General features: G+C 38.1%; 2 protein-coding genes across 4 annotated transcripts; one reads left to right on the top strand and one right to left on the bottom strand.

Moving 5' to 3' along the window:
* Window positions 1-54,357: 54,357 nt before the first annotated feature.
* Window positions 54,358-67,634, top strand: RNF32 (ring finger protein 32). Of its 2 annotated transcripts, XM_042888218.1 has the most exons (8): window positions 54,358-54,495; window positions 55,554-55,824; window positions 59,376-59,518; window positions 61,131-61,163; window positions 61,597-61,721; window positions 61,862-61,970; window positions 66,816-66,980; window positions 67,360-67,634. In XM_042888218.1, the coding sequence occupies exons 1-8, from the start codon at window positions 54,472-54,474 to the stop codon at window positions 67,597-67,599; spliced, it is 1,110 nt and encodes a 369-aa protein (XP_042744152.1). In that variant the 5' UTR covers window positions 54,358-54,471; the 3' UTR covers window positions 67,600-67,634. The 2 variants fall into 2 exon arrangements, with proteins under 2 accessions (XP_042744152.1, XP_042744151.1); XM_042888217.1 differs by lacking the exons at window positions 66,816-66,980; window positions 67,360-67,634 and adding an exon at window positions 62,264-62,305.
* A 4,595-nt stretch (window positions 67,635-72,229) lies between these two features.
* Window positions 72,230-135,062, bottom strand: LMBR1 (limb development membrane protein 1). Of its 2 annotated transcripts, XM_042888215.1 has the most exons (17): window positions 134,937-135,062; window positions 122,601-122,673; window positions 120,623-120,662; window positions 118,230-118,369; window positions 111,552-111,655; window positions 94,580-94,706; window positions 94,033-94,101; window positions 91,578-91,642; window positions 90,439-90,511; window positions 85,097-85,177; window positions 84,061-84,137; window positions 83,767-83,844; window positions 82,870-82,943; window positions 82,545-82,635; window positions 81,033-81,099; window positions 76,757-76,918; window positions 72,230-75,629 (listed from the first exon to the last, which is right to left on the bottom strand). In XM_042888215.1, the coding sequence occupies exons 1-17, from the start codon at window positions 134,997-134,999 to the stop codon at window positions 75,547-75,549; spliced, it is 1,467 nt and encodes a 488-aa protein (XP_042744149.1). In that variant the 5' UTR covers window positions 135,000-135,062; the 3' UTR covers window positions 72,230-75,546. The 2 variants fall into 2 exon arrangements, with proteins under 2 accessions (XP_042744149.1, XP_042744150.1); XM_042888216.1 differs by lacking the exons at window positions 111,552-111,655; window positions 118,230-118,369; window positions 120,623-120,662; window positions 122,601-122,673; window positions 134,937-135,062 and adding an exon at window positions 96,669-96,756.
* Between the last annotated feature and the right edge of the window lie 8,969 nt (window positions 135,063-144,031).

Below are 144,031 nucleotides of genomic sequence, written 5' to 3'. Positions count from 1 at the left end.
TTCTTTTCTTTTCTTTTCTTTTCTTTTCTTTTCTTTTCTTTTCTTTTTTCTTTTCTTTTCTTTTTTCTTTTCTTCTCTTCTCTTTTCTTCTCTTTTCTTTCCTTTTTCCTTTCCTTTTTCCTTTCCTTTTTCCTTTCCTTTTTCCCTTCTTTTCCCTATCCCTGTTTCCTTTCCTCCTAATATTTTGACATACTAGATTTGGAAATTATTTTATTTGTTACCCTGTTAATCCTTTTTCATCAGCTCTTTCCTACATCTCACCACCATATTTGTCCTTGAAAAAACTGTGTAATTTAGAACACACAGACACATGAGTTTCGTGCAGTGCAAGGCAATGGCAGACTTCTTGATTACTTGCCTGAATGGTGTCAGTAAAGAAAAAACAGATGTCAGAGGCACAGCTCTTAAAGGCCAAGCAGGCCAAATTAAAGGAAAATGAAAAGATGTTAAGGCAAATTCACTCATTCTTCAAACAAACTCATATTCTGTATCTAAGTTTAAAAAAAAAAAAAAAAAAAAAGCCATTCTTCCAACAGAAATATTCAGGAGTGTTTATGGTCTGCCAGATGATTGGAGCGTAATAAATGTAATTTTGCAAGCTTGTAAAATATCTTGACATCGCCTTAAAGAAACCACAATAAACAATCTGTTTGGATTGCTTTATTTCCATTTCTATACCTTATTAAGCTGGTTTGTAGAAGACGTAGCAGGAGAAAAAAAAAAAAAAAAGAGAAATGTACTGATTACATTAGAAATAAGTGAAAATAGCTTAAAAATAAATTCTGTCGTATGCAACAGTCCATTAAAACAGTGCATACTTCTTTAAGCTTTGCTACAAGCCAGATTCTTATCTCAAATGTGGGCAGAGTGCCCACTGACTTCAATAGGAGCCGCGCATACATATTCTGAAGCAGCATTTGGTCTGCTGCGTTCATTAAGGGCTTCTGAACTTAAGATGTTACTTTGACGTTCCAGAAAAGACCTGTAGTACAGATAAGCTCCTGTTGATTCTCGGTGAAGCTACCTCTATTGCTGTTTGGGGCAAGTCCCAACACAGAGCCTGCTAGTGTTCCCCTGAAGCATGACATGCACCTACAGAATAATGAAGACATTGAACTTTTTGATTGACAGAGCCTTATAGAAATGATGCACAGAAAAGAATAATTATTGCAACACAGTGGCAAACCCCATCTTGGATTGAAATTCCCTTTTCATCTGCAGGCTGAGGAGCATGCCAGGATTACAAACGATTTAGTAAATGGCTATTGCAGGTACACAAACATGCACAGTGTTCTAGGGAGTTAAGTGCTACAACTTCAGACTCAAGGAGCTCCTGGCAGCTCCGGGTTGTTCAGAGGCAGTGTCTGGAACTGTGGCAGTAGCTGTGCCTTTCTCCCACCTCCATCCACCCAAGGATGGGCTTTGTCACGGGGCAGATCACCATCCTGACAGCCAAGGCCTCTCAAGCTCCAGGCCAACCCACAGCTTTCTTATGGCCCATGGAAAAACTGAACTTCATGGCTTGTTATCCATGTAGGCTCCACATCAATGCCCTCTCCTCTTCGCCCCCCAAGCTAGCCTTGAATGACCCTCCTGTGATGGGATGGACCTCATCCCTAAGAGAGCATTTCCATAGAAACCAAAATACTGCCAAAATTCAGGAACAAATAGAAAGGATTGAGTCATTTTCCATGTTTGTCAACTTTGGCACAATTTGTACTATTCCAATCAGCACTGCTCTTGTTTTCTGAAAAAGAGATTTTTTTTTTCTAAGTGTAGGTACTGAATCTGTTCCCATACCCTAATTTGTAAAAGCTTTGCATTGCCTCTCTTCTGGCTTTATCTGGGTTACTGCATTAGCTCTCTCCTCCTCTCCCCATCTGGCTAAGGGAGTATTTTATACTTCGGTTTTCTACTAAACTAATGAACCTTGAACTCAGGCACAGTCCTAGCTCCACACAGGGCTCCCCTGCCAGGGACAGACCACAGTGGTTATGGGAAAGTGAAGGCCACTTTTCACACCCTGGCACATGAAGTTAATCTGAATTCAATGGCGCATTATACTTGACCTAGGAAAGAAGATCCTGAAAATCATAGAATCATTAAGGTTGGAGAAGGCCACTAAGATCATCTAGTCCAATCACCAACCCATCACCATCATACCATTAAACCATTGCCACTCAGTGCAACATCTACCCTTTTCTTGAAAATCTCCAGGAAAAGCTGAAATATGGGCATTTTTGCCAACATTCTTCTAACAATGATTACCTCCACGAGAATTTCTAGGCACTTTCTGATGTAAATCACCTGTCTTCACTGTTAGAAGACATGCCAAATCTGAAAATACATTTAAAAGGGAGTACTCAGTAGCAGATTGCTCAGAAGAATGAACAGATGGCATCTACCCATCCATCCTCCTCTGCTCACTGTCTATGAGGACACTGCAGTACAAAGGACTGTGGATCCCCATCCCTGGAGGCATTCAAGGTCAGGTTGGATGCAGCCCTCGGGAGCCTTATCCATAGGTTGGCAACTCTACCCATGGCAGGGGATTGGAACTGGATTTAAGGCCCCTTCCAACCTAAGCCATTCTGTGATTCTGTAATTCTAGGACTACTCACACACAGCCTTAGAGCCCACTCCAGTCCACAGCTATACAGGTGAATCAGCAGAGCCCTCCAGGTTAAAACAGCCAACGCTCATTGCAGCTACAGTGCACCCTATCTCGGTATGATTATGCATCTATCTAGGAATTTGTTTCATCCCTGTGCCAGACATTCAACAACTGCACTGAGCAACACTGCTTAACTGAACATTTCCAATGCTAGGTGCTGAAAGACATGATAAAATAAAAATGATCTCTTTCATTTCCCGTAGCACCTTATCTTGGAGGGTCTGACATGAGAAGAATACCCTTTCTTATGCTTCTGAGCTTTGTAATCCCAGAGATCAACCTTTACACAAATGGGGAAAAGGAGGTATACAGCACTCCTAGGATTTCACTAAGACTAAACAAAAAGTTTATAGAAGAGGCAGAAGGGAGACACAGTGCTGCAAGCTTCTCTTCCATCCTTTAGACCTAATATTACTTTTATTCATGATCCTACTCTCCACAGGTCCTGCTGCTCCTTTGCTGGAGAAAGGAAACAATTATTAAAGTTTTTACACCACACCTTAAGCAGATGCAACAAAACCTGACATCAGACAAATGCTTTTGTAGCAGTTTGACAACAGATTCATTAGAATGGTCCTGAAGATTTGTATCATAAACAAAGCAATAAACAACAATGAAAATTTGCAGCCTATTAAAGCTATTTTGAGAGCCAGGACCTCAGCAGTATCTCAGGTCATATCAGAAGGGCACACCAGCTGCTATCAGCAGGTCTTGTGGCTACTTGGCTCTGGTCAGTGTCAAATCCATCCCCCAGCGTATGCCACAAAGAAGCCTGTGGGTGACTCCTGCCAGTGACTTCATGTATTCCAGCTCCCAGTTACTTAATTTGGCAGCTGGCTGACACCACACCTTCTTTCCTCAGCCCATTCATTACTCCAGGCACTGAAGGAGAGGAGGGTTGTATATGCTGTTGCAGTCTTTTATTTCTGCTATGTGCCTGGAGTGCTGAGCTGGTCAAGGCACACGGGAGATCCCTCCCACCCCAGGGTGAAGACTATTTCAACCATCCCTGAGAAGGGCCAGGAGAGGAAGCCTGCCATGCAGACCTGGCAGCCATCTCCATTCCAGCTTCCAAATCCAGAGCATGGAAGAATTCATCTCTTATCAGCAGCCCTGTTTCTCCTTGCAGCTCGCCCTGCAGCTTTCCAGGCTGCCTGCTGGAGTGAGAAGGGTGCAGCTCCTGGCACAGGGCTCAGAAAGGTGCGTTCACCCAGGTGCACTCAACCTGGAAGGCTGTGATAGTAATCACAGCCAGGCCCGTGTTTCTGCCCCAAATTGTTTCCAAATGTATTAAAACCAGGACTTGAAACAGCAATGCCCAGGCTCTGGCTTCGGCCAGTCCTTACCTGTCACCTGCGGTTTTAGAAATGCCAGCTCCATTGCTGGAAGTCACGGGCGTGTTGCTTATTGCACACCTTGTTCTTTCAGCATCCAGAAACAATGCACCGTATTGTCTCACTCTTCTTATTTTTTCTTTTTTTCTTTTTTTCTTTTTTTTTAACAAACATTTGTCAAAATCTCCTTAGGAGTTTTGGATACTCTGGCATAACGGCTCCTGTTACCACTTCAAGTATGAACTTAGAGGTTTGGGTACATGTAAAACTCTGCTTCATACTTCTGAACACACATAATATACCCAAAAATATAACTTGTTATATTATTTACACCACCTCTATAAACTATTAAGGATTCTCTTGAAAAATTTAACAAGTAGGAGACTTTTATTTAAGTGTGTTTTCAAAGGATGCCAGTATTTCTCTGAGGCTGGAAATGTGTTGGGATGGCAGCATGTTCATTTCATAAAGGCAAGCAAGTTAGCTCATAATGAATTGTGTAGTGTTATAGTTAGATAATAGAGTACTATAATACACGCTTTTGTTTTAAAAAGTTTTTAATTTCTAGATAGCTATGCAATGCCCAAAAGTTACTTACATTTTAATCACAATACAGAACAGTCTGTCTATTTACTTTAATTATTCATGTTGAGGTTTTCAAGGTTCTTTGTCTTTGTGTTCCCACCCTATGAACTCATCAAGCATTAAAGTTTGGAGTCCTTTTAGCCTGTGTTCTGAATATATTATAGTTGGCATCACACCATAAAACACTTTGGCAGCCAAACAAATAGCTTTACATGAAACCCAACATAATCATGGGCTATTGAAATACGCTTCCTGTACATGCCTGGAATTCCCCTAATTAGCAGCGTATTTTCTAATCTGTTCAAAATATATAAAGCCAAAACCACTGTGCTTTTTTCCCTCTTGTCCACCCAGGGAAGTAAACTATTTAATTCCATCAGGTTTAGAGAGCCACCTGTAAGGTGAAGGGAAATGAAGCACTCAAATGTATGATTTTTGTCCCACTGATTTCATTTTTATATATTACCTATATATACCTAGCCAAAAGTTTTTCAGAGTAAACCAGAGTAACTGCACTTGCTAAAACTCCATCTATAGCTACCCTTCTGTTTTTATGCAACTTCTTTGCCAGCCAGAACTACAATTCCCAGAGTGCAACATTCTAGATCACTCTCCCACATACACCTTCTATTTTTTGTCATTTTTTTTCTTTTATTGTTTATCCTTTTTAAGATGAATGAAATTTTCTATTCCAGACATGATGCCATTATCGATACTGGAGAAGGCTTCAACTGTGTAACAATCACTCTGTACTTCACTACCAACACCGGACATAAATTCATGCAATCATAGAATCATCATAGAAGCATTTGAGTTGGAAGGGACCTTTAAAAGCCGTATGGTCCTCTGCAACAGACAGGGACACCTACAGCTCCATGAGGTGCTCAGAGCCCCATCCACCCTGACCTTAAGGGTCTCCAGGGATGAGGCATCCACCACCTCTCTGGGTAACCTGTGCCAGTGCTTCACCAGTGTTACCATTAAAAAACTTTCTTCCTTATGTCCAATCTAAACATCTCTTCTAGTTTAAAACAATTTCCCCTCCTATCACCACAGACCCTGCTTGAGAGTCTGTCTCCTCCTTTCTTAGAGCTCCCCTTTCAATACTGACAGGCCACTCTCATGTCCCCCATGCGCCTTCTCTCCTCCAGGCTGCACAGCCCCAGCTCTCTCAGCCTGTCCTTGCAGGAGAGGTGTTCCATCCATTGGGTCTTCCTCTGGATATGCTCCAAAAGGTCCCTGTCTCTCCTGTACTGAGGACTCCACATCTGGATGCAGTGCTCCAGGTGAGGTCTCACCAGCACAGAGTAGAGGAGTAGGATCACCTCCCTGCAGTTCAGTCAAGTTGCCTGGGGCCTGATCCAGCCTGGCCTTGAATATCTCCAGGGACAGGACATCCATCACATCACTGAGCAATCTGGTCCAGTGCCTCACTAACCTCACTGTAGAAGACTTTTCCCTTATACCCAACCTAAATTCATCTCTTTAAGCTTAAAACCATTTCCCCTTGTCCTATCACCACAGTTCCTGCTCAAGAGTCTGTCCTCTTCTTTCTTATGGCTCCTTTTTAGGTACTGAAAGGCCACTATCAGATAACCTCAGAGACTTCTCCAGACACACCTTTTCAGTAGGGCTATTTCTATCTTTACATGCCTCAGCTTGTACTGATAGTGGGAGTTGTCTGAGCCCAGGTGCAAGACCTTGCACTTGGATTTGTTGAACCTCATGAGGTTCACCTGGGCACACTGCTCAGCCTATCAAAGTCACTCTGGATGGAATCCCGTCCCTTGAGTGTGTCAGCTGCACCATACAGCTTGGTGTTATCCACAGACTTGCTGAGGGTGCACTCAATCTCACTGTCAGTGTCACCGATGAAGATATTAAAGAGCTTTGCTACCAGCAGTGACCCTTAGGGAACGCCACTCATCACTGACCTCCACTTGGACATTAACCCATTGACCACCACTCTCTGGGTATGATCTTCACAATCAGTTCCTTATCCATCAGGCAATCCACTCATCAAGTTCATATCTTTCCAATTAGGAGAGAAGGATGTTCTGGGGGACCATGCTGTATTGAAGTCAAGAAAGATGATATTTGTGACTCTTCTCTTGTCCACTGATGCAGTTACACCATCATAGAAGGCCACTCCGTCGGTCAGGCAGGTCTCGCAGGCAAAAGATGTAGCTCCAGCTTAAAAGCATTTTGTGGCTGTGTATATTTGGGTGTATATATATATATATATATATATATATATATATATACCCAACCACATGCCCTTAGTGACCAATAATGCAGAATAAACAGCAGATACTGATAAACTCTGATTTCAAGGTAAGTGCAGCCCATAGTTTGTAAGGTATTCAAATAAATCTTTTCATATAAGGAACAAATGTTGAAGGTAAAAAAAACTACGTGTAGATAACTCACAAACACCAAAAGAGAGAGAAGTGTACATTACTATGTTCATTACAAATAAACCACCTCCTTCATTGATTAGATACAGATCTTTTAATAAAACACTTCATAAGTTTTCAAAAGAGAAATAGATTGTGCAAATGAAGAGGAAAATAACATTTCATCTATTATTGTGAACAGTACTAAAGTTTGAGAATAGAAAACACGGTGGAAAAATAGATTCACCTTCCTACAATAATTTCCAGGGTTTGAAACTGTGGACTAGTTTTGAACATAAGTATTGGCTTAGATGAATCATAATCCAGCTTATTTTAACACTGATTTATGGCCTCAATTATTGAGTTCTACATCAATCAAGAAATTAATATTTCAGTCTCAACAACCTTTCACATTCTCCACAATATAACTTGTCACCGTTAATCTCTAGCCTTGATGTTAAACATCTCCTTACTATCAAACTGTAAGTACAACATGGACTGTATTTTCTGGGCTGTTGGAAAGAATGACTGAAGACTGAATTGATCAAAAATCTTGATTTATCTTGTCTACAATTTTCAATTTTGTGCAGTGATTTATATACCAGAGAAGGTTCTTTGATTAGCTTGCCATAGTCTAGAAAGGCTAAACATTATGGGCATTAAAATTGCAACGTGAATGTTATCTCTGCAGTAAGCACAATAGTGACATCTTGTGCCTATCAACACATGTATTAACTGAAGTTCTGACACTCCTCAGTAGAGATTTACCTCTAGAGCTTTGAGGTTTGAGCAATCAATACATAACCTACTTTGATGCAGTACACACACCAAAACTACATTAAAAGAACATTAGGGCTTGCTTTAAGTTGACAACAGCCAGGAAATGCAGAGCTAAAGGCTAAAACCCTACCTGTAACCAATCCTAACATAATTTCAGATTCCGTAAGCAGTGTGTGAATTTGCGCCCCAGTAGCCAGATAGAGCAAGACTTCAGAAAGCGCCCCAATTTAGTAGGCTTGAGCTGTGATGCATACAAGGTCCAGTGGTTTTTAAAAATACTTTAACACTCTTCCAGAATGTGTAAATGAAAAGAATCTGTGATGTCCTCTTGAAAAAAAGACATTCACTCCAGCTCTGCTTTTGCCTAACTTTGCAAAGCAGCAGTTTGGGCCCTTTGCCTTCTTTCTGCGGCAGGTAAATCTGCTCCTCTACAGTCCAGCTCAGGAAGGACTTGGGTAGAACAGGGATGCACTCATTTTAGTGTTGTAAGAAATACAAATATACCCCATGATCACAGTACATTAAAGTTTTGGTCTTAAAGAACATTAAACTTCAGGAATGTCAGTTTTAGCAGATATATATGGGCTCTACTTACTTGGAATCTCAAGTGGTTCATTTTGTATAAAATCTTTCTTATACGAATTCCATCATCTCCTCTTATTTGGGCAAAAGCCCCAGGTGTGCCCTGCCCCATAGGTTTCTCCTGTGATCTAAGTGATCTAAGCAATGTATGTGAAAGGAGCTTATAAGCAGGAAGGAACCAAATCTTTATGCAGACCGATGATGATAGGACAAGAGGGAGCAGCTTTAAAAGAGAGGAAATTTAGATTAGATGTTATGAAAAAATTCTTTGCTCAAAGGGAGGGGGTGAGGCACTGACACAGACTGCCCAGAGAAGCTTCAGATGCTCCATCCTTGGAGGTGCTCACGTCCAGGTTGGATGGGGCACTGGGCAGCCTGATCTGGTGGGTGGCAACCACCTCATCGCAAGGGGATGGAGCTCAATGATCTTTAAGGTCCCTTCCAACCCAAGTCATTCTGTGATGATTTTGTGATTCTATGATTCATTCCACTGGGGACTCCTGGCCAAGCCTTGAATGACCCTCTGGGCAAAACTTGGAAGCTATTGAGCAGAATGCTTATATTTATTGCACCTTAGCACAGGGAAAGAAAGATAAACATAGATGCAAAGACCACAGGACATAGTAAGTTATGACAAAATTAACAAGTTGAATTTAGCCAGAAAAGCTGTTTTTTTTTTTGTTGTTGTGAAAATATACATTGAGCCTTTTGTATTTTCATCAGATTAGGGTTGCCAACTAAGAACTTAAAGGGCACCATAAGACTTTAAGAGCACTGGCTTGAAGTAAAATTAACTTGGAAGGAACAATGAAAAGATGTGCATAACCTTCAGGCTTCTTAAGAATAAAAACAGAAAAACCTTCTGCCAGCACCACAGAATCAGTGTAGAAAGTCAATTTGCATGGCCAGCAGATCCCATAAATGCTTTTCTCCAGAAAACACCACTTAAAGTGTTACTTGCTGAATCCTCAGCTTTTATTCTTCTTCTACCTAGGGAAGCAAGATGAGTTTTATGTGATCTGGTGGATTACAGTCTATGCTAGTAAAGCTGCACACCAGTCATGACAGCAGATGTTCATGTAACCAAAGTGTTTAGCACTGCATGCATGCAATAAGGGGATGCATCCTCACCTCATAAATCCTCAGTTTTAAAGAACTTCCATTCCCAAGCTTCTCTAACAGAGATAACTTAGGCAACATTATTAAAATTTACATATAACATTTATACGAACTGAAAGAAGATTAAAAACATTTCTCAAGTCTACAAGCTCAAATTTATATCCTTCTTACTTTAACGTGTACTTTCTACCTTCGTACCTCACCTGCATTAACATTTGAGGAAGATAAATGAGAGGATGGGTGGTTTGGGCTTGGATTCATTTGATTGTGTAACTCAGACCTAACTGCAGGTCTGCATTGCAGTCCTTTAATGCTTTTGTACAGAGCGTGCCTAATCAGCAGACTTGGATGATTCTGCTAATACCACAGTTAAATGCCTTGAGCAAATACACTACTATAATTTTGAACCAATTTGAAAATATCCATTTAAATGTTAAATGAAGAGGAACTAATCAATAAAAACATGCATAGAGTCTCTGAGGAAGTATACTGGAAAAGACAACAATAATCTGCCATTAACATGCAAATAAAAGCACAGCAGGAAACAATAACAGTATTGACTTCTCTGTCATACTTTAGGAAGAATGTTTTACTAAAATTTGGGCCAAATTCAACCTTGATTGAAACCAGTGTAAACACAGAGCAGCTCATTATGGCACAGTGGGGAAAGGAACAGATATTCCGAACACAGGAGGCGTGCACACAGCTACTGATATGGCTGATCAGCACAACTGGCCTACTGTATGTATTTGGTGTAAGGCACTGTACAATTATTTTTAATTAGACTGCCTAAAGAAATTAGCTTAGGAGACTACACATAAACGGAGAGAAAGGAAGAAGTAACATAAAGCACAGGAAAAGAACTTGAGCTGGTCATGAGCTTTTTTTTTTTTTTTTTTTCCATCTAGCTAGTTCTTTTTTGTGCTAACAAACACAGCTATACATCTATAGCCTTCCACATAAATCTCATGAGCTAGTTCCATGAAGTGCTCAGCAGGGGATACAGGCAAAAAGAGGATTTCTTCTGAGGTCTAGATTGCTAGATGTTTTGACAACAGTTCATCCTCAAAATCGACAATCTACAAACCCTTTCTGCCACAGGATAACATTCAGATTCCCTGTTTCACCACTCAGATTTAACTAAACTACTACCAATCTATTGCCACTGAAGTGAAAAAAATAGCCCATTCAAGAGCCAAAACAGACAACTGGAAATTCACTGTTAATCAATACTGGTTTGTCCTATGAATACCCAAACAGCCTGGAACAGTCAGATATTCCTGGAAAGTAAAGATTTTGCATTCAATAAGATGGAAAAGTGTCTTCTAATTCAAAATGATGAGTATTTTTCCAAACTCCAGGATCTCATCTTGCTGGCAATGGTACAACTTCCCTAGCATACATCGTGCTGACACTGGAAAAAAAACACAACAATGTACTTCTCTTTGTTATTCCTAACACTGCCAGTCACTGACTGTCATCTGCAGGCTGTAGAGAGCTTTTGTTTGTTTGTTTGCTTTAATCTGCCTTGAGAGCCTACACAGGAGGCTGCTACATTTCAGTCTTCAGGACTGACTATCCTTCCCTCCAGCTCTTCAGAACTGGCACAGAGGAAGGTAAAATTTAAATGAATATCTGAAAAACAGATTCAGTAACAGACATTCATTTTGGAACAAACCAGTCACCCCTGGATGTGGCTAGAGAAGGCTGAAGGCTTATTCAGCTGAGGGGCTCCACCTAAGAGAGAAAATGGATTCCATTACAGCAAACAACCTTTTGTGACAATGGCATGAACAAGCTCAGTCTCCTGGCTCCTTTTCTCCTCTTGCAAGGTGGTGCAAAGATAAAAGTTAAACCAGTAGTGTTTCTTTGCCAAAGCTTCTTTGCCTTCATTTTAGCAATAAATTATTTTCTTCAAGTGCTAACAGTTATCCTCAGGATTGTGCTGCCTATTAACTTTTTAGAAATAGTAGTAAATCTTAAGTACAAAATCCAGAGCCTCCTAATTAAGCCACTCAGGGGAGTATCTTTTCTGACTTTGGAACTATTTGGCTATTTTTCTCTGCAGCCAGGTAACTGCTAGTAGGTCTGGATAGAGATCTGTCCTCTGTGGAATATCAACAAAAACAAAGCGAATGGGTGGGCTCCCACAGATGCTGTAAAACAAGTAGACTCCTTATTTCTTTTCACATTTCTTTATAAAAGCTGGGCACAGCCTTCCTTATCATGGCCTTAAATAAAACCTCTCAGTTACACATTGGTCTAGCAATTGCCACCTTGTTAATCTGTTTGACAAAACTTACTTAGGGCGCTCAGTCCATCTCATACACCTAACCACAGTGAAACCTTTAAATTTAGCTTGAGAATAAAATATTGAATGTAGTTCCTATTTATACACTTCTGTGTCCACAGTGGGGGGGAGGGAAATCACCTGATGAATCAGACAAAAGGAGCACTGGCATTGGCCCATGCTCTGATCTCACTCAAGCCAGCCTGCTGCCTGATTAATGACTCGTGATATCATAGTCTGTGAGAAGGCATACATAAGAAGAATAATAGCAGTAGACACCATCAGGCTGACTGTCTAAACCTGGAGAGAGAAAAATAAAGGGTTATGGTACAGGTTCTGATAAAGGAAGAAGAAAATATATCAAGGTAGCTGGATTGTTGGAGGGCTATTTCTTTCAATAAAGATCTATTGGAAAACTAGTCCTTTTCCCAAACTGCAGAAGATTTCTGTAAAAGTGCTTTAAACCTTTAGTAGTTACTGGAAAAACAAAGGATATTTTTAACCTGAAGAAGTTATTGTAGCAGACACCTTTTAAGATTGCTTTGTGCTTTGCTTACAAACTGGCAAAAGGAATATCCATGTTTTCTTGGAGAAAAATGCTTCTTAGAGCTATTTGAAAATGAAAGCCAATGTCTCAGGGGAGAAGGATATTTCAAGGTCAGAGCTGGTCAGATGAGACTCATTTCTGTCTCTTATGATGAATTTCTTAATCATTTTCAAATATGGTATCTGATACATATTGCTAGTGTTTTCATCAAACCTTTCTGGCCCTTGGAGTTGTAAGACACTTTGAAGAGAAGAGGTAGGTATTTTCTATTTAAATTATGGGACTGGACCTCAGGCTTGTGTTTATCCCTGATTTGTCCACAGATTTCATAACTTACTTCAGAGAAATGTTTCCTCCCACATATCTCAAAGTTCCAGCTGCAAAATACAAATAATAACATAGAAGAGTTTTGCTCTACATTAATTAAAATATATATTAGGTGCACAGATATTTGATCTTGTTTATATCATAGTCTCAAGGCCCTCATCAGTGCTTAGTATTAAGCACTCTCAATAACAGCTCAGTGATCATGATGTCCTGGCCAGATCCCCCCACACTGCAGGTCTTAGGGAGGGAGCAGGTATCCCTTTGACTGTAAGTGGCAAGGAAAGGCACATGAAAGGTATGTGGAGAACATCCTGGGAATAGAAATATCCCTAGGTCTCAATGACTGCTGCTGTCTCCACTCCAGCCACTTGGGAAATGAAGCTATCAGAAATAAATGATAGCTTGAAGGAGCCCACCAGGTATCTAGAAAAGGGATGTTCAGCAATTGGATTTTGAGAAGCAGTTTCATGGGCGTCTACCTCTGGTTCCTAAAAATTATGGAGCTAACATGAGTAAGAAAGGATCTCCTGAATCCTTTTTGAAACCCTTCACAGAAAATGTTGTGTTTAGTAATTACCACAGTAAGGAAATCCCTACAATATTTCCCTACATACATTACCCAGTTAAAGCAATGAAGAAGATACTGTCTTCCATGAAAATGGAAAAAGATCAAAACAGATCAAATATAATAAACTGTGGAATGAGGGCCATCATTTTTCTGCATATGAGAAAAATTATAGGCTTAAACTCCTTGTGTGTATTAATATAAACACACTAAAGCTACATTTAAACCCACCAGCAAGGTAATATCTTTCCTTAAAACTGACCAACTTCCAGGGATTGATTTTTACCATAGAGATTCCAGTTTATAGCACCATTTTTCTAAGTGATTCTCTGCACTAGAGTATAATTTAGATGATGAGTTCCTCTCAATTACTGTCCATTATAAGACAGGAAAACATTAAGTTCAGGTGAGGATTATGAGAATTATGGATTACCTTTTAAGTGAAGAGATTGTAAGTGAAAACTACTTTTTAACGGGTTCATTTCTGATGTTGTGTAGCAGAATTTTGAGAAAAATAATTTACCTAAAAGAACAACTTTTAAAATAAAAGCATCTGCAACTGAGGAAAAACAGACAAGACAGCAAATTAGAAGTGCAAAGGGCCCCAGATAGCAAAAATGGCAAAGTATTTCCCCTGATTTTAAAGCGTTCCTGCATCGTAAGGCAGCGAGTGGCTGGTAAGTGTTGCTGGTGTTCTGAGCATGCAGATGGCAAAGAACATTGATACAGCATAAGTGTTATTCACCACTGGGGTAGCACCTTTCAGAAACACACTAGTGCTACAAACACAAATTTTTCTGTAAGCCAAAGCAGAAGATGAAGGCTTTTCCCTGAATAAATTGAGACTAATTCAGAGACATAACATGACAGTTTGGAGTTCCAAAGACCAATTTGGTTAAAATTAACCTCATGATTCTTTTAGACTGACTTATTTATTAAGTTATTTGTTTATTTGTAGGAGAGCTTAATAAGGAACATCATTTTTTTTCCCCTTAAATCATCACAGTGCTATTAGAGAATAAAATCTTCCTCCCCTGTAGAGATTCATGTGGAAGCAAGAGAAGATGGACCTTTCATATGACACAAAAACAATTGCTCTACAGCTGCTGCTATGACCCTCAGGCTACACTAGAGTCATGGCACACATCCTTTCCCCTGTAGAGATCTTTTGGTTAATGTATCCATTCAGTTTACAGCCCACGTATAAATCCTATTTTATGCCAACTTATTAAGAATTTCCTAGTAGGCTGCTATCTATCCATACATCCTGCATATCCCCATACAATAAAATATCTGCACTTAAGCCCTATCTGATACTACCTGAAATTCCAGGAATTTTTATGGTGAAATCTTTGTCTTGATGATGTGATTGATAAAAATCCTCCGGCCAGGAAATTACCATAAGTCTATTCCTTTTTTTTTGGTGTATCTGGAAAGAGTGAATTTATCTGCCTACGTAATAATTTCATTAATATTCAACAGTTAACATTCAACAGCTCTCAGAACAGATATGTAATGCAAAATAGTCCCAGGAATAAAATGAAGACAAAAGAGATTCGTTTACAGATGTCTGTGAACAGTCAGTCAGTCATCAATATTGTCCATGATTTAACTCTTATGGTACTTCCAAGAAAAGCCTTCTACCAAAGTGAGTCAAGCTCCTCATCACACACCTAGGAAGACAACAGAGCTCTCAGCTCCTAGCACTGAATATAAAACCATATTACAGAGAAAGGAGAAGTCTTGATGCAGAGAGAAATACTGACATCTCTCACAAAAGATGATTGAATTTTTACTTAAATGGAAATAGGAATTGAGCTCAGTTCCTTTCCTTTTTATGTTTTCTTTTACCTTCTGAAACTGGGGCTCCACTTTCCTCCACTACTCCTCTTTTTGGCTGTACTCCAGCACCTACACATGCAACAGGGATTGATGACAATAAAATATACTGGTATTGAAAATCTACTCATCATTAATAAGGTAGGTGACTCATTACTTTTTCAATATGATGTAAACATGGGAATAAAGATAGCTTTTATTGCTATGGGTCTTTTATTTGTTTACTTAGGATCTCTGTTGTTCCTGCCAATGGTTTAAATCTGTAAGAAAATGAGATCATCACAAACAGTGCTGCAGTGACACCAGTCTGACCCCTGTACATTCCACTCCATGACAGTTTTTCCATTCTTCTAAATTGGAATAGGATCAACCTCACTGTAAATCACTGGAAACTTCCAACTTCCTGTTGCTATTTTACAGCGTTTGACTAGGACTCATTCATATCTATACAATCCTCTAAGGATTTGATATTCATGTGTGCTAGATGTAGATTTATTTAATGTCTTTACGCAAAAGGTAGCGAATGGAAAGCCCATGGCAATGCTACATGATGTTCCAGGTTGAAGACTTACACAGCTACAAAGCAATCTCTTCCCCTTTTCCTATATCCCAGTGCTCGTTAAGTATGTATTTAGAGAGTGGTGGTAAAGCATACTGAGACCATGAACACACTGGGATGGAGATGATAAACCAAATGGCATCCAAATGTACTTCAGTAACTGACCGTGAAACAACAACATTCTACCAAACTAGAAGTGGAGTATTAATTTATCCAATCTTATGTCTTGAAGTAGTTTCTCAAATCTGTGCTCAGGACACTTTTATTAGAGAGACTTCTGTGTACTGAGTCCTCACAGCTACAAATGTCTTCAGTCTTTTTTATGTTCTTTGGCTTTAAGACTGTCCAAGACCAAAAACATTATGGCATTTTGAATTGTGGAATTTGTTTTTACTTTGCAATAGAAAGAAGATGCAAGCATAATAAGACTTACATCTTGAAAGTGAGAGGTAAGAGATTCTAAAGCAGCCTATGGCTGAATAAAGCAGGTCCTTCACTGGGCTGCATGCTCCCAAAACCTACCTGGATAAATGCTATTTTTCCTATCCTCATCCAGATAAATTTGATGAGGAAGCTACTGTTTCTGTTCTTTATGTAAAGCTGATACTTGTTGTTATAGGATACATGGGCAACTGTGTTGATAACCTGAAGAGAGAATTCCCAGGCTATATCGGAAATGAAGAAACTGCAAAAGCCGTACATCAAAAATTGTGCCTCTAAAATTGATACTTGCTTTTTCTTATGCCAGAAACCTAAAAATTCCTTCCTTCTACCAATTTGCAGGAAACATCTCATTAATGCCACTCTTCCTTGGAATCTCTTAAATAGGTGTTTTTTACTAAAATTCTAATTCTTGATAAACTGAAAGTAAGATCTGGTGACAAAGAGGTTATAATTAATCTAGCAAGAGCAGTCAGAGAAATCCATGTAATTGAAGGCGAATGTATGAATGAGGGGACTAATGCTACAGAACTTCCAAAGTCTTTTCTGTGGAATTAATACTACAGAGACCCATAAAAGATTAATCAAGATAAGCAATCAATAACTTCTCAAGTGCTAATAAGCACTGCCATGTTCCATGATATGTTGAGCAGTTTATCATGTTTAACCATATGAAGATTTATAGAAAATCCATTGTTAAAACCAAAGGATGAGGTAATGCACCACTTAGTAAATGAAGTGCAATTAAAATTTATGCTTGATATTACACATTCAAAAGATCTGTAAAAATCATCTTGATTTCCTTTTTAAAGAAAAGAAATTAAGGTACAAGTTGCACTGTTCAGTAGTGGTCCTGGGATAGCAGTGAAGACAGCAACGATATTCTTCAAGTTAATATCTGCTTTCAAGGGAAAGGTGATGAAATTGCCTTAAAAAATTGTTAAGCTTTCTTCTCACTTCATTTTACTCAGTTATCCAACTTTGCTTGAAAATTTTGTAAGTTAAATAGAATACCTATTAGGAACATAAAGGTCTCTGCAATCCATCAATCTGATAGATTTGCAGGTCAGATGAGTGAATGACTTAATGGCCAATTAATAGTCCATAAACCACAGGTCTTGACCCTAGGGTCACTGTGACAGAACTCCACACTAGAGCATATTATTAATTAAAACCACCAAGTTATGTATTTAGTAAATTAATTATTTAACGATATTAAGATCTCTCAAATGTATTGTCATTATTTGTTATTTATTTACATATCAATTGGAAGCAAATATATTCTCAAGAATATACCATAAGCATCCTTAATATGTTTAGCAAAGTTACATCACCAGAATGTATACCAGTGTCATTCTTATATATGTAGCTATTGCTTGTTTAGGGAAATACTTTGAAGTTAGAGATTCCCTTCCAAAACTCAGCAAAAATTTTAATTCAAAAATTTTTATATCGTAGATATTTCAAACAAACAAAAAGTTTAAGATCCTGTTGCTTCCTTGATAAATTGCTTAAGGTCTTAAAAGGCTTGAATTCTCTCTAAGTACATCACCTTGCCCTTGCAATGTCCCATGCCATATATTTTTCATATCGACCTGTATACACGTACATGTATGCCAGATCATTTCTATGCTCCCTATTACAGTCATTCCTAAAGTCCGGCTGGTTCCTGTTTTCCTATGGCATGCAGGTAATGGTAAAGTAGAGAAATTAAGCGATTTATATGTTGTCCCAATGAGTGTACAAAATAACTATTAAACCTCAGCAAGAAAGAGTCAGGTTTTCAAAGTACTGAGTGAGGTGTATTCAAGACAGTTCTGTCAAACACAAGTTAAGGCAGATGTCTGTCACCTGGTAGGGCTGAGGACAGTCACATGCCTAACAGGAGCTGCATGCAGACAAGTGCATGGACACACTAGACTAGGATGAATTGGATCCCAGCCTCTGACAACTCCAGAGATTGCTTAGTTACATGTATTCATCCTGTTTCAGAAGTGAAACTCTTATTTCATCACAATTGCTCACAAGGAGCGCATTTATGTGTCCAGATGCACAGGCTTTCAATTCCCCTCTGGAGTTACTTGTGACTCTCCTTTACCACAGGACGCTGAAGTTCCTACCTTCTGCTGTTCTGAATCACACTTTAATCAGATGCCTTAAATAAATACTGTGATTTACTTCCTTCTACGTACAATAAATTAACCAGAAAAATGTATTGCTATAAATTAAATCATTATGATAGATACATACAATTAAGGGTTTATAGCACCTAATTAATTAAGTAGCATATTCATCTACAATTAGCAAATAAGCTCTCAACTCTTGGCATCGATACTGTAAAGTATATAAGGCATGACTATGCAATTACAACAAAGCCTGGTTCTTTTTTGTGATAGTTTCTTTGGGGAAAAGTATTCACTCTAACCTGGATTTGAAATTGCTCTGACTCACCTGAAATAACATTTTTCAAAACAAATTCAGAAGGATTATTAAGTTTATATTGGAGACATACTTTGCTGGGACATCATTCTTTCGGTGCTTTCACTAAAATTAGCTGGTTGTTTTTAACAGCTTAGCTTCAGATTGGTACAAATCCTCCACCACCACCTGTAATTGCAAATATACTACCCACTTCAGGAAGAAAGCATTCCAGAAACATTTCAAGCTAAGGCAAGTTTGTTTGCAAAGTGGGACTGTCTCCTTCTCTGATATGAGTAGTACAAGTGTAATGTTCCATACTGCATCACTCTGCCTGACACATAAGTTATCTCCATTTTCAGTAGTGATACCTTATCAGTTGACCTTGGCTGAGCTGGACTAGGATCTCTTAACAGCTGTGATCACACTGACTGGAAAAAAAATGCCATTGAATACCATACAACACTTCCATTATTCAGCACGGAGCTGAATAACTGCCTCTGATGTTATGCTTTTAAGTCAAGCATAATATTTTTTGTAATACCAGCTTCTTAGTATAACCTTCCTACTCAGTCATCACATTCAAACCAAGGTACCACCTAAAGTTATAGTGCCAAAACACAAAGCCAGCCCTATTTAATTCATAATTTGCAAGCCATACATAAGGGTGGAAGCCAACAACACACTTCCTTGCTAAGTCAAAGCAAAAATCACTCTTGAATACTATGCAATCATCAATCATCAATACAAAATGAAATCCAGTGATGCTGATGTGTCATGCTGGATGCATGACCTGCAGACAAAACATTGCCGTCAGAGCAACCAGCATTACCAATGATAAACACGTTCCTTCCTGGCATCTCTAGGGCATAGGGTTTACTGAGTTTATAGTGGTAATCTTAATGTATAATTATATTAAATGTTTTGGGCACTTTCACCTTTCAGAATTAAAGATTAATCAATGCCATGATTGTGGACATCTAAACAAAATGTATTGATCTAATTCATTTTTAAAAGCAAGACACTACATTGTACTTCAATATGTCATATTTTAAGGCAAGCTTATTGATCATATTTTGAGAACTTTTGATATCAACTGAGGCTTAACATACAGAGTAAGTGCAAGATTTTCATTATGATGATGTGTCCGCAGAAGCTACACTCTTGTGTATTGACAAGCTTTGTGCTGTGAGCCGTTACTCCTATTACAAGCAAAGACTCATCCTAAGAAATATTCCCCATTTTAGTGTTTCAAGTGATTGCTCTGAACCTGCACATACATTCTAGATGCAAGGAAAAGGTCCTAAAAACTGAGAGCAGGCTCATAGTTTTCATGTTATAGATAACCCTATACTGAAAATCTGCAGAATCTAGTTATATTCCTGGGAGTTATCTCACTGAGTCCAGCTACTGACTTTCTTATTTAGAACTGCTAACTTTCTCAAATCATGAGTGATACAGTTTTCCTCCTTGAATGCTTGAGGCAGTGTTGGTGTAGTTGTGTACTAGGGGATACATCTCTTGGAGGCATTAAGCAACAAGCCTTCAATCTCTGGTACTATTTTCAAGATTTACAGCTCCATATTTCTCAGCCCTGAATGTTCATAGAGCAGAGAATGGAATTGTTTGAAAAAAATAAACATCTCACAACTATGTTCATCAACACCAAACTCATATTTCTACATTTTCCCTTTTCTCTATGTATTTCTGTATAGACGGACAGAAATTAAGCCATATATTCCAACTGCTATCACTTGAAGACCAAATGCTAAATACACATACAAAGGGCACGCTGGAAACATGCCAGTTACACAGTAGTTTGCTGAAATGGGAATAGATTGAGTTATAAGAAAGGAATGAATAATTTCTGGATACTGCTGGGAACCAGCTTAGTAAGATGATCTCAAAGAAGATGGCACATACCCGAAAACCACTCCCCTGTTCATGCATTCCACAGTGCTGCTCTTCGGCATTACCGACATCGAAGACATTGAAGTATCTTTCCTAAGTAACAAATGTTATGTAAATAAAAACACACATAAATAAATTACAGCGCTCCAGGCAAAAAATAGCTTATACTATAGTACCATAAATTATAAAGACTGAAATTGCTACAGCCTATAACATTTTAAAACATAACTGTGCTGATAAATATGTGTGATAAGGCTGAGTAAGTCTTACTTATTTTCAGAGTAGAGTAAATCAGTTGATTTAAGTAAATGTAATTATAGAAGTAAGGTATTATGATGAAGTCATCAAAAAGTCACTGACTTTCTCACAGTCCTTTCATAATTACAAGAAAGAGGAATGTAAATAAAATCTGTGTAAGATGCTAAAAAAATGCATGGGGAACACAAAAGATACTGAACTCCCACACTTCCTTTGAGAACCTTTCTTTTCTAGCAACATTTAAAGAAATCAATACATTCTTTCAGAAGAAATAAGTCAATGATGTCCTTTTATAAACTGTGCACTTTATTCTAGATCATTTCCTGACATGGACATTTAGATTAAATATAAAATCTAGTTGCACATATCACAAACAAACACAGAACCTTACTTTGTGAAACGAGACAAAAAATCCGGCCCTTTCTGCCGAGATATGCTGAGATTTCTGCCGAGGTTTCTCAAGCTGTTTGCTGATTCATCAAAACAGAGTTAAGGCAAAATAAAAAGACACTAAAGTTCTAGAGGATTGAAAATTGAAATTAAGATTCACCTTCTTACTGCTTTACAGGAAAATATAAATTCATTGAGCAATTTTAAAAACAAAATTCAAAATGCAGACTGTCACCCACTTTTCCCTAAGAGGCAATTACATCTGTTACAAATACCAATCACTTTGCTCCCATATCTGCAGACAATTAGCATAGTAGCAACTGCTTGGTGCAGTAAATGTCTCTCAGAAATCTTTAGGAAAGGCAGAACTGATAAAAAACAGTGACATTTCCCAGTTTGCATTCTGAAGTTCTTCTTTTGATTTTCTCTCAATTTCCTTCAGGTTAATTATCTGTCGGTCCGAAACGACCTCCTCTTCTAGCCAAAAGGTCTCACTTCACCTTCTACAGATCCTGTTAGAGCTGGGATGTCTATATTTTTATTGTATCGTTAATCCTCACGTATCACACCTCAGCAGGCAAATCGTCTTTGGTTAAGGGCATTTAATTAAAATTTGTATGACCCAGTATGAATAGTACCACATTTCTTTCCCTTGATACTTCTCTAATGGCACCAGACTTTTTACTGTTGAAATCCCCATCATTTTCCCTTGTGGAGCCCTCATATCCAGACCTTGAAGCTTCTCCATATTCTAGATCTCCATCTGTGCCTGTATTTATCATCCTTACTGCTTAAGACTTAATCTTCCAACTTCCATAATACATTCTTGTTCTCAATCCTTCCAGCTCAGTTGCACTTGAAACTCAGCTCCCCACAACTTCTCTTTCAGTATGTATCCTCAAATCCCCCACATCCACGTTTCTTCTTTCTTTCAAAGCTTTCTTTCAAAGTCACATCTCTACTTTCATCTCCTCCTACACTCTTTAGCTCTGGCAAATCTATGCTTCTCACCACCTTTCATGTATATTCCTTACTTTCTACCACCCAATTTGTCTGGAACAAAGTCAATTATTTACCAAATTCTATCCCTCTCCTTCATCTACAAAATAAAAACTTCACCATTACTAGAAATATAAGCCGTTCAGGTTAGTGTAGGTACATAGCATGGGTCTATCTTGCCTTACCCATACATGCTACAGAATTTTGGATAAGTATCTACAGCTGATGTGGTCTTAAATAGGGTAAATTATAGTCATAGAATGACTTGGGTTGGAACAGATTTTAAAGATCATCCAGTTCCAACTTCTCTGACATGGAAAGCTTTGCTGCTCACTAGATCAGGTTGCCCATGGCCCAGTCCAAGCAGGCCTTGAGCACCTGCGGTGATGGAGCATCCACAGCTTCTGGGCACCCTGTGCCAATACCTCACCATGTTTTGAGTACAGAATTTCCTGGTAACATCTAACCTAAATTTCCATTATTTTAATTTAAAACCTTTACATTTGTCCTACCACTGTCAGACTGGGTAAAAAGTCAGTCTCTTGTTTATAAGATCCCTTTAAATATGGAAAAGCTGCAATGACTCCCCAAAGCCTTCTCTTCTCCATAGTGAACAAGCCCAGCACCTAAATTACAAAGTCTTTTTCCCAGAAATTGCAATTTTGGGAATAAAATCTTATATAAGAATAAATGATCAACACTGACTTAAAGTGCATGTATAGGGTCCCTTAAATCCTTTTCAAAATTTAGAAGCAGATAAACTGAAAATTGACTTTCACATAATCACTTATCATAGATAATATTTTTACCCACTCATATTTGTAAAAACGAACATATCATTATCCCTAATAATTTACCATTGGAGAAACAAAAGAATGCTTTAGGTATTCCAAATTCATTGAACACATGATATTTGGTAGATTTTTGGAGCTTTTCTGCAGTCATCATGCATGTGGTAATACCAAGAAGTTGTCCTAAGGGTTTGACATTAGTTCAAATCTCAGAGCTTTGATTGCCATCCAAACTAAAAGCATTTTGTAAGCATGCCAAATTAATAAAAATGCCTCCTTGATACAGTTCACCTGGCTTTGTGTTACCTGTTTATTCCAATTCACAGCAGAAGAACAACGCAATTTCAAATTGGAGATTCCAGAATTCAGAAGTCATTTCACTCCTGTTGGGAACACTCATTTATCTATACTACATAAATACCATGAAACCAGAGTAACAAATAGCTCCTCTGCTGTAATGTAAGCTTATCTATGGAGGTAGTAGTTTGTTTTCTACTAGGTCTAATGGTAATCACATTGTAGATTCCACAGATCTCATCAATGAGTCCCAATTTTTCCTTTTAACTGTTATGTCTTAACATTACATATTAACATAACATAAACTCATCTGTGGATTTTGCACCAGAACAGTTCTATTTATTCATTTATTTAAATCAAGAATGTTTTCTAGAAAGCATGTATTTGAATGACAGACTTTAAGTCTTAAGACATGTCTCATTATTTACTATTAAGAAAAATGATTAGTATGTGAAAATGCAAATACATAAAAAAACATAAGGACCATCTATCTTTAAAAGGAAGCAAAGGAGACTAAGTTAATAAATAATAAGCTAACACTGGCCAATCTAAAAATATGTCTGCAGAAGAAATTCATTCAAAGGCAATGTGGTTTGTTGATTTACTTTAGAGTAGGGAGAAGAGAGAAGTGAACTAAATTTTAAAGACAGAGAAAATCTCACACCATAAAGTCCATCAAAATTAAAATATTGGCTGAACCTAGATGTGCCACTGATAACTTCATTTCATGAGTACATTAAATATCTAAATCATTAGTGCATAACACAACTACCAGAGCCTCAAACCCCAAAATTCTGCAATGTCCTCATCCTAAAAACCACCAACTCCAAAGAGAGAAAGAATAGAAACCATGGTAAGGCACTCTCAGAACTGCAACTGAATCAAAACCACTTCTAGAACCAAAAGCCTTGATACTCCACTGCACATTGTCAGTATATCATTTACATTCTTGAGCTTTTATAACCATGTGTAGCCACTCCACTCAGTCAAATGCCTTTTCAGATATATTTTACAAATCAGATACCTGATTGCATCTCCATTATTTCCTCAGAAAATCTGACCTAGTATCAAGCAAGTTTCTCTGACTAAAAAAAAAAAAAAAAAAAGAAGAAAAAGAAACATTAAATATATATCCAAAGATAATGCTTTCAACTTTGTATGGTGGTAATCTGGTATTAATCTTACTACATATAATGAAGAAACTGTAGCATGCTATCAGGACACTCCATGCTATTGTAGAGATACAAATCTATTTCAACTTCCATCTTATCCCAAAAGCTCATAAGCACACAAAATTGTTAATGCTATGTAGGGCCCTATGCACTGTGGATAATATTCTAATATTACTATTAATGTGTTGATATTAATAATATTGGCATGTGGTCAGAAGCACCTGGTTGCAAAAATCACATGCTTTCCTTCTGAAGGCAAAAGATAAAAGTCTACTTTTGAAAGGAGTGCATGACAACTTGAATGGAATGCTGATCTGCTTTCATACAGAGCCAAATTTCTCTAATATCAACTCCAGAATTTCACTAAATATCAAGTTCCACTTCTAAGGGCATCTCTTCCTTTTCTTGGAGAATTTTCTCATTTTATGTTGTAGTCATTAAAAATAATTTAATCTTTACTCCATATGCAAAGCTTGTCCTAAATCTCACTATATTGATATTTAACATTCAAATAATTTTATTAATTTTAGTAGGCTTTGGAGTCATCCCTTATTTTATTAACTTAAGACCAACACTCATTGTTACCAGAGAGCTGAAATGGGCTTCTGTAGCAGCACTATAGCAAAAGGTGCAGGTCATAATCTCAGGCAGCTGACATATTTAAGATTGGAGATGTCACTGTTTATTCATCAATTTCAAATGCATAACACTGGTTAATGAAGAAAGAGTTGTAGATGTTAAGAAACCGTTGTCAACTCCTGAATGTGATAGAGAAAACATTTGTGATGTACATCGTTTTCTGTTTGTTGTTCTTATATTGACTTCTACAGCATAGTTCGGTATTCAGTGTCACTAAGTATTTCTTAACATAATTCACAAACTATATTTCATATAGTTTTAATTTCTTCATTCCTAATGTGCTCATTAAAATCATGTATCATAGAAAATAAACTGATGCAAGAGGACAATATGTCATCATGATGTGCTAACACTACCACTACAAACCAGAAGTCGAGCACAATTTACATAACTTCTTCTCCATTTACTTTCAGGTCTTGATTCAGCTGCCTAGATGCAAATATCTTATCTCGCCATAGTTTGCAACAGGAAGTGGCATCAGAACTTCCTGATGCTCACAGATGCTGTTCGTATTGCCAGCCTTACTCATGGACGATTAAACCCTTTTGTTTAAATGCCAGCATTATTCTCTACCTTAAATAGCTCTTGTGTTTTCCTCCCTTGATAGGTTTTCAGAGAGAAATCATAGTCACTTACCATACTGGGTTTGCTAAGCTAAACAACGTTAGGCTTCAACAGTGCTTTTTGTGATGGCATTAACAGCCTTTATTGCTACTGGAAATACCTTGTCCGATATACAGTCAATTTGGTGAACTACCTTCATCTCATTCTTAACTAGTAGACTCCATCCTATCTATCCCTCTGTTGTTTCAAGCAGGTAACCTTTCAGATTACAGCAGATTTGTCCTTCTATTAACACTAAGTTATGCTATGATATTATTTCATTTATTTTCTTTTTTATATATCCAGCTATGTTTTCTTTTTGACACAGTTTAATATCCTTTCTTTAACAAAACAGTCCCTCACTCAGTCACTGCAAGCTCATCAGCCTTTAGTGTAACTGAGGAAGCTCTTAACTTACAGCCCAAGGATTGAGAGAATACAAACAAGAGAGGAGCAAGAAAAAGCAGGTGAAAGCAGTTGATTATCTGCAGCAGGTGTATCTTTATCTGTTTAAAAGGGGTAGAAAGGACAACCCAGGAAACAGTATACTGACCTCTCACCCTGATCTCTGTGCTGGGGAAAATCACAAAAGAGATTCTCCTGGAAGCTATGCTAAGGCACATGGAAGTGAGGAAGGTGATGCAAGACAAAGAGCATGGCTTCACCAAGGGCAGGTCCTGCCTGTCCAACCTAGTGGCCTTCTATGATGATGAAACTGTATCAAGGGCAAGGGAAGAGCCATTGATGTCATCTATCTTTATTTCAGTAAGGCCTTTGACAAGGTTCCCCCACAACATCCTTCCCTCTTAACCAGAAATATATGGATTTGATGGGTGGGCTTTTCAGTGGATGAGGAACTGGTTGCAAGATCATACACAGAGAGCAGTGGCCAACGTCTGAATGGAGGTCAGTGAGAAGTGGTGCCCCTCAGGGGTGCTCTTTAATATCTCCACCAGTGACACAACAGTGCAGCAGATCAAGTGCACCCTCATCAAGTTTGCAAATGACACCAAGCTGCGCAGTATGCTCAACGCACCTCAGTGACTCTTAAATGCAGATCTTTGAGACTACTGCATGTAAATGAAACATTTTACATACCTTCCCTTCATAACCAATCCAGTACTGACACTGAATGCAATGTTTTGTGAAGGTAACCATTCCTGACAAAAGGCATTTTAACTACTTCCCTTCCTCCAATAAGGCCAGAGGACCCAGACAAGAGTCCGCTTGAGAAGAGTCCAGAAGAATTCAGTTGGCCATTAGGTCTCTCACTGGTTGTAACTGATAAAATAGACAGTTTGCTAACAAAATACACACGGGAAATTTTCAGATGAGGCATTTAGTCCAAACTAGGTCTCTAGGTTCCATCTATAATCTATGGGGTAGAGCAGTATCGTCACCAGATAACACAACTCATTTCTAACACAGGAGACACAAATTACTCTCTGAAAAACCCCTTCAATCACTCTGTTACTCCTAAACAGCAATTTCAGGCAACTGCTCAAAGTGAGCCAAACCTCACATCACTTCCTGCACGTTACCTTTGTCCATTTCCACAGTGATATTATTGCTCAGCCAAATGCAAGTCCATTTGAATTTGCTTCCACTACATCTCCTGACTTAGTAAATCAAATCCATTGTAAGGCACAAAAGGAAAGGCTTTCTTCAAATCCAAATAAATTATGTTCAATGTCTCAGGATTGCCTCCCAATCTGCTAGTGTATATAATGCATTTAAATGAAACGTATGCATATGAATGGTGATTGCTCCTTATTGAAACGCACATCTCTAAACACCCTGTAATCTTGTTCCTTACCAGTGTCTCCCAGAAATTATTCAGCATAAAGGGCTCTCTACTTCAGAGAATCATACAATCGTTTATACTTAAACCAGTTTTAAAGCCATACAGCAAAAACTGTTACTCAAGCTCCTATATTGTTATTATATTTACTATTTATTCCCTTTGCTCACACACACGGTCTTAAGTGTTTTTCAGATGTATTAGGGAAATTCTTGAGACTGAAATTTGGTCACAGATTAGGAGAACAAGCAATATATGAAAGACAGAAAAGAGAATCTCCTAATATTCTTGTCCAAAAAATGAGCAATTATTTAGAGACCTCATTTGATGCTTATTGCCAAGAGTAGGAGACTTTTTCTGTATTTCAGTGATTTTTTTGCAGCCTGAATACTTTTCCCATCAGGCAGTCTCCAGAACCATCTGATCTCCTAAATGAACAAAGTAAATGAGTTGCCCTTTCTCTGCCTATGCCTTCTGATTCTGTATCCACCAATTAAACCCCAATCGACTCAAAGAGGCATTAAATCAGTACACATTGTCTCTGAAATGTACACAAAAGCTTTCGGATCAGATTATGATCATAGCTATAGGGATATGTTTTTACTAACTCTCAATTGCTGTCGGATTACACTTCTTATTTGCCCACCAGCTCTGTGACCAGGAGTAAATTTCAGAATCCTGTCAAAATGACTTAAAAACCTAAATTTTAGTTCCCGGTTGACTAAGGTACTTCAGACTTAAATTACATTGAAAACCTCTTACCTGCCTGAATCCCTTTTGAAAATTGAAAGCTTCATAGCCCTTTCCCAAAACAATCTACATTCTCACAGTTAAGTTATAGATCTGTCCATTTTCTTCCAATTAACAAGGTGAAAAAAAAATAAATCAGAAAACAGAGATTTCATCACTAAAAAAAAACAAACAAACCCATCTTCTAGAATGATGCCATTTCAAATAGGCTAGTTGCAGTATGATTCTTACATAAACAGGTGATGAAATATATTCCCTTCCTGCCAAAACTAACAGCTGTATTATTAAAAATATCGTCAGTATTGTGCAAAAATCCAGTCAGATTACTATTGTGAAAAAATACCTCATCTGCTGCTTCTTTTTAATACAGTAGCAAATATACTGCCTGGTTTGGCTTCACGCCAAGATTAATTTTAAATTGGACCTCATGAAACATTTATGAGGTCCAATTTAATGGGATTGCTTTCCCTGGCATTAAGCCTGTGTGGATAGCATTTTAAACGCTGATGTTCTTAACAGAACCTCAAGACAAAAAGAAAAAAAAAAATCCTTGGATATTAATAGGCTTATTAATAAATTGTTAAAGATTATGACAGCATATTTTAGAAGTATTTTGACAGCCTCTTTGTAGTGAATCTTTACCTGCTTCTCTCTTTGCAGTTTGTCAAACAAATGCTGCCTCACATTTAGCAAAACAGTAAATCATCATTTGCTGGAATCAATCTGAAATGAGAGTAAAGAGCTAATCACTCTTAGATGGGCTTCGCTGGGAGCTGACAGTACTCAGAACACTACAGACACCATTCTGTGCCTCCGTGGCTTTCCTGAATTACTGAGACATCATTTACCTTTGGTTTCTAATTACATTTAATAGTTTAACAAGAACAGTATATTGAGACACACAAACTTACAGAAAACCTCAACGTTTTGTACAAAGAAAACATCTTGAATAATTGATACATCATTTTCTTGCCCTTTTTCAATTAAGAGCTTGGACCTAATCTCTGGAGCAAATCATTGCAACTGCATTAGAACCCATTTCCGTAAGGCTCCTTCACTTTGCCATCAGTGCTCATGGTGAACCTTCAGCAACCAAAAATCAGGACCATGGAGTAACAGCAAAGTCAGTGCAGACCACAGACAAGTTTGATCTCAGTCTTTAACCAAGTTCTTTGCCAGGATTAATCAGTCCTTCCTTAATTGTAGTGGCATGATATTCATTCTAGCAACTGCAGATTTGGCTAATTCTTTCCAAATATGACTCAAAATGCAAACATTATGATAGTTTCATGTTATTTTCACCCAACTATTACTACTAGGCAACACTGTTGATGTGTGGCCCTATTAGAAGTGAAAATTATTGTGGATGCAAAACACCAACTAACTTTATTAATCAACTCTGCTAGCTGCAACATGATTGTCTGAGTTATAACCAAGTACATAACCCACCTTTCTGAGAAGTCTCACCATATTTCTGGCTGCAGTGGAGGGCAGTGTTATTCTGCACCACCAAAGAGAATATATTCTTATGTTTTTCAGAACATGATCCCGGGACAATAGGTAGCCTTTGGAAAAAGGCACAGAGGTGAGAAAAACAGCTTGTACCACTCATAAGACCACCCATTCAACCTGCTTTGTTCAAAAGAATTTGGAAGAATAAGAATGCCCACCAGAAGGATAGAAAGCACCAGCCAAGAAGAGAGCACACATTTCAAAAATGAACTAGCTTGGGGAAAAAAGAAATTATATCAAATGACATAGATAACTGGAATAAAAGAGCAAAAAGGTACACATTCCCATATGAGTGCCATCAGATTTTAGCACAGCATATAACAGTCACAATCACATATTGCAATATGACATTCTAAAACAGTTGCTTTTTTACTACACATAGATGTATTGATTCTCACATTCCTTACCTATACAATTGACACTCTATTCAGAGAGGCAGAAAGTTGGCTTCATCATTTGCGTTCTGATGAACCAACACGTTCAACAATAAAAGTTCTTCAACAGAAATAAAACAGTGCTGCTAAGAGTTTGGAACAAAGTAATAAAGAGATAATGAACTAAATAATGAAACTACAAGGGAGTTTTAGGAAGGCAGATTGTAATTAGCCAACTGGAATTTAGCCAGGACACCACAGCTAACACCTCTGTGACCTTCAATCAACACCCCTTTAATATGCATGAAGTTACATTTTTTTTATCATTAATAAACTGAATGAAAATCCAATTGGAGCAAACACTCAGTTGATTTCCATCATCACAAAGCTGCAAGAGCACTGAAATTCATGGAAGTTGTGAATGCTCAATTATAGTTTTGTCCAGTTTCCAGTACTTCTGAAGCTGAGAGCCAGCAAGTTTTCACACTCCTAGCTGGGATGTGTAAGTGATATGTTCATCCAGGATCTCTTCCTGACAGAAACCAAACCACATGAATTCCTACTGTAGACAGTAGGATGGAAGGTGAACTCACAGTGCATTATCTTGAATTCATTCCACACTGATACAAGGCTATGTGGGCTCTTGGTATCCTCTACCTGTGGCACTGAGGGACATATTTCAGTGGGTTGTGTGAGTGGGCATCATGGTGATGGCTGATGGCAGCAGTCTGTGATTCTGAAATGCATGCTGCACCCACACATTTTATTAGTGCCAGGTCAGAAAAACACAACTTCTGTTTGTTTTACTGTTCCTGCAAAGATCAACAGCATTAAAGAAAAGCTAATCACAGGAAGGCCACAATTCATAGGCAGCTATTTCAGATGAAGGAATCCCACCCCACACAAAGCAGCTCTATGGAGTAAAACTTTGAACTAGCTACCTCTGTTCAAGAGTGCTGATAGCAAGATTAATTATCCTTCTGTTGAGAGGCAGAAGCTGCCACAATGATGTGTCACCAGCACTTACCAAGCAAGGATGTATTCATCACAAGTGACAAGACTGGAAAGAAGTGAAATTCTTGTTTAATATTTGTATGCTAATGCAGGTTGAAAACAAAGTTCTGTAAAGCTGGATCAGAGGAAAAAAAAGAGTAGAAAAAAAAGAAAAGGAAGAAGAGAAATGCTTTAGTCAAAGAGTAAACGGAAAACCAGTAAAGCAATTTAATTTTTGACTCATTTTACAGACCTTTTCAGATGTAATCTGCACAGCCATTAGGGATTTTAAAGAGGACTGATGTTTAAGTTGTTTGCCCATTTGACTTAAGACAAATCCAGCTGACAACAACAAAGCACTTCCTTTGTCTTCACCACCACTTAATTTAAAGGGGACATGTTTACTAGCAGCTTAATCTGTTTAGTACAAATAGCCCTTTACATTCTTTAATCCTGTCAAAAAAAAAAAAAAAAAATCACCTCCAGGAACCATTTGGTCCCTTCCAAAGCCGGACTCTAAGGCAATTTGATATTAGTAATATTGTTAGCAGTGCAAACACACGGCATTGAACAATTTACAGCTTCTTTACAAAGACAGAAAAATGTTACTTAGGTTCTGTTGAACTGTATATATATTTTGTAACAAAATGATTGGTCTGCAGGAATTATATGGCAAATGCATGTATTTATTTCATATAACTGCAGACACAAAGCATTAATTATCATTACTAAGCACATAGAAGAGCATAATAAACACATTCTCTATATAATGTCACTTTTTTTATAAAACTTTCATCTTCTCAGGAAGGTTGATGGACTTTCTTCAATTCACAATTAGTTTTAAACTGTGCATATAATTTTCTTACCTGCATTTTTCTTATAATATAGTCTCTTCCATGGCCATCAATGTCTCTTGATTGCTTAACATTAGTAGCAATGGAAAATATTCTAGAAGAGAAAAACATGATCCACCTGCTGGTCAGGTTTATTCTTTCCTAATGATTGCATTTTCTCATCTCTGCTGTTATAAGCAGGAAAAGATCTAGAAAAAGAACAGGGTGGGGAGTGTCAGCAATCCCAATAGCTTTAATTCTAACTGCTTGCTCTATGATCTCGGAGAAGCAATTTAGCCCCAGACCAGCATAACATCAGCAAATGCTTAATTCTAAGTTACCATCATTCACAATAAAGATGGCCGTTGTTGTCTCAATGCTTTGCAGCATTACTTTTTCACTGTATTTCCATTTCCCCACCTGTAAAATGCACCACTGAGAGCTATCCCAGCAGAAAGGCATTGTAAATACAAAGTGTTACCCTTGCCACATGCCCTGAGGATTCTCCCCAGGCCAGGCCAAATTATTATTCAAGTGAATCCCAGGTTACATTTTCTCAGTTTTACATATTAATATCTGAAGTCCACAGGCTTTGGAGCTTTGAGAGCACTGTTTTCACTCAAACTGGTTGTACTGCAATCAGTTCCTCTTACATTTCCAAAAGTCTAGCAGCAGATTTCACTACTTCATACAATCACAGAATGGCCTGGGTTGAAAAGGACCACAGTGATCCAACCCCCTGCTGTGTGCAGGGTCACCAACCAGCAGACCAGGCTGCCCAGAGCCACATCCAGCCTGGCCTTGAATGCCTGCAGGGATGGGGCATCCACAGCCTCCTTGGGCAACCTGTTTCTGTGTCACCACCCTCTGTGTGAAAAACTTTCTCCTAATATCTATCTATCTATCTATCTATCTATATCTTTATATATGAAGCAGAAAATATATATGTAAAATACATGCAAGGCTCAGTCTTTTTTATAGAAGAAGTTATAAAAATGGTCTTGTTTGAGCTAAAATGCCAGTGTTGTTTCAGAAACTTTATAGTTACTAAAATAAAGCTTTTTGTTGTCAGATTCAAAAAGAAATGGAACTTAGAGACACCTCTGACAAAATGCTCATTGTGAATAAAGTAATGAGCAAATTCAGCCATACATACAGCTAAGTAATTATCAGTCCTTGGTCAAACAAGGAGCTGGTGGATGAAAGGGGAACAAGACAATACTAAGCATTTAGATAGGCCTTTTCACACAAGAATTTAAAACATTTTACAAAGTAAACAATAACAACAACAACAACAAAAAACAGCACCTCATTCTCAATTTTATATATCACATAAAGATAGTAGTGTGCTACAGTCCTTTTTTACCCCTGTCCTCCTCAGAGAATGCTGGTTGCAGCGTAACTTTGTTACATGCTTTTTTACACCATTTCGGTACAGATGTATTTAGTAAACTACAGTCCTACACCAACACAACTATTTTTCAACTCAGATCAATATTTAAACTTTATTACAGAACCTTCTGTAGAACCTAGTTGCATTCAGCCCTATAAAATCAAGCCAGCTGATTTTAGTAATAAAAATAGCTAAAAGGCAGTTTTTATCCACCTAGTAGCTATAATATCTTCAAGGCAGACTATTACTATAGAACAGATCAGATTTTCAGAGGCATGCCTGAAAATTTGCCACCTAAAGAGAATATTTCAGATTTCAGATTCTTTTGGTGAGGGTCTGCTTATTTCTTTTGTATTACAATATCACCTGGAAAAAAGAAGACCGTATCTCGCACGTCACCATTATAGAAATGATTAAAAAAACTAGTAATAGTTTCATTTGTTTTGTCGATTGATGAAAATATCCAGTTTGGCCTCATGAATCTTAGTTTCAATGAGGGGAACAACACCATTCCCCAGAAAACATTGCCCCATCACATTTGTAGGGCAGGACTACTTGGCTGCACGTGCCAACAGCACACTCCAATTTTACAGACTTCTTTTGAAAGCTCACTGGACCTTTTCTTAAGCTTGAAGATAGTAACTGAGGCTGTCATTTCATTCAGCTGCAAACATACACATGTGGAGTAATTAAATTGCAATTAACTTCTAACCACCTTTTCTCTCAACAAAGTGATTCTCTCCTGTGGGAAAGGAGAAAGTAAATGGGATTTGGAAGTGTGGTTTACTTCCCTCCCTGCTTTTCTGAAAGCTGAGGAATGCCTGCTCCAGCTGCGAAAATATAAACAGTGATTCACTGAAGTTTGGACATCTCGCTCAGTTATTTGATGGCAGATATCTGATAATGAAGTCACTCACTAATCCCCATAGCCACGGCATTTTTGGAATAAGACAGAGTATGAACAGCCACTCAGTGAAGACAGAGGCTTTTAATTAGCCTTACTGATGAGATTAGCAATTTTAGACTATGCAAGTGGTGTCATTTAAATTCTCTGCCTGATCTCTCCTTACACTTTACACTTCTAAGTACAGAAGCTGTAAGAAGGGTCTCAGGTGTCCTTTCTCAGAGGACGTTATTCATGAGAATTACAGTTTTTATCATAAAAATAAAATTTCTTGCAGTCAACATCAGAGAAGAAAACAGACGTGGTAAAATAAATGAAGAAATCCTGTTGAACTTCACAAGTCCTATCACAAATAGCAATCCCAAGGCATGGCCCAACCATGCATGGTCCAAATGCAACTTCTGCCTGTTGCAGGGCAATGCTGGATATAATTCTGAGAAATGAGAGAGCCTGAAGAGGAGGTATATATTTTATTGCTTTTTAATCAGCATTGGTCATTTCTGTTGAATAGGCAAAAGGATGTCCCATCGAAGTAAAGGCAAGTGAAAGAAAACAGCTTCCTATGGCAAATTTTCTGCTGCAGAAATCTTCCATGTCTATGCTGTCAGTGCAGTCCCTTGCCATTACTGTGTAGTGCTTTAATTTTGCACAAAACACTTGAAGGTGTACTTCAAATCTGCTTGGGGAATGACAAATGCTGCTTCACAGAGAAGGCCCCTACTTGCTCAGTGGTTATAGTGACTGAAATTGTTACTGATGTATTTTTGCTTGCCTTTTCACTTTCTGTTCTTTTTCTTTCAATTAACATTGACTGCAAATATATGCATTTTGGGGATCAAAGCTCTAAGTTGCTTTCTAATGTGCAATCATTAAAAAAATCTCTAAAAGCTTGTAACCTGCAATAGAGAATCAGGTCTTTGTTGGGATACATTTGTAGGAAATTCAAAGTTTCTACTTCTGCATACATGTTCTAATGTCAAAATTCATTTCATTTCCTATTCAAAATATTCTCAAAAATGTGTCTTACTTTACTGTGCTCCACACCAGGATGTAAGAACCATAATTTATTTAATGTTTACACAGCATCACCTCCAGTCTCACACCTACTAGTGGTGCCTAGTTTGCTACGATCCTTTTCACCCCTTTCTTAATGGTGTTGTATTGATTTTAGGAGTTCTGTTTATTTTGACAAGGCATCACTGATTACCAATGAGGAATAAGGAGGGAAGCATTCATTGAGCAGCTTTTTGCTGGCTGCAAGTCATTCCTATTATTAAGATTCTTTTCATTGTTTTCAAGATGGTTGTCTGTGCAATTGGAAACAAGATTTGAATCAGGGGAATATTGATAAGAATTAGGCGAAAGATTAATCATTTATTTATTCCCACTCCATCAAGAGCCATACAAAGTTCTGTATGTTTAATTTACAGTGGCTGACCTGGGCATTACACTACAACCAAGCAATGTAATGTGTACTACCAAAAAACAAACAATGGAAAGATAAACTCTACAATGCAGCCTCATTACTACAGGAAACACAAAACTAAATGACCAGAGGCTCTTCTTTATATGCTCTTTTTTGCTTAATGAGCTTGTCAGGACAACGGAGGATGATTTGCAAGCGCAGTGAACAAAGGCCATAAAAATGGACAACAAAGATAATAAACTTTGAAGATATCAGGGCTCTTAATCAGACATTCACTATAAACCTGAGCAGCAAAAGTGCTGAGGCCTTTTAGCTCCTAATGATTTTGTCTTTAAAGGAACACTTTGTTGAGGATGTTGCTGGTAGGATGCAATTACTCAGAATTTTGGTTTGTTGTGCTTGCTGTATCTACTTTTTGATACAGGACAATAACTCTACTTTCATATCCTTATTGAAGATTATTGTGCCAAGGTATCCAAAATAAGGCATGGAATCCTTTTTCAGTTTTATAGATAATCGAACATGGATACTCAATAGCTCTTTTTTAGTTGCAGAAAAAGCTGAGAAGTTATTGTAAAAATATGTGAATTATTTGTGAGACTGTTTTTAGCATAAAGAAGCTATATAGGGACAGAAGAATCTAACTGTATGTACAGAAATTATTTTAATGTCTGATTATCTTTCATTCAAATGAGGACTTAAAACAAATCCGATGCACATCTGTAAACATGGTTTGGTAAATTCAGATTATGAGTTCTGTACCATGCTTGTTTCATAGCTCAACTTCTCCAAGCAACATTCACCTCTCATGATGCACTCATTCTTGACAGCTCATAACAATTAAAGTATTTGTCTCATTGAGGAAACTGAATGCAGGAAGTGCAAAAATTGCAAGTATTAAAGGAAAGCATTTATTTACTAAAATTAAAAAAAATAATAATCATTTTTATCCCCAGTGGAGGACAGTGTTTTAAGAGGTCATAAGAGTGACCAAATATGAGTATTTGATAAAGTAGAAATGCAATTTTATACAACTTTATAAAATGTACTGGAAAAAAACATTTAGCAGCTAACATCAGCTAGCAAAGCCCCACCATCTGATTAAGCTAAGCTACATCACTCAAATTTTAGGGTCAAATATTATTGAAACATATCAGAAGGGATGGACACAACTAAAAGACATCAATGGTAGAATATCAGGTGCAAAAAATGGAAGGGCCATGAAATTATAACACCAGTCAAAGAGACAGGAGAATGCCAAAAAGGATATTAGAGATGTGAAATTACTCCACTGGACTGATCCTCACTTGTGTTTTGGAGCCTTTGGCTTTAAATGAAAATAAACCAACAAACAAGCAGAAGCTTTCAAGAGTTTTTAAATGAAACACAGAGAAAATATAACCATATTGGACTTTCTGGCACAATCTCATCAGCTTCAGTGCTGACAAGAATTTTAATCTCAGAAAACTAAATTATTCAACAGTATAGGTCGTTAAAAATGGAAAGATGAAATATTCGTATTTCAAAAGCCATTCAGACTAATTAGGTCTCTAATCTCTTTAATTGCTGTTCACACTTACTCACCTGAACTCATCTTCATTTGCATGAACAGAGAATGTCTCTCAGACTCATACTTCACATGAACAGCCTGGGATGTGCATAAACAACTCCATTATCTAGCAAAACCACTAGCACATATACGAGGTAACCAACACCAAAGTACAGTGAACAAAGATACAGCAAGAAAATAGCTCAGATGACGACAAAAAATGAAACTAAACGGCTCTGAATGATTTAGGGAATACTTATGAAAAGAAATACATTCACAGAAATTGGAATCAATCTGCCAAATTATTTAGAAAGGAAAATTTTATACACACACATATATAAACCTGGATAACATCATTACTGCTAACACAGTCAACTTTTTGTTGGGAACGTTTAGTTTGATTTTTATTTTGAGCTGCTTCAAACACATGTATTTGTTTTGTCAGGAATATGTGCGTTTCAAAGCTGCCTTTAAAAATTAAACCCAAGTTAATTGAAAATATTAGATGCTAGCTAAGAGTGAAAAAAATGAACAGAAAGCCTTTCTTCTCTGCTCATCTGTAGCAGTGAGAAATCTTAATGTCAGATGTGTCAATACACAACTCAGTCAATAGAAATTTGCTGAGCTCACACCCTGACCAAACCTCTCTCATAAAGGAGGGAAAGCTGTTTTCATCCCTACTTTTTCATACAAATCTCACTGTCAACTGAGTATCAGCTGCTAATGAAAGGTTCCTTCAAACTGCCTTGTACTTTATATCAAAGTATCGTGACTGCTTTCACCTGCTCCTGCCAAGATCATTTGAAAGTTGATCAAACATATCTGAAGCAGTACAAGAGCAATAACTGATGGAGACAGATGCTGTCAGGTAGGAAGAAGTCTTCACGCACTGTTTGTTCAGCACTTGTCACCTTCGGATCACAGTACTTCTCTGTGCACCTTTCTTTTGTATTATGACAACACTGAAGTCCAGTAGCTTTCATTCCTGAAAGCTTGATGAAAATACGTGATGATTTTTTGAAATATGAGAAGAAGCTTCTTATCTTTGGAAAGATGTTTTCTTTGATGCTGATGTAAAAATGTTTGGAATGCATCTAAACTCAATTAAGGAATATTTGTAGTATCACTTAACCTCTTACAAATGCTTCCTGCCCAATTGTAAGGAGAGTTGATCTTCTCTTTGAACAGAAGAAAAAAGAAGCAGGGAGACGATATTAAAACATACTACTTGTGAGAATATGGCAGAAGAAATTTCTTCCCAGAAGAGAAAAGTATTAGAGCTGCCAACAAAATATAGCATTATGTAACACTGTGTCATTAAGGGTTGGAGTACCCAAACTAAAGCCAATTGAAAGTATTGGACAAAAAGACATAAAAAAGACATTAAAAAATGTTTCTGTTCCTTAGTTCATGCATATTGTGAAGAATTAAAATTGGGTTTAACTTTGAAATATAAAGTGATTACAAATTTCTTTTCCACCTCCTCAGAAAAAAAAAAAACAAAAAACAAAAAAAAACACAACAAAGCATTTCCCCATCTTGGAATCTTAGAGTTACGTGCACAAGTAAATTCATTTTTGTTTTAATTAATTTCATTATGGCAGATATACAAGAGGAAATACCTGATAAAGAACAGGCTGCGTAGTAAGACACAGCTCTGAAATCCCCAGGCGCATGAAGAAATATAGACCTCACCACTTCTAAGCTGGCCATTTCAATCATTTCAAGTCACAAGATGCTCCAAGGTGGTGCTTCTATCTTATTATTATTTTACCTATCTGAAGTCTATAACAACAAACATTCTTTGGCTCTTAAACTCTTGTGGTCCAGATCCTAACAGCCCAAACCCTGCAGAAATCCCAACACATTTGCTGCTTGTTGCCCTGAGGCCTCCAAGGATTTTCAAACAGAAAGCCCCAGCCAAGTGAAGATCAGGCTGTGTGAATCATGGGTCTCACTATCCAGATCCATACACTCTCTCCAGGGCTGCTGGTTTTAAATAACAATCTTGGAGAAAGAGGGGAGGGACAATAGGGTAACAAGTTGTTTTTGTTTCCCCTTCCCTTGCCCGCGTTACTCATTCAGCTGAGACCAAACTGCAGAATTCAATCTCCAAGAAAGCCATTCTCCAAGATTCTCCAAGGTCTAAAAAAAAAAGTAAAAGAAGCTGATTTGCTTTTCTTCTTTTGTTTTAAAACACAGTTGAACAAAGAAAACTGAACCCCAAAACACTGCGTGCTTCTGAACTTCAGATCTCAGCAAATTCTTTCAGTTAGGTGGATGACAGAATTATGACATCAACAGGTTCTTTAAAGAATACTGGACCATTACAGATAGAATAAATGAAATGGAAGACAATTCTTTGCCTATTCTATAAATGCTTACAAGGAAGGGTGTGTATTTGTTTAGCCAGCACTAGGATAAGGTCAGAGGTGACAGATGAAGAATTAAACAGCAACCTGATAACATCAGCATTACGAAATACTATTCATAGTGACAAAATGTCACCTGTCCTTGATTAGCACTCAAGAATAGTAATGGAATTACTCTTGTACTGTGGACAGTTCCCTCCATCACATTTTTCCACATTAGAGAAATGTGGACTATGGTTAAAGGAGTGGAGTTCATGCAGGCAAACATCTACTATGTGCATTGGCACAGTGTCTGTTCCACTGTCACTGCCACACACAATGCCATACACAAGCTACCCACAGTGAAGTCAGCTCAAATACTGATGCTAGATACCCAAGTATTTGCCCAGCTTCCTGGGAGGGATTTACAACCCATACTCCCATGACAATATTGTTAGTAGTGGCCATTATCTACTTTTTGTACAAAGAGTACAAGCTGTTGACCAAAGGCTATTGTATCATGAGATAAATGACTTCCTGGAATTCCCAGGATAAAGGCACTGGGAGATAATGTAATACATAATGACCTCAGGTGGCCTTTACACAAAGTCTAAGCTGCCATAAGCAGGAGAAACTGGAATTTCCTATGCTGTTCATTGAAATGGGAATACATTTTGGTAGTTTCCAGTCCACCTTTGGCATCAAGGAAATAGGGAAATGTAGGTGGGATGTGGAATTTTAAGTCACAGTTCCTTACAAAGCTTCATTGGGAAGTAAGAAAGAATCATACTAGAAAGTCTAGCATATATATGCAAGAGGTCTGCCTGCTGATAGGAGCAGGCAAGATAATTAGTAAACATACTAAACCATATGAAGAAAAACCTTACATAATTTTTTCCAGCTTGTTTACTGACTGTTTTTACGCAGAGCCTTAGATGTACCAGGAAGCACATACACACTTTTGAATTCCTAATAGTTAATGCTTAAATGCTCTGCCCTCTGAACATCCAGGTCTTTTGATTTGGTTGTATTATCCACCTGACTCAGATTGGGAAGATCTGACCCTGTCATGATTTTGGGTCATCACAAACAAAACATTCCAGCTCAGTTTGGTGTTTAAGCCAAAATCCAAATACACTCTATTATACACTGATACCTAATAAATACTTTATACAGATATAATTGATATATTGTACAGTACCCAGACAAAAGGATATTATATTGCATTTATGATGAAATGAAGGAAGAATAGTTTCCTTTCACACTGAGCTGTGATTCTTAATTATAAACCATTTATGTGTGGAAGGTCAACAACAAGATTCTCTGCTCTCTCTTTTCTGCTATCATTCTTCCACTTCCTTCTTCCATGTAGTTTTTCCTTCTGTAGTACCTCCTTTTCCCATCCTTCTTAGTAAGAATGCTCAAACAATTTAAACACAAGAATATACCAAAAAATATATGAAACTCATGAACATGGGGAGTCTTATTTACTGTTGAATAGAAAAAGAAAAAGGATCAGTGGGATTATATCACAAATACTGAGTCTCAGAATGCAAAAAAAAACACCTAGATGACTATAGCCAATGTGGATCTGATAGTTTGATATCGAACAGATTTAGATACAATTTGCCTGAGATTTAAGAAGGTCTTTGATGCCCTAATCTGAAAGCTTAACATCCAGGCACTGGGAAGGAGCAGTTTATTCGAAAGAGGATATTAAAGAAGGCCTGTGAGAATGGATAAGTGTGGGGCAAAGGGAAGTGATTAGCAGGTCACCACAGGGATCAGTATGAGAAGAGCTTTTGCTCACACCAGATATAACACACAGTAAGGACACACCTCAAGCAGAAAAGCTTGGCAGAAATTAAAATAAAGAAAAGCAAGGATCAGTATTAACTTTGGTACCAATAATTTTGCAAGTGGCCTGAGCAAACAAGGAAAGCACATGGGAAAATTGTTGACATGGCAGCACGCAGAAAAGAGATTTTTACAACAGTAAGCATGTATTAAATGTTTGTATGCTACAGAGCTTTGCATGAAAAGTCCTCCTGATGAGAAAGTATTTGTATCAGTTCATTCACTCCAAACAACTTATGCTTCAGTGCTCAGAAACTCTGACAGAGGATTATAACAGAAGTGAAATCACATACACATACTAATGCTGATATCCAATGAAAAATCTCCATATTTACCTAGTATGCTGACTGAATATAAGGAAAATGGTCTACAAAATGATTATAATGTATAAAAGCAAATGAGGAGGTAACATTGCCTTCACTTGTGCAGAGATCAATTCCTCACTTGCAAAATGGCCTGCAATTTTTGGGCCTTATTAAAAAAAATAACTTCATATATATATATGTATATATATATATAGCTATAGATAAATAGATAATACTCCCTCTTTAGAGACAGAAAACACTGATAATATTTGAATACTAAAGTTATTTGGGATGCCTATAAGCTCCAGTTGGGTAGGTTTGCCATAACCAATTTTCTCTTCCACAGTAAAGATACAGCAGACATGGTATGAACAGCTTTGTTTTCAACTTGGGTGACCATGGGTTTGGTCACTGGCTGAGATTTACTGGCTCCTCAGTGTAAACAATCTACTGTGGTAAGATTTGTTAGGAAATCTGAGGTGAGGGGCACCTATTTTCTTCTAGTAGAAATCAGCACTTCAAATCCCCTTTCAATCCACTGCATATAAACAAATAACAATGAGTCTTCTCCTCCACCATTAGGTTTAAGAAGAGTGTTACATCACTTCTCCTGAATACCTTCCTATGTACAGAAATTCCTCTTCTCTGTACTTAAAACCCACGTCAGAGTAATATCATAACAATGACATCTTTATTTGGTAGCTAGAAAGGAAGGCAGCCTTCTAGAGACCAGTAAGTAGAAATGTCATTAATTTAACCTATGAGAAGCTTGTACTATTGGAAGCACTATATTCTATTAGGAATATGAGTGGAAAGAAAACACAGCAGCAATGATTATTGTCAAATGCAGTTGGAAGTGAAGAACACTGATTAGTTACAGTGAGTATCAAACAAAACATGAGTAGCCATTAGTTTAGAAAGCCAAGATGTTATAACATTGCCATGTTTTGGGGTGAACTCATCAGCTTACACCTGTTCTATCAGCAGTCTCAAACAACGTAGAAGACACCTTTTGCATTTCTGTTATTTGATTATGTCAGAATAAACCATATTTGTATGTGAAGTAGAACTAACAAGGGCTGGATTACATTAAAATACATACACCCAGGGGGTTTAGGAAGCACTACAAAAGTAACATACAAAATATTCTCACTACCAGAAGCTTACAATTCACAGTAGGGAACACACTGCTTGCAGAGGACAGTGCACTGAAGCAGGGCCTGTCTCAGAGCTCCATCAGAAGACCCTCCCTCTGGGAGTTCTTCCTCTAAGTGTAAAGTTTGCACTAAAAATTTGGGAAATATCTCTGACTGAATCTGAACTTTTCAAAGAAGTTTGAGCTAAAATAGTTCTGCTCTTTTTCAGGGATGAGGGAATGAATGCATGACTCTCTCCATTCCTCTTCTGGTTTTGGTTTTTTTTTTTTGTTTGTTTGTTTATGAGCTTCTGTGAATCTGCTCACATGTGCTGAATGGAAATTTTAACTATATAGCAGGTAATAGGGAGCACACTCCACATATTCTAACCTGCTGGGCATGAGCTGCAGAACTCTGTAAGCCTTTCTGCCTGCCTGCAGTCACCAGACCCACAGCCTAGGAAGGAAAGCAGTAAATTTTCTCTCTCCTGCACTTTTTATTGCCTCTGTCTGTTACCCTTCCTCTCCTCGGTCATGGTTAGGAAGGAATATTGCCAGTTAGACACAGTGGAATGAGGAACAGAATTACAGAGGTGGAAGAGACTTCTGGAGACCATTTAGTTCATCCAAGACTGCAGTGAGTCTGTATGTAACTTCAGATCAGCAGCTCACTAGTGCTAACCATTACATGTATCTGCATTTCATTCGGTGAACCCAGTGGACAACAAACTCATCAGGGCTATGCAGGAAATGAGTCTGTCATCTGTAAGATGCTCTCATTTACTGCAGAAGCTGAAGACAGGCAGTGTGTAAAGGAAGGAAAGAACGTAGCCTTGAGGTTAAAAAGCATAAATGTCATCCTCAAGTTCTGGAGTCTGTTCAGTTTGGGTGGCAGCCTGTATGCTGCTGACTAAATTGCCATAGAACTTTTCACTTCTGAACTTTGATTGTTTGGACTTTATTTTCAAAAAATTCCAATTTTCTGAGATCACAGAATCTGATTCACGAAACGGCTGAGAATTCAGAACTACAGCATGAGTCAGCTACAGATCTGCTTTGGCTGCAAGCAGCACAAAGCATTCTGAAGTGCATCACGTTTAAGGGATCTTACATTGAATTGAGAAAATTTGTGATAGCTTTTGCCCTACATTTTATCATTTTTGTCTGTTCCTGTGCATTCAATAAAAAAACCTTCAAACAGTGTTTAATCAAAGAGTTAATAAACCACCTTGTTATGGTACTGATGTAGAAAGGTACTTGAGGAAGTCAATAATCGTGCATTCAGTTCCGGATGGAGCAGTGTGCAGCAAATAACTCAGCAACATACACTCAGCAATTCAGATAAAACATTTAATAAAGCTCCTACTTAGTGGTATCTATTGTATGTGTTAATGGCACAGACCTCATGGAAAAAGGTAGCTATGCAATCATGTAATTTAATATCCCTGTCAGGATGCAGATGAACAACCAGAAAAATTACCAGAATTAAGAATGCCTATGTATTTTCAGTTTTCTCTATGCTTGACTTTACAACTTTTATACTCCTGTTCCATAGCAAGACATAATGGCTTCCTAAAAACCATTTTTCCACTTCTGAGTATTTCCATGTCAGGAATCTGTAAACAGCTTTTTGTATTCAAGTCTTACCATTATAAAATTCCAGGAACTTAAGAAGTCACTGCACTGAACTTTATATTCAAAAATGTTAGTTCATTGTGCATTTCTGGTAACTTGGAAGGTTGAATCTGACTTCCAAAAATACATGAAAACGCTATCTCGTTTATCACATAAGAGTATAAGACCATGTTCAGTGACCCATTTAGGAGAGTATGGGGGTAGAGGCCAGGAATCTGAAACTATCCACTTTAAAATGTCTCCCTTCTTTAACTTGAATCAATTAAGGAAATGGTTTGCCATTAAATTATGGCTCTCCCACACACCATTTAAATACACACTTGACTCCCATTGAAATGGTCAGTTCTACTTAAATTAGATTGAACTGTGCATAAACAAAAGACTACCGGAGAGCACAAAACTCCCATAGCACCCTCTGCTGATAAAGAGGGAATGGGATTAACATTCATACAGAGCAATTCCACAGAGCAGGCAAAGTAGCAGAGAAAAGTGAAAATGGGTTTTCTCTGCAGTTCAGAATTTAAGCTGCTGCTTAATAAAGGGACCCTTTCAAGACATTTGCACTCAAAGGCCCCATCCTGTAGTCCTTACTCTGGCAAAATTCCAGCTGAAGTCAATGGGAATATTGCCTCTGTAAGGACTATTCAAAATTAGTCAAACTGTCTGAATATCATTCAATCAGCCCTAATCACTGCATTGAGAATAAAGGCCGTAATTTTGGCATTTTTTGTCACTTTAAATTCTTCAACAAATACTTGTATTATTCTCTGTAAATCATCTTGCCAAGCAGTATTTGTCAAATAATTGGACAATTTTTTTTCCATCAACCATTGAATAAATTATGAATAACAAGCACTGATTTAACCATGTGACTCCCATCAGTCAATTCTCAAGTTTCCTCTGAAGGGCTTTGCTGAGGGTTCTATTGGTGGCTTAAACATTAGAGAAAATCTCATCCAACAAGAACTCGTCAGCTACCTTTCCATCAGTATTGACAGTGGGAAGGCTGGACCTAAATTGTGATTTACTTTTCGAATTGTATGGAGTACCATATATGTTAGCATAATTTTGACAGAACGTCTGATTTAAAACTCATTTTTCCAAGACTGAAGTATATAACATTTAAAAAGAATGTAAAGTTCTACTTAGAAGAGATGATATATGTAAAGAGACAACTACTTTTATTGGATTAATATAAGTTCTTGTGGTAAATGCATATTTTTTCTCAGGCACATAAGCCTCAAAGAGGCACAATAGCTACAATACTACCACAACACTAGCAACATTTTTATGTCTCCTATGTAATACATCTTTTATTGATTCTTCCACACTAATGAGATAAAACTGCGATTAGAAGTATCAAAGCCATTAGGAAATCTTAAAAGGAAGAAGAAGTTGCAGCTTTATCATCTTTGAGCACAGTTTTAATAAGAAGTGTTAGAAATCCCAGAGCACCAGAACACACCAGCAGCCCAGTGACCGGTTTCTAAAATATGGCGTGACTTCTGTTTCGAAAGAAAGAGTTCCTTAAGATGATCTATTTTTGTGCAGTATAGTGCTATGGGAAAAATATTGGCTTTATCCGAGGCCGCCATAAGTACTATTGCTGGAAACGTCTTTTGAATGCCAATTACCTGAACAAAAATTGTTCTTCCCTAACACCTACCCCCCCCTAAAATTGGCTAATACTTCATCAAGTTGGATGTACAAACAAGTTTAGGACAGCCATTAACAAGACCAAGCAAGTGCACAGGCAGAGCTTTAGCCACCTCCTCATCTCCAAGATGGATACACTGACTCAGTGACTTTCCAGTCAGGCCATAAAAATAAAATAATATATGATGGGAATGCAAAGACAAATGAGAAGATGAGCAAGAAAATTGTAATAAAAGTTAACAAAATAATGGGGAATTGGTAGAAGAAATGGAAATGCTACAGGGAGAAATTCAACTCTAGAAGGAATTACTACTCTGTGCAGAGCATGACCTACAGAAGATTCTCTCTCTTACCCCCATGTGGGTATGTCTATATGCACATTTACTCCTATGTTACTTAACTCTCCTTAACTTTCTGTTCTCCTCACATTAATTCATCTTTTATTTTAGCTAGTATCAAGAAGTGCAATTAGCTGCACCAAGCATGTCTTCACTATGCAAATTACTTATGCCATAACTATTTTTATAATTAAGTGGTTTAACACCACTTATTACATTTTTTCAGTTGTTTACAACTTTGGCAAACGTCAGTTGCTTTCCATGCCAGCTACCTGTGTTAGGAAGAAAATTTTCTAGGTAATTTCTGCAAAAAACTTCCCAAGAATGGAAAAATACATTGTCTACATTCAAAATATTGCATCTTTCACTGATATTATCAATGCCACAATTGTAGAAAAGATATGAAATTTGGGCATATTCTTCTACAGATGCTCAATGGATTATTTTTGGAGTTGGCAGAGAGTTATTCCATCCTCACAAAGCTCTGAAAGTCAAGCCACATTGAGCCTCTTTAACTCCACCTAACTGTTAACATGGTTTTCCAGAAAAGCTTTACAACCCTCACCAAAGCCTATGTTTCAGAAACATACTGGTAAGATTCAGTTCCCCATGTTAAAGCTTATGCGAGCATGGCCACCAGGCACACTTGCCAGTACAAGCATTCCTTTTCTCACTCTAATATTTAATCAGAACAGATAGGAAAACCTCCCTGACACACAGAATAGCACCTGAGAGAAGCAAGAAACGGGGCTAGACTGAAGGAAACTGGAATATGAGAAGAGAAAATCTAAGCTAAAAACTGGAAGTGACTTGCATAGACTATAAAAACTGATCCTAAGCAATGCACAGAAGGAAAACAGCTCTAAAGATGCATATAGTGTCAATTATGGCACTTCCCAACCTTGCATCTTTGCTTTTGTAATTAGATTGCTTCTACGCTACGTCTGTGCTATAATCACCCTGGTTTTCTCTCACATTAGAAAGGCATTGGGGTTGATTCTCTGCTAGTGTAAATTGGCACAGTGCCGTTGATTCTAGTGGAACTATGCCAATTTTCATCAGCTGCAAATCTGGACCATTCTTGTTAATTTACTCGTAAAGAAGCTCCCCCGCATGCCTCTAATCATTTCCATTTTCCCTCTTGACCTTTTCTGTGTTTGGCATTGTTGGTTTTTTTAATCTTAAAAACGTAGTGATCAAATGTTTTATTTTCTTTCATCGACAAATTGGGATGTCATTAGTCATGACTTCCAGCCTTTCCTCCAAACAGATTGACAATATGGTGCAGCACATAAAGCTCTGTGCCACTGTAGACCCAGGTTGGTATATCTCCACGGCTCAGCATGGTGCAGGAAGGGAAGCACATACAGCAGGTTGCACCACATCTCAAGTAAAAAGATCTGCTCACTAGCAGTATTTTCCAAAAGTAGCTGTACTGCTTCACAATGAGAGGTGGCATATGCTTTGGCCCACTGGCAGTTTAGAAGTGTCTACAACAATCCTATTCACAGTACTGGATACTCCAGTGACTGGCTTATCTTCTTGATGAAGTATACTGCTTTCTATATTTGTCTTATTTGCATAATGTTAGCTATTAAATTCTTTTTTCTATGATTAACTGTGTTACTAAACACAGTCTAAAACAACAGTCTAGTTTTTTGGGGTGCTTTTTTTTTTTTTTTTTCTCAAGTTAGCAATTCCTTAGCTCCTTCAGATTCCTAGGATGAATGCTGTGTGTTCCAACTTCCAGTGTCACTTCATTTGTTGGTTATTGCAAACCCTGAATACACATCCCTACTTTTTGCAGCCTTTGTTGTTTGTCAATAGCAGCAGTAGGGTAGGTAGTTTCTTATGATCTGCTCAAGTTCTTAGCAACCAAAATACTTTCTTCCTGCACAAGCTCTTTGTCCTTGTTTTTGTGCCATGGTGACTCCTCGTGTATTTCCTGTAATACATTCAGCACACTATCACCTCATCTCTAAGAATTCTTCAGGCTCCCTGAAATTCATTAGAGATTAATTACCTTTATATTTGAGCTACGTGCCTTTGAAATAAGCATTAACAACTTATTTATTTCACACACCAAAAGTTTACAAAGCTCATAAGGTGTTTAGTTTATGTTGTGCTGTGCATCATGCTGTGATATGATACACAATGATGTCATCCACCTTTAAGCACACTTGTCCTTATATTTTCCCTGGGGAAAAGCAAACTAATCTTTGCTTCCAGTTTTTTAGTGTTAAATTCATCCTGTTCAAAGTTTTATTTAGCCTGGATAGTCTCTCAAGTTCCTATCCACTCTTCACATTTCTGAATTTATCTTCCATATTCCAATTTGTTCTTCAGACAAAGTATAGAGATACAAAATATTGTACCTCATTGATTATTTTCGATATCTAGCAGGTGATGTGTTATGTCTGAATCATCCTGATGCCAGACATCAAACCTTACCCGGAGTTTCCTTTAAGCTCCTGACATTATTTGATTAGTATTTGCAAATGCTATTACCTTTCAGAAACGTTACTCTTTCAAGTTCCCTTTGCTTTTCTGCAGCACAGCAGCAGCAGTTGCTCCCTACATCTCCTATTCTTGCACATATTTTGCAATGATGAGAAATCTGAACAGCACTTTAGGAACCTCTAAAAATATAACAGAAGAAAATTACGTAAAAATAGGAAGAAAGTTTTGTGCTGCATATGCACTAAGCAAAGGTAAGAAATACTTGTCCTTTGTCCTGGGTGTTGATGGCAATAAGAGAACTATAGGTTTGAGGTATCTCCGTTTTTACAAGAACTTGGAAACTGGTAGACTGCAGAAAAGAAAGAATACATGGAAGTATTTTATGCCTCAGCAAATGTGTCAAGAGTGGTTTGACCAATCTGGTCTGATCAGGTTTGCAACAAAAACTGAGGGGGTGAGGTGATGACAGTGCTAATGTACCTTTTCAGAGATAAAATACAAGTTAATAAAAAGCCCTTCAGCCTAGCTGAGGAAGAGCTAATGGCTACAGGCTGACGGCAGACAAATTCAAATGAGATGTAATAAAGAATAACAGTCACAACAATTGTCCACTCAAACAAACAACACCCTGCCAAATTTTGAAATTGCAGCTGAAGGCTGAATGGCTTCCTGAAAAACATGCTTTCATCAAGCAAAGCGTTATGTTCCAAGCTTTTCTAACTCTGCAAAATCCCTTGCACAACCTTAGAATGTCAGAGCAGATGATCAAACTACTGTGCTTCAAAACGTGATAGACCATAATCTTCAGAATCACACAGACAACCATTCAAACAACCTCTTGGTTTTATAACTCTATGCCTTTTTGGCATTCACTTTTGAAACAGAAGCTCAGTGAAACAGGCTTTTAACCCACTGGTTTGTTACTCACAATATTAATTTCCCTAAAGGTAGAAGAGGTAGAAGGCAGGAGAAAGTTACATTAAAATGTGCGGCCCGGGGGGGGGAGGCACGGGGAAGGGAAAAAAAATGTGCTGTTTCAAATAGCATTTAACATGAAGAAAAATAAAGGGGGGAGGGCAGGGAAGAAACACAAACACCAGAGCTGATAGTATTAAAAGCACTCTCTGAAACCTCAGTGATGACAGTTTGAAGAAAGCAGCTTTTATGTGCTACTGAGCCCACCTCTACAATGTCTTTTAAATGCAACTGTTTACCTAGAAAATATAAGCAAGGGCCAGAATCTCGTCTAGAAGAGGCACCTTTTGATTGCAGACACTGAACTGAATCCTTAACTAATAAATTGTTCCACACCTTTGTCTGAAACAAGAAAAGCAAAGGTCTGCATTTTCTCACAAGAATGCACAAGCCCCCTCAAAAGCAATATGGTTTTCTACATCTAAGTCCCAGTATTTGTTGACTTAAAGAGTTTGTATGAATGACAATGCACATCACTGGTTTGTGACTTCTGTCATCTGCTACTGAGTGTACCTTGACTCAGATCAAAGTTGAAAGATTCTAAAAAGATACACAAACCACAATGTGACAAATAGCATGCTTTGTTTGACACAGCAAACAAGAAATTACTTTCATCAGCCCAGGAAAAGAATCCTGTGTTTTCAGTGCTAATTCTGAAGACCGCAGTGATGGAACCAGGGCTTTACTTCATTCTCAAGGAATGAGAACCTCTTACAAGACAAACAGGGAGGAAGAGACATTATCAGTGCATTAGGAGCTGGCCATTGTATGAATTTGAGAGTTGTATGTTGAAGACATTTGCAGAAAAATCAGCTTTTATCTAATTAAATTGATTTCCCACAAAATGGGAAATGTCTACGTTAAGCAAACATTCATCTATTAACTGGAAATTACAGATCAGAACATAAGCAACACTTCACACATGCTTCCAAAACCGAGCACACATTCACAGCATTCCTCATTCTAATCACACACACAGTTAATAAAGACAGCCGACAGAAATACAGCATAACAGGTGCTTAATATTACCAAGGTCCTTCTCAGTGTATTCTGATAAAACATTCGAGAGGCTTTTATAAATAAAAAGCACTACAGTTCTATAAATCCTCACCAATATGTGCCCTATTTGCGGCGCAAAAGTTTTCACTGTGCCACACGATCAATAAAATGAAAGGTCACACATGAAATCACATCTGGCTTGGGATCTCATTTGTTCCCATACGGTACATACACAAATTCTCCTTTAAATTAAGCTCTTCCTCCCTGAGAAGGAAATAATATTTACTTAACAGAACGGGCTCTGAATTCAACTATAAACCAATGACAGCCTTCTCATTTACTTGAAAGGGCTTTAAACGAGAGCTAATAACGTCTCCACTACCCTTAAAACCTACACACAGCCTTCCCCCAGAGCTGGAAGCACACGCCTGGAAGTTAGCAGAAGCTGACAGGAAGGGCAGAAAATAAACCCAGAGCACAGCAGTGAAAATACACAGTGTCTGTACGTATGTGCATGCATATATTTGTGCATGGGCTTATATGTGTGTTTAATATGTATGCAGACAAATAGTAAATGAGGTAAAACTTCACCAACTTGAGAAAAAAGAACAGCTCCTGTACTTTTATAATTGGGGATGGCTGAGGTAGCTCTCTTAAAAAAAAAAAAACAACACACAAAACACATCTTTAACTGGGCAACTACAAAGCAGTGTGACACCATGTTCCTTGCTGAGTTACAAGCACGGCTCTCATGTGCATGTTGTTCAAAACTTGTCTTCCTCAGCCAGCAAAATTATTGCAGGCAGGGACTCCTCAGTGCATTCCACCTCAGCTTCCATCATTTCTGACAGCACTGCGCTCACTTTTTAAGAAGGATTATTGGCATATACACATTCAGCAGCATAAACATCCCCTTTTCCAGTGAGAAAAAATTAATCTATGTATGTAAAGACATAAAAGTCATTCCCCATCCTAATGAACATTCACACCCTGGAGCTCAGCTGGAAGACAATAGCACACCCCAACTCTACTGTAACACTGCTATGTAACAGCCCTTCCAGGGAAAACTCACTAAAGGTTTACCTGAGTACAGCATTCACCTTTTCTTACTTCTTCTTTATTTAAACATGTCAATATGTATTTTTATAACACATTCTTTCAAATCTGCCTCTTCAGTGTTGACCAATATGAAATACCTTCCATGAAAGCAGGGCACTCCTTTCAAACATTGTGCTTTTTTAACAGCCCCCCAGCATAACAAAGCACTGAAACATGCTGCAAACAGCATCATAATATAAAGCCCAGGTTTCAGTCTTAATTGCAGTGACTGTAAAAGGAAGTTCACTCCAAACCTTTGCTCTGGCATTGCTGTCACATTTATCCAACCCATTCAAGCTATGAACTCTTCCTGAAAAGTTCTTCTCATCCCATTGATGCCAGGCCACCTGCCTCTGCTAATTAGTAGCACCCAGCTCAGGTGCAACTCTACAAGAAATGGATCAGCTGCTCTGCTGGTCCACTTTGTGCTGCAAGACCAGAACCTGCTGAACTCATGCCTTCCTCCTTCACAGAGGCTTTATAACTCATTACACCATGTGGTATCTCACATGAGTGCTGCTAACCTGTAGCTAAAACTTCCATTTTTCATAAATCTTCCTAAAAGAATTCTCCAACACTTATGCCCTCTAGGCAGACCCGTGATTTCACCACTATTTAAAAACACAATTACATTTTCAAATGATACACATAGATAAAAACAGATATCATCCATCACTTATTAGTCACCTTTAGAGCAGGCAGCACATTCGTTATGTTAATGTCCTTCGAGTGTTTAAAGCAACCTTCTGCATTTTAAGCGGAGGCTCTCAGTAAAAGGTGGCACTTAATAAGAAATGGCAATTACTGAGGCATGCTGCTCTCCAGAAGACTGCAGTATGAATTTTAATTTATTTCTGGCCACGTATCAGCTGGGGCTAATGCAAACATTTCAGTTTAGAAGCAGCAGAAAGTACAGTAACAGCACAAACCAAAATAAGAGATGACACTAATCTTCTCTGAGTTTCAATTAAGGCCCAGCACCTTTGGATTAAAGGCTTATTTTAATGAAAAGCCTTAATTAAGCATACATGTGTATAAAATCACCTTAATGAGGTATGACAGAAATGGAAAAGAAAGCAACCTCTCTGCTTATTAGCAACTTTGAGGAACTCAGTAAAATATTCAGGGAAGAAAAAAGAAAAGCAATACAGAAAAGCTACGAAAATGCCAGACTGAGTTCAAGGATGATGAACAGTGAAGCTAAAAGAAGTACAGGAGAGAAGCATTTTTTAGTGTTTTTGTTTTAAAATTGATGCATAGTTCATGATTTTTCTATAATACAGCAGATTTATTTTGCAGCTATTACAGCATTCACACTTCAAAATAAATTTTAGACAGCACAAAAACAAGTTTTGTACTTTATTTGTTTGGTAAAATTCATTACTAAAAATATCTTTAAAAGCGTATATTATAAAATCTCCCTTTATGATATTACTGAGTCAGGTTGGGTCTCAGGCAAACTTGCAAGCTCACTTTAAAAACTGTTATTTTATCTTTCTGTCCTCAGAGACAAAAGGTGATTTCATGTAATTATAGCCACTTCAGATGATTTTTTACATCTTCCCTTGCACTACAGAGGTATTCTCATTTCCAGATTTGAATTTAAAGTAATTACTTATAATTACAGAGAAGAAATGCATCCAGTGGATTAATCACTCCATTTATATTCTGCTCAAAGGATTACTCTTAGGACAACATCACTACTGTCTCTTGGAAAAATGTCACTTCTACAAGAAAATGATAAGAAAATGATATTTTTTTTTTTAGGTCAGTAGCGCTTGAGAAGGACTTTGAATGCTATTTAAACCCAAAAGATTGTTAAAATGGCACACCTGGATTTAAGGCAGCATCTGTGCCTGTCCTCTGCTTGGAAGATATGACTTGGGAGATTGACCTCTGCAAGTGAGAACGCCAAGGGAAAGAGCCAGTGAAAGCCTATGCTCATACTATGGGCTAATAATGCCTTTGCACTTCATCTCTCTGGGCCATAGAGGTGGACACCAGTGGTTATCACAAAGAAAGGCAGTGCTTCTGGCTCAGGTTAGGTCCAAATCCTGAAAAGTCCCAGCAGGAGATGTGTCCCCTTGAGCCACCACTTCTTGCTGGGACTGAGGACAGGACACCAGGTGACAGGGGTCTTTGGTTTCATCTTTATGGATACAGCTCATCTCTTCTCTTCGTATATGTTATTTTTTTAATAACTCCATAGATTTGCCAAAATTGCAAGTCACACAAAATGGCAATCGCGTTCCTTCTCTCAAAGCCACCAGTGCATAACTTCAAATGGGATAGCCTTGTTTTGGTTAACAGGAGAAAATGTGAGTCCTTCTCCTCACCCAGCAAGAGAGACAGCCACAACAACCACTCTATCCAACTTCATGGTGTTTTTCAGGCTGGAGCCACTGGTGATTGAAATTATCCTCGTTAGATCGTAGATAAACACCCCGCTGGTGCTAACACAGCACTGATAGCAGAACACTTGGCTGAAGGCTGTGCATTCCCAGCACTCCAGGTTCTCTGCTCCGCCCAGGCCTTTCGTTGCCAGGCATTTCTGGCAACGTTTCTGTTCCTACAGCCAACTGACTTTTGTAGATCTGTCTGGAGACGATCGATGGAGGATCATCGTTTTTACAAGGTATGACTGCACATCTTTGAAAGAAGGCAAAAGGGTGGGGAGAACTGTAGGAGCAGGCAGATAAACCCATTACTTGCATAAAAATAATATATTCCTGTTGCTCCAAAAATAATGTCTCCTATTTATTTCCCTGGAAGATAAAGCAAAGAGCAAAATATCACTGTTTGATAGAGCAAATTCTCATCTGCAAAACACTAATTTTTAGCATAGTCAGCACCACTAGCTATGCAGTTCTACCAGCAAGTAACAAGACCCTGTATGCTACGCTCATGAAAATCTGCATGGCCATCTAGAGCTTGGCTTGTCTTTCACACTGTTGTCACCGTTGAAACCCACCATCCATCTGCCTCACTGTTCTGATGTCCACTCTTTGGTCTCCATAAACATTCAGCAAGGGTCAGTGAACGTCAATGGGTGCCTTTTTTTCCCTCCTGAAGGAATTCAGTGACTCCCCTTTTCTTCGTACTCATTTCTGTCTCAGATGCCATAGTGTCCGGCTGCCCCTCTGTGCTGTCTGTCACAAAGCAAAAAAAACATAACAGAATATTGGCAGGAAGGTTCAGCCTCTGCTGCCATATCACCAACATCCACCTCTGATGCTCTGGGCCAACAAAATAAAATAGGAGGCATTACTTTCAGAGCATCTCTAGTATTTAGTGTTGTGGAAAACCACGTTACCCTTGGGATTGTTTTTAATTGAAATTAAATGTGCTTGGGCACGCCAGACTTTTATAGTCCATGATGAGTTTATTGCATACAATAATTATGGACTGCATAATTAAAACTGAAAAACTACTGCTGTTTTATTCAATATGAACAACAAATCAAAGATATCATTTTACTTTTTGTATGTTAAAACTGGGATGTGTCAGAAGCATCAATCTCAGACTTCGTGTCACTGTAATTGTATGTTAGGCTTCAAGTAAGCGAGTTGCGTGTGGATAAAAGCCTTTGACAAGTCAAACACTTTGGCTGAGATTTCTTTTAATTTAGTATCCCATATGTCTTTTTAGATCATTTGCAATAATAATTATGGAAACTTTTTTTTTCCTTGCTAGGGCCTCGCCTCTGAACGAGAGGGGATAGCAGTTTCTGCAGTTGCTTTGCAGGATCATATAATACACAGTCATCAGCTCCAAGGTCTTTCGTTAGCAGATCCTTTTAAGTCAAAGTCAAGGAACATCAGGAACATTTACAGACTTGTGAACAAAGAGACGGTCAAAGCAGTGGTAGATACTGGGCTACAAAAAAAGAGCACTCACCAGAAGAATAAAGAAGATGAGGAAAAGGAGTATGTTCTTGATCCCAATCCTCCACGGCTAACCTTAGGTAAACTTCAGTGTTTTCTCATTTGTGTTTTTTTTGTCTTTATTTACAATAACTAACATGAAGTATCTAGTCTTTTTACTGAATAAGGCAATTCAGTGCTAAACAGCATAAGTTCTTATTTTTAAATTTGTCAATATCTGATCATTTAAGCAGTGGAATTGTCATCAGTGGCTTGAATATGGCTTTAGAAATGTATTAAGACTTATTATGACATTATGACAGTCAATGTAAAAAAGAAAAAAAAAAAACAAAAAAAAAACCTAGAGCAACTTGAGGAAGAAGAATTCTTCATTAAAGGGCAGGAAGTCTTTTCCACCATTTTAATATGCTTTGCATATTGACTATGGTAACTTTCATTACCTTATATTCGCATCTTAAGCTAGAATACTGTGTTTATTTTGGAGATTGCAGTATGAATAAGATGATTTTTATGTGTTTTTGAAATGGTTTCTTTTATTCCTTATTCAATAAAAAGACACTTGTGCTGTGTTAAATGTATTCTGTTAATATATACCCACCTTTACTCAAAGTTAAAAAGGTTTGTTTTTACTATGGTCCTGGGGCTAAATCCAGGAAGAATTAACACCTGTAGCTAAATACCTTTTTCAAATTTAGAAACAAACATGCAACAAGATAAAAGTCACAGATGTGAGGGCTTGGAATGATGCCTGGTGAGAAAACTCACTTTTAAATAGTATTATAATAACGCAGTTGTACAGCAGTGACAGATAATACTGCTTTAAAAAAAAAACACACAGAAATCCATGAAGCGTCTCAGCAGAGCAGGGCTCCAAATGTGCTTCCTAGCAGTTTCCATTCTTTGCTTCCCTTTAAGTGTTTCTACGGTATTCTTGCCTTGATCATCTCTCCTCCATCCTTTTGATTGTCTTCATTAGTCTTTTCTTAGAGTCTTGCAGCTCCACAATTTACAGTTTTAAACGTCATGAATTTCATCATCATTAATAATTGTTTTATTTATTCTTTTTTTTATAAAAACGCCCTGGGGCCTCTCTGAAGATCATGTTGCCTTTGCTGGAGGAGCTGTCACAGTAGTCCAAGCTCTGAAGAGAACCATGTAAATCAATGAGGCTCCATACAAGCACAGGCATCTGCCTTTTGGAATCAGAGTGAGGTTGAGAGGGTAACTTAAGATAATACACAATAAGTGAGTGTAGCAAGCGTTTGGACAAAAGTAGTAAGACAAGGTGATTATTAGTATGTTTGCTTGGTTGTACTTCTAAAGATGGGAGGGTTTTTTTCTTTGGTGCCGTTTGGAGAGGAATTTGAAAGAAGAGAGGATTCCGGGGGCAAAGCCAGCAGAGAGCTACTGGGGTTAACGCAAATACAAATAATGAGTGATTCTGGAAGCTAAAGGTTGTGGTGAAAAAATGCAGACCAAGTGTGAGCATGTTCTCTGCAACTATAAGGCGAAGTATTTTCTCCTTAAATCCCAGCACTGACTGAGAGATCCCATATGAATGTTTGTGCAACTGATTCCAAAGAATGTGCTGAAAGATTTTAAGAAGTCATTGCCATTGTGTCTGTGTTGGCTTATTAGTATTTTCACCTGTAATCTCTCATTAATGTGTAATGCTTGTGTCAGACTTTCTCTTTTTAAGAACTCTGTGTTTTAAACCTTTAAGTTGTGAAGCAACTTTGAAAATGTAATTTAATGCGTTTTTTCCTTCTTGAGTTTGTAGGCAATCAAACAACCTCCGAGGGTTCGGTCATTAAATTTTTCTCAACGGGGGCTTGCGTCCTAAAAGCTAATTATAAGGGCTTAGAGGTTATTGTATGTAATTACTTTGCTAATGTTCGTTTTAGGATAAATAGCTCAGTTGTAAAGTGAGTGTGTCAGTAAGCAGGTTGGGCTTCTGAACAGTGCATAAGGATGAAAACTCTTGGATCTCTTGAGCTGTGATAAATGTAGGCTTTCGTTACTTATATTTATTCCAAGTGCTGCTTCAAAAATATCTTCACAGAGCCTTTTACATCAATCACATATCACTTCTTCTGTGTCCTGCTGCCAGTTTTCCTTCATCAACTGTGTTGTGTAATAGCTTTCTTTCTAAACACCTGTGTAACCTGTCCCTCACAAATATCCCATCTGGTTTATATTATTTAGAAGTTAAGTTTTGCCTCCAATTCCTATTTGGCAACTTCAATCATCTTTTTGTGGAAGTTTTTAATAAGCTTTCTTTAATTTTTTTAATTTTTTTTCACTCCGGGCATGTACAAAGGGCTTCCCCAGCGCCATCCCATTGTCTTCCCTAAAACAGTTTTTGACCACAGTGATTAGAAGAAAATAAAGGGCAGGTATTTTTATTCTGTAATACTGTCTTCCACTGTGACTGGTTTGCAGTGTATCCAGATTCTATCATTGTAAAGACTATCCACATTTGTCTATTGGACCATCCAGATGGGATTTTCTTTTCATACTCATCCACTGATACTCTTAGATGCTATTGTCAAGTGAAACTTGATTTTTGTTTTTAGTAAATATAAGATATGAAATCAGTTTTGTTGGGTGTCTTTGAAGGATGTTCTCTGCTATGAGGACGCTTTATGCCAAGAGTTTGGTTGGATCTGCTCTGTGGTACAAGTAAAAGAGTTGGCCCTTTCCCACTTACAACTCAGCATCATTGCTTTACATTCTATTTAATATACCTCTTCTTTTCTGATTTTAGCAAATATGATGGATGCCCCCTCATGGACTCATGTTTTAGGTCATTGCACATACCTCAGGCATTTCTCCACTATCTTCATTCAGCCCATAGAGGTTTCCTCTGCTTTTCAAAACGACATAGGTCTATTCTTGACTGTACCAACTAGCATTTTTCTTTTACTGATCCTGGCCTATATCCCGTAAGTGGGGGAAATACTGTATTTTCACAAATTCCTTCTCTGAGAAGACAGATTTATCATGGACATTCAGTGTGATACTTCACAGTTATCATCTGAGACTGCCTAGCTGAGCATTCACAATGCCCCTGCAACTGATGTCCTGTGACCATCTCTTTTGTTTCTTTTTGCTCCTTCTATTTTATCCATCACAGTCTCATGTTACATTTTTACATCAGCACATTTTACATCAGTTTTTTTTATTATGCCGCTTTATTCATTTTTCTTTGTTTCAAGAATGCAGAAATGTAAAGTTAAATAAACCTTTACGAACATGTTCTAACAGATTCTGTTTGTACTGACACTTTGAAATTGTGTTACTGTGCATTGTTACTTTGCATAGTTTAATCCCCATCTTAATAGCTGTGAATAAGTATCACATTCATATTACTTGGCAAATAGAAGCTTACATTAAAAAATCCCTATATAAATCTTGTATCTAAAAGAAGTTCTGAAAATTAGTAAACAGCTAGCCATTATTAGGAAGTATGTTGCCAGCCAGTGGTTTGTGAGATGATAAATTTCTACGAAGCATTTGTACACGTTATTTTTAAATAAATGTATGATCAATTAACTTCGCATGGAAACATCCATTATCTGCATCTGCCAGTGGATTTTATCCGGTGATTTGTTGTTCTTACTGTTTGCAGCTCAGAAATTAGGACTAGTTGAGCCCCCTTCCCTTCCACTAACTGCTGAAGAATGGGCAAAAATAAAGCAGAGATCCATACAGCATGGAGATTCCATCCAGCCCTGTGCAATATGCAGGGAAGAGTTTGCACTTCAGCCTCAGGTACGTGTGTAACCGTGGACTACACCATTTTGTATTTAACTAAGATTTTCCAGAGTTACTCCTAAATGTCACTAGCTGGAGGTACAGAAGAAAGAATTGAGAGGTTCAACTTTAAGATGCCATTTAGTATTCAGCAGCTTTTAGTATTAAGTATTTAGTATTAAGCAGTATATTGCAATGTTGGTCAACTCTGATGTACTTTGCAAGTGGGATGGTAGAGAAAGGTTGGTAATGTTTGTTCACTGGTGCAATTACGACAGTAGTGGAAAAGGTAATCAGCATTTTTGCTATATTTTTTCAAAGCAATTATAGGCTATATTTCGCTCCATTTAAACTCCCATTAGATATGAACTTTGGCTCTGTTAATCAAAATTATAAATACACATTAATTCATCAATGTAAGTTATATTTTGCTTTCTCGCAAGTTTTATTACTTTGTAGTTTAATTCAGCAGTTATTTCCACTTGGAAAATGGAAGTGGGTGTGCTCTTAATACTATTCAGTCTCTTAGTTACGTGAGCATTTCTTCAGGTAACATTTTACCTTGGTGTCTTTATTCAATGCCACGCATGTAGCGTGAGCACATCCATCGTGCTTTATTAGATCCTCTCATGTATCATCTTGAAAATGTGAAGCAAAAGGGGTAAGTGACTGATTGAGGAGGAGTGCTGCTCTCACAAACCCTAAGTGGAAGGGTTTTGCTTCCATCTACGTGAACATTAATTGTAGGTGTACAGTTGTCCAAAGACAGGTGGGATAGATCTGGCAAAAGACCATTCTACCCTAGAAGTCTAAAGCTGGACAAGAGAGAGCAAAAGACAGCAGTAATTAAGAAGGTTACTTTAGATTTGGCACAAAAAGGGAAATGCCTCTGGAATTCTTTTTTTGTCCTCGGAATTTCTGTTAGCTTTCCTCCCTCAAGGGAAAAAAAAGCCACTGTATCTGAAAGCTTTCCCTTCAGCTGGCCGCTAGCCATTAATCCTTTTGTGTTTGCCTGCTCAATAGTGCAAACTACTTGTTCTGGTTTCCACTCCTTCCCCAGTTTTCCCTTCCTCTAAGAGCCAACTGCTGTTTTTGTCCAACTCTATCTTTTGTGAGGATGGAGATCATCAGCATTTGGTGGGAACTTAGGTCAGATAAAGGTGAAGTTTTCTTGTAGCCCACAAACATGCTTTCTCTTTTCTTGTTGTTTTTTCATCTTTTTGTGTATTTTGGTGTTTTTTTTTTTTTAATGTATGAAATGCTGCATTTGATTTATATCACTTCTTGAACTTTTATGTTTTTATGGGGAAGGGGGGGGGAATCACCTTTCATTTTAAATACTTGTTCTAGAATGTTTTGCTCTAGTTAAGAGCAGCTGGCATCTCTCACTTTCTGCCACTCCATGTATTGTTAACACCGAATTCACATACTGGTTTAAGCTGTAATTTATTAAGTAATTCCTACAGAAGACTGATATTATTTTTACCAGAAATAATGCACTAGTCACCAGAAGAAAGTGATGAGCTTTCAGGCAGCCAGGATTTTCCTTGTTGTCAATATTTTTTTACTCTTCAGCTTTTAGAACGGATTAAAGATAGTTTTCTCTGTTTTTTTTTTCTTTGTAAAACAGGTGTTGCTTTCATGTTCCCATGTATTCCATAAAGTGAGTATGTTTTTATTTAACAATCCAGGCATACAGTATGTGTTTTAAGTTACTTAAGTTAATATCTCAGTGAATTAATGTAACCATCTTGAAAAGGAACTTTAATTCCAGATTCTTAAGATAAGAAGTATAATTTAAAGCTATTGAATGATGAGGTTCTTTATCCCATTATATTGTCTTCTTAAAACTTTATGGGAAAACATCATTTGTAACTGAGTTACATACACAAAACAAGAACAGCCTAACACACAAAAAAAATCATGAGAATATACATTGATTTACAATATTTTTAGCATTTCCCTTATAAAAATATACATTTTGTATGGTGTTCATGGCTTGCCGAATAAACATTTTTTACATTCTGTAATCTAACCGCTTTCATTCTTCCCAGTGATATCAAATATGTAGTAGATAATTGCAATGATTTTTTCAGGCATGTCTGAAAGCCTTTGAAAAATTTACGGGCAAAAAGTCTTGTCCTATGTGCAGGAAAAAGCAGTACCAGACCAGAGTGATACATGACGGGGCCCGCTTGTATAAAATAAAGTGTGCAATCAGGTAAGAGGAGCCATCAATGGGCAATATTTATTTCAAAATAATATTCTGAATTAAAACTTTAATGAGAAACTGAACAGAAGAACTGAACAGTCAAATAATGTAAATTTGAGCTTCCTCCTGAGCAATCTTGTTTCTTACAGAATTCAAGCCTCCTGGAGGGGATACGTTGTTAGAAAATGGTATAAAAACTTGAGAAAAACAGTGCCTCCTAAAGACAGCAAACTAAGGAAACAGTTTTTTGAGGAAAAGGTATGTTTCATTTGCTTCTTTGGTCCATTCTTTGATCTGATTCAGCTCCCTTAAGTCTAAACTCTTGAGTGTCAGCTCTGTACCCTTTCATTTATTCCTTGTCACTCGTATCAAGCAAGCAGCATTGGAGACACTCCGTTAGTCTCCTCATCCCACCCTATTTTCAGTGTAAAAGTAGGGAAAATAATTTAGATTCTTAAGGCCTAACTTAATATGTAGTATACTATCTGTTGTTCCATATGTATAGCAAGGCTTTTTGTGAGACTCTGTATTTCTTTCCTCTTTGTGATTAGGCACAGTAATCTGTTTTCTATGAGGGGCCATGGTTTAGTAAGAGAAGAAATTAATTAATCCATAAACAATCATCACTTCTTTGCATTGTCATCGTTTCTTCACATGGCACTGAACTGGGTGGCTCCATTCTGTGGATTTGCTCTTCTCCAGCTTCTGCTCTAACCCAACTCAGGCTGATGATGGGGGGTCCTTCAGCACTGGAGGTGGATTTGATGGAGGGTGCTTCAACATTTATGTTTGGAAGAAGTGACTAAATACTTCAGTATACTGTGACTGTCCACAAGTATCATGATAACAGTCAACAGAAACAGATTTTTCTGCATGAATGACTTTGGAAACAAAGTCTGCCTCTTTCCCAACAAGGCTGCCCACTTTTGGTGGGCTCAGAATACCATCCTTAGTTACATACCTTGTCTCAGTAAAGGGAAGCTGAAGAACATTTCTAAATATGCTGAATGTTCCAGCTGAGCATCACTTGTTAAAATTTCAGCTGAGTACAGATGGGTACAGTAGATGTCATTGAACTACCCACAGAGTGTTAACTTATAGAGCCCCTATCTGAGAGAACTTCTTTTTAGGGGTAAACAAACTGATAAAACTGCTTACATTTCATCAGATGATTGTAAACCATAGGATAATCTTTAACATAGATTTCATGTATCATTCACAGCATTGGGAAATCATTCTCATACATGGTATTTCAGGATTTGTAGGGAACAAAATGGGTGCCACTTTTTCACTTTCACTTAAGAATAAATGTATAAAGTTGTCACACATGGATTCATAGAATCATAGAATCACAGAATGGCCTGGGTTGAAAAGGACCACAATGCTCATCCATTTTCAACCCCCTGCTGTGTGCAGGTCGCCAACCAGCAGACCAGGCTGCCCAGAGCCACATCCAGCCTGGCCTTGAATGCCTGCAGGGCTGGGGCATCCACAACATCCATTTAAACCTGGATTAGCTAGGTTTAAATGAATTTGGTGCCAATTATGATTAAAGGATATATGACAGATGAGTTTTCCTGGAGTTAACTCTTACACATTTAAGTGCTGGTCAAAGAAAACACTGAAGAAATTTTTCATGAGAATCCATCCATTTCCAGATGCTAAAAAGCTTTTCTAAAATAAATTTTGCCTCAAAAAAATTGTGGTGCTTTTAAAATGTCACTTCCTAAATGTTAGCAAAATCAAACAGCACCTCAAGTGGAAAAAAAAAGTCAATTTTTTAATAATCCTGCCTCTTCTGGAAGAATCACAAAGGTTAAATGCCAAGTTTCCCGCTCTTAGATAAATATCACAAAATAAAAAATGAAGTCTGAAATATTAGCACTTATGTTAGTGTGATATTACTTATTACACCTATGATTAAAATTTCTAATATCTCAGATCAAAGGAGATACAAAAGGTCAGAAACCAAAGCGTGCTACTTTTTAGCACTACTGCACACAGAAACAGGGCGTTGCTTCAGCATACGAGGTAGCAAATTTCTTTGATCCTATCCATAAATGTCACTTGTGCACGTCATTTAATTGAGGCATAGCCTTTTATTGGTGCAATTAAATCTTTTCAAATGCATTACATTATCTCCAGCTTTGCTAAATGTGTTGACTGTTGTTTAGTAAGCTGGGTAAGTCACTGTGAGATGGGGTGGCTGACTTTAGGTTCACTCTCCCCCTCTATGTGATTTCTCCCAACGATTTTAATTTAAATCTCCCCAAACAGTATAATGGTCCTAAAATTTGTTTAGTCGTTTGACTTCCTTTATCACATGGAGATGGTAAACATTCTGTTGCTAACTTGAAGTGGCTCCAAGCAGCCAAACGAGGAGGATATTAAACCAGTAAAAGCTTATCAACTGATTCATTGATATGCTGTAAATTCCAGCCTTTTCATTTTACTTTTGAGGGTTGCCGTAAGTCAACACATTAGTAAGCAATTTGCTGACACTGGATCACTTTAAAAGGCTTCCCTGTGGACAAAGTTCATGCCGGTGCTTTGTTTCACCGTTTTGTTTTATCATAGCCTTGTGCTGCCCTGCAGATGACTGAAGCAAAACTGAAGAGTTTTGCATACCAACAGAGTATTTCAAATCCTGTGCTTATGTTTTGCTATTCATGTTTTAAGAAGTTACAGACGAAGTAGAGGTATGGCATTTTCAGAAATAAATTCAGTTAGTTTCAGATCTGGAAAAAGAAATGACTGGGTGTTACACAGCAGGATTTAATATTTAAATCCTAGAACATAAGGTTAACAAATGATATGAATTGCTCATTACTTTGTTTTTATTTTGATAGTACAGATTTGCCAGTTAACATAAATTTGGGGTTACATTTTAGTTAAAATTTCTTCCTTCTCAACCCTAGGCTTAATTTGCTGATCGATGGGATATGGGTTGGGTCAGGCCATGCTGCAGGAAATACAGGAGCAGCTCAAAGCAGATAGTGTCTTAGCAGCAGGGAACTTAATAGAATGCAGTCCTCTTAGGCAGGAAAAGAATTTTCCTCTCTCTCCTTTACAGTGTCTGTGCAAAGGAGCTCATGAGGGGACTCTCAGGATCACTCAGTGAAATGGGGTAGAGAGGCACAAGTGCACGCTAAAGGCAGAAGTGGAGCTTCTCCCTGCTGAGGGAAAAGGAACAAACAGCACAGCACAGGAAGAAGGGGGACACGACTCACTTTAATGCAGCTCCAGCCGCTTTCTCTGCCTCCTGCTTTCAGCTCTCGTTGGTTAATTTCACTCAGCAGTCGATCTAATCATCCCACAGTGCACAGAGACAGGCTGCGTCCCGGAACTGACTGCATGCTGATTGTGCTGCTCTCAGATTCACAGAAATAGACACTGGATCAGGGATGAGTTAAAATGTAGCTGTTTTTCCCCAAGTTTTGGGTCCTGAGAGGCTCACAGAGAAAGTTAAAGCATCTTCGCGGCTGCTTGAGCTTTCAGTTACATTGCCCTGGCTTTGCTTTCTTACAAAACAGTTCAGGTCTGTTCGTGTTTGATGCTGACATAAATGAAGATCGAGCATAAATCAGGATATAAAGTATTTTCATCTCGATCAACTTTGACTCGATGCAGACCAGAAACTGGGAATTATATAAGGTTTAGGTGTAATCTTAGGCCAGGTTGGATGGGGCCCTGGGTAGCCTGCGCTAGTATTAGATATGGAGGCTGGCGGGGGAGGGAGGTTGGAGATTAGTGATCCCTTCCAACCCAAGTCATTCTATGATTCTATGATCTTATCCTATACCTTCTGAAGTCTGGTTTTAAAAAGAAGTCAGAGCAGTTAATGTTACCGTGTGGAGCAGGTCCAGTTTTAGAACTTAGGTGACAGCAGTTCAGATTAACCAGTGACATTCCTAGTAATCTTCACTGAATATAGATTTATAACAAACCATTAAAGATATACCAATATGCTGCACTTTAATCAGCTTATTTTGTGTCTCAGTTATCATTTGGGATTGTTCGGAAACCCCATAGTGTAAATGCTGGAGGAGTGCAGTGGGATTTTTGTTTGTTTCCTCCTGCACACATACCACTAAAAATCACTGTTTGCATGAGATAGAATTGGATTTTTTTTCTTTCTCGTCAGTGAGCAATCATAGAGGAAGCACAAGAACATCCATCCAATCTTTGCCAGATATAAAACCTGTACTACAAAGTACAGGAAGTTCTGTACTTTGCTGCTTTTCAAATCATGTTGTGATTTAAATACACTCCTCAGGATTTTGTTTTTAGCTGGCTACACCAAGTTAGCACATCAGCATTACTTTGCACTAGTAACTAAAGCTGAGTGGTGCCAACATGCAGATACATCTTTTCAACATACTGTTGCACCTGAGATCATTTTTGAACACAATAAGACATAATAGGTCTCAGTTATCAGTGGATCAAACTATTAAAAAAAGAATAAAACATCGTCAAGAACCAACTGACTTCTCTCGTGTTACGGATTTCAGTATTTCTTGTCTGCCCTTTTCTAATGTTTGTCTTCTTCAAGTCTCTGCTGAGGAACTACAGCTTTCAGTGGAAAGCATTCTCATACTTGCACATTACATGAATGTGTATATATATATATTTTTTAGAAAACATCAACTGCTACTGTGAGGTTTTTCGTAGTTTTAGAAGAAAATGGGAAACTGAAAGTTTGAAAACTAAATGCTAAGCAAGCTTTTCAGATACTTCTGTGGTTGGTCGATTTGCGTTGGCAGTTTGTTGGTTGGTTTTTTTTTTTGTTGTTTGGATTTTTCTCTTTTCTTATTATTTGTGTAGCCATTGGATTTGGCTTCTTGCTTCTATCAGATCTAAAAGAGTTCACTTTGAATATTCCATCATAAGCTATGAAGGGTCACTTTCAGCAGTTATAAGGGGAGCACATGTCTTGGTGTGAAAAACTGCCCAAAACTGAAGTGAAACAGTAAGAAGGTATTCAGGTTCTGACCTAACAACAGCTGCTATTTTCCCACCCCTCACTTCCCATCCCCTCCTCCCTGAAAAACGGCTGTTTTCCAATTAAGTTTTCAATCTAACAGCAATCCATTTTCTTTTCAGGTTCAACAGATTAGCAGTCGGCTCCTGAGTTCTTATGACATAAACCTGGATGATTTTCTTTACAAGATAGATTCTTCTATAGCTGCGTGTCGGGATGCATTTCAGCAGCTGGAAGGAAAAGAAATACTCCTCAGTGAAAATGACTGGGAGAAGATCCAGATGCAGGTTGGCTGGCTTTTTTTCTTTGTTTGTTTAAGAAGTCCCAACTTACCAGCTTTTACGCTCTTTAAAGGCATGGCAGTCTTCAGCACAACTGAGATTTTTGGGGAGGACAGGGGAGTTCAGTTTTTTAATATAACCTATTCTAAATCAGGAACATTTAACAAGCTTTTATACTTCAGAAGTCTCGTTTTACTTCAGCAGCATGTCTCCTCTTTTCAATCAAAGAGCCCAAGGAGACTGAAGACACTATTGAGAGTGAAAATGCTGTTCATTTGTCAAAATACACCAGTCATAAAGTTGGAATGCTTTAATTAGTAATTTTATTGATATATTTACATTGCTTCACTACTGTAGAGGTTTATCTGTCGTTGTCTTTACTTAGGCATTTCGGCAGGAGATAGCTGACTGTCCTATCTGTATCACGCCACTCAGCCCTCCTGCTCACCCTGCCTGTGTTTTTTCTGGTACCAGCAATCCATTCTCCCGACAGACCGTTCTGCTTTCTTGTTCACATTTGTTTCACCATTCCTGTCTTGAAGCATTTGAAGAGTTTTCCTTGGGAGTGCAACCTATTTGCCCTTTGTGCCGCTCATATTATCAAAAGAAGGTCCTCAAGTGTTGACACCCACAGCTCAGTGAAGTACCTCCCAGCAGAGCACGGCTGACAATGCACATGCATGTTTCTAACTTGGGAACCTCTTAAGATCCAGATCTTTCAAGTAATTTTTTTTAAATGTACAATGGCATTCACCTTGTCTTTGGAGAAATAAAAGTTGAGTGCTGTTGCTCTACTTTAACAGTCAGTTTCACCTTTCTCGACATTTTTTGTCCCCATCCCTCTGGCACTTTCAACTTCCCTCATTTTCATCTCTCTCCCAGCGATGAGGCACAGTGCATTTAGGCATTGTGTTCCTTCAGCAGAACCCCCATTATCCTTTACCATTCTGGTTTTATGCCTGATACGTGGTAGCACAGGCTCCCATTCACAAGAAAATCACTACGGTCACTGGGGTCACTGCAAGAAACACATTTTCCTTCAGCCAAGCTTGCCAACCAGAACCCCGGCTCTTGCTCTGCTTGAACAACTGTGACCAATCCCAGTTCGCTGTTTGCAAATAAGAAATGACCCTCAAAGACCAAGGATCACTTCAGAACTTCTTAGAACTAAGGAACCAGTAAGTACTCATCTATTTTAGCAGGAATAAAAATATGGTTATGAATTTTCAGCTGTATGTTGCTGAAACCAATTCAGGTCACCACGTGTAACTTACAAGTCTAAGCACAAAGACCATTCCACAGAAGCGAATCATAAAAGTAACAAGAAAGATCATTTTTGCACAAAAAGGCAATGTCTGATTAACTATTCAAATGGAGAGCTTTCAAATAACGCTGACAAGATCAGATTGTGTCAAGCATCAAGTGAGGCAGACATCACATGCATTTAAAGACTTGAGCTAGAATAGATCAATATCCTGCTAGGAGTTCCTTAGGTAAGAGGTTTCTACAGAGGACAGCATCAAACTGCTGAGAGAACTAGGGAAGTCACTTGTTGAATAGAAGACAAAGGGAAATACAGTCTTTGAGCCTTGGAAATGCTCACGCAAGCAGAAGAGTTGTCTTGCTTACTGTGGACACCTGAGAACCAAATTAAAGCTTTGTAAGGCTTTGCAAAGCTTGCAAACGTTTCAAGGACCTCTTACACTTGGCATTTAGGGAATCCTGGACAATTAAACAACAATATATTGTCAGAAGTCACAGATATTCCTGGTATTTAACCTGCATCTTAGGGACTAACATAAGTATTTCTGATCCTGTGCAGTCGAATGGCTCAGGTGTCTGCAGGTCCTTTCCAAATGTACAATTCTTGGACTTCTTTTAAAGAAAACAACACTGCAGTCTCCAGTGAGAGTTTCAAAGAGTTTAAGAACTGTCACATTATTAAAGAAATTAAGAATTGCACTTCAGTCGTACTGTTAACATCACACAATCTGGATACTTTTCCACGAACAATCCTCACTTCCTTGGAGTGCTGGAATTCATCACATCCTTGTTTTAAGAGCAGGACTGTCATTCCTCTGAGTGTACACGATATGTGGTATGTGATGGAGATTCACGTAATTTTTTGTAAGAGAATCCCCAAAATACATTAAATGCAGGAGGGATGGAAGGGAATGCAGCTATTCACACCAACTACTCACAGAACCATTCAGAATGCTTGGGATGCCACAGATCTTTCTCATGGCTTTAAATAATAGAATCAAAACCCCATTAGGAATCACACTTTATTGAAAACAAAGTAAAAAAAAAAAAAAAAAAAAGCTTCTTCCTACAAAACACTGGAGGTAACATTTCAAACAATGGGGAAAAAAACTACAACCATGGCTTTTCACACACAAAAATGTCAACCTGACCAAGGCTTCAAGAATTATTTTCATCAAGTTTTGTAACACAGCAAAGTAACCACAACTGAGAACACTGCAAAACATATTTCTGGTTGACCTAAGATACTCTAAGAAGGGTTTGGTGGGGAGAAGGTATTACTACAGAATATCGTTCTGTTTGCATTAGCAAGGAGAGTGTTATTTTTCAGCAGTTTTACCTTGGTCCAACATACCACCATGTGAGAAAAGCTGTTGCTTAAGACTACAGACTCAACAAAGCTCTAAGCACAAACTGAACCAACAAAGTACAACTAAATCCATTCAACATCACTCAGGATTGCATACAGTTAAGATTGTGCAATTTTTTTCCGTTTAGAAAAACTAAGACCAATCTAAATGAGTAACACCACAGGGAAAAAACTGGAAGTGCCTGAGGAGAAGTACCTGCTGCCATTCTTACAGTGACAGCAGTAGCAACATCAACACGAACACTCATTCAGTGCTGTAACTCTTATGGACACACCAGCAGAGGCCACCTGAAGGTGGCCAGGTGTGATGGATGGCCAGCAGCACCCTGGTGCTCTCGTCTCCTCAGTGGGGATTTTAGAGACAGTGCATTTCAGAGTAATGCACGTTTTTTATCTAGGTAATGTAGGATTTGGTTCTCAGCCCAAGGAAGTAAAGGACACCTACCCTCCTTTTGTGTACATATACTTTTTGTGCATGTTAAGATTTCAGATTCTTGACCCAAATGCATCCATTTTCTGTCCACTTATTTTAAAGCAACAGGACTCAGTCCAAATTAGACAAAAGTACTTTGAAGTCCACATCTGAAAAAAAAAAAAAAAAAAAAAAATGAAGAGGCTCCAATTTGTTCTGTAAAACAGTATAAAGTCAGGGTGGAAACAGCCACAATGATTTTGTGAAACCAAGTGTTTTGGCCCAGGTTGAGAAAACCCATGGCTGAGGGGAAAACATGTCATACATCAGCTCATTTCCTCCTCAGGCATTTAAACACAACCATTACATTCCCAGCACAAGAACTGCCATCATGCTGCATTTTCTTCATGGTCATTTCACAAGGAGGTCTGCAATGTTCATACGTCGGCTCCTTCATAAGAGCAGCCTTCTGCATGATCTCAGGTACAAGGAAGTTGCTTCTTGCACTGAAAAGCAGGTAGATGGCCTTCACATTACTGGAAGCCAAAAGCATGACTAAAGGATTTCCATCTCACTCCAAATTCAGATCTCTTGGTAAATTCTTAGAGCAGTCACACTAATGACAGGACTGTTTTAATGGAACCCAGTAGCAGAAAACAGATGAAGTGCAAATGAATGAATAAATACTAATATGTTCGTGACTGAAGAACATCATCGCTGCATCTCCAGTGGTGCTCATAAGTGGACTTGAAAAGATGTCAATAACCAATAATTAAGGCCAAGTGTAGCACAGTTTCATCAGCCCTTGAACGTCATCAACTGAATTTAAAATAAGGATTTTTTTCTGATGTTCAATTCTAAAGATCAACTAGGAGAAGGATGGAAGAGAAAGAACACGGTCAGCATAGAGGTGAGCTACAGCCTTCTCCCCAACTCTTCTGCTCCAGTTTCCTAAAACTGTTGTGCACAGTGGGGATTCTGAAAGTTACATTCAGTCCTAATTTCACACAAGATGCAAACTCCTTCCCATGGTTTTGACTACAGACTCTGAGAACATCAATCACAAGTGATCCAAAAATACAGCAACTAGAACTGTGTAGCAGATGGACAACCCACGGGCCAAGCTCCTCATGCCTCAAAGAAAGGAGGAGCATCACAGGTTCTTCGGGCAGTGCTAGAGACTTCATCTGAATGAAGGGCACTGGGCAAGGCAGGAAGAGGTGGCAGAGGTTATTGCCAGCTGCAGACATCACCTGCACACCAGGTTGGTCTGGAATCCACATCAAAGCAGCTGTCAGCTTCGATTGCTCTCTTGATGAGATCAAAAGCAGAATTTTTTTAACATTCAAATGCTAATAATGCAACTAGAAAAGACTGCTAGTTAACCAACAGCAGTACATTTAAGAGCACAAGATACTAGGTCCTGAAAGATACAGGTGAGAAGAGTCAGGTATATTTGCATCCTTAGACAACCTTTAACGTTATTTCAAGTCAGCACTAAAATGAAAAAATACCAACAGGAAGGGCATGGGGACCTTACAGCCTTAGTTGAAGCATTTAAAGGTTCACAGATCATACAGACTTTCTGATCAAACAAAACAAAATTTATTTCTTCTTAAAGAGGTTATAAAATTGGCTGTAGTGAGTTGTCCCCACTGAAATGACTTTACCTACATAAAGAATTAATTTAAAAATCAGAGTATGCATAAAATAGTAGGATCTAGCTGCACTCCTGCACTTGGCATTCCCAGTTATACACACTGCTTAAATACAGAACAGATAACGCTCAACTGCTGTGCACTGCCTGAGCCCACCAACATTCTGAAAGAGGAGGAAAAGAATGGAGAAATTAGGCCAACCTTAACAAATTCATAGAAAGTTGGATGGATGGGATTGCTCTTTGCTTTTTACCTTCTTCCTGTACATTAGAGGGTAAATTCGTTGCAAAAAGGGCCAGCTTGTCCTTCCTATGCAGCAGTGACCCAGATGAGCTGCTGTAGACATGGGTGAGGAACAGGAGGGACTGCTGCAGCCCTCTCACAGCTGCTGCCCCTGGTGGCACACACGTCAGTCACATGGAGGAGAACACGTCCAACTGCAGCACTGTGTGCATCCGTCCCACTCAGCACAGGGCTGCACGAGGTCCTGCCCACACACGCAGCTGCCCCCCGCGTGTCACCCAAGGTGGTACTTTGGAACCAGACAAGGAGAGCAACTTGTCAAATCCTTTAATTTCTATGACACCATGAAGCAGTCAACAGGGGAAAAGACAGTGGAGGAGCAGGGCCGAAGATGAACATCACATTACAAACAGTAAACAAAGCTTCCTACGAAGGCAAAAACTGTCACTGTATAGTAACCAATACTGCTATTTATCATTTTAAGGTGTTAAATATTGACAGTGTGCTTTACACTTAGAAGAAATCCCATGATATTACAGCTCTGCCACTGCACTTAATATTGTGCTACCAACACAGAATAAAGCCAAGAAATGGCTGATCTAAAACACCGAATTTACATCTACTTTTTTGGTCTTGTGTGGTATCTAGTTGAAGATGGAAGCATTTATGTGCTTTTTGCCTCCTAAGAAGTGAGGCAGATGTTAATGTTACTAAGATCAGTTGTATATACCTTGAAGGTATAGACCACCTGACTCTACATGAGTCAAAATACTAGGAATGCATCATCACATCCATTAATGAATTACCAGTTGTGTGCATTTAAGTGACCATATGCTTCTGTGAAAAGTATACAGTGACCTGTATCTTACACACAGGATATTTGAAAGTACCATTGGATCTGTAAGGAGTTCTGCATAAGCATGTCATTTTGAAGGCCAAACATATCATAATGCAGACAGTGTTACAATATAAACAGTTGGTTTTTAAACAAAACACTGTCACTAACTGCACAGGGTAGTTCTGAATTTCTTATCCACCATGGAAACCACACAGCAATCCTTAAGTATCTGTCATATTCCAATGTAAAATGTTCTCTTACAGGCTTTACCCATCTCTCTGACTACAGAATCCAGAAGGGCTGGGAGCAGGCACGGCTGTAACATTCGCTTTGAAAGAGTTTTCAAGTTTTGCCTGAACCTCGCAGGCTCATGAGCAGGAGCTGCCTCTGTTCAGCTTAAGTAATTGTCCAACTCGCTTCCAGAAGCCACACACACCTCAGAAGCCCATCTCTTCCTGCCTTCTTGGATGCTGGGACAAACATCTCCGAAATGTTCTGTCTCTACTGAGAGAAGTGTGAACACCAAGACCTATGTTGATGCACCCTCAAATCCATTCACTCAAAGACCATATTTATATAAATGCCAAAGCTGCAACAGAAATACTTTAACAAAGCTAACTAGCCTCACTCACAGCTCACCTGCCTCAGTAAGACACTAGGACAACTTTAGTCATACTATCACTTATGTAGACGAGTGGATACATTTCAGATGCTTTTAGCTATAATAACACATAAGGCTGCAAGCTCTGAGAATACCTGAATTATGGCCCTAATAAGAAAACTCCCCGTGTTTAAAATGTAAACATTCTCAAGCAAATTCTAATTATACCTCCCTGTTCTTGGCTGAGGAACTGACTCAGAAAACCTTTCTCACTGAAAGAGCATTAAACAACAGAAAGAGATGCTTGTAAATCTTAGTAAAAAATCAAGCACTTTTACTTTAAGTCCTCCAAGACTCAGTACAACACATCAACAGTCAGTTTAATAACCCTTGAATTTATACTAATCACACAAAAAGTAACTCCAGCATATTTGCTACAGCAGTATTCATATTATGCCCCAGTTCAAGTCAGAAAAGGCAACCTGCAAAAAAACAAGAAATTCTCAGGTACACTGGAGCATGAATTTTGAAACTGTCTCAGAAAACAAAGGAAAAAAAACAACTCTCACATTCACACACACCTGTAAGTCTACAGCCCAGTGCAGCCATCTCAGTAGACACCAGCCAACAGCTTCTGACACAGAGTTTATCTCAGAACCCTGCTGGAGAGTTAACTGTCACAGCCTCATCACACTCATGACCTAAAGCCACAAACAGACATCCTTCAGTTTAACAGCAACCAGAATAATCAGGAATATTAACTGATCCACTACATACGGAGCACATACTGAAGTTGTCCTCATTCCAATCTATTTGAACACTACCTGTAACAGAGCAGCACAAAAATGCAACTAGAGTTTGAACAGCTGGGGTTCTGTTGGTGGGTGCTGGTTTTGCCATTTTTATAATTTTTTTATTATTACCATAGACTGCTAAAAGAATTCCTAAGGCAGAAGTGATGCTAAGAAAAATTACATTACACTCACTGATGCCATTCTGAATGTAAGGCCTCTGGGCAGTTAAATCGTAACATCACAGAAATTTGTACTACCAAGCTTGAACACACAAGCTTTACTTATCAAACCAACTATGCCATCTCTATAAGCTTAGATTTAATTTATGGTATCTACACATGTAGTCCTATATACACGTTTGTGTGTACATTAAAAAACAGGCTAGTGAAAGATAGTGGATTATGCCACTGAACAGAAATCCTCGTAACTACAGTATAAATCCAGAGACATAATTTACTTCAAATTAAAGAAGATTGTAAAAAACAAACAAACAAAAAAAAACAACTACAACCACAGCCTCCTAGACTTGTGCAACTTGCATGAGTTACAAGTACTACTTATACACAGGAGTTCATACAGAATTTTACAGGGATGTACTTGGTAGGGTGAGTGACCTCCACAGCACCACATCATTACAGAATTGTAAGAGTTGTGACATGGGGTCTACCCAGCTTTTTTTTTTTTTTTTTTTCCTCCAAAGCACACTAGGCTCAGACTTAACACTGAAGTAAATCTTCACTGTGTGGCTCACTATTTCATTAGACATTGCCTGACTTCCAGTAAAGCAACTGGCATTCACAGCTGGGAACAGAGAACTGAAAACATTGGCCTTCCAAGAAAGCTTCATGCTATCAGACCGAGTCCGACATCATCTGTGGTCTTTATCAGTAACTTTCTTTTTTAAAACATTTTTAGTGGAACTGCTTATCTACTGTCAAGGATGCCCATTCCAAGTAGCTTACATTTCCAATAAGGGTCATACCGGGCTTCAAGTGTATCTTTTTTTTCTTTTTTTTTTTTTTTTTAAAGTCCCAAAGTTATTCTTTACAACCTGTGTCTGCATTACACAGGAGATACTATGCTTTCAGAGGCTAGCAGGCTTGTATCTAAGAATATGAGACTGTCAATAAAAAGAAATTAATTATTCTCTTCAGCTTCCAGTCTTCAAGGCACCTCCTGCATTAACTTACTGGGAAATAAACAAGCAGACCAGAAGTTAACTGGAAAGAGAAGAATCTGATACAGCTAAGTTCCTCAGAAGCACACAGCATCAAGAAATGAGACAAGGCTGGACCCAGATTATCAGCAAGAGAACAATATAAAAAAGCTGATGAGATGTCGGGAATGCCATGAGGTTGATGTTTTCAGCTCTGTTGATTGCAGGTGATTGTCAATCACAGTGTTTTCTGATGCCCATTTGCAGACGGCTTTGTCTCTGAGTCTCTTGGATTGTTTGACAGATGAAGTTTATCTAATCCTGAAAAACATTACACAGTAAGGAAAAAAGTGAGATTCCTCCAAATTTCATGCATACAGCTATTCAGAAAAATACATGCAGACTAAAAACTGCTTCAACTAAGCACTCTCTCAAATCAACTGTGCAACTTCTCTGAAAGTATTTTAGCATAAAATTCAATGGATAGATTTACACACTACTTCCCTAGTCACCTGTTCCCCTGGAGCTTGAAAACTCAACATCAAAAAAGACAGAATGGCTTCTGTTAGTCCTACAGTATCAGTCATTTTGCAGTGCCCTATGTAGTAGCTCTGAAACTAACTTAATTGCCTCCAGAAGAAAGGCTCATTCTAGGATTTTGTTCAGCAAGTTCCCAACTCGGAAAGCAGTAGTCAGTGAAAACTAACACAAGTACCTTTTAGACACTACAAACTGAGTCCATGTTTATAAACAAACCCTGAAGTCTCACTGTTAGCCCATTCCATTTAAGCAAATACTATTCTGTAAAAAGGAGCTTCATTCATTAGTTGACATGAGATGCAGTAACAACTTCTTAGTATCAAATATTTTTCTCACCTTTTTTGTATGGCCAGACTTGCAAATTCCTGAACATGAAAGCATGATTTGATCAAAATCCTGTTATCAACTCTAGTTGTTACTCAGCCAGTTATTAATATCCCATACATTTTGTACAAGGACTTTGTAAACATGTAGCACTTAAAAAAAAACATCAAAACAAAGCAGCTGAGATTTCCACTAACCTATTTTTAGTGAATTAATAAGTTGCCTTGAAAAGCAAACAAACACAGCACATGAACATTTACATTCTGGAATGCAGAATCTGAAAGCAGCTCAATATAATACACATAACAAGAATTTAAGGATTAGGTGTCTCTGTCAGGGTAAAAAGACAGGAAGAAAGATTAAAATCTCTTAGTTCTGCCTTCCAATTGTCATAAATGCCAAGTTCCCCTTAAGAATTACTGACAACCACTGCTCAGACTTTGATACACATTCAGACTTCTGCATGCTCAGGAGCAGCAAAGAATATGTTCTATGCCTTCACAACATGGAGGTAACACTACAAGGTATCAATGCTAGAGAAAAGTAATATGAAGTACAAACTAAATTTCCAGTACTATTATTACCTAATGCCTTCAGGAGCTCTTCTCGCACAGCAGAAGTGAACTTTCTGACCAGACATAATGTTGTCATGATAGCAAAGAGCAAGTTGTAAGATAATACAATATAGAAGTTTCCCAGCCAGTTAAACCTTCCGAAGTCTCCAAGCAGATCAAATCGAGTAATTCCTGTTAAAATTGAATTTGAGACTTGCATTAAAACATTGATTACATTTTCAGAAAAACACACAACTATCACCCTGTGGAAGTGAAGTAGTTTCAGACAACACACAGTAAGACGTGGTTAAATAGACAAGAAAGTGCTATCAAGTCACTTGCCTCTATGACTGCCATAAAACTAAGACATTTAGCAAAATGCTTTCTTAGGTTTCCTAGCAAAATGTTTGAATAATGAGAGCTCAACTCCTTACTCTAAATAAGAATTCTGCCCTTATAGTTTCAATAAAGATAACTGGGAAAAGTCAACACTAGAATGAAAAATGCTTGAAATTTCAGTTTCTGTGAAATCTGTTTCAGAAAAAAATGTTAAAATACATTGTGGATTTTCTTGTTGAAAAACACAGGCAGTACAGGTTCCACGAGAACCACAACACTGAGCTTTTGTATGTCTGTGCTCTTCAGAGCACCTGCTTTTGAAACTGAAGTTTAAAGACTTCTTTCCAACCACAGCTTTCTTCCCAGAGCTATCCGCCTCTATTTTCACAGAAGGAAAAGAGCCTGGCTGAAAGATGGCACCGACAGGTCATCTTCACAACTTTTTACAAGGGTAGACTGTGATAGACAAGGAGGAATGGTTTTAAGCTCAAGAAGGGAAGGTTTAGATTGGATATCAGGTGGAAATTCTTTTCAGAGACAGTGGTGAGGTGATGGAACAGGCTGCCCAGAAGTTATGGACACTCTGTCCCTGGAGGTGCTGAAGACCACGTTGGATGAGGTCCTGGACAGCCTGGTCCAGTATCAGATCTGGAGGTTGGTGGCCCTGCTTGTGGCAAGGGGTTGCAACTTGGTGATCCTTGGGGTCCCTTTCAACCCAAGCCATTCTGTGACTTTATAATACACAAATAATGATTGTCTAGGATCAATGAGCTGTTACATACCTAAAAACTCGACTCAGAAAATGTCATGGCAACACGTTCTCACAGTTCAGACTAACATTGTGAAGGAAGGAAACCTTGTACCAGAACTAAAGGCATCATAAACTAGAAGTGGTCCTGCAGGATCTGGAATATTTTTCTATCATCTTATTTTTGAAAAGACTGAGGCCTTTGAGAACTACAACTTCACCAGCAATACTAAGTGAAGAGACAGAATGAGAGGTCAGCTGCCTTCCTTTCAAAGGTAAGCTCAGCACTTACAAACCTCACTGTGCCATAGTTTAGGTTCAGACCCTCAAGACTCCTCAGCGAGCCATCATCATATTAGAAGGCAGATGTTTCTTGTACTCAGTCATTTAAATTGAAAAAAAAAAAAATTGAATCAACTTTTGGGTTCAAGCAAAACATGACACAATGAAGAAAATGAAAAAAGTTTGAAAGGATAAAGGAGGTTTAAAAAAATCAACCTAAAGTTGACCAAAACAGCAAAAGAGAAGCAAGTAGAAATAAAGCAAGAGAAATGAAGCACAAGCTGACTAAACAAGTGGTAAACAGTTGAAAAATAACAGTTGTTTTCACACTTGAAGCCAAACAGTGCCCTTAAGAATATTTTCAAAGCAGCAGAGTGTTTTACTCAAGCTGCAGAGCTACAGGAAAACTGAGAAAGTCAAACCTGAATGTATAGACTTCCAGACCCTCAAAGGAAAAGAAACAAAACAGGCAGAAAATTGGGTGAATTTATCTGGACACAAAGGGGTTCAGAAGAATAGCTGGCAATGGTGTGGGAGTTCCAAGGACAAACAAAAATGAAGCACAACACTTCTGTAACATAAGCTACACATTTTCCCCTTACAAATACAAAAAAGTCACTGCTCATGAGAAAATCAGACAGCGTCATTCTGTAGGCGTGCTGGGGAAAAGGTTAACAAGCTTTTGTGACTCCTCAGAAGCACAATCTACACAGCCTGTAGAAAAAAAAAAGAAAGAGTTCCCAAGACCACAACTTGAAAAGCTGCTCAGAACTGAAAGCTGCAGCTCTAGTAGACATTTATCCATGAAAGTTCACAACAGTTTTCCAAATGAAGCACTAAATAATTGTTCAGGCTTAAAACAAACCGGTTTTTTAAAAAGCTGTTCAGGTTAAAAAAGAAACACTATTTTAAATTATATTTGCAAACGAGTTTCATACGGTGTTTTGCTCTACCATTACAAGCAAGAGAAGAATTCTGGGAAAGCTTTCATCATATCAGAAAATTCCATTTAGTTCACAATTCTTTGTTTCTATATTTCTGTCTGTTAAGTGCCCTGTTCTCCATTTGCCTCATAGCAATACAGTGTTGGTGGGAAACAATTTTCAAGCAGGACTACTACTGCTGAAAAGCTCTGATAAAATTAGTTTAGCTTAGTAAAAGCTATCACGGACTAAGATTAGAGACAGCTCATCTACATAAGCACACTGTTTAACATTAAAAAACTCTGCTATTTCCATCTTTAAGACTTGAAGAAGGCCCCATACACGTATCAGATAACTTTTGCTATTTTATCTTTCACATAACAATAATATTTAGTGCTTTCTGTACAGTCTAGAAACTTACTTATTTAATGATCTGAAAAGACGATGAATCTGCTTAACATATTTCTTTCTTTTCACCTTCTCAGTCCCACAGGGCAGTAGCATGTAGTGCAACACATGTTGATATTTTTGCAAAGCGCCACATGACTCACTGTACTCTAACACACTCTATTAATCCTGTTTGGACAGCTGTGTCTGTGCATTTGTTAGCTGTGTGTTAATTGTTCCATCTTTTTTCTTCTTTTATTTATCTCTATGGCAAACTATTCAGGAATTTCATTTGTCGGCCTTTTTTTTTTTTTAAAGTGAGTTTTACCATTAATCTGTTTCCTACGAGACAACAATGCACCCAGCATGTATACTTTCTTCCACAGAAACCACTTATTATCAACCGTTAATCTCATAGATCATTAACAATGATTTTTTTTAACAAAGAAATGATTATTGCAGTAAGGCAGCGAACACAATCCTAACGTTACAATTCTATTTTAATACACTCATTTTTCAACACAATCTTGCTCAGCACTGGAAGTGTTGTACAAAGGTCTTAAACTAGCTGTGTGCTAACTCTGCCTTAAATACCTGACCTACTCCTTTATTTATTTCGAGTTTTGCTACAGTTTTGTGTTTGTTTCTTTTTTTAAGATATGAGTTTTAGAGAGCATACTTTAGGATTCAACATTCCCACATGCATTACACTGCAGTCATTCACTCATTCATCATGTTACGCCTCTTTATGTTAAAGAACTGATTTAGTACGTAACACTCATCTGTAGATACACACCACAAAACTATACAGTATAGCTTAGTGAAAACACTAGTTACTCTTGATTTGACTGTATTCTGGTTGGAAATAATCAGCTACAGAACTGCTGAGTACAAGTTGCTGCTCTGTGGACCTTTAACTTTCGGAATTCGAGCTGAAGATGAACAAATTCAACAAAACTAAGATACAAAACACCTTGAACATCTTGTCTTTCCAACTGGCTAAGTTGTTCATTTTGAATGCTACTGCTGGTTCTTTAAAAAAAAAAAACCAACATGAGAATTGCTTCAATTCTGCAATGTTAGAGTCGTGTGATTTGCATTTTAAAACTGAAGGAATGCAAAGTGCAAGAAGATTCAGTGAAAATGAAAGCAGCCTGGTTATCACAGTGCCAAACAGAATTAATCAACAAAGATTCATTAGATTACTTTAGAAGGCATGTCTGCTTAACGTTACTTCATTTTATATTTGAAATCCTCAAATGTATTTTCTCCATAAAAACAAAGGGCTGTAATTTGACAGTGAGCATGACACTATTTTTTCTGCCCTGTATGTACCATGTATGTATGTATGCACCATGTATTCTTCACAACATCTCCTTTCAATAATTTTGAAATCTGACCTGCCTTTTTAAAAGTATTCTCCAGAAAATGCACTGCTGCTGTTTTTTAAATGCACGTTTGTCAGAATAATAAACAGCTCATGTTATAGAAAGGGTCTCAAACACAGACAACAGCATGAGAGTTACAACTACACATTTTGCTGCTCAGTTGTTTGGGTTTTTTTAACCCATTATTAAATGCCCTTTATTCTAACATTTTGTATTACTACATTCTACGCTTCACTTACCCAGTGTCCTTGACATCACTGGCAAAGCTGAGCTCAGCACCAAGATTGAGACACAGTTTCCAATTATCTGTTTGAATAAGTCAAATAGCATTGAGATGATAAACAGGACCGTTAAATGAAAAACAAAACAAACAAACAAAACAAACAAACAAGAAAATCTGGTCAAGATATAGGAAAAACAATTGCATAAAATACTGTTCAAAATGTATCTTAAGAATTCTACAACCTGTTGGTAGTCTTGATTACCTCTGTAACACCTCTCCACATGGTGTTGCACAATTGATCATCCAAGAGTTTAAAAAAAAAATCAAATATGTATTCATTTATTTTTAATCAAAGCGTTAAGATTCAAAGCTACTATGTTGCAAAGCATCAACTATTTAATTCCTGCAAACTGTTTAGAAAAGAACCATTCCATGAGCTTAAGTAGATGTCTGATACATCAGCTTAAGCTTTGTATGTAACTGCTTGCAGGATTAGAATTGTTTGAAAAAATTACAACAAAGAGTTTCCTTTCAGTTGAATGCCTGTTGACCACTTTAAATAGTATGAAAAAAATCACAGCTGTTACATTTTACTCCAGTTCTGGTAAAGCCTTTTATAAAGAGTAATTGAAACTTCTTTCTCTCAGGAAGGATCGCTTTCTTCAGCCCCAACTCTATCAATTCTAAAGAACTCCAAACACCTTAAAAGAGGGTAGATATTCATGCATCACTACTTATTTCTATACTATTTCTGTATACTGTAAACAAACTATACAACCATTAAGAATATTCTAACTCCCTAAGTAATCTACTATAACCACTCCATTTTACCTACTTCCCCCTTTCCAATAATTTATGGCAAAAACATTTTTATCCAATACCTTTTCTTCATAGTGAAACACACTGATATATAATTAAATACAACATCTGTTCCTTGGTTACTGATCACCTCCCCTTGTCAGCTCTGGGAATATTTTGCAAAAAAAAAAACAACCAAAAAAACATGTTCTTCAGCATTAGGTAACAGCATTTGTTGTACTCAAGCCAGTGCTAAATTGCAGAAAGTCAAATTAGCCTCCAACTGCAAAATGTTGCTGAATAGACCTCCTCAGTCTTAGTTTAATTATTCAAATTTGAATTACTCTGTCTGTATTACTTCTAGCAACCAAGTTCTTCAGATTTCAAACAAGCTCCCTGAAGTACAGTTAGGCACAATCAAAGTTACTCATTAGCAATACATTTCCTTTGAAAAAAAGTTCTTTCACCAGCTTTTCTATAGCTGGTAAAAAGCTGGGAATAGCAGAGCTTGTTAACAAGTGAATGGATGCCATCCAAACTAAACAGAGCACATCCCTTTTCCCACTCATTCAGCATTTTGAAAATCTTCCAGTTTGTGTTTACGCAGCTTACAAACAAATAACGATCACTGCAAATGAGCCATTCGGGGCAATTACTAACCAAAAGAGTCAGTTTGTCTTGGGTGGCAAGAGAGAGGAGGGGGCTGTCACCATCACAGAGTTTACCTTACCTTTGTCATAGTTGTATCATCCTTCCTGGGAATGAAATTTTCAAAAAAACGAAGGCTGTAGAAGCCGACGACAGAGGATACCATGAGATAGCTGTGAGAATCAAGGAAAAAGGAACCTCCAAAGAATGTAAGTTTCACTCAAGTCCTCAGCAGTCTCCTAAAAGTCTTAAGAACCAGAAGGGGGAAAAAAAAAAAAACCACTTCGAGTGCTTGAGAAAGACTGACCTATCTCTTTCTTCTTTCCAAACGCCTTAGTAAATCACCACTGTCCCAGAAAACTAGACAGAATGCTTGTTAACAGACAGAATTCTTAAAGAAAGGATACAAAATCAAAATGATTTCAAGTGCTGCTCCCACAAAACCAAAGGTGGATAGGGATGCATTTCCTATTCCAGGTCCCTAGGAGAAAAATACTTTGCATAACTTAATAACATACACACAACATATATACACAGTTCAATTATACATCTTAGATGAAACAAACCTTTTTCTTAATTATTTAAGGATCATTCTGATGTTCTGTAACCTGCAAGCCTCACATCCCTTGCAATTGCATCATCTAGCTTTCAAACTTGAGTGAAATGCAGCATAAGTTACAAAGTTTTGCAATTCATGCATGTTGCATCTATCCACCATATTAGTGGAGAACTCCAGAAACTAAAATAGGAGATCGCTAAAGACGAGCAGCTGTTCACAATGCAACAAACAGCACAGCCAACAAACTGAACGCCTTTTACAGCTCTGCAACCTCATATATAGCTACAGGCAGGGGAAAGCATTACCAACTTACATACCCTTGTGATTAAAAGGACTACTACTCAGTATGCTATCCTTTACTTTCTTAAAGTTTTTTTGGTTGTTCATCATGAAGGAGGAAAAAACATGTTTTGAAAGATGAACACAATGATCTGAAAGGCTTTTCGTATAGTTTCTTTACTACCTTTCTTTTTTTCCTTAAACTGAACATTTCTAGACTGTATAAAAGTAGATCATGCCAGAAAAATGCAAAACTCCAAATCAGTTATTTACTTGACTGACTGTTACATGTTTGTAAAGATTATGGACTGGTTTTATTAAGAACTCACTATATCATGATGTGTAGTAAATGCTTCAGCAGAGCTGAAACCCAGAAGCAACTTCATAAAGTTTCAAAGTGCACTTTTGTAAAGTCTCCAAAGTGTTACCAAGACTATAGAAACTGCGTAAGAAAAGTTTACTTTACCCCTGATCCTTTTGGCATTGCAGTCTCATCCACCAACAGGTAAAGAATGTTGAAAGCGACTAATAGAACTGAGATGGACTATGAAGAAGAAGAAACAATCTAATTAATTAAAAGGATTCCACATTTGAACAATGTATATCCTCACTGGAATTCACAATGGTAAGTTCTTTCAAAATGATCAGGAGAAGTACTGAGTTTATTGCTTAAAGATATCGCCCAGAATTTTTAAAACAACACCCCCAAATGACTGAAGAATTCTTCATTATTCTTCCTTTTAAAAATTGGAATTCTTACTGTCTCAATCAGTAGTAATATCATAACAGCTGGATACACTAAATTTCTCTCCCAAGCAGAAGCTTTTTTCCGACGCTCTGTTCAGAAGAGAAACACAGAAGCACATTAACATCGATCAGCTTAGAGTAAAACAAACAACAATTATTTAGGGTTCCATAAAGTCTTGCATGCAGATAACAAAGTAATCTTCTCTCAAATTGACCACAATCAGTTCATCATATTAACCACTCTGAAGAGAGGTACAAAGCAATGCCCAAAAATGAAGACTACTCTGAGAAAAGTTAGGGAGAAGTACAGAAGCAAATTTTTCTTTCTTGTTTAACAGTATTTCCACCATAACATTTTTTCCCCTGGCATGCAGAGGTTAAACTACAATGAATTTAAAAACACTTTGTTTACTCAGTTCATAAGGTCTTCTAGATAATGGCCGTGCTTCTGTAAGGTAATATTACACTGAATATTGAGATACATAAAAAAGGGCAGAACTGTATGTATACTACAGTGTGAACTCAAGGGTAATTTAAATATCTAAACTTTTTTTTTCTTTTATCACATAAATGACAAAATAGGAGACTAGCATACTTTGGATATACTGACATTCCATACAACCAAAAAGAAAAGTCAGCAGCTTCTTACTGCAGTCTTACCTCTGCACACTGATAAATGCAAAGTATTGCAAGCCTGTGAATAAGTAAGGAGACTCCTACTGGGTGGCTGCCAAATAGTCACAAATGTCACAATACACAAAAATGATTGTGCTACTGATCTCCATGCCAGGATGCCAAGTATTACAATTTCTTCATAATTGCGTTAAAATTAAGATCCAAATCAGACTCTCTTTTAAAACATTTGTTAGACAGATACAACGATTCCATGTAAGGCAATTCTAGAACCAACGGCAGTTTGAAAGGACTGAAAATGCACATATTTAATTAGAAACAATCGGAATTAATCAGGTGACTGTTGCAAACTGAACATAGTACCTTAAAGTCACTTAAGTTGCAATCCACATGGAACAGTATGAAAAGCATATTACCTAGATTTGTTTTCTTGCACTTCACTTTTTCAAGCTCCCATTCCAACTCTACTGTCTGGTTTTCCAATGTGGAAGATATCCCTTTTAAAACACAAGACATTATTTTGTTTTGGATGGGACCAAATATAGTACTGCAGGACATACTGTGAATATTCAGATTTAGGAGACATTAACACTTGTGGGTTCAAGCTGCAGCTGTCTTTCTGATATTCTTCAACAACTTTTTAAAAATCACTAATGGTGTGGCAGCCTGACATAGAATTGCTAGTATGCCTCATTCTTTTGCCTTCATACGACTACCATATCAAGAAGCAAAGAATCTCTGGATGTCCTTCAAGAGCGTTATTATTTAGCAATTTAAAGACAAAATGCACTTCTGCCCCAAATTAAGCCAGGTGGTGACTGGACCTCCAGTTTCAACTTCTATCTCTCCTTCCTCTTTCTTAGCCTCTCTGCCTCCATACTGCTGTTCTACCTCTACCTTCTGCCCTTATCTCCATTTCACCACCAGCCCACTGTAGTCAGCCACTCTGTGCTGCAAAGCTCCTGCCAACAACAATTCAATCTTCCTCACAGCCGCCCATGAGATTCCATTCTTTCACACTCCTTAGTTTATAGCATATACGTGTCACTAATAACTAATTCCTCAAACTCCTTCCTCTACACCAGCTGAAAACTGGCAACAGCATCAGTACTTCTCTGACATGCTCATCTTCTGCCTAGAGGTTAATCATCAAGTCTTTCTCCCCTCCCTCAGGTAGGTCTAGGGAAGTCAGCCCATCTTTCCTCTCCATCCTTTTCAACCTCCAATTCTCCTTCAGCCAATCAAACTTCCCAGTGCAAGCACACTTAGGTTTCTACCCTTGACTCCAATTGCTGGCTATCTCTTGGCCTCACCTCTGATGGCAGGCTAACCTATAATAGCATAATATTCCAGATGTTTTTTTGTTGTTTTTTTTTTTTAATGCTAATAAATTTCCATGAGACTAATAGCATGAACAGGCTTTTATCTCATATCTCAATAATTTGCCTACAAAAACTAGATAGCACATAGATTGCTGGCATGCTAACACTACTTTACGGTCCAGTTTCACTGTTTCCTTATTTTCTCTTCTCTATTGATCAGTCTAACAATTTCAGTACAAGGCAAGAAGATAAATTTATCATCCTCCACCCTTCATATTCTTGCAGTATTCTGCTATGTGACATGCTAAATGAACATTAAAATAAACAAGCATATTTCTTAATTTTTTTTTTTTTTTTTTTTTGGTGAAACATTGAGTAGGAATTTTTCAATGCAGAAATTTTCAGCACAAAAGTCTTTCAGAAATCCATTTCTGAAATGTTTCACTACATGTTTCTTTAACACAAAGGAAATGTGTTATATGCAAAAATGTGTGATGTTTGAATTTATCTTTCTTATGCACGTTGTATCACTGATATGATAATATTTATATTGGCTTCGAATCTTATAAAGATCTTGAATCCTAGCACTTACCACAAAGATGTATAAATGCTGTTTGTTCTAACAATTTTCACTGACTTGAACTGAAGCGTCTGCAATGGTCATTATTTAAAATATATGTTGAGAAATGAAACAGTCATCAAAATATGGTGGTGTTTTGTGTCAGATTTTTTTTTTAAGAACAAAGGTTGCTCTGCATGTTTGTTTTAATTTTTAAACAAGTCTCATCATCATTATAAAAATAAGCTGATGCATTTCCTACTCCTAAGACAGTGTTTTGTGGAACAACTAATTACTGTAAGTTGAATTAAGAACACAGCTTTAGAATTCAGTGGAAAAAGTTTCCAGAACCTTAATGGAAGCAGTTAAAATAAGAAAAGTTGGCATCTAATATTCTCCTCTCCATAATTGACTTAGTGGACTCTAGGGGAAGCCTTTATTTGAGGTACATGCAGCTTTTTCCCTTTCAATATAAGTACTCAGAGCTCAAGACTGATATCTATGGGAGTCTTTCCAACAAAGTCAGCATAATCAAATTAGATCCCTAATGAGACACTTTCATACATATTCTGAATCGTATCTAAGTGCTGTTGTGGTTCCTCCTTAAAAGTAGCAAACAGGTTACTATACAAAAGGATATTTTATGAGCAGGGAAGGTGAAGTTTCAGATCAGTCAAAAGAGTGTTTGAAAAGGATGCAGCTAAATTCTTAAAAGCTCTACACCATTAGCTTTATTTCAAACATGCACAAAGTTCAATGTCAGCGCTGTCTAGCCAATAAATCAAATTGGTAGACAAGACTTGTTTGGACTAGCAATGAAAAGTTAGAAGGGATTCTCCAAGAAAGCCACAAAGCAGCTCATTTAAGGTCAATTTAACGGTATTATTCTGTTTTTCTTCCAGCCCCGACATAAGATTTCAGTACCTCAAAGGAAATTGTAAGAGTATCTATTTGCATTCCCCCTAGGTGATTGGCAGTTCAACACCAATTAGTTCAAAATTACACTGTTACTAGCGTGCAATAAAAACAACACCTTTCATCTTTCTTACATAAGTAAGGATACCTTCAGAGCCAATAACTTTGATCAAGTAAGTATTTTTGATCCTACCCCACCCGTCTCTTTGGATTCAGGAAAACTAATAGCTGAAGGCAACTTTTTTCTTTTAATATAAAAAAGTCCCAGCTTTATTCTTCAACTGTAGGAGTGATGTGGGTACTGAAATATAATACACTGGAAACAAACATTTTCCCAAATCCCAGTATCTCTTCAACAGATAAAAATACTAGGGTAGATAACGTGATCAAAACCCCTCCCTCTCTCCCCCTCCAATTTTCACTTCGGTACTGGAGAAGGGAGAAAATTAATTTTCACAAAGAAAACAAGCAGTTTCCCAGATAGATTTGTGTTCAAATAAGAGGAGGTTTACATAAAATTTTATCAATTACACCACAGCCACAATAGTTACATCCACACTGAGAAAGAAGGGCACAGCTCACACAGCCAAACTCTTCAAGAGATGTTTTACCCAGCCAACCCTGTCTGAACAGAGATTCATGCTAACCCCTGACTACATCCTGGCATTGTCTGAGGAAACATTAATTAGGACTGACCACAGTAATACTAGGTGTGAAAGCAATTATTCCACCACAAAATAATCAGCACTGATAACCACCAAGTACTGTTTAAGGCTGTGAGGAAAGGCCAAGAGGTCTGGCGCTGATCAGTCTGGAGAAGACTGAAGAGGGGTCTTATCAATGCTTATAAATATCTAACAGGCAGGAGTCAAGCAGATGAGGCCAGGCTCTTCCCAGTGGCGCCCAGTGCCAGAAGAAGAAGCAAATGGCTCTGGCTGGAACACAGAAATTCTCTAGGGAACCTGCTTTAGCAAAGGTTTGAACTAGATGATCTCCAGAGATCTCTCCCAATCCCTATGATTCTGTGATCCTCTGAAATACGGACTCTATTTTCCCGGTGTAATTTGTGTCTTAGAAAGACTTCTGGCAGAGAGGATGAAACTTTCCAGCCTTGCCACATAAATGAGAACTGTACTTAATTACTTAAATAATTACTCACAGAAATCTTGCAGAATGCCTTGTGCATGAAACATCCACCTCCACGCTATTTAGAAGTTAAGCTAAAAAGCAGATAAAATCTTAAGTCCACTATTTTTCTCTGTATACTGAAGTATATGTTCCTGAGCTTTTCTCCAGATAGCAGTGTCAACATCATTCCTTCAGCATGTGAAGCAGAAGAATTCAGTTCCCTCTTCTAAGAAGAATTAAGCATCACATCATTCATCTCTCCAGCTCTATGAGATATGTGTGGATTGCAGTTCTACTTTATGCTGGATTCCAAACAATTCATCAAAAAAGACCCAATCTTTCTGCTAGCACAGGTGACTTCCTTAGCAAGAAGACCAAAATGTAGGTCCAATTAAGGTTTCTAGTAGATCCATCTCAGAAGTGATTGCAACAGACATCAACACAGAAAAACAGCCATCATCTAAATTACATTCTCCTCCTCAGTGGCGAAAACCACTCTGCACTACTTATAATAGATACTTGAATAACTTCATTTGTTCATCTTCTGTATTGCTTTTTCTCATCCATAAGCACCATCACCATGACAACATAAAATATTCAGTAACAAATATTTTACAGGTGCTAGCCAACATCAAACACACAAAATTATAATTATCCCATCATAGCTTCTAAGATATTCACTCCAAGCATCTTTTTGCATGCTTGTATGTATATGCATATATATGCATACATACATGTCAGTATTAAAACCAGTAACTTCCAAAACAGCAAATGCAAATGTTACTTTTAAACTGAAACGATGCCTGATTACTCCTCCTCCCATTTTAAATGTTGAAACAAGGACCATTGCCTACTGTTATCAAAGATCCCTTCCCTGATCAACTTTTACCAGAGACTTACTGAGAACTGAAAGAAAAGATTGAGGTATCACTGAAGAGTAGAAAAGAAAGGTAAGAAATGAAGAAAATTAAAGCTAAAATAAGTCACATCTTCCAGAGAAGACAATAGCAGATAAAAGCCATGACATGAAAAATCTTTTTTCCAAACTGAAACAACTGCATAAATTGTGGATCAATAACTTACCCATGCAGCTAACAGCAATTTAGAAAAGAAATGTACAATGTGATTTCTAGATTTAAAGAGTTACAACTGACACATTTTTCCATAACTTGCATCTCTTATGCTGCAATATTCTTTATCTTAGAAGCTAAAGTTTCACATTGCTTTTAAAATACTTTGAAACATGAACACTTTGTCAAGAATGGCATAACTGTAATACTAACATCAAAAAGCTCTAAATACTTATAATTTATTCTCTGTAATTATTCATTAATGGATGCATAGCAACAATTAAATTAACCATACAGCTCCTAGAATATAATGAACTCCTACAATACATAGATTCTATGCTAACAATTAATTAAACAATTGAAACAACAACAAAAATTCCTGCAAATAAACAGAACCGACAGTGTAAGACATCGAGCCTTCTGATGGCAGAATAAGTTACTGCTCTTTGCAAAGGGATAAAATACAATTGTTTATCAATCCAAAGTATTTTTACAGCAAGGGTGGTAGGTTTGGTCAACTTCTGTTTCATTTCTTATTCTGAATATTAACATATTAGCACTGACGAATATGTTAAAAACAAACAAAACACACAAGCTAATCTTGAACACAGTAAGCAATTAATTGTAAGCTTATACTGACTGTTTCGTACTAAGATCTCAAATTCTTTTGAGAGAGGAGCCTATCTAACACTGAGATCAATACTCATAACTAGGAGCACTGTACTCTAAATACTGTATTTTAAGCAGCAGCAGAACAAGCATACCATTAAGCTTCCTCTGAATTGCTTCTTCCTCTAAAGTGATGATATACATCTGCTCATCTAGGTCCTCAAGAATCTGTATTTGGAAACAGAAATATGAATTGATTGAGTACCAACAGAAAGAATCACCTTTTTGATTTACTCAGGCTTGTTTTGTTCCAGTAACCTTTATTTTGAATATATATTCTACAACTTAAAAATATCAATACAAGAAAACTCCATAGGAGATGATACCATTCTGTTACGTATCTGTTTCTTTGCTGCAAGCAAACTGTTACGTTTTTATTTCAGGTTAAGACTCTTACATTTACTCTCAGCCTAAGGATATTAGGGGAATGGGACATTACAGTGACCTACGCTCACAACCTATTGACATTCACTTCTAATTCGATTTAAACAAAATGAACAGCAGATCTTGAAAAAGTAAATTAAAACCAGTCATTTAAGCAAATAAATTGCTGTTGTATTTTGTTTCTAGCTTCCAAGAAGCCTATCTATATTAATGTCAGGCACTTTGAATTTAAAGCTTACAAGCAGCAAAACAGTCGTATACATTTTCTTTATATTTTCAAAGTTGCCCTGACCAATGAAAAGAAATGAAAGACCTAAACACACCCAGATTTTAGTAAACACAAACTAGGAAACATGACAGCAAGGTCACTAGAGCATCTGCCCATGGTACAGACTTTTTCCATTCCATCACATCATTCAGCACAACTACAATACAGTATCTACATTTAAGAATTCCTCACAGTTGCCAGCTACCTTCAGGCAATGCCAATTTCTCTTAGCTAAGTGTACCCCCAGGTACCTCTCTGCTCTTGTATCCTTACCTCTTGAGCTCAGAACAAGAAGACACCTTTCAGGCACTAGTAGGCTATATTGGCAATTAATATTAGCACTTGTGCATTAATATTAACATCAGAGGAAGTCTATACTGTTAGAGAAAGCTCTTTGAGAAAAGCAGGCTATTGTGCTGTAAGAAAAAAAACTGAGAACAAGTATATAGGTAACGACTATAGGAATTCAGATAAACTAAAGAGAGAATTATATAGCAGCACAAGTGTTCTGCAGGAAAATACCAAAATGCCACTGTACCTTCTCCCAGACAGCACACAAGGACAGGTTTGTGTAACACTTACTGTTGGCTTCACCAGCAATTGACCCATTACTGTAAACATCCGTGAAAGTCCCACTGGCGTGCATACTGCAGAGGAAGAAACATTATATAAAACAGTCATTTCTAAGTGAAAGACTAGCTTTTCTTTGCATGTTCTGCATGAAATATGTTAACACTCCACATGCAACCACATACAGTTTTCAAGATAACTGAAAGATCTTCAAACTACACTCTGAGCTTTAAAACCTTTTGCTATTATATCAATTCTGAACAAGACAAGCATCTCTCCTTCAAGGGCACAACTGATTTTCTGTCACCATGGAAATCCCTTATAGTGAGAGATCTTATACTTTGAATAAATAATCCTGTGAGCAAACTTATGACAGCAGAGGCTATGCCCATTCTAGTGAAATCAGCAGTGCCAGAAGACATTCCTGGGTGCTCAGGGTACATTGCCTACACAAGTAAATTGCTGTTAACTATCTCTACCATGAGTTTGCCCTCAGCCAATTTGTATTTTCCCAAACAATTCCCAGGTAGTTGTGGAGCTCATGCAGCCTAGGAACCATTACCTTGGGGCAATATGCATACAGTCAGCTTCTAGAAAACGCAATGTCATTTGTGTGGATGGAATGACATAGTGGCCACTGTGCTGGTGAACATCAGACATTCAATCTGCTCTCACAGGTGCAGTTGTAAGGTAAGAGATCACAAAGATGTAAAATCACACTGCAACTTCAGTTGACAGTAGGCTCAGACGTAAGATTTTAAGCTCTCTTTTCTATGAAATAACAATTTTTTCCTTTTTGACAGTGATCACCTGTGATAGCCTCCAGATACGGAGCACGTAAGTTTCCTGGGAGAAAGGCTCAATCTGACTTTTATTCAATTAATTTTTTATTATCAAGTGTTAGGAAGACTAGCCTTCAAATACTGAAGGCTGAAGGAGATGGAAAGGACTTGTATGTAACAACATAAATTTGGACATTTATAGTTCACATTATCATAAATGCTGTTAAAAAGGGAAATGCAGCACACAAGATGTTATAATGAAGATTACATTTGCTTTCATTAGCTAGCGCAACGCTACAACTACTATATATCACAGAAATAAAGAAGCATTCACAATAGCTAACTTAAGCTAGTCTTCCTTGACTAAAGAGAGAGCCTGCAGGCAAAAGAGAAAAGAAAAAGTAGCACTGCTGCAAATCATCCCAGCAATAAGCCTGTCATTTCCTTACTGGTACATTGCTTCAGCAATTAGGCCACCTGAAGTTCTAATAAAGCTCTACCCCAGCATCTACCATGTTTCAACTACTGAAAGTTGCCCTTTTCTGTTACGCTCATAACAGCTTGGAGGGCTGTGACTAACTGGAGTGATTTGGCTCTATGAATTCAAAATAACTCCAAAAAATGGCATTTAATGCCAATTATTATGATGTGTATTCCCAGAACACACTCTGTGTTTTCAGCTCCACTGAAATAAACTGCAAGACACACATAGGAAGTTTTGTAAGCCAAGTTCCCCACTGAAAGATTTCATCTCAAATATCCCAAATGTTCATGAGTAAGAATCAGAATCACAAGTTTTATTTCCCCCCACCTTCACTCCCTACTCCCTGAACATGGGATTTAGAATCGCCACATACAAAGAACCTAAGGAGATCCACTAAGTTCTCCAAGCAATACCTTTCCCAGGCTGACACTCTTGGTTAAGCAAATGTCTCAAAGTACCAATCCCCACCTTTTCTCTGTAACAACAGTTCTGCAAATGTTAACTGCCAACCTCTCAAAATCAGAGAATAGGTGAAATCACAATTTATAGCAAGGGAGATGTCCTGATGCTCCCCACACTCTCTCTTTCATTTTATTTTAAAGAAATAACATGTGGGCAGTGGAGGTGAAAAGAGCCCTGATGCAAAGTCTGATTTGGAGCATCCTGTCATCCTTCCTATTCCCCTAAGTAGGGATGATGGAACTCTGCTAGGACTAGTTGGAATAAGACTGGTTTCTAACTGTGCTTGTTTTGTCTGGAGGTCTGCTATACAACTGCATACCAACCTGATACCAGTCCTGGATTAACTGTATTATGTTCCAACTTTTGCCTTTACAGGAATATTTTCAATTAAAAACAGGAAGAGCATAGTTTACTGAACACAGGACAAACTAAGTGCTCTAATTTCACTCTGTACTGGTGATGTTTTGCTGACATTTCATGTAAAAACTGTGTTTTCATAAGCAGAATGAGAGCCCCTCCTTTTCAAACATCTGCTTTAAGAAATTACAATTGCAGGTGCAAATGCAACACTGCATTTGTTTACAAACTTCCGAATTCCAACTTATCAAATTTAAACCAAAATTTAAACTTATAAAAATACACAATTTTTCACATCCAACTTTCACAAAGAAAAAGTTTCCTTCAATCTTTAAAAATAAAAAAAATTACACTTTTGAAAAAGAATCAGGAAAATACTTACAGAGAAGTAACAAGCATCCCATCAGTGATATACAGGAATATAAATATGGGAGGTAGAATTCCCAGAGGTCTGCAAGAAATACAATAGGCACAGCTTTAGCTTATTACAAATAGGCTACTTATGTCACAAATACAGCCAAAGTAACTCCTTTCCCTTAGCTTTCTTCCTCAGGATTGAAGAATTTCTGTATTTTGAAGTGTAAACTAAGAATTACTCAGTTAACAAATTTGCAGGCAACAAAATCCTGTAGCACTTAACTTGAAAAATATCTTCAGCTTTGATTCCTATGCCACTAAAATCATTTGTTTTTATCATACACATCCAACACCTTGTCCACCCATGCATGTAAAGTATCAGCATACCGAAAACTCGTCTAATAAACTTATTGAAAGGGAAAAAAGTTATTGACTAAATTAATACAACTTCTCAATCTGTGTAATAGTCAGATAGCATTTCGTAGAAATAAATTTAAAAGAAAACATCTGTGTACAGAATAAAAGCTAATGCAAAGGAGTCTTTTATTTGGTTGTTCTTCAAAATTCCATACCGTACAAAGACTCCATACTGGCAGCATCATTGTCTATGAGAGCTGAAGCCACCCATACGATTCCAAGGATAAGCAGTGCAAGAAGTATGAGCATTACCAGCGTCTCTAGAATGCGTGCTCTGATCCCCTGCAGGCAGAAGAGGGGGAAGGGAGAAAAGCCAGAGACTTTCAATCAGACATTTTCAAACATAAGACAAATACAAATAAATAGCAGTTTCTTCTTCCTTGATATATACCTGTATTTTATCGCACAGACAAAAGGATAACATGTAATGTGCTTTTAAAATACAGTCTTCCGTGTGCATAAAAAAGGAAGTACTTATGGCTTTAGAATGCCTGGGTTGAGTTTTTTTCCCTTAAAACCCGCTTTATGCTCCCCATAGAAAACTGTTTTAAATTGCACATGCCTCACAGTTCTCATTAATCTCATTATTTCATAAAATATTCTTTATACCGCATGATTTTGTCTGAGCATTTTTAAAAGATGGATTACTTTTCTAATACTTTCAGCAAAGAAAGTGGATTAGCAAATTTTTATCTATGATTCCAATCAAGGGAATGGAAAGCCAATTATGGCAAATAGCCCAGCAAGCATTAAACCTCACATAGGTACAACACACCAATTTAGTTAAAATACATTCTTCAACCGAAATTGCTTCTGCTCCATTCCTCACAGTCTGCAGAGCCCTCCAGCGCACACTCGCAGTAGTGCTCCTTTTCCCAGCCAGCCTGCACACTGCTGCTGCATTGCTTCCAGCAGCACCAGCCATGAGTGCTGAGCCGAGCTGCTCTGCAGGCACACACAACACATGCCTGCAGAGCTCTGTCACAGTTGTTTGTGAGTAAAAATGTCGCAGCGCACCAACAGCCAAGTGTTACATTTGCACATCTATGCCAAAAAGCTTTGTTTCACCTATAATACACAATATTATAGTATGCATGTATATACACACTGTGTTTTAATGCTTATTTTAAGCAATGGAGCAGTCAGAACATCTTCAAGTATCCTCACTATTAACAACACAACTTCAGACTGCTGTTCAAATTGCCATTTTATTTTTCTTCAATTATCAGTATATGCACCTCCACAGACAAACTTATTTTCCTGTTTCTCGTATCCCAGCTTGCGTGACAATACTGAAAATCTACATCACAGTTCATAGAAGGAAGATTTACCTTATTCTTTGCCCACTGTTACCAACTTTTCTCTCCCTGCTTATCACAAGAGAGTAATAAACTCCACACAATACCATTTACCTTGAAAATTAGGCTCTCAATAAAACTACAGCATCAAGCAATGAATGAAGACCTAAGACATCTTAATCACATACATTTATTTCCTATAACCACCAACTCCTCCCTGCCATCAATCTCCTGCAGAAGGTTAGCATGAAGGTAGCACAAAGGGAAAACCAGACAACTTGAGACCTTCACAACATTTCCCTTAAGGCTTCAGTGGGCAGAGGGAGACAAACGCCCACCAAGGCTTTCAAACATCAAACTTCATATTAGAGGTAGTATGGATAAGAGGTTAACTTAATCCTACAGTGTATTTTACATATAGTAGAAGTGGCTTTGAGAGTCATTTATTAAAACGTAATTTTTATAGCGCTCAAAAACTTGCTTTACTTCCATGAGCTATTTTCAAGTCGAGTGTATAAGCAAAACATGTATTTAAAGATTAAGTATATTCCATAGACATATTAAATACTAAAGTTGTGAATTTAAGCAATAGGTTACCAGAAAATCAATGTGTTAGAGCTCAATCTCTATGGTTACTCAACCCCACACCACAAACTTCTTACAGACTTGGCGCACAATCTTAAAACAGTGACCTAACCTTAAGAGGTAAATAAAATATGTTAAATCTTCTACACTTCCCTGCATCTATCCTTCTTTCACTACAGGACAGATATACACAGGCTTTGCTTTGCTGCAGAAAAAAAGACAATGGTTGAAGAAAACCAAAACATTCAAGGATACATGGGAAGAGACCTGCTCCATGCTTTACAAGAAGCTTGAAGACTCTTCTTCTAAGCAAAGGAAAGTTTGGAGTTTCTGGCAGTTTCAAAAGCAGCCGCAAACCCACCTGAAACAGCAGCTTGTAAGAGTACATTCATTGTTCATGTTCAGTCTGCATCATATCTGCCTTGAGTACAGAGCTGAGAAATGCAGGTATACAAGACGACTTCATGCTAGCATTTCAACTACGAAAGAAAAAACAGTTGCACAGTGCTAAATCTTAGCGTTGAAGTAGTGATTGCATTTGTATCACACATGGACGTGTTCTTTACATTTCTTTCCGGTGTGCAACTGGAAACTGCTGAAACCTGTACAAGTGTCAGAGGTGAGCTACCAGCAAGTTGCATGTGCAGGTACACACAGGGTTAGGGCAAGTTCAATTGTTTAATTGGGAGAAATAGCCTCACCTACACTTGTGATCTTTGCTTAACATTCCCATGGAAACTAAACTGATTACAAGAAAGAATAAGGGGAAAACTGTTCATGTTTTTGGTTTTCTGCATTGTTTTCACAAGGGAAAATGATGATATTGAGTCCTCACCTGGAACCTGATGGTTCTGTCAGGTAGGTAAGAACAAGAAAAGGAAGGACTATGAAACCAAGCACCTTGCACTGGGGTTTTTAGAAAGTTTCTCAGTATCACAACTTTGAAGCCTGCATGATAATACAAATACTAATTCCTGTGGTGTCCTTGATTTAAGAAAAATGCGCAGATCACGATTCCGTTTCATTAATTACTTCAGTTCAATCTGCAATTCTGGATTTATTTCCAAACCGTGCACAAAAAACAATTCAGAGCCAAGAGGGTACATCAAAGATGAGAAAAACTGGTTTGTATCTATTGCACATTCTGGTATATAAAGGAAAATTCAATAGCTTCTTTCAGTTTGCATTTTTTTTCTGTAAGTATCTGTGGAGCCTGTAAGAAGGGGCATTAAGAGCACAATCTTAACAGCACTATGAACTAAAGATAGCCAATTAAGATATCAAACTCAGATTTCAGTACAGCATTAACCACACAGCCTTAAGTAATATTCCCATGCTGTAGACTTATGAGATGAACACATTCACAACCTTTCGAAATAATTAAACATGTTCCCTTCTACCTTAGGCCAAGTTGTGTTGTTGTTAAATACAGCAATAAGACAACTGTAGAGAGAGCTCCATAATGCACTTGCATTAAGACAAGCTTTATCCCTGCAGTACTTCTATCAGCATGTCAATTTTAATGAGGTCAAATCCCCTGCTTTCTCTTGGTCAATTCGTTGCTGGGATGCTGGTTATGTTGCAAAGACAAAAGATTTTAATTTTTTTTTTTTTTAACTGTGTTGCAAGTGCAAAACATCAAAAAAAAAAAAAAAAAGCTGCATGAAATACAATTGTGCTTGAACTAATAAAATGAACTGGTGAACGGAAATAAACATTAAGGTATTCCTAGTTTCACTGCTCTGCAGCAAGAGGAGCACTGTGACCTCATGACTTCAGTTTCCATTTGTGGGCATAAGCAGGAGTGGGAAAGTATGAATACCCAGGGAAAAACAATTCATTCCCTTTAAAAAAAATATCTCTAATGCCATGCTCGATTCTCGATGAATTGACAACTTGCCAGTTAGAAAGACTAGAAAATTTCCATCTTTGACCAAGATGAACAGTCCTCATAATGAAACAGATGAAGTGATATGTATCATAGTTAGTTCTTCAGATGCTCTCTGAAGATCTCAAAAGATAAACACACAAGAGAGGGAGATCAGGAAGCATCCTGAATTGTGTAGCTGCTGATCTTGCGCCTCAGGAAACTGCAGGAACGAGGGGAAACTATATAAAACCTTAAAAAGGAGAAAGATGAACTGGATGTGAAAGATAAAGCCCAAAAGGGAAAGGACGGCAATAACAAGAGATACAACACATTAGAAGCGTCAGGAAGAAGAATCCAATCCTGTTCTTCAGTCTTCAATTTGTAGGCCCAAAAACAAAAGGAACAATTCCCCCAGTACAGACTCACCTACTCAGAGCCATCCTTTAGGAACAGTAAACATCATCTGGAAGGAAAATGTCCTTTCCTTTGTCAGGCAATGATTTTAGTTTTAGTAGACCAATCTAAAATCTTTATCCACAACGTTATCTGACAACAGATCCATTACCACTGTTTCCAACACTTATAAGCACATGATGATCTTTGATAATTGCTGAACAGGAAATCAAAACACGTCAAACAGCTTGCAATTTCCTCAAGTGAGTTTCAGATCATCTGCAAAGCAAAACAAACAGACTTCTCTAAGAAAATTACCTGCATGGTTCCCTGTTGTCAGGAAAGGAGAAGCTTGGCATCACACAGGCCAACCTGACACAAAGTGTTTTCCAGAGGGAGAATGGAAAATTGTGCGGTCAAGAAAAACTTTAGAAACTAATTACAAGTTCAGATATTACAATTAAATTCTTTATTAAGAAAATTGGGAAGGAAGACTGGCAGATGATATCCTTTAACCTCTCCCTTTAAGTTTTTTTTCAACTTCAAAGAACGTTTCACAGTCTAGACAGAAGCTCACCTATGCCTTTACTCACAGCATTTTCAAAATTCATGCAGTTCTTTAAAGTGTGCACTTAACCAAGTGAAATACTTTGTTAAAGAAAGATGTTTAACACATCAATCCCAGCAGCCTGGAACTTGCCAGAAGCCTAGTAATATCTGTCATCTTCTGTGTACTCTAACGAGAAGGGGAAAAAAAAAGCCAAAAGATGAACAAAAAAAGCATTTGAAGCTTCCAAGGCATGCGTACCAATAAAGCTGTCCTAAGAACAAATTCTGAGGATCTTGTGGTTTGTAAAGCCTTGCAGATATCAGACTTTCAGACTTTCAGTTCTTTAAAATTCAATTGCTGAGACATTCTGAAGTTTTTATACTGCTTAATCCTGAGCTACTTGTACTGCCTGTAGCAGCGGGCCTAGGGGTTCATGTTTCCAAAAATGCTGTGTTTTAACAAGAAAGGTTTTAATTATTCTAAGTGTTCTGACAATCTTTTTTTTTCCTTGCAACTCTGGAAGGCATCATCAGAATCTTACCATGTCGCTTTCATCCCGGATAACAAATATCCAAAATGTATGAAAAACAGCACGTGGACAGAAGAGGTAATTTGTGCTGAAAAGCCCAATGAAGTACAAAGAGCAACAAGCATTCTGAAAAGATGATAGACGTCATAAGAAATTCAAAACTAATATATAATTGCTAAGAAAAAATTCATTTCTGCTCTTCAGTAAACAGGTATTAAATGGGATTACTGTTAAGTAATTGCAACACATTAAGATCTGTTGCACACTGTGTGTTCACACAACACCCAGAGGCTGAATTTTACTGCAGAAGAGAATGCATATTTGATAATAGTTGTAGAATTTAAAATGAAAATTAAAACTCAGCTTACTGTCTCAGCTAACAGGAAATTCTTATTTTCTTTATTGAAATTTTGTATTGTTACATTTATACCATCCAAAACATTTTGTCATCAGACAGCATACATAACAAATGAAGACCTTCCTCCACAAAGATTGTCCAAAAGGTTTTGGGTAGTCTGCATAACTAGCAACCACCATGCAATAGTGCTGCTGTCTGCTCCTCTGTCCATTTAAGAGTCACACAAAATCTAAAAGGCTTAAAAGAACATCTCTGATGATTGCCATTCTTGCAAAACTAAAACAAAACATGCACTATATGGTCAAGGAATGCTCTGGTTCCAACCCAGAGCCAGAAACACACGAACTGGTACATCTGCTAGAGGGACCACTATATAAATGACAGCAATCAAGCCTGTTTGGGCTCATTTTTGATCTTTCAGTTGTGATTAGGACAAAACTATTCTTTCCCAACAGTTTAAGAATTCATTCATAAAAATACAGGTTTTAACATGCGTGTATAGAAATTTGCCAAGAGTTTCTGTTTTAACACCAATTAAAGAGCAGAAGAAAGTGCAGAACATTATTTTTAACTTTCCATAAATAGCAAAACTCCTCACCAAACCAAAGAACCACTGCCTATCCCAAGAAGTGTTTTTTGTGCCAAAACACTTCCTGGCTACAGTAATTTTGGTGAACAAATTATAGCTCCTGTAAGATGAACATTTCTGGAAGTACATTACAAAAAACACAGCTTTACATGGATTTGGGTAGATTTTACAGGGGAAAAAGATAATGATCAGTGAAGTAAAAATCACAATGTGTTACACACAAGGAGTCCTAACAATGTTTCTATGGTGCAGAAAATTTAAACACAGTTCCCCATGGACATCTTGACCTCTCGTAAGGTAGGTAAACATTACTTCTCTTTTCTACACTATGCCCTCACCCATAGGAAAAGCCTGGGAAACATTTCTGCCATCACAGCACATTTAAAATACACACAAGACCTTTTGTTTTCATGTGACAAAAAAGAGTCCTAGTAACCTTAAGATGTGCTTGTTGAGACACTGGCTGCAACAAACACCACTCTAACATCTGCAAACATAACCAGAAGCACTACAGAATTAGAATTATGGAAGGCATCAGGTTGAAGAATGTTATATTTTGACGTTCTATATGTTACCTTTTTAGCGCCTCATACCTCCTTTCTTTCTTGGTCTGTGAGCACTAGCAAAGTGATCAACTATTCCTGCAGTTAGAAACTATACTTTAAACATCCTTTGCTCTGGCCTATTCAGAACAGCATAGAAACATATTTCCTAATAAATAAAAGAGAACCATACCATCAGGCAACAAAGAAATAAACTAAATCTAACATACTGATACTTGATCAAATGGAGACCGTATCTCCTCCAACACTGCTTCTTGCCTTGCATTTCTGTCCCATAGGAATTTAAAGATTGAAATGAACATTTTTCACGACACAGTAAGAGTAAAATCTGGATTTATTTTCTGTACAACACAAACCTTAAAATTACACATTTGTAAAACGTTGCCAGCAAATTTCAGCTGATTTCTGTTGGTATCTTTTCCCAAGCGATTACTGTGGTTACCATTCTTCCAATGGAGCTAGAAGAGGCAGATGAAATCACTCTACTCTGTAGAAGCTTATAGTTATACAGTATAATTAACAAAATATCAAGATTATAAAAAAGAAACACAGAAAATAAAAACAAAGTGAAAACTATAGGATCTTGATGGAAAAAGAAATCAAGAATTTTTGGGGTACCAGCTAAAACCATGAATGCAGTATTACAGGTGTGGCCCACACCATACTGGAAACAAAAGTCCAAATTTACCTTATCAGAGATCAAGAAAAGATGCCTACTTAATAGGTTGGTGAAGACATCTCTCCTGGATGCAGTAAACCCACTGCACCCACTGGAGTGACTCTCTCCACCACGACTCTTGTTTTCTCTGCTGACCCAGAAGAGTATCATACCCACTTTATTACATTATATTTTGAGCTCTACAACTGTCCATCTCTCAACTAGCCTAGGATGCTAAATGGACTCCTTGCAGGTTTGCATCTTCACCATCAGGATGGAAGAGGGCTCTGACTCACTTTTTTTTTTTTTTTTTTTTTTACCTTAGGGTTTATTTACTTACCCAAGACAAGTCAAACATCAGGAAGAATGATAACATGAGATTTAATGGTGTCTGGCAGCTAAAGCATTGTTTCAAATACATGGACTCATACTACTTGAGGAAAGCGCACGTTTGACTCTTCCCACATCAAGGCATCATTCAACTACGTCAAAGATCATGTTAAAAAGGACAGATGCAGATCTCCTATTGACACAGTAGCAGAAGCACAAAGCCAAAACTTTTGGGCGAAGAAAAGTGAAAGGATACAAAGAGTAAAACAATGGCTGGCCGTGCTGCCCCTTTCCTCCACAAGTTTCCTCTGCTGCTCCACTGGCCAGCTCAGCTCTCACTAATTGCGTCTTTGGTGCTCCACTCCCTCCGCCTACCAAGTTTCCCAGACTTCCCAAAGCCACCTGCAGCAACAACAAGGGAGCCGTGGGATTTCTGACAGCGTGAGCCTCCCTACAATCACTTATTTTTGGATAAGAATCTTTCCTGCTACACAGAAGTGATAGGAAGAAAAATAGATATTTTCCACCTTCTTTGCAGCTGGCAGAAGATGAAAATAAGTCATCTGAAAATATAAAGGAAGACTTGGAACTTATAATAGTGGTCTGGTGGAAAGAAGCCATAAAGATGAATTCTCTGAAGCAAATGACACATAGAAGAATACAGATTGCTACTAAAGCTCTAAAATAAAATTAAACCTGAAGGGTTTTTTTGATGCTGATCACGGCATAGCTAAGTAAGATCAAGAAAGCACATTTCTAGGAACTGACCAGAGCACCAGACTGCTGGAAGCTCCTTGCAACAAACTGGGAAACGTTTTAAGAAGTGCATGAAAACAAATAACATGGAAGCTGCCTGGGATGGGAGACAACCTCATTGCTTTCTTGAAGCCTTTAATTCAGACATGCTTAATTCCTACACATTCCCATTCAAATAATTTTGAACTGCTCATTTCTGCCTTAAAAAAGAGTACCCAAAATGTCATTTCAAAGAATTCCAATTCCAAGTTAAACACTTTGGCACACAAAAAGTTCAGTAACAAAAAAAATATAGCTCCCATGGGACTACATTATTTCTAGAACCTACTGCTTCAAGTTTACAATCTAAAGAGATTCCACACAGAGCTGTACCATCTGTATACTTCACAAACAGTATCTTAACATGTGTATATTTATTCACACAGAACTCCATAAATTAGCCTAAATTCAAAGAAAAACTGCAAACAAAAAAATCAGAAGATATATTCCTAAAGAAAGCAATGATTGACAAGTTATTTTATTTCCAGCTCCATGTTAAAGCTTTTAATGAAGAACTATGGAAATTCCACAAAATATAATCACGTTAAGTACAGCAGAACTTTGTAACAGCTGCACTGTACAAGTTCAGAACAACGTAGGAGTGGGGAGAGCAAAAAGTTCAGCAATGCACTTCGTTCCTGGCTCAGATGAGTTGGAATAGCTAATTCTCCAGTGCTAACTTCTGGAGCCTGATTAGTTTCACAGATGACTATCTACTCATGCAGGAGTCATCTAATATGGTTTCTCACACTATGCTAGAGAGGTAATGGTCAGAAGTCTACTTTTTGAAATAACACTAAACTTGTTTGATATTTTTATTAAAAAGCATTTTTACTCCAATATTACTAACACTGTTTCATTCTGTTATCCTATTGATTTTCATAGATCAAACACGAAAATGCTACACAACCATACATTAACCCAGCACAATTTGCTTTTCTGCCTATGTGGAAGAGCTCATCAAAAAAGTAATTATAACCTCAAACCCATAAACTACTGCGGAAAAGCAGAATCACTGCTCAGCTCTGAAGTCACAGTGTGGCAGGTATTACAGAAAAGCAATGCAGAGTGAAGTATACTTTTAGTTTATGTCTGGTTACCCTATTTTCTGTAACTTGCTCTGAGGCATTTTAAAAAGAAGTACATTCTAATTTATGGAAGTAACCAACTGACATTTATCTGCTTCAGTGAAACGGAGCACAGATCACATCTCCTCACATCTTGATCCAATGTGTGCAACAAGCAACATCCACTTACTCCCCTCCTCAGTTGCCTCCAGATTCAAAACTGGTACGCACCTTCAGCAAATCATGGATCTCCTTATGGTGACAAAAAGGTCAGATTTTGCTTGTAATGCCCCTGAAGGAGTTAAGAAGTCTTACAAAGCCTTATGAAATGTTTTATAAGTCTACAAATACAAATTCTCATTATGCCATTCCTTCTCAATGGCCACAATTTTTTCCATCCTAGCCACCGATTCTCCAGTTTGTTTTTATCTTGCTCTTACTGAAACACAACTGGATGTGAGGAATGCATGTTATCTACCAAGAAGTTGCTGTCTTGCATAATCTTTGTTCCTACATGTCTAAATACGGACACATTACACACACGGAACTCCAGACTTTGAAAAACAAAAACGAACAGAACCAATACTCCCAAGCTCTTTCTGACCTACACATAGCACTTCTCAGGTTCTGTCTTTAACTTAACCTTACTTACATTTATTTTGATCAGGTAGCAGAGATCCCTGCTTCGCTTTAATAGACAAATCTATTTTAATCTTCTACTAATCTCCAGTATAGTGACATATTCCAATCACAGGTCCTCAAAAGTCCACACACTCACCTCAGTCTTTTTCAATTTATTTGCTGGGAAAAAAATTTCCCTTTCCTCTGCAGAACTGCAAGTAAAGGATCTGGTTTTACAGAACTGCAATTTCAATATGATTTCAGGCAGTTTAGTGCAGATACTCATCAATGTGACATGCTAACTGGCCTGCTAATCCTCCTCATCTACTTTTTTCCTGTCATTTTAAAAGCACTTCTCATATTCAGTGTTAAATGTGCCTGAATCACCTTCTACATCAAAAATGAAATCACCACATATCACTGCTCACTTGCTGTTTCTGAGACTTCAAGGAAAGCAGGAGGCATACAGAGAATCAAGACACACATTCTTTCTGCAGGATTTACCATTAAATATGTTCCTTAACTGCTACCCACCTTGCATCTTACTGATGATGTTATAGGTTTGTATAACTGCCAGTTAAATATGCTTTTATTTCAGTAAGGGAGGAGAAGCCCTGATCTTGCCAAATCAGAATCCCAAAAAAAGCAGGATCTGCTTCTAAACATCAAAAATAGTCTAATAAACATTAAGTGGTGTCATTTTAAATGACTCAAAGATTTAAACTAGCCTTCATATCTGGAGCTAAGATGTTAGCTTATGTCAAAAATACAAAACCAAACAGCTGCCTTTCATGTGACTGATTAAACAACTTTTGTCTCTGGTATTACTAATGGAAAGAGTAAATGGGCTGCAATATAATGTACAATAATTCAGTTACATACTAGTAAACATTTCATAGACATCAGAGCCCTAAAGTTTCAGTTCATGCTGAATGATTTTATAGACAAATAAATATGAGCTTAAATGCCAAATAAACATGCACTGCTAACAGGGTACCCTGGGACTATTTGGTGAGCCACTACACACAGTGGCCCATGGCTATTGCCATAGAGGTACACATAAGCACAAAACATGAAGTCAAAAGTTTTCCACTAAGGTACAAGTCTCTTGCATTCACTTTTGCAGAGTAAGTGGGATAAATTCAGAAAACTGATTAGTGAACTCAAGACCATCTCATATTAGGAAGGATTTCCAAGCAAGCTTCCCCAGGATTGTTTGCTATAAAAACAAATCACATTCTATGAAATACTTCTTGAGATTAGCAAAACAGTTTCTAGAAGCAAATACTTCAAAACCAACTGTGAGCAGACTTCCTATATTTTCAGCACCTACCAAAAATATTTTGCTGTGTTCTCCACCTACAGTAAAATCTGAGACCTGTAAATACTAATAAAAAAACTAGGAATGTTTTATTTATATTAAGCCTGGAAAAAACAAGGAAATTACAATTTCCAGTTTGAAATGCAATACACTGTAACACGTAACATGCAACATTTAAGAAGAGTTTAGCCTCTTTATTAAATCTAACATGAGTGGGAAAATCTATCAATAGCAACGACAAGCATATCAACCAACTCAAATGTTGGTAAGCTGTATATACCATAGCTCCTCAGCAAGTTACAACAGCTTATCTTTACAGAAATAAAAAAAAACAACATTCATTTGCAATGTCCCAACATTTTTGCCCCCCCCCCCAAATAAGTGATTATATTTACAATGGACACTTTCAAAAGTTGAGCTCTGAAAAGGTACAAGAAGGGAAGAATCAGCCTTTACTAGCGAAAACCGGGCAATTTCAGTATTAAAATGGAACGTACATCCCAAGTTTTACTTTCAAGGGCTAAGCTGCAACTGCTAATGCAACTGCTAATACAACCAGGACTTCGCAGCCACGGCAACTGAATTTAATACAGTAGCAAGCACTATGCAATAAACTGTTCAGAACACCGGCCCATCTCACCTGCCTTAAGCATATGAACATGTTGCTACATTTTTAAGTGGTGTTTTTACTAAAATAAACTAAATGAGACTTTGGGAAGAGATATCAAGGAATGGCAAGCAGATGGAGAGCCTAGCTGACACATAACAATAGCTGGTGAAATATTACTCTTATTTTCTGTAATAAACACCAAGATCAAAACATTATGCAAGTTAAATTTCCTTGAAAGGTTCCCAGCAGGAGTTTTCCTTTTTGTTTGTGCAGTACGCGATTTCCTCTCACCCACAAAAAACATACCAAGAATGTGCATGTGCCACTAACACTAAGCAGCACTTCCTTAATCACTCATTTCCAACAATTTATGGATGATCAGTGGCAAAAAACGAGCAAAAATAATGAAAGCATGCAATGAAAGCTCATTGAGACAAACCTGTTTGGACTTCCTACTCATTTCTGTGTGTCTTTAAGATGAGGGTCTGATACAAATTAGCCACTGGGAAAAAAGTCATCTGGTCATAAAATACAGTACAGGGTCACTTTTATGTAAGTTTGCCAAAAGGGACATAAACCAGGACAATTTCAAACTGTGACACAGGATAGAAGTATATTAAAAAAATCTTTGTTCCTCCTCCATTGTGCTGTCATGTTGCTCAGCTTTATAGACATTCTGAGCACCAGCTCTGGCCTCTTCGCTTCCACCTGGTCTACCTAATTAATTAAGCAAGGAAGTTACCTCAAATTTTTGTACTATTTGGTTTTATTATCATGCACTACTTTGATGTTCCAGGAGTTAACCTCTTAATCCAAAGACTCTGTGTGTTGTGTTTCTGAACATTTTGGGATGTCTGGACAATTTGGATAATTGGTCAGGATGTTGCTGTCGCTCATGTTAAACTTTATGCCATGACTTCGAGTTCAAAGATCAGTATTAAGGTAAAATACTTCATAAAGCCTTTTTAGAACTCTGCACTCCTGATTACGCAATACCCAGTTATACCAGTTTCTCACGGTGGTAAATCGCACTTCTGCATTTTCTTACAAGGAAATTACTCCTAAACATCTTTATCTTTGTCATCTTCAAACAAATACAAATTTCAGTTGAAGTTACATCAAGAGAAAGCACATTTTAAGGTCAAGGAAGGTACAGCAATTATCTCTTCAAAAACCTTGCCTTCTTCACACAGCAGCATTCGTGTAACTCTCTGTGCAGCCTTATCGCACACGGAAACATCAGCACTGCAAACTACAGATGCTCAACTACAAATAAGTTTCTTCTTTTAGAACACTATAGAACAAGGTTAATTCTGACATAAACGAACACAGCTGACATTTTTTTGTTCCACAATTGTACTACAGAACATGAAGGCCCATGACAAAGAGCTGTCAGAGGATCTAAACACAAAATACAACTTGATGTAAAGACTCTACAAAGACAAAAAATTTATAAAGCCATGCAGTAGTGCAAGATATTGAAGGTACTTCAGACTATTCCAGTTAATAGCACTGGCTAAGGAAAATGTTACAATGACACAATGAACTCTGATTACTTCAATAGTCTTGAGAAGCCTAATTCACACCTGTTTACATGTAAATGTGTGCACAAATTCACACTGTAAAGTTTTGCACATCTCTGTAGATGTATACACACACACACACTACTCCAGATAATAACGGCATCTGTTATTAGATGGAAATAAACTATAGCAAGAAAGAGCACTTAAACTCTTTGAAAGTGCACTGTCAGCCCTCCCTTAGGCCCCAAATACCCTTTCTGAATTAAAATAGTGGTTTTAATTAAAAGCTAAGCAGAGAATCAGTTTGATTTTTCAGTACAGCGCTGCATCCGCCCATGGTGAGTGTCTAATTTCCGTATTTCTCTCCTCTGCATAATATGCAAGCGGTTGGTTGTTTTAAACTGTTGCCCTAGGGAAGTCAATGAGTCTGTAAGAGGGGCCATGTGCCACTTAGAAAGTATACTAGCGACCAAGAAAAAAGACATAGTAAATTGGAAGATGGTTAATCAAACCCATTCAGATTCATGAAACTTCAAATAGTTAAGGGGGCAATGCTTCCATAAAAGAGCATGGAAATAAAAATATACAGAGCTTGGAATACTAACCTCTGTGCTATCTGAAATATAGCTTGCAACATGTGACAACAAATAGATTAAAATTAACTTCTAGCATAATTCGTGATAAGCTGACAAAACTTAGGGATTCGGGCCCATATGTAATGAGAACAAACATTACTGTCACAATATAAGCTGAACAAAGAAATCCAATAGCAAAATAAAAAATCAGTCTATTTCAGAACTGAACCTCTTATTCGTTTTTCATTGCTTCTATTAAAATCCAACATGTAATTCTTACAAGGACATCTTCAAATTGATGGCTTAACTGTACACCTAAATCCCAGAGGACCTACTTACTCATTGTAACAAAGATTCATCATAACAAAGGCAATTCAATGATCCATTTAAAGTAAAGTCCATAAAAGCCTCCAGTGAAACAGTCCTTTCATCCAAATTAGATCTGAGCAGGTATCTAAAATCAACTGTTTTCCCCATACCACATATCCAACTCCCAACTGAAAGAATAAAGATTATATATTCTGCACCAAACCTCTTTATTCAACATCCTCACATCTACAGTAGCTCACTCTTCTCTGAAATGCTGCAATCTTTGCTACACGCATGAAATGCTCCTTTAAATGAAGACCACTGAAATCTGATTTTGTCAATTAACCGTAATAGCTTTCAGTGGAGCATTTGAGCATCTTTTTTTTAAACCTCTCTGGCCCATTAGTATAATGCAATGAATGACAAGACTTGCACAAGTATCAAGAAACTGGCTTAAAGTACCACAATTTTACAAGGCAATCATGGTTTCAAAGTCTTCATTGAAGTGTTGACCAGTGTGTTAAAATATAAGGGAACTCTTTTATTGACATCTACAGACAGATTATGGTTTTATCTCATCTTGAGTTGTAAATGCTTCCAAGTGTACACATGTAAAGGTGACCCTATTTATCTTGTTACTAGCTACCAACAAACCTCATTCATATGTTTAACAGCTACCACATAACTTTTAAAGTTTAATGTAAATTCCAAGTCTAAGGCAGCTAGGATACACAATGCAGTTAACAGAAATCTACAAGTGAAGGGAACACACTGTACGTATAATGCCTGAAGGAAAAACAGTAATTCTTGTCAGCACTCCAACCAAGAACAAGCTTCACTAAGACTAGCCAACCTACTTCTGAAATACATTAACTGTAGCTAGACACAGGCAAAAAAGCAAAATGGAACTCTCTCCACTTGAAAACTGAAAGGACAAACTGAGCTGCTGAATGTGTTATTAAGGCCTATGGATATCAGAAGAAAAGGAAGGACTGGAAAGCAGAACGTTCTGCGGTCAAGGTTGGGTAAGCAGAACTAAACAGTAATACAGACAACAGTTAATCCACTGCCAGACTTCAGAACTGAACTCATTAGCGTGGTCATCCAAGCTTACACTGCAGTAATTTGCATACATCTACAGTTCAGTCAGTAAAACATGATACCAGACAGGTATTTATACACCATCCCAGTAGGGTCCCACAGGTCCATTCTGACAGAGCTATCTTGCTCAGTCTATGTAATCTACCAGAAGCTTCAACTGCAGAATACAATCCCTAATTCTTCACATTATTGGTTCCAAATTGAAGTTTCCTTCATGCTATCTTTCCAAGAATACTTTGTTTTCCCTTGTTCCCTCAAGCATCTATATGAACTCAACAATCCCAAACTGAATGTTGCACTTGTCTGGAAGCTTCCCCAATTCCACCAGAACAAAACAGTGACTTCAATTCTGTGCATATGGCCTTGTCAACGCAACCAAGAATTCTGCCACAATCATCACCTTGCTGATTTTACATGCAAACCACTGATATCTCAATAGTCTCTGTGCTCATTCTTTTCATTTTCCTTACTTCAGGGCACTTTCCAAAGTCCTTTGCTACTAACTGTCATCCAAAAGGTGTGCTATCCCCTCAAGCACAGTACCATTAAAACCAAAGTGCTATCTTTTGGATGATGAAAACCAAAAAAAGCACGTGCTTCAACTAGTCCCTAGATAGTCATTCTCATTTCAGTCATTTAATGTTCACCATTTGCAATTCATTTTGCTGTGTCTCTCATTTCTTTAGATTACATTATTATTATTCATATATTATTATTATCACATTATTGAGAAATTGCTTTCCCAAGTTCCATGCTTCATCAGAAGTCAGTCCTCTCAACTTTACTACATTCAATAAACTTGAAAATTGTTTGTTATTTTCTACTCGTTTAAGATAGCTTTCTTAACACACGGTTAATGCTGGTCACAGTATGCCCCACGCATGTCAGTGCTCAAGAAGCACTTGGATGATGCACTTAATAAAATGCTTACACTTTTGCTTAGCCTTGTAGTAATCAGGCAGATGATTTCTGGAGTTCTCTTTCAACTGAACTGTTCTAAATAAAATCTTTTTTTTGTAACATTCTGACTTTTAGAACTCACACATCACACTTCTCAGTTTTCTCCAGTTCATGTTATTTAATCAGCCATCAAGAAGAAGCCTGTACTTCTTCCCACTGCTTCATTTCTACTGCACTGATTGAACTTGTTTGTTTAAAAAACATCCCAACTAAATTATCTTCCTCAAAAAAGCCTCAGTTAAAACATTATTAAAAAACAAACCACATGTTAAACCACTTTCTTGTGTTTTCTTGATGTCAGCATACACGGGACTTTTCCTAAAGATTACTCACAACCACATATATTGTACTCACTTCATCTGCTTGTTCAAGTTGGCACATCTATATACACACATTCACAAAAGCATACACAACGCAGCACAGAAGTCCTCCCAAATCTGTAACTTGTTCCACTAGAAATGAAGACTGAGAATGGAACATGTACTGCAAATACTCCACGTGCATTTAACAGCATTTTCCTACCTTTTTTAAGCCAGCAAATCCTTCTGATTCCAAGAAGAAAAAGGCAAAGGGCATCAATACAAACAAACACAAATTGGAAAAAAGAGAAGCAAGATTCCACAAACCTGAAATGAACAAGAAAAAGTTTACATTACAAGTTTCTCTATATTAGAAGTTAGTTATGTTACATTTTCCTTTGTTACATACAACAACAAAGCAAACATTTAAGTACTAACAGAAGCCAGAGTCTAATGGATACATATCTATCTATGGGTCACTGCTTAAAAAAGAAAACACTTGAATCATTCTGTATTATAAGCTTTGAAGAAGAAGTGGGTACCAACTTCAAGAGGAAACTGGGTGAAATTTTGGGAAATAGGCTGCAAAATCAGGTTGACTACTTTCACTATATCCCACTTTTTGGTGTATTCAAAAAATAAATTTCAGGAGAAAAGTACTTTACCACAAGCAAATACCAAAAAATCAGTTCTATATATTCACTATCTCACACATTTTTCCTTCAGAGAAACTTAGACAAACTGTGGACATTTTGAATAATATTATCACTACCTCCAAAGTGAAAGACTGCAGTAACATCAACAGCAGCTCCTCAGTTACAAAAGGAGAGTAGATTATCTGAACCTTAATAATGCTTTCAAATTATCTCCCAGAACATTCCCACGGTGTAGCTCATGAAATACGGGACAGACAACTGGACAATGAGGCAGACTGAAAACTGGCTGAGCTTTTGTGATCTAAAGGTTGTGAATAACAGTACAAAGTCAAGCTAGAAGCCTGGCACCATTGGTGCACCCCCGGAATACTGAGGTTAACATCTTTATTAATGACCTGGACGATACGAAGGAGTGCATCTTCAGCAAGTTTGCCAGTGACAACAGGAGGAGCATGCTGAGGACCAACTGGTGAGAAAACAGCCTTGTAGAGAAGGTTCTGTTAGGTACCAAGTTGAACAGGAGCTCTTGCAACAAAGACATTTAATTGCATCCTTTGTTGCATTAGGAGAAGTGCTATCAGTATTCCAAAGGAGGTAACCCTTCCTCTACTCAGCACAGATGATGGAATGCTGAATCCAGCTGTGGGCTCCTCCGTACAAATGGGAATATATTCTAACAAGCCCAAAGGACCCCAAAAATAATTAATCTTCAAGAAAGAAGAGCTGATCTTATCAATGTATATAAATATCTGTTGGGGGAGATGGTAAGGAAGCAGAGTTGGACTTCTCGTAGTGGTCTCCAGTGAAAGGAGACAAGGCAACAAGCACAAACTAAAAACAAGAAGGAAAAAAAATCTTTTTTACTGCCATTGTGGTCAAGCACTGCAACAGGTTGCCCATAAGCATTCTGTAATTTCCATTCTTAGGGATATACAAAACCCAACAGGCCACTACCTTGAGCAGCTTTTCCAACAGATTACATTGAGCAGGGCATAGACAAGACAATTTCCAGAGGTCCCTTCCAACTTCAACCTCTCTGACTTAGAAGAAAAGCCAGCAACTGACTACTGCTAGAACATCTGTAAAACACGTGACATCTGCAGGAAGGGAAAAGGTTTAAGAAGCAATCTGAAGTGATAACTGATCTTCATTAAGGCTATCTACTTTATTAAGATTTTCTGATATGGGCACGTTCTGAACAAATACACAGTCATCAACATCATCCTATCAGATGTTTACATGATGCTGTGTTTCTTCTTAAGTATTACAGCTTAACCTGCAATTTCATACTAGTGTAACTATCAGGTTCAGCTAGTGTTACAAGTACTGCATCTGAAAATACAGCTTCTGTTTTGCAGCTGAGAAAAACACACGCATATCCACAATTCTACATGACTAGTTTATCATCTGAAATCCAAAAAAGAACATCCTCCATGATAAAAAGAAAAAAAAGAAAAGAAAAATCAAAATACCACCTTCCTTCTTACAAACAGGCTTGTTTCCTTTCTAAAAACTGTCCAGTTTGGAAAAAATAGGAAGAGGTGTGCGCTAATGGTATGAGAAGTCATTATGGAATAAAATCCATATATTTAGTTCAAAATGTGAAATGGTTAGAAGTTATCTTTCACCTTAAAAAGAAACAAAAATGAAAAGTAAAAGAAGAAAAAAGACTTTCACCGGACTTATGTTTTTTCCCTGTAAAATATTGAAATTTAAAGGAGAAAAAAAAAATGACAGGGAACGTACTTCATCAGTTGGTAGTGCCAGGACACAAGCTTAGTGATACAAATAAGACAAGAAAAACCCAAAAGATGCATGAAATACAATACTGAAAAATGCTAAAGAAAACAGACTGCCTGAAGGTGGCTAAACTTAGCTAACAAAGAGGGGGATTTTTCTCTTTAGAATTTGCTGTCAGGAAGCTCCTGTTACCATGTAAGGAACATTAATTAACACACAACAACATCAGGAAGAACAGAATCATAAGTCCTTATCAGAAATACAATAACAAGAGTTCTGTTTATGTGTGTATATATTTATACACATGTATGTATGAACACATATATACACACCCACTCCTCCAGAAAATGCACAGGAGTTTCTGAGCTGAAATATTACCCAATTTTGGTTTTTTTGGGGAGGGATGAAGAGGTAGGAGTCTTCCTAATTTAGATATTTTCTCTAATGGAAAATACATCTGACACTAACAAACTGAGCTAACTAAAACTGCATACACAGTTGTCAAAATTTCATCAGCTGTGTTACATGTATCTACAGATCAAAACAGTGCTAAGGGATGCATATAATAGTACAGAGCATTTTAAGAGATGGGATGGTGGCACACATCTCAAGTGATGCCTAAGAAGTTGAAAACTAAAATTTACACATTAGCAGCTGATACACAATGTTAAACTGCAAAGGTACAACAGAAATACACCATTTTGAGAGGTAAGGACAGTGCTGTAGTGCTGCTGACATACGTACACATGTATATATAAACATATATGCATACATTTCAACAGGTTCTCATTTTTCTTTCTTTCCACCTACTTCACTGACTGAACAGAGGGCCTTCTTCCCCTATTACATTTCTAAGTTAACAAATTAGGATAAGAAATCAAATTAAAATACACCCTGAAAATAAACAGTTACTATTATATAGATTTTACCATGAAACTGCCTAAGATGTTTGCAGATCTTAACATATATAAAGCTTTAAGCAGTTCTAGTGGTTTGCTTTGGGGGAAAGTCCCTTTTTTTTCATAAAAGTTTTTGCAGTGACTTAAGAAAATCCCCAAAGAATAAGTTAATAAAACAAAAATTAAAAACTTGGTCTTTGGCAACCATAGAACAGCCTCAGCAATTCTTTTCTGATTCATGACAGTTTCTTTGCATTCTACCTCCACCTGGTGGCTGTACCTAAAAACAGCACAAGTGAACACTACAGCTGTTAGACGCTCAACCCTGTCTGGGTTTAGCTCAACACACATTAGTTAAGGCTATTTAATCTGGGCCTAGCTAAGGGCCCTCTTCCTAGTTTCAAAAATTGAAAGCATATACTTTATTCTACGGGATTATCCTATATGACAAAACTAAAGCAACAGCCAACAGTAAAAACAACACACCTTAACATTACAATTAAGTATCTCACACTACACGTGCAATTGATAAATTAACACAAGCATTTTAAAGCAATACCAATTTTCCCATTCAGTAACATTTAATAATAAATGTTAGTAATAAATACATAAAAGCAATGCCAGACAGTTACAGAGATGGTAACATTTTCTCTATCAGCTCTCAGGACATATTATTCATAATTCACTTCAAGAAGGTAGACTGTTCATTCACGGGAACAGGGTTTTACAAAGCAAAGCAACACTACTCTGCAAACCCAGTGAATGCCACAAGAGGGAGCCCCTTCCAAAGGTAAAGTTTTGAAATAAACACCGACTTGTTCCCAAGTTCTGAGAAGCCCCTCGTCATACCTGAAACTTGCTGAAATTCTGACGGCTTCACACCAACTGAGGTAAATCCTGGTTTAGTTCAGTCACCTCTACCACTAGCATCAGCATTGATCAAACTTGGAAACACACTGGTGGTGACTGCCTCTCATGCTGGCCGTTGCTATTGGACTTAGAAATGTACACGACATCGTGCAGGCACAAAGACTGCAATTTTAGGCTGTGGATGCCCCATCCCTGGAGGCATTCAAGGCCAGACTGGATGCGGCTCTGGGCAGGCTGCTCTGGTGACTGACAGCCCCGCACATAGCAGGGGGATTGAAACTCGATGATCATTGTGGTTCTTTTCAACCCAGGCCACTCTGTGACTATGACTATCATATTAAATCAAAAGATGATGCTCACAGGATAATTCAGAGGCCTTCCTATCTGAAAACTACATTTTTCCAGCAAATTTCCAAGTAACCTGCATTTTCTGAAGTACTGAAAGAACTCTAACATACAGAGTACTGCAGAATTGCTCACTACAAAACTTTCATCCTCTGCAGCACTGTATTCTCCCCAAAATAAACTCAGACACAGTGTGAAGGATTATTTTCTATGAAACAGTCTCTTTTACCGTGTTTGAGAGAGAAGAATATAACTGCCTGAACAGCTGAATAGCCCATTACAAAGTAGGAGACATGCTAAATTAGCAGCACCCTATTACAAGTGTGACTACCAAAAAACTTTAAAGTCATGGAGCCTGATCTCTCACTTAAAATAGATAACCAGCAAGTCCAGTCAAGCTACTCAAGGCTTTAGCCAGTTAAATTTTGGAAAATTTCCAAGGATTTAGTCTGTCTGGATGGCCTTTTAACTATCCATGCACACATCTTGCTTCATACTGCATGCAGCAGAAAAAAAATCTGGCTCTTTTCTCTCCATCCCCTAGGTCAGTAAATACTGCAGTCAGCTCCCTGAGGTTTCTGTTTTCCAGAATCTCTTTGCACCCAGGGATGCAACCCACTGATCTGTTTGTTCCCGTTTATTATTTAGCACAATCCTCTCCTACAACACTCAGGGCCCATATCCTCCCCTGCCTCCTTCTCTGTGCCACAATTTGGCACAGAGACTCATGAAATCCTAAAGCAGACCTTGCTAGCAAAGATTGAGGCAAGAACTACCTCAAGTTAACAACAGGATGATGCTTTCCTTCATCTTGCTGTTTGTGTCCCTATGTCCCAGTTAGGAAATCAGGTTTCCCTAATTTCACCCTAGAATATTAACACAGGTGCTATTTCTATACTCCTCCTAGGCAGCTCATCCCCACTTCAACCATCCATGAAACTCCTCTTCAGATTTGACCTCAGGAGTTCCCATTAGGCCAAATCAGCCTCTATCACACCACACCTACTTGCTGTCATTCACAAGCAGGTGCACTCTTACAGCACTTTAAGGAGGTTATCCCTGGAAATAAGCATCTCTCCTGGGTTGCTTCATCTTTGGGACATACTCCATCGACATTCCACTTCCTGAACAGTACAGAGTCCATTCCCTTAAAGTATGTATTTATCCCATAATTTCTCTTATTTTCTTGCTTTGCTACCTAGATCATACAAAAAAAAAAAAACAAAACAACAACTCAACTAATTTCAGAAAGATAACAGATGATATGCTTTATCTCCTGGCTTTACCTACCCACACATTAAATCTGTTGTAAATTAACTTCTTCTCATTAATGAAACCTTCCACGTTGGGGGATGGGGAAATTCAGGAATTTGCTATGCATATTATCAGATGTCTTACTGAAGTGTATTACCAAACAAAAAATGAGATTTCATGCAGAGCCCAATTACCATCTTAACTTCATTCATTAGGCAGTGGAATGGGCTGCCCAGGGAGGTGGTGGAGTCACCAACCCTGGAGGTGTTCAAGGAACATTTGGACATTGTGGTGAGGAACATGGCTTAGTGAGAACTATTGGTGATGAGTGGATGGTTGGACTGGGTGTTCCTGTGGGTCTTTTCCAACCTTGATGATTCCATGATTTTATGATTTCAAATTAATTACCTCTGAAATAAATTAATACTCTCTGAAATAACACATTATCTCCTTCCTCCTACCAATTGCATTGAAGAACATCATGTTCCCACTAGCTATTTCCCTAGACACGTAGAGGTGTGCAAAAAGTTTTCAAATTAGTTAGTATTCATTACATACATTTTCTTACACTCAAGCACATTCATCAGTATTGGAAAGAATACAAAGCTCAAGGCATCATCCCTGCAAGTATGCTTCCAGAAATTACACTCTTCTTGAACTGTTTCAATGAAAACAAGTTGCATTTTTATCATGCCTCTTTATTAAACTTGATGCATTTACATTCTGATTTTCCTTGCTTACAATTAAGAGTTGAATTTAACTATCTAATCATAACTGCTCACAGCTAGCATGTTTCTTCAAATGAAATATGCACTTTATATACAAAGTTATCATCAACAGGCTTATGAAATTTCCATTTACACACCAGGAAGTTTAACAGAATGTTTTCAAGTTACTTAGGCTCAGGTAAGTCTAATTTACAATCGTATTCAATTTGGTTTATTAAAGAATTACTTAGGCTTGAAGGGATTAAACAACAGAACAATGAAAACAGATTTTTATGATGCACAATCCAGCAGCAAACCCAACTAACCAGGAAAATATCAACAATTCATCTAACATCTCAAATGAAAATAGTGTTATTAGTTTAAAAATAATGAAGATATCCATTTTAATTACATTATGCTGAGTACTAACCATGAATTAGTGAGCCATTTAACCACTGAATATAGTAGTTTTGTGGAAAAGAAAGCAGGATCTCATTGCTGATTATTGAGAAAGGCAGAAGCAGGACTGCACCAGCTGAAACTGCTAGAGTGAAGGTGCTCAAGAACAGCCTGAAATTTAAAGAAATGTACCACTGTTACCAACATCAACATGCTCTGAACAGGGTTAAACAAAGTAGTTAGCTACCTATTAATTGGTATCTGAAGGCAATCCTGTGATTTCCACAATATTTCACATCAAAAAAGCAAATTCTAATACCAAGTAGTTTACAGAATATATTGAAATAATTACTAGTAACTAATTGCTAGTAACTAACTAGTAATCCTCTTTGGAATTGTATGCATTCAAAATTACAAGGTAAATTGCTGAAATTCATGAAGTTTCTTTTGATAATTCCTTTTAATTTCCTCCTAAATTCTTACTATACTTTTTCAAAAGCAGAGCAGCTTTTTATTGTCTACAAAATGGGTACAATTACACAAATATATTAACATCAAACAAATAATTGCTGCTTTTTTCACAAATTAGATATTTGAACATCATGTCACAGCTTGGGGCTTTTTGGTAACTGCGAAGTCAATACAGAGGCATCATTAGGATTAGGTAAAGTATTCAATCTTATTCCTTTCAGATCAAATGCAATTCAAATGAAATGCCATCTTGTGGCATTGGAAAGAACTGTGCTCTTCAGAAAAAAAGGCAAAAACATTCTCACAGAACAAATCCACTGACAGAACAAAGCTGCATAACAAAGAAATTGGGAATTATCTGAGTTTATAACAGGAAAGTCAATAAGCTACTTACAGAAATGTTACTTTTCCACAATAGTCTCTGCAAATCTATTATTCACTCCACAGTACTTAATTTGCAGAAGAATTTCATTTCAGAAGAAGGTACTGCTATATGCTTTTGTTGTTGGTTTGAACTACTTTTCTTTTCCTTAAGGATACTGAATTATTCTAAGCCAGAATTGTAAAACCTAGCACACTATATTCTAAGATGCTACTGCAGTTTGACTGTTTTCTCCCCCACTCACCTGTTAAGTCCTGAAAACTGTGCTGGGAAAACAAATACCTATCTGCATGATTGACAGTCATTGCCTTCTGAAAAATAACATTCCCACCACTTTCTATGAAAAGTTATTATACTGAAGTGCTAATGCTGTCCTGACTTACACAGCAGTCTTATAAAGTACAGAGTATTTAGAATTGATATTTGTTATGTTTATAAGCTAACCTAGGAAAGAAGATGCAGGAACATAACAGCTACCAGACAAATTTCACTCTTTGGATGCTGAAAAATTCAGTGTGGCTAAGATCACTGCTGTCACAAAAATCATTCAATCTAGAAGAGATTTTAATTCACTGCAGTTTTAAAGCAGAAGAGAGAACCTTTTCTCTAAATTACAGCTGAGAGCTTCCTACACTAGAAAAGTAGGTAGTTTTTACCTCTCTTGATCTGAAGGCCTTGTGGCAAACGAGAATTTTTAATTCATAGAAAAATATCAGACATCAGTGGGCAGGGCATGTCTGAGATTTGTTTCATCTTTGTGCGCCTTTCAAGCTTGCCACAAGTGCACAACCAAAAGTGAACAGCTTGCAAATGTACTCGGCACTTTCCCAGAGTACAAGACAAATCAATAAAACATGCAATGAAGCTCTCCTTCCAACAAGATGACAGTACCACCACAGAATAGCTAAGAGCATTATAATAAGTCAGTAGCAAACCCACAGAGTATTGCAAATTACAAAACTGAGAGGGCAGCAACAGCTCACAGATGTTCTTTAAATCTTCAGATATATCTAAATAGGAGAGATTAATATCTAGCTTTATTAAAAAGAACAGGAAGAGGACAGTCTCTGGCAGACCAGCAGGCCTGGCAAGAGTTTCACTTCCATTCATTACTCTTTTATAAGCACTCTTCAGATGATCAAATGCAGATGTCTGCTTCATTGTGAGTGAAGTCGCTCCCCAGAACCCACTGCTCCCCTTGACAAGATTGCCATTGAGTAGAACAGTGGGACATACTTCATATATAGACATCTACACTTTAGACACCTTAACTTAGATGCAACCCTTGCACTGTACTGTACCTCTAGCATCAGGTCCTCGTGCAACCTTCTGACCAACACAGTGCTTACCAGGAAGGGCACAGGTGAAAGAAGCCCTACACCAAACTGCCTTCTGTCATTACACCTTTCAGAATGCAAGTTGCCACATAATTAAATATTTTTCCTCTGCCCCATGAAAGCACCCTTTATTTGTCATCACATTTCAAATAGATTTTTACTTGATTTGGAAGCATACACAATTCCTATCATATATTCAGGTAAAAAAAGTCTTAAAAAGAGAGCTATACATACGATATTCTGTTAACTATGGCATCTTCATCCTCTTGCTCATCTGAAAAATAAAAAAATAAATTGGAGCCAGCAAAGGAAAATCTGTTGTTGTACATTCCAATTTTTTTGAAATAAAAGAAGGTCAATCACTTACACCCTTCCTCTGTTCTTTATACCCTTTTCTGTACCTCTTGGTGTTATTTATGCATTCGATACCATCTTAGAGTGAGTTTTTTCCTTTAAAGTCTGAGGTTTTCCATGAGGTTACTCAAAAAATATTTTTCAACTTAAGAAGAAACAAACCAGGTGTTTCAAGCTTAAGTCATGGACACTCAAACTAAATGTGTAGTCACCAACACAAGTACTAGAATAATTTCATAAGAACAGGAGTTTTGCTTCCATTTCTTTGAGCAGAATCTGAAGCTGTTTTGATGGGAATCTTACGGCATTTTCAGAGATCAAGTGCAGATTTCTTATGAATTACTTTGGCTAGAAGAGTTGTACAAACAGCAACTTTTCCAAAAAAACTCCAGGAGTGCTAACTCTACAAACTTATCGGTAAGAGTCCAGCAAGCAAATGAAACTTGTCTGTGTGAACAGTCACAAAACTTCCAAAAAGTAATGACAGCTGCAACCATTTCTTCTCACTAGCTGATGAGATCAACCGCCAAAAAAGGAAAAAGCGTCCTTGCAGCCAACAGTTTGTCATAACAATTCTTTCTCCCCTTTCTTCTACACACCTCCAAATAGCAGCAGATTTGTAACACACCAGGATACATACCAGGATAACAAGTCATTACATTTTATTCACTTGTTTAACTATTCACTATGTTTAAAGAGCATACATCATTTAAAAAAAAAAACCACTAAATTTATTTAATATTTTACTTTTTATCTTGTATACAAGTCCATCTATGAAATAAACTTTATTCTTACAGGTCCAACAATCAGTTTCTACCCAAATTTGAAGCATCAACATCTTGTAGCAATCAAATGTTTTTCCAGCATGATTGACTGTGCATCAAGTCCTAAATAAGCCATCGAAAGTCAAACATTCTGCTGCTGTATATACTTGTATGGTATTTGCCTCTAGCAGAGATAGAAGAAAATGACAGGGGTCCCTACAGATTACAGATTAGTTTCAGACATACAGCGTTTCAAAAGTAAGGGAAAAAATTATTATCTCAAGGAATAAGAATTCAGTGAGGAGGTCATAAAGAACAGATTAAGGAAGAACACCAAAACAACTACACCTGAACAAAGCAAAATCATTACACTAAATCTACTACTTCCCTTCAGTAGTACTGGCAACCTTTTCATTTACCAGCTAGAGTTCTGAAGTTGATTTTGACACTAAAAGACATTGATTTTAGTAAAGATTACGTGAAAGGAGAACAAGATCTGAAGGCAATAGAGGCAGAATTTCCCACTTGAAATTCTCCCCTTTCTTCTGTTTCAAAACAGTTAAAATCCGGGCTGCCACAGTGCCATAATGGAACAGGTTGTGGCCACCCTCACCTCCTCCCCCCAGCCACATATTCTCACTCAATCACGAAGGACCAGCTGTGGCACACACTGATCTTTACAGACACTTCAATGTGTTTCCACCCTTCACTCCAAACTGAGTTTTAATCTCCACTTTGATCTGAAATTGCAAAATTGCTCCATGAGGCAGCATTTAAACTACTTCTTTAACTGGTTCTTTAAAGATCTGTTGCCTTTAATGCACACTGAAGGCTCCAAGAAGTGCTAGAGGTGGCACAACAGAAGGGATGGAGAACTCATGGCTTGGAGACAAAGGGAGCAGACAAAGGGTAAGACAGCAACATATACCAACAGATCAGCACAGGATGACATGATACAGCAGTCAGAGAAACACATTTCATCAGAGATCCAGGCAGATTCTTCTGCTGTTCTCGTGGAAGCAGAGAGGAAAGGAATCACCTACTCACTCAAAAAATAAAACAAACGTTGAAGATATTAACAACTTCACGCTTACCTGCTTTTCTTTTGTATCTTGTGATTATGAAGTAGGACACTATGTAGAGAACAGCAAATAGGAGAAAACAGATCTGGAATAAAAAAGTTGTATTTTTTAAATTGTGAAAAATGTCTGGGTATAATAAAAAATAAGAAAATACAGTATTGATAATTTAAAGTTCAATGCAGATCAACAGAAGCACTGGTACCACTATCATAAAATTTAGCACTGGTTTTATGGGTTCCATCTTATTAATAGAAAGTTAAACCAGTGAGAACAACTCAAAGTAATAGTACTACTATAGTAATCCACCACAAGTCCATCAGGTTTTGCCTTAAAATGGAAACAAAAAAAAAGCCCTACCAGCAGCAGTATCTTATGTTTGTTTGTTTTGTGTGTGTTTGGGGTTTTTCTTTTGTTGCAGTTTGTAGGTTTTCTTTTTTTGTTTAAGTTTGAATCCATCTAAGTTATGACAATATAAAGAGCAGTAACACATTTAACATAGGGGTAATTGTACAATGGGCTTTTGAAGATCTGTAACAGAATAAGCTATCAACATACATAAAGAAAAAAGCAGCTGTTTGCTGTTTCCATCACATCTTGAGCCCAGCCAATTCTAGGCAATAATATACACCAGTAAGACTGCACAGTGGACATCCATGTGTGAGCCAGTCAAACACAGTCTCCTCCACAGTCACTGAAGCCAAGGGCAGAGCTCCTCTCCTCACAAGTCAGACAGCTCATTTAGGTCAGACATACCTGCAGCCTGGGGTGACTTTAAGTCTCTAAGATTTGGCACCAGAACTTCAACACAATTAGACAAGGCCAAAACAGCTACAAATACTTCAGAAATTTGAGAGGGAAGGAATTGAATGATAAGACAATTTTAATCCTCCACATCTTAGGGGGTAACTAAAAGAATCAAGTCTCTTGAAGGAGACTTCAGCAGCTCAGCATTGCTTCCTTAATCTAGTTCACTGATGCCTATTAAAAACATGAGTCAGTCAGAAGACAGTAAAGCATGTCTCTGTGATGATGTGACCCTTAATCTTCTTTAGTACTTGAACAATAACAGTAAGGTGCTGCATACCAGCATGCCCTAATGATTAAGACTATTTTTCTATTTCCTTTTGTTGGTGCACAATACCAGCAGTCACCAAGGTCTCAGAACACAGCAGTTAACTGAATAAGCCCAAATTGTTTTAAGAGGTTTTATGAACACAGAGAGTTCACCCTATTGCCTGCATAGGCTTCTCAGTCAGTTCTGCCTGTATCTGCAAATCATGACATTAGAACACTGATACATTTTGCTCCAAACTGAGTTTTAATCTTCACTTTGATCTGAAATTGCAAAATTGCTTCACGAGGCAGCACCTAAACTACTTCTTTAATTGGTTCTTTAAAGATCCGTTGCCTATAATCATAGCACAGCTTGGCTTGGAAAGGACCTTGAATATCATCAAGTTCCAACTCCTTATCAGGAAAGGAGGACTTATTAAAAAATACAAATAAAAGTAAACTAGTGGTGTGATTTCTCTCAAGCAGCCAGACAGATAAGAATCAAAGCACAGCCAAGAGTCCGAGCATGGCTGTAGTTTCCCTACATGCTCTCCCCAGCAACAGTACCATGCCATAGGTCTGAAGTGACAACTGAGCTCATTTTGAACTGATAATACACAGTGGTGACGTCCAAAATACTGATGCTAAAAATCAGATTTCATAACTATGTCTTTGAATTCAACTATTTCATCCAAATAGAGCTCACTGCCCCAGCTTCCCAGAGACTGCTTCAAAGACAGCAACTTCAGTAACGGAAAGTGGTTTAATAAAAAGAAGTAATAATATGCTGGTATACTTCTGAATTGGAAAGGGCAAAAACCTTGAGAAGCACCTCGGGTTTTCAGAGCACTTCAACACAGCCCATCCTGTCAGTAAGAGATGACGCAGTGCCAGGGCTGAAAAGAGTCCTTCTCTAAGTTTCCAGTTCCTTTGAAACTAGACCAAGCCTGCAGACAGAGGCATCTAATTTTAGGCATCCACCTTGGAAAATTAGGTATGACATACACGGGGTCAAGTAGAATTATTCTGAAAAGAATCCACAAGACCCAAATAACTTTGTTTCTGTCTAGAATACTGTTAAGCCCTCTTTTATTTAAAAAAAAAAAAAAAAAAAAAAAAAAAAAAAAAAAAAAAAACAACACAACTATGACTGCAATCTCAAATAAAATAGATGCCCTTTACTCTAGCTGTGATTGCAAGGTTACAGTGAAAATGTGGGTCTGTACTTAGAAGACAGCCGTGAGATAACCGACCTATTTGCAAGGCACAGCAGGAGAAAGCTGCCCAGTAACATGAACTGTCAAACACTGCATTTGTGGTCTTAGATGACAGCTACTTAACAACTCAGCAGTAATGTGTAACTATATATCTTGGTGTAATTACCCTTCTACTTCTGTCAGAATGAAGAAAAAATGTTGCCATTGTAAATATTTGGTGAGGTGTTTATTATTGAAAATACATCAAATTTTTAAAATAAAGAAAGCAGCAAATTCTCATCAGTAGAAGCTTCAGGTTCTTAACAAGTAAGGGTATTCACAAGTTAAAGCTATGCACTGTTCAAAAGAAGTCAAGGAAACTCAGAAATGTGTCTCCAGTCTCAATTTATAACCAGTGGAACCCACGGAGCTGTTTACAACCAGCTTTCCAAAGGGAGCAGCAAAAGCCAGCATCCTAACTATTTTTAGAGTAGAACTCCTTTAGGATGAGAAAGAGGAATGTGTTTGTCCATGAAAGTCAAAGAATAGACTCCACTGTCCTGTCATGCTGCAATCCTGGGCTCTTACTCCTCACACTGCTCTTTGTTTCAAGGTATTTTTGGACAGCAGCAAAAAAAAAAAAAAAAAAAAAAAAAAAAAAAGAGTACTTGCTCATACTTGTTCTAGTTTCCGTCCATGTTTCTTAATTACAAATGAGTGAGCTGGCATGCAGTGCTCCAGGTAGGCTCATGGCTGCCTGGCATGGCTACCAGCAGCACTACGCCATCCCTTCTGCACTCAAAATACTTCAATCTGTTCACCAAAAAACGTTAGCAATTGAGTTATCCTCCAATCACCAAATTCATCCCTGCTGTTCTCCCCATCTGCTGAGCAGCTCTCAGCACAGGATAGAAACTTGTTTTCAGGGCTCAAGGGCATCACCACCTCTTTTTTATCCCTTTTAGAAACTACACCTTAATCTCTACTGCCTCTGTTTCAGGGTAGCCAGGTCCTTTGTGCGCTGTGTTCCACCGATGCAGCGTGTTTACCAGATCTCCTAAAGAAACGAGTGCATCCCAACAGCAAGAGTTCTCTTCGTGGTCAAAGCTGAGCATGAATGCTCTTCATGCAGAGACCTGAGGAAAGTGAATAGCATATTTTTCCTAATGTGACATCTGTTGTCACAGACACTACCAGCTCCTTATTCACTTCAAAGCTCCACTACAAAGGCGTACCTACTCAGTTTAAGAAGCATATTTATATGTATTCTCTGGATATAGCCCTTACCATATGCAGAGGAAACAATCTAACAACAGTCATGCATCTTCAAAAAATAATTCTTAGCAACTCTTTCTTTCCCCCCCTTTAAAAAAAAGCTAAAAATAGGGCAACTCCACATATAACTTCTACTTCTAATCAAAGCTCTTAAGAAGCATCCAGGTAGCCATACTGAAATAGAACACCATTCTAAAAAGCACACCATGCACAAAAGTACATTGGTATCTTTAGTGAAGGAAGAACCCATATTCTTAAAAAAAAAAAAAAAACTTTCCTTCAGAAAAGTATTATATATGACAGTAATATATATAAGCTAACACCACAACGTGCTATTAAATCTAAGTCATGCTGCAAGCCATGTTTTCCATCAAGAAACAGTGTTCTATGCCATCATTCATCTCTGCAAGAAGATCTGACAAATGGTGAGGATGCTGCAAATGCAGTGAATCTGGGACAAGTTGTATTGCTCATAACCTAAAATCTTCTGCAAAGTTTTGTCACTGGAGCTCAAATTAAGCGCGTCCAGATGCAAAGGGAAAGTGAAGACAGAATGTACATCGCTGTGATTAATGAGGATTCCTGACACCAATGGCATTAATTAAAAACTTATGACTTTAAGATTTTTCAGTTCCTTAAATTTATTTTAATTTTACAGAAGCAGAAAGCAGTCATCGTGCTGCTGTAGTTAGGCTGCTCCTAGGAAGCTATGTCAAAGCTAACCATGGCATGTTCTCACATTACAAAGGAAGCACACAATCTTTGATTGACCAGGTGTACCCAAATGCAAAGGAAACCAACAAGAATGTAAGAATTTTTACTGTCAGAGCCCAACAGTTATGCAAAATGATTTGTGTTGTTTGTTTTCTTTTTCTTCTAAACACCACCCAGCAACTGAAAACAAAACACATGGATGTGGTGCCACGTCTAGGGTCTTCCTTTTAACTGGCAGTAAGTAATTCATTTGTGTTTCTCTGCATAGAAGAAAAAGAAAAAACCATCTGGCTCAACAATCAAACAAACCCATCCTTTCCTGGAGGTCTTTCACATTCATTTAGGAAACAAAGTTCTCTGCTCCTGCTGAGGTTAGACACTGGACACACCAAGAGAAACCACTTCTGGAGATGCACTGCACTTTGTTGTCTTATATCCAGCTCTTCCACAGAAAATCGTACTTCTGGATCTGTACCAGACAGCTCAGTTCCTGTGAGGATGAAGCTGGAGATGAACTGCATGCTTTTCAGCTTGTTGCTACGTGCATCTGAGGGGCTGGCACTGCAGTCTAATATTAAACACAAGTAACAAAAGTCTGAAGTAGCTCAAATTACCTTGTACATATCCCAATATTTATAAAGATCAGCTGACATCAATTTGTCCATGCTGATGACCTCTACAACTTTGGAGCCAAAGTTCATGCCATGGATTGAAAACCATCATACTCTTTTGTTAACTACTCCAACTCTAGCCAGTGATGCCCTTTTGCTATGAAAAAACTGGGTATCTTACAGAACACAGTGCTTTAACAGTAAGGAACCACCACAAAACTCTAATTTAAAAAGAGCTTACAGTCTTTAGTACATTTTCTTGATTTAACACATATGTAACTTTCTCACTAGAAAAGCATCCAAACGGACCAAACGGATCACTTCTTCTCACTTAACTGCATACCAGTACTTAGAGTAGGCAAAGTAAACCTGGAGAAACAAAATACAGAAGACAGTGTTGTACTGTGCTCAAGTGAAATGAAAAAGGAAATATGGAATAAAGAAAGGAAAAGAAAATAACTTCAAAGCAGCAACTATGTCAGATGGAAAAGCCACTGTTATTACTCATCCATCAGCATTTCTAGATGAAGCATACACAAGAAAAAGGCTATGGACATAACAGAGAGTACCTTCACTTCCTGCTGTTACATGACAACATATCCTTTTCCCTAAATAGAAAAAATGGCACAGAAAGAAAGAGAAGGCAGAATACACCATGCAACACCACCCTGCAAAACACATTTAAGAACATGCTTAAGAGTTGAAAACTGAACTGATGGCGGTTTTGCTTGACCAACTGTTACCTAAAGTAGTAGCATTAATTCAATACTCTTCAATATCTTTATTGATGACCTGGATGAGGGCACTGAGTGCACCCTCAGTAAGTTTGCAGATGACACCAAATTGGCTGGAACTGTCAATCTGCCTGAGGGTAGCGAGGCCCTACAGAGGGACCTGGACAGGCTGGAGAGCTGGGCTGAAGCAATGGGATGAGGATCAACAAGACCAAATGCTGGGTCCTGCACTTTGGCCACAACAACCCCAGGCAACACTACAGGCTTGGGGCAAAATGGCTGGAAGACTGTGTAGAGGAAATGGACCTGGGGATATTGATTGATGCTTGGCTGAAAACATCAGGAATGGTGTTGCCAGCAGGAACAGGGAAGTGATTCTCCCTGTGTACTCAGCTCTGGTCGAGTACTGCGCCCAGTTTTGGGCCCCTCACTGCAAGAAAGACACTGAGGCCCTGGAGCGAGTTCAAAGAAGGGCAAAGCTGGTGAGGGGTCTGGAGCACAGGCCTTATGAGGAGCTGCTGAAGGAGCTGGGAATGTTCAGTCTGGAGAAGAGGAGGCTCCGGGGAGACCTCACTGCTCTCTATAACTACCTGAAGGGAAGTTGTAGTGAGCTGGGGGTCGGCCTCTTCTCTCGTGTAAACAGTGATAGGACCAGAGGGAATGGCTTCAAGCTGTGCCAGGAGAGATTTAGGCTGGATGTTAGGAAGTATTACTTTTCTGAAAGAGTGGTCAGGCAGTGGAATGGGCTGCCCAGGGAGGGGTGGAGTCACTGACCCTGGAGGTGTTCAAGGAATATTTGGACGTTGTGTTGGGGGATATGGTTTAGTGAGATCTGTGGGTGATAAGTGGATGGTTGGACTGGATGATCTTGTAGGTCTTTTCCAGCCTTGGTGTTTCTGTGATTCTGTTACACTACTGAGTTTCAATTTTCGTAATATAAAACAACACAGCACTACACATCCATCCTGCTGCTGCTATCGTGTCTGAATGTGCATTAAAATGCCACACAGCCACTGAAAACCTTCCTCCTACTGTTCCACTTGGCAAGTGTTTTTGTTTACACCTGGGCAGAATGGCAGGAATTAAGAGTAGGGAAGCACAGGTGGAGATGGATCAAAGCTGAACATAGGAGTCACCTCTTGTCATGTGAACAACCAACAAGTCAGCTGCAGCAGTACCAAATCATCTCTACCTAGTCACATGCTTTGCTTTTATAGTGATGCATCATCCAAAGCTGCTAATTGCTATATCCACAAAAGCAAACTATAATCATGATGTTTAAAGTCTCTCCCGTTCCCACCTTACACATCATGCAAATGCTTGCACACTACTAACTACCAAGAAATCAGTGCCTCTAGCCATTTACAGAAGTATACATTTACAGCCTTGCAGGGACATTGCAGAAGTTAAGGTTTTCTCAACAAGATCATCACTAACCTCCAAAAACGAAGATATATACCAAATCAAATATGAAAACAAGACAATACAGGAAAGGTGAAAACACATTAAAAATACATGAATTAATAGATAACTTGAAACCTTTAAATAGAATTAGCAAACTTACACTGCATTAAAAGTATAGTTCAAATAGTTTTCTTTAACCCAGAGCCAATCTCTCCCTTGCTTACCACAGCTTCACTGGGAGCACACTTCTGACAGCTGTACTTTCACCACCACCTGGCTCACCCTGGAGGCACTTCTCTCAGAGGGTCTGGGACTTACAAGTTCCAGCATCCTCCCTACACCACAGCAAAGCCTGAAACATTCGCACCTTTCTTTCAGATGCATCCTGCCATCTCATTCAGTCCATGTGTAACACAACCAGCTATCCAAACAAAACCCAACTTTGGGTACACTTACCTGTGGTCATAATCAGTAACAGAGCTTGTTTGCTGTCAGTTCTTCCACTGTTTCTTAACTTCGTCTCAAATCCTACCTGCACCTTGACATTATCAAGTCTATGTTTCCAATACAGATTTTTTTTTTTTTTTTTTTTTAATATTGAATTTAAGTCCATCTAAAGTCTTAAAGAGACTTCTGCACCTCCCACGAAACTGGCCTCCCTTTTGGTCAACTACAACAAACAAACATATCAGCTTTCTAAAGGAATTCTTTTGAACTGCAATAACGTCTAACACTTCCATCTTCCTTGCTCCTTTTGTATAAACAGAAAAAGCAGAACTGTCCAGAAGTTGCTTGTTTTGAGAATAAGCACATCTCTATCTGCTCATCCAAGCCAAGTTTAGAGATACCTATTGATTCCAAATGGATCCACCACCACCACTGATTTTCAGTATCAGCAGCCAGAGGATGACTCACTGCTTCACAAGTACAAAACAGCACACATGTTTACCAGTAAAAGTGTACTTTTAAGATAATATGATGCTGTGAGCATTTTATATATATAATTATGTTATTATGTGCAATCTTCTATCTTGTTTCTCATGCCACTGCCACAAGTAATCCCTTCTCTCTTCCCACCCCCCACCTCCCCCTCAAAGAATGTTTTGGAAGAAGGGCAATACTGAGAAACCTAAGCAAAATCATCTTTGAGATGCAAGCAGCAGTTTAACTTATAATGTACTCCACAAATATTCACTGCAAGGATAAAAGAAAAGAAGAAACATTCGTGAATAAAATAAACTTGCATAAACTTTGAGGTTCTTCTTCTACATGAATTAGTGTAATGCAGTTACTGCTGGCATTTGCCCCCTATATGGCTGTATAACAAACCAGAAGACATTTTACAAAAAACAAAAACATCAGTTGTTTTTAATAAGCTGTTTTTAAAAATTACCAGTGCTGCTAGTCAGCATATTCGTCTTGGCCCACAACCAGAATATCATCACTTCTGGCATAAACACCGCTCTGCAAGGACCACAGCTATTGTCCAGAGCAGAAGCTGAAGGAAGCAGAACTGGTCACAAACAAGAGCAGGCTGCCAGCAGGCACACAGCACTCCGGGGAATCGCTCTTCCGACAGCCACATATGGGACAAACACCAGCAGCAGCCACACACCAGATCCTAGTGAAGAATCCTGAACACCTCTTTACCCTGAAACACAACAAGAGGACAGAAAGTGTCAATAGAAAGCAAGAGAACAAAGCTGTTTCAATATTTGCTTATACTTGCATGAAGGAATTAAAATAGCATTTTTGTGTTCAAACTTCTTCTGCCAGGACTGACTTCCCCCCCCCATGTCATATTTAGTATAATTAATCATTTCCAAATCTATTTTGCTTTTAACTAATGACTCCACAGTCACCTAGTTATTTTCCTCCACATTTTCCCCTCACTCTATACATAAGCACAGGCACACCACTGATTTTGTCAAGGAAGCCTCATAACCAAGTGCATGTGTGTGGTTTTATAAACTGAAAATTTTCTAAGCAGAAGAATGCTATCAAGAATTAGCAAACTTTAAAAAAAAAAACAAAAGCCAACTAATATTGCAGAATAGAAAACTCAAAATGGGAACAAATATTTTTCAAAGCCAGAGGAACAAAGAAACTGAACCCCCCCACTTAACTACTTCAAGTTTGGCTGTGAAAAGTTATAGCAGCAATCAGGACATCTTAATTACGTTGTATAAACAGATGTAAAAATAGGACACAAGGAAAAATCAACACCCCAAAAGCTTACATAGCTTCCATAGATGTGCAAGAACTCAGCAAACAAGAAATGAGTCAAAGGATCAAGAAAGGTACACTAAGTGTACAACAAAGACAGCAGTAGACTAGCACACATTACCTGGCATTTATGTATTACAATACTTGCACATGCATGCTGATCAAATAGAGAAGGCATGCTGCCATGCTCTGCTGATTTGCAGAACGATGCAACCAGAACAGAGCACGAGTTCAGCTCTGTGAGGGCAGGGCTTTACCCGACTTAGAGCAAACCCATTGTTCTGTCATGTCTCATGCTTCTAACGCTGGGTCATCAATCTCCACATTTACCTTATAGAATTCTAACTACAAGACTGACAGTTGTTTGTTCCATTAAGCATTCCAAACAACAGGCCCTACAAGCAGCAGATTAACCCAGATTCGGCACGATTCTTGAAACATGAGAGACCTGACCTCTTGTAAGGAAGGGATCATCCTCATGAAGCAACAGAACAAGGCAGGCTATTCTCGTGCAGACAGGTACTCCTGAAAAACCAGAAACCATCCCGACACACCAAACAAGTGGCTCAGAGGTGGAGGCACCGAAATTTAATCACACGTTAAACCACAGGGAAGGTCACCTCAAAAGCAGATTAAAGATTTATTTTATTTTTTGAAAAGTCTTTAATTATACTTGCTTGATCCATAAACATACATCAAATACATTTCTCCTTCAATGGAGAAATTATCAGAAGGTGGCACCTACAGAAAAAAAAAAAAGTCAAACACTGCCAGTTGAAGGGCAACAAGCCTTTGTTTTACATTACATAGCAAAACTTCATGGGAACTCAGAAGCTTGCTTGCTCTGAACACAGATGAAAGAGAAATGAAGCATTTCACTGAAGTAAAGGTTTGCATGCCTTTAGGAGTCCTTCAGGAAGCACGATCTAAAAACTCCAAAACCATTCAAAGAGGATGAATACAATTCACAAAACAGAAGAGAAAGGAGTTTTCTTTTCAACTACGTCAAACTTGCCCTGATTTCCTTCCTCTCCTGAATGCATCATTTTGGCTTCCAGTAAAGGTCATGCCACAGAACAAGGTCTGCAAAGTCAGGAAGATATCAATAGATTCCATAAGCTCGAGCTGTTTCTGTCAACATACAGGTTTCCTCCACTTTAATACTGCAAAAACTTCAATCCTTTCATTTACCACCCCAGTGATCCCACTCCACCTGCAGCTGGAACAAAAGCCTCATGCACGTCAGACAGCAGAACACATTCCCTCCTTCAGTGAAGGCCCACACCATTATCCACAACACAAATGTTCATCTACATGTTTGACAACATGATTTTCACCATGCAGCTTCAAGACCAGCCAAAGCAGAACTAATTGCAGAGGCTGTAAGCATAATGGTGCATGTAAACAACACACTCTGTGTATTTCATTATCTGTAAGCTAACGAGCAACAGGAGGCCGGACAACATGCACTCTTGCAATATACTTCTGCAGCTGTGCAAGTGCTACAAGAAAGGTGCACACAACTGCAGCCTTCATAGAGAAATTAAGGGCAAGAACACAACACTGTGTGTCTTTTAAAAGTGAAAACTTACTGTCCTCACTGATTAAGCAATAATGTAGAAGGCTTTTCACCAAACCAAAGATCAAACTGTAGCTGGACAAGAAGTTTTTGCAGAATATTTTTTCTTCACAAGCAGCAGCACTGCACTTCTGAATTGTGCATTCTTGCTTTCCCTTGTGAATACTTACATGACTACACCAATAGGAAGAATTACTAGTTGCTCTTAGAAGAGCTGCAAAGCTTCAGAGAAGTAGCTGCAGTATGCATTAGTTAGTTCTTTAAGAATTCAATACACTTCAATAATTTAATGAAAATAATTAACTGGTTCCCTAGGTACATAAACTGTACATAGCACACAAGGTGTCAGAACAAGACTTTGGGGATAAAAGCATGAGATTCAGCACACACAAAAAAAAACCACAAATGGTAAAACATACACTGGGAAACTATTCTAGCACCCAAAAGAGCTGCAAGATTTGTGTATACACTTCTGCTTTCATTACAGAGGACATAAATACTTCCTTACAAAGAAGTATTAGTCTCTCAGTGCTCCTCCACAGGTCATGGCTTTCCTGACATACCTAACATCCATTCACACAAACAGGAAGAGCCAGAAAACACTCCAAAACAACAGCTCTCCTCATACCAACTTGAGTTGCACTCTCAAGAAAAAGGTATTCTGAAAGTGTAATACCACAGCACGAGAAAGTTAGTGTTAACACATGGATTTTAAAGATACAGAGATTATCATACTAGGGATCCAGTCAAGTCTCTTATTAAATAACTGAGTTACGTAGGCCTATGGCAAAATTGACAGTGACATTTAAGACTGCTTCCTCATACAGCTGAAAAACACTCAAAGCTAAATTATGAGATTATATTTTTATTCAAGAAATCTCCTAATACTCACACAACAGTATCTGCAAAAAGAATGCAGTTAACCCAGCAGAGTTAGGATGGTATGTGGCAAACCAAAACACTGCCTCCTATGTGTAGCAAGAGATAAGCCCCACCAGAACACCCCTAAGGGCTTTGAATAGCCCTGCAAATAATGATGAGGCAATCTGGGAGGAAACCACAACAGCTCTCTCCATCTGCATGTAAGGTGCAGGGCTGAGGAAGATGGGACAGCACAGGTGCTGCTCTATGGGCTGTATTCCTTCACCCAGAGACGGACCTGAGAGATGTGAGCAACTGTGAAGGTTATACAGCGCTTGCGAAGGATGCGCGTTCCTGCAACCGGAGGAGGGTGCGAGCAGCACAAGCAGCGCCATCGGAACCCACACGTACCCTCACGGACACAAGGCTGCACTTAAAGGCTGAGCTGCGCAGCACAGCACGCACGGGCTGCTCAGAAGCACACCTCTACACACAGCTGTACGCACACAGCCGCATCCACGCTCACACATCGCGCTGCCCCGCCTTGCCGGAGGCACACAGAGAACGCGATGCCGCGGGGAGCCCGGCGCAGGGCCGGGCACGGAGGAGGCCGAGCCGGAGGGCAGCACGGCTGCGAGGAAAGCGGCTCTCGGGAAGGGTCGGGAGGGGGAAGGGCCGAGGGTGACGGCGCGTACCGTGTACTCCCGCACTTGGCTGTGGAAGTTCTGCTCGCGGATCGACACCTCGTCCGCCTCCATCCTTCATAGTCCCGCGGCCCCCGCTCGCAATGGCGGCCGCCGCCGCCGCGCCTGCTGCTGTCCTCCCGGCGGCGGGCGGGCCACCATGGCCGGTGGCAGCGCCCGCTACTCCCTCTGAGCCCGGCCGGCGATCGAGAGACTCCAGCGACGATCAGCTCCGCCGCTCTGTCAGCGTGCGATGGGAGGCAGAGGAGGAGGAGGAGGAGGAAGGGCGGGCAATGCCGCCTCAGCTCCTCCTGCTGCGTCACCACGCAGCGACAGCGCGCACACCGCGGCCGCACCTCCGAACCGCCCGAGGGAGGGGAGGAGCCAGTGGGCGGAAGGGGGGCGGGGCTCCGCGTTGATTGACAGGAGGAGGGCGCTGTGACTGGGAGTCTGCCTAGCAGGAAGGCGGGAGCTGGGCGGGGACGGGGCGGCTTCACTTCTTGTTTGCTGTCGTACGTGGTGGGTGTGGAAACTGTTGTTCTGTGTACGCTTCTCTCCTAGCCTCTGGCCCGTTTTCTTGCTTAGAAGAACATATCGAAGTGTTTTATTAAACTTTATCGTTAGAAAAGGGGGAATGGTTTTAAACTGAGACAAGAGAGGTTTGGTTTAGATGTTAGGAGGAAGTTTTTCACACAGAGGTGGTGAGGCACAGGTTGCCCAAGGAGGCTGTGGATGCCCCATCCCTGCTGGCATTCAAGGCCAGGCTGGATGTGGCTCTGGGCAGCCTGGTCTGCGGGTTGGCGACCTGCACACAGCAGGGGGTTGAAACTGGATGAGCATTGTGGTCCTTTTCAAGCCAGTCTATGATTCTATGAAAAGTCATCTTCGACTGTTTGATGCATTGTTTGAAGTTCTGAGTTTACAGAGAACTGCCTTTTCTTCAGCACAGCTGCAGTTTCATCCTGGTTATTTCCGCACTTTCAAAGACACATGAATTTTGCAGGCAGAATCGCAAAGTGAGTGTAAGAGGTGAGAAAAATCCCACCTGTCCTTCTGAAGTCCACTGCCTGTGCAGGGAGAGTGTCTCAGTACTTACTGAGACCTTAGGAGTGCAAAAGGACCACTAAATATAGATCTGGAGGAGCAGTGAGAGCAGCATTTTTGACACAGTTCTTGGGAAAAGCTGTCCTGCTTCAAGCTATTCAGTCCACAGCAATAGATTGTATCTGACAGTTAACGTAATTACTTTTCTGTGTTTTTTCAACTATTCCCCGTTATCTTCAGTCATCTCTTTTTCTAGGGATGCTGTGTGCTGAAAGCATCTGTAGCTGCCAAGATGACTTTTGCATGAGACTTTGGCATGTGAGAAGGGCTTGCTCCAGACTAGAGAGAACAATCAGAGATTAGGCCTGCAGTAAGCAGGTAAGAAGTACACATACTGATATGAAGATGAAGAAGGAGTGTGGTTGAAGTTCCAGCTGTATATTCAATTTGAAATTCACCCAACAAGTAGATACAGGACGTAATTTGTTTCATATCATGGGCTGGAAAGTTCTTTCTTCCATTTCTAGCAGCTGCATCATCAGAAACTTGAAACATATTTATATTTGCTGAAAAGGCAGGAAAAAAAATAGCTTAATTCCTTTGTTGGGCAGAAGTTATTGCTCAGTTCCAAGGTGTCTGCTCCACAAAGGAAGGTCACAGTAGCCACCACTGCAAAAGCTATTTATATGAAAGGACATGCAGTCTTGTACAGGCCACTGTAACAAACTGATGAGAATGTTTAGCGACAAACACACTGATGTAGGCTCATCAGTACGAAAGTAATATTTGAAGCATACCAAAAGAAAAACATAAAATACAAAATGAAGCCTAAGGTACCTTTATGAGTAGGTAAAAGACTGCTGGAGGCTTTCATCCATACCTCAGACACAGAGAAAAAAAGACAGTGTTGGAACTGTCCTCAGTGATTCTTTTGACCTCCTCAGTGAACCTTAGTTTGTTCTAAGTAAAATCAAGAAATTTTTCTCAAGTTGCCAATGTAGAAGTACATGCACACCCAAAAAGAGTCATGAAATGCAGACTTCTATTAAACTGACTCGTAGTAGTGCTTAACCCCTGTGCGTAAGAGTTGAGAGGATTTAATAGATTGTTTTGTTCTTCTTCAGCCTTGTTTTCTACCTTGTTTTTCAGAACAGTTTTTCTACCTCAAGATAATACAGTGTCTGGTATTCTTAATCTTAAATGAAGGTTTTATGTACACTGGGTTAACTGAGATACTCATGAAAAGATGCTGGGATATTCAAGCTAATAAGTTGAATTGACTAAAATTGAAATCACTAGAGCTAGAACTGCTTCACTGGGAACATTCTCATAGAATTTGTCAATGAATTTTAGATCACCCTTTTTAACTGTAAATATGAATTGGTACCATTTACCAAGCAACATTGGAATAAGTGATGCTTCTTTTCGTCATCATTCAGCCAAATGCAGTTTCGAATAAACAGAAAATGGGGCATTATTCTGTCAATTGATATGACTACTCACATTATTATATTCCAGATGCTACCAAAGAATTGGCCATACTGAAGCCTAATGCCCAACTTATTATGTTGTTGAGAACGATCACTGATTTTATATGGAACTTGGGGCAGACACATGCCACAGATGATACCCAGGACCTTACATATTCAAAATCTATTTATGGAGGAGAAAAAAAGATTGAAAACTTAGAATAAGTGGTATAAAACAATATATAGATATATAATTATTATGCACATTAAGAATATGTCTTGGTTGGCCATTGCAAAGTATGTATTTTATAAGCTAAATCACAGCAGTCATTACATTATAACTTAAGAAAGCAAGATCAGTCAGTCTTGAATCTGGATTCAACTTCAAATACTGCTGAGTGGTTTCATTTTTATTCATACCTTCTCTCTATTTTCTATTTGTTTTCTTTTTCTTTATGAAACAAGTGTGATTTTTGTTGTTGTTCCAAATATTCCCAGACTGCATCTTTTCACTGGTCAACACAGTAGCATTAGCTCCCCATCTAATATATGCCACAAAATTGATACAGTCAAGAAAAAGAACTTCAAATTAAAAATGAGAATGCTATCACAAAAATTGGATATAAACTAGTTCAGTACAGATCCACATAGGTACATGCTGGATTTTGTATATGTATGTATATATTATCCCCAAAAGTAAAATTTTAAAAATGCATCAAAGTAATATGGTTTTTCATAAGCTTTCAAAATGAACATTAGAGTAAAATATCTGCACTATTGTTACCAAAGGGCACTGATAACGTGGAGTTACTGAATGCTTTCTTTGCTTCATTGCTAAGATTGCCCCTCAGGAATCCCAGGCCCCAGAGGTAAAAAGCTGGGGAAAGGAACAGTTTCCCTTTGTCAAGAGGATCTGGTCAGAGATCAACTAGGTAAATTCAACACACACAGATCCATGTATTTTGATGGGATCCACCCACGAGTGCTGAGAGAGCTGACAGAACTGCTCTCTATCATCTCTGAAAGGTCATGGAGAACAGAGAGATGCCTAAGGACTGGAAGAATGTCACTGCAGTCTTCAAAAAGGACAAGAAGGAGGAACTGGAAAACTGCAGACCAGTCAGCCTCACCTCCATGCATGGAAAGCTGATAGAATAGCTTATTCTGGATGTCATCTCCAAGCAAGAAGATTGTCAGAAGTGGTCAGCAGGGAGTCACCACAGGGAAATCATGCTTGACCAATTTGGTAGCCCTTTAGGATGTCATGACGGGGTACATGGTACAAGGGTACATAACAGGCTGGGTACCTGAGGGGAGAACAGTGAATGCAGTGTACCTTGACTTCAGTGAGACTTTTGGTACTGTATCCCATAACATCCTCATAGGTGAGCTTAGGAAGTGTGGGATAGATGAGCAAACACTGAGGTGAATTGAGAACCAGCTGGCTTGGAGAGCTCAGAGGGTTGTGATCAGCAGTGCAGTGTCTAGTTGGAGGCCTGTAGCAAGCAGTGTTCCCCAAGATCAGCACTGGATCTGGTCTTGTTCAACATCTTCATTTATGACCTGGATGAAGGGATAGCATCCATTATCAGCTTTGATGATACAAAGCTGATACACCAGCAGGCTGCCATTCAGCAAGACCTGGAGAGGCCAGAGAGCTGGGCAGAGAGGAACCTGATGAGGTTCAACAAATAGGAATTGGGAGGAATAACCATATGCATCGATACAGGTTAGGGACTGACATGCTGAAGAGGAGCTCTGCAGAGAAGGATCTGGGTGTTGAGGGGAGACAGCAAGTTGGTCATGAGCCAGCAATGTTCCTTCACATCCAAGAGGAGCAGTGGTGTACTGGGGTACATTAAAAAGAGCATTGCCAGCAGGTTGAGGGAGGTGATTCTCCCCCTCTACTATGTATTTATCAGCAGTCTGCCCAGGGTCAATAAATCATCAAACAAAAAAAGAAAAACAAAGTCTCTATACAAGCCTTGCTTTCATCAGTCTGTCTATTTTGAGTTCAGAAGTTAGTTTCTGATTAAATCAGCCCCTGACAGGTATTCAGCCATAGTGGATGGATCAAAATAATAAAAACTCACTACTTCTCTTCATGGTATGTTCAATATTTAATTACCACCTATATTAAAAATCATACTTTGCTTCTGATTTGAATTTTACTGCCTTCAGCTTCTAACTACAATTCTTGTTCTGTCCTTCTCAAGTACAGTGAAGAACTTTAATACTTGGTATTTCCTGTTAATCATAGCCGTTCACCTCAAAATCTCCTTTTCAGTCAACTAAAAGATTTGCTCTAGGAAAATTTACTCCTTATTTTCAACCATGAACTCATGTGTTGTTTTTTTTTTTCTTTCTTCCTTGAATTCTTTGCAATCTTTAAACATAGGCTGAATGCCTACCATCTGTGAGGAGAAGAGTGGTTTGCAGGTAGATCTTGTTGAGCATTTGGACCTGGAAGCTAGGGAAATTTTGTGGTCCCTTCAGGTTAGTTGGAGTCACTAAATCCACTTTAGGAATATAGTGTTTCCTCACTGAGATCTTGTATCAACCATCAGCAATCCATAATTTCTATTCTGAATCATGGTTTTCCTGGAATATCTCTGGTTCAATAGACAAGATCTTGATTCCTTGTTCTTCGTGCATCCATTGACATTTAATTGAATTTGAGCCCATTCTATTTTCTGTTTCCCAAACACTTCAGATTTCTCTGTATAATTACTTTGAATAATAATAATAATAATTATTATTATTATTATTACTGTTATAACAAATAATTATTAATAATTATTATAATGCAACAGCAATAATAATAATAATAATTGTATTATAATAATCATCTTTATAACTCACCTCTCTGTTATTTTGCATTGTTTGCCAACCTTTTTTTTCTTGTGTGTATCATCTGCCAGTGATGTTAGCCGTAAGTAGTTTATCAACTGGAATAAATACTTGCACGAAAAAAAAAATTGTTTTCTTCTCTAAATTTTCATCCAGTTTTGCTCATACTTTTTCTCATCTTTGTGAACTTCCTTAAGTAGTAAGTATGCGTAATACTTATTGTACTGGTTGGAAATGTTGTTTGCTCATATGGGATATGATCTTGCCAATATCATGTGTTGGCTCCATGGCAACACTACAACAGTATCCAAAAGAGTCATTTAATAGTGAAGCCAATATTTTTTGTGTTAGCAAATAATGATTAGAAGCTTTAGTGTTGTTCTACCACTAGTGGAATGACAGCAGCAGCATATGTCAGTCCAACCAATCTCGAACAATTTTTCTGCTCTTACCCAATACATGCTTTCTATTCTGATATGCTTTCTGCTCAGTGTTTAGTTCTCATCTTTAAAGCACTTACATTGCATGATTTAAAAACAAAACAGTCTCTGCTCTACTCACACTGCACTATAACATTACATCTACGCAACATTCTGCACTGGCTTTAGAGTTTCACTCATCATTAGATTTTTGCTTTCTTTGCAAGTTTTGCTGATTGCTTATCTTCCATTGTTTCTCTGTTTTTTTAATATTCTCCTTTGATTTTTGAGCCATTCAACACATTTCACTGGATTTCTTATTACAACAATTCAGTACTGATTGTAAAACTTGACCATGCATTAGCTGTATTATAAATGCAATGCAAATGTCCACCCATACCATCATCTCCTGACTACCTAACATGGCTGTACTCATTGTCCTTTAAAAATAAATAAATAGATAAATAATTGGCAGGACTACATGATTATTTGGAACTATTCTCAATTTATTTTTCATTACCTCCATATTTTTTCGGCATTCAATTTTACAACAATTTTTTGAGAAAATGGATTGCAATGCCAAATCTTTAAACCATAAAAGCCACTTTTCTATTAGTTAAACCATTTTATTTTCTTCTCTTAAATTTAGTATCTGACTCATCATGACTAAGATAACTGTACTGTTAAATACCGCATGGAAGGCATTTCAAAAATCTATCCAGCATTAAACTACAACCATTTTTCAGTTAGGTTCACAAAATCACATGTATAAATTTTGTCTTTGACAGAAAGCCCTGCACTTTTTATGAAGGACTTTTATCCAAAATGCTAGGAATTTTAAAGGGAATAAATCATCTTAATTTCTAAAATTAATAGGGGCAAGATTTATTCTTAAATCATGGATACTCATTTCTAATTAAATTCAAATGTGTTTAATGCATCTCAGGAGTGTTAAGATAATAAGTAATCCTTTTCTGGAATTTAACAGCCTCGATCCCTGTCAATATTGGGTGACTAATAAAATATGATGCAGGCGTTTTTTAAATCTTTATCTTTCTCCTCTGTCTCATTAGCAAAATGAATAGGTTTGTTCCACAGGCACCATATAATTTGGAGAATTCAATGTTGCTCAAGGACATTCCAAACAAATTTCAGCAGGTATTTCTTCATGCACTACTCATACATAGAGTAGACTTTCCCATGTATGAAATGGACTTCCACAATATCTGCCAGTTATCATGCTGAAGTTTTAATTCGATGCGTAAGGTCATTGCTAGTGTCAGAGGCTGGAAGGCCCAAAAGGGCCACTGCAATTAAGGTCTCCTGACCAGCAGGACTTTGTGCAGTTATCCCGTCAAAGCCTATACTTCAAGCTGAGCTCCAATCGTCAGTATTTAATAACAGAACATATAGCATTCATCCATTGTACCAGTGGTCTATCAGGAAATGCTGAAACTAGGAAAAGATAATTATGTAACATATGCCAACACTTATTTTCAGTAACAGGCCTCAGATATTGCAGACCTTTTACCAAAAATCATGCGGATAATATCAAATCAGCTCATTTAGTTTTAAGAGCTTAGCTTCCTTTCTTATGTAAAGTAATAGCCTCCAAATGATGAAAATATGGCAGGATTTTCAAGACCTGGCACAGTCTTCTGGCATTCATATAAAGCAAAACCTATCTATGGTGAATAGAAACCAAAGCGTTCGGGTGTCTCTAAGTAGTTGAGTGAAGGACAGAGGGATTTCATACTGTCTTCCTAGTGGGAGGATAGAACAAGGAATAGGTTGTGACTCATCCAAGTCTAAGATATTTCCACATTTCTAATTTTAGCCCCTGTAAACCATACATTGTACTCAAAGTATACACTTTGGTTGTTTTGGTGGTTTTCTTTGTTGATGAAGATGTTGAAGAGCACCAGTTCCAAGACAGACCCCTGAGGAATACTGCTTGTGACCGGCCTCCACTCTGACACAGAACCATTGCTCACAACCCTTTGGCTGCATCCAGCCAACCAATTCCTAACCTAATCCATCGAACAGCCCAAGGAGGTAATAATATATTTACCTTTGCATTAGTGTCCCTTGGTTTTCCTCTTCCTAGCTAATTCCCCATTTTCTACATAATCTACATTGACATGGCTGTTGCAGTCAGATTTTTCCAAAATTCTGGTCCCACCTTAGCCAGAAAAATACATAAAGCTCTACACATCACATGACAAGTTCAAGAGCTTCTGGTGAGCTCACCACAACATGCTGACTCTGTATCATCTATGAGAGGACAGAAGTCTGCAGAGCATCTAAAGGGGCACACAGATAAGACGTTTCTCCAATTTTAAAGCAGGTACAGCATTCATTCATTATTTTGTGAAGCCTTTTCCCTTCAAAGCGGTTACCTTGATAAGCTTGCAGCATCTATTTGAACTATTTTCAATGCTGTTAAGGTTACAAAGAAGTCATGTTTGAGACAGATGGTCTTTTGTTTCTAAATCATATTGTTCTGTTATTAATCACAAATGCAAAGGATAGTACAAAGTTATTGAGGTTTCATTGGGAAACTTTGATAGAAATGGGTTATTTCATCCTGAATAGTAAAAGCCATGGGAAATCATTCAGCAGTTTGTAGGCATTGGTAAAACACTGAGTTCCACGATCCCAGAGTTATCATAAATAGAAAATTATTTCAGACCTACGTGCTGCCCCATTATGCATTTAACACCTGGTTCTCATCAACAAAAGAAGGAAACAACCTCTTTCAGATGAGTCTTCTTCATTCTTCAAATCTATTACCAAAGTGACATTTCATCTCAAATGCATTCCAGAAATCTGTGAAGGAAATAATAATTGAATGTGGCTGTTTTCCCAAATTATACTGTTTGTATTTTCCTTTGCAGTGGTGAAGGCAGAATCTTAGAATGCTCATAGAATCATAGAATCATAGAATCACAAGACTGGAAAGGACCAACAAGATCATCTAGTCCAACCATCCCCCCATTACCACTGCTATCAAAACCTTTCCATAACTTCTCCTTTTCATAACCTTTCGAGACTCTCCTCACCCTTTATCAGTTGCACCCTTCACTGGTACCTACTTCCATTCTTCTTATTTTCAGTCAAATAACTGACAGAAGCCTCAGATTTCTACTCTGTGGTCTAAAGAACTATAAATGAATCAAAGCCTATTCTGTCTGCTCATGTTATGAAACGTATCACATAATTTGGCACCTGTAAAGTAATCCCACCAAAGATACTGTGCAATTGAATGCTGGTGCTGGGGCCTGTCCTCTTCAATATCTTTATTGATGACCTGGATGAGGGCATC

The sequence above is a fragment of the Lagopus leucura genome, unplaced genomic scaffold (genome assembly GCF_019238085.1).
Source record: "Lagopus leucura isolate 7727_CA_CO unplaced genomic scaffold, USGS_WTPT01 Super-Scaffold_100157, whole genome shotgun sequence".
In the NCBI taxonomy this organism is placed as follows: Eukaryota; Metazoa; Chordata; class Aves; order Galliformes; family Phasianidae; genus Lagopus; species Lagopus leucura.
Note: the sequence above shows the minus strand (reverse complement) of the source record. Positions and strands in the feature narration are given on the sequence as shown.

Coding starts and splice junctions, on each gene's coding strand:
- RNF32 (XM_042888218.1), top strand. CDS start 54,472: ATGGAGGATCATCGTTTTTACAAG. Junction 59,519..61,130: donor AGTTTGCACTTCAGCCTCAG/GTACGTGTGTAA, acceptor TTTGTAAAACAG/GTGTTGCTTTCATGTTCCCA. Junction 61,722..61,861: donor AAAATAAAGTGTGCAATCAG/GTAAGAGGAGCC, acceptor TGTTTCTTACAG/AATTCAAGCCTCCTGGAGGG.
- LMBR1 (XM_042888215.1), bottom strand. CDS start 134,999: ATGGAGGCGGACGAGGTGTCGATCCGCGAGCAGAACTTCCACAGCCAA. Junction 91,643..94,032: donor GGGATGCTTGTTACTTCTCT/GTAAGTATTTTC, acceptor CTTCCTCTGCAG/TATGCACGCCAGTGGGACTT. Junction 84,138..85,096: donor GTGCAAGAAAACAAATCTAG/GTAATATGCTTT, acceptor TCTTCTGAACAG/AGCGTCGGAAAAAAGCTTCT.